This window comes from Peromyscus californicus, unplaced genomic scaffold (genome assembly GCF_007827085.1).
Source record: "Peromyscus californicus insignis strain IS unplaced genomic scaffold, ASM782708v3 Scaffold_20__1_contigs__length_68692818, whole genome shotgun sequence".
Lineage (NCBI taxonomy): Eukaryota > Metazoa > Chordata > Mammalia > Rodentia > Cricetidae > Peromyscus > Peromyscus californicus.
This window is the reverse complement of record NW_026294503.1, coordinates 68,283,088-68,425,847: the sequence shown is the minus strand read 5'-3', so window position 1 is coordinate 68,425,847 and position 142,760 is coordinate 68,283,088. Positions and strand designations below refer to the sequence as shown.

Genomic DNA, 142,760 nt, shown 5'->3' with positions numbered 1-142,760 from the left:
ACAAACCCAGCCTTATAGAAGGTTCTAAAAGGAAAACTCCAACTCAAGGAGGTTAACTACAGCCATGAAAACACAGGAAATAAGTAATCTCATACCAACAAAATCAAAAGAAGGAAAGCACACACAGACACAACACCAATAAAATAACAGGAATTAACAATCATTGCTCACTGATATCTCTCAATATCGTTGGACTCAATTCCCCAATAAAAAGAGACTAATAGAATGGATGTAAAAACAGGATCCATCCTTCTGCTGCATACAAGAAACACACCTCAACAACAAAGGAAGACATTATCTCAGAGTAAAGGGTTGGATTTGGACCTAAGAAGCAAGCTGGTACAGCCATTTTAATACCTAAAATAGACTTAAAAACAAAACTAATCAAAAAAGATGAGGAAGGACATTTCATATTCATCAAAGGAAAGATCCACTAAGATGATGTTTCAATTCTTAACATCTCTGCCCCAAATACAAGGGCATCCACATTTGTAAAAGAATACATTACTAAAGTTTAAATCATACATTGACCCTCATACATTGTTAGTGGGAGGCTTCAGTACCCTACTCTCATAACAGGTCATCTAGACAAAAAATGAACAGAGAAATACTGAATCTAACAGGCATTGTAAACTAAATGAACCTAAAAGATATTTTCAGAACATTTCACCCAAACACAAAAGAATATACATTCTTCTCAGCACCTCATGGAACTTTCTCCAAAACTGATCACATATTCCAACACAAAGCAAGTCTCAACAGATACAAGAAAATTGAAATAACCCCTGAATCCTACCATGATTAAAGCTGGATTTCAACAAGAGAAACAACAGAAAGCTTACAAACTCATGGATACTGAAAACTCTACTGAGTGAAAAATGGGTCAAAACATAAATAAAGAAATTAAAGACTTCCTAGAATCCAATGAAAAAGAATGCACAACATACCCAAACTTATGGGACACAATAGAAGTAGTGCTAAGAGGAAAGTTCATAGCACTAAGTGCCTTCAAAAAGAAATTAGAGAGATCTCATACTAGTGACCAAATAGCACACCTGAAAGCTCTAGAACAAAAAGAAGGAAACAAACTCAAAAGGAGTAGGAAGCAGGAAATAATCAAAATGAGGACTGAAATCAATAAAATAGAAACAAAGAGAACAACACAAAGAATCAATGAAACAAATAGTTGGTTCTTTCAGAAAACCAACAAGATAGATAAACCCTTCTCCAAACTAACTAAAAGGCAGAGATGGGATATTCAAACTAACAAAATCAGAAACAAAAAGGGGGATATAACAACATACACCAAGGAAATCCAAAGAATCATTAGATCATATTTCAAAAACCTGTACTCCACAAAATTAGAAAATCTAAAAGAAATGGACAATTTTCTTGATAGCTACTACTTACCAAAGTTAAATTAAGATCAGATAAACAACATATAACCCCTAAGGAAATAGAAACAGTCATTAAAAGTCTACCAACAAAAAAACAAAAAATGAAAAAAAAAAACCCAGGGCCAGATGGTTTTAGTGCAGAATTCTACCAGACTTTCAAAGAAGAGCTAATACCAACACTCCTCAAATTATTATACAAAATATGAACAAGAAGAACATTGCCAGATTCATTTTATGAGGCCACAGTTACCCTGATACTCAAACCACACAAAGATTCAACAAAGAAAGAGAATTACAGACCAATTTCTTTCATGAACATTGAGGCAAAAAATCCTCAAAAAAAAAAAAATACCTGCAAATCTAATCTGAGAACACATCAAAAAGATCATCCAACACTCAAGCAGGCTTCATCCCAGAGATGCAGGGATGGTTCAACATACGAAAAATAGTCAATGTAATCTGCCACATAAACAAACTGAAAGAAAAAAAAACCACATGATCATCTCATAAAATGCAGAAAAAGCCTGTGACAAAATCCAACACCCCTTCATGATAAAAGTCTTGGAGAGATCAGGGATACAAGGAACATACCTAAACATAATAAGGGCAATTTACAGCAAGCTGACAGCCAACATCAAACTAAATGGAGAGAAACACAAAGCAATTCCACTAAAATCAGGGACAAGATAACACTGTCCACTTTTCCAATATCTATTCAATATAGTACTTTAACTTTTAGTTAGAGCAATAAGACAACTAAAGAAGATCAAGGGGATACAAACTGGAAACGAAGAAGTCAAAGTATTGCTATTTGCAGATGCTATGACAGTATACATAAGCAACCCCAAAAATTATACCAGGGAACTCCTACAGATGATGATAAAACACCTTCAGCAAAGTGGCTGGATACAAAATAAACTTTTTTTAAAAAGTAACCCTCCTATACACAAACAATAAATGGGCTGAGAAAGAAATTAGGGAAACAACACCCTTCACAATAGCCACAAATAATATAAAATACCTTGGTGTAACTCTAACCAAGAATTGAAAGACCTGTGTCATAGCAATAAGGTTTTTATTGCTGTGAAGAGACACCATGACCATGGCAACTCTTGTAAGAAAAACATTTAATTGAGGGGGCTCACTTACAGTTTCAGAGGTTCAGTCCATTATCACCATGGTAGGAAGCATGGTGGCATACATCTTGACTTGCAGGAAACAGGAAGTCGACTGCAACACTGGGCAGTATCCCAAGCACAGGAATCCTCAAAGCCCGCCCCCACAGTGATACACTTTCTTCAATAAGGCCATACCTACTCCAACAAAACCACACTTCCTAATAGTGCCACTCTCTATAAGATTATGGCAGCCAAAATTACATTCAAACTACCACAACCTGTAAGGCAAGAACTTCAAGTCTTTGAAGAAAGAAACTGAAGAAGATATCAGAAGATGGAAAGATCTCCCATGCTCATGGATCAATAAGATTAACATAGTAAAAATGGTCATCTTTACCTAAAGTAATCCACAGATTCAATGCAATCTCCATCAAAATTCTAACACAATTCTTTACAGAACTTGAAAGAACAATACTCAACTTCATATGGAAAAACAAAAAACCCAGGATAGCTAAAACAATCCCGACCAATAATAGAGCTTCCAGAGGTATCACCATCCCTGATATCAAGCTGTACTATAGAGTAGCAATAATAAAAACCACATAGTATTAGCGTAAAAACAGACTGATCAATGGAACTGATCAAAGACTCCAGATGTAAACCCACATATCTATGTGTGGTGGTATTGTGTTCCCCAAAATATTGTGTACCCTAATAAATTTATCTGGGGTCAGAGAACAGACAGCCACTAGATACAGAGGCTAGAAAATGGTGGCACTCACACCTTTAATCCTAGCATTTCAGAGACAGAAATCCCTCTGGATCTCTGTGAGTTCAAGGCCACATTGGAAACAGCCAGGCATAATGACTCACGCCTTTAATCCCAGAAAGCGAGCCTTTAATCCCAGGGAGTGGTGGCAGAAAGGAAAGATATATAAGGCATGAAGACCAGGAACTAGAAGCATTTGGCTGGTTAAGCTTTCAGGCTTCTAGCAGCAGTTCAGCTGAAAGCCATTGGGATCAGTCTGAAGAAACAAGACCAGCTGAGAAGTTGGCCGCCAGGTGAGGTTAGCTGTGCCTTGTTCTGTCTCTCTGATCTACCAGCATTGACCCCAATAACTGGCCTCAGGTTTGATTTTATTAATAAGAACTTTTAAGATTCATGCTACATCTATGGACACCTGATTTTTGATAAAGAAGCCAGAAATATACAAAGGAAAAAAGAAAGCACCTTCAACAAATGGTGCTGGTCTAACTGGATGTCACCATGTAGAAGAATGCAAATAGATCCATATTCATCACATTGCACAAAACTCAAGCCCAAGTGGATCAAAGACATCAACTTCCAACTTGAAAGATTCTGATTTCCCTGGATAGGCTTGAGAGAAGAGGGCTTCCACATTGTCATAGATGTTAGGTAGTCAGGATGCAAAGAAAAAGAATAAATGCACTATCTGAAACTTCAGCTTCCTAAGACCAAGTAGAGATAGGTACCCCAGCCTCTGCTCTTCCTGCCTGGGGCAGCATATCTCCAGAGCTCTAAGGTACTACTGAAGGGGGTGCTTTGAGACCTCACAGACCTGAGATGAGGATAGGGAGTATCCCGTTTGCTCATGGAGAAGGCCTATGCTCAGAGACAGAAGACTAGCTGCACCCCAGTCTTTCCCTATGAGATGAGTGTACTTCCTCTAGCATCTCCAAAGCTAACTTAATCTGAATAATTCATGGGTCCATCTTTCTTCCAAGTCAGAGCAGCAAGGATACATGGGATATAGTGGCGCCAACTCCACACCACAAAATTCAGTATGTTCTCATGTCTCAAAGCAACCATGAACCCTGAACTTCCTTCAAGACATTTTGGGTGCAAGGACAGAGGTGCCAAAGAAGTCTTTAATATTACTTCAAGATGCATGATCACATGCTTAAGAGGGAGGAACCTTGCCTTTAATGCCAGTACTTGGGAGGCAGAGGCAGGCGGATCTTTGTGAGTTCGAAGCCACCCTGGTCTACAATGTGAGTTCCAGGACGGCCAGAGTTACACAGAGAAAACCTGTCTCAAAAAAAAAAAAAAAAAAATAGGGAGGAGCCTAGCCACAGTGTGCCTAGAGTGGCTGCAAGGAAGCCTGAAGCCACACATCTGTGAGGCATGCACACCTACCTCCACATGCTCCCCTTGAGGTTATCATGGCTGCTCAGAAGCTTCGGTTAGGAGTCTTGCTTAGCCAAGCAGTTAGGATGGAAGAGACAATAGAAAGTATCTCAAAGACAGCCTTCTCATCAGTTCCAAACATGCACAGAAGCTCTGAGCTCAGCAAGAGTCATCTTGCTTGCACAAGAAGCCATGAGGCAGAAATGAGGTAATATGAGAGAAGAAAGAGCCTTAATTTCCTCAGGAGGGTTCCTCTCTCAGCCTTATCAGCTTTTTAGATTTTTTTTTTTTTTTTTTTTTTTTTTTTTTTTTTTTTTTTTTTTTGGCATGTGAACTAAACCTCCAGGGGCAAAAGTCTCCTGTAGAGGGGTTGACTCGGGTATGAGTTTACACTGGGTTGGGGAAGCATGCATGTTGACTGGTCTATGACCTTGTGGTATCTACAGACTGAATGTTTCTTTCCCTTTAGTCCTAATGTAAGAGTAACTTGATCTGTTTCTTTAGTGGTGAATTCCCTTTAGAAGGAGTTTTGCCTTCTTAGTAACTATGTGCCATGTTTTCTCAGAGTATGAGCAATATCCCCTAAAAAATGTAACGTGTCCTTCTGCAACTCATCCAATAATGGAGTTTGGCCACTAAGCCTGTCCATTTCCTCAGTGCTAGAGACTGCAAGTTTTCTAGGTTGGTGCTCCCTCTAGCGGCCTCCTTCTGTTTTTCATGATTGTTAAATCTCTGTGGTGAATTCATTTTCCCTGACGTAGTAAGGAACATTCTAATGGCTTCTAGTTCCATCCTTAAAAGCAGGCTTGGGCATACTTACTTTTTCTTTCATTATTATTTCAATCACAGTCACAGGTATCTAAGAAGTCAATCTCTCTCCAGAAAATATTGTCTTTGGCCTGGGGGTGTAGCTCAGTGGTAGACCATATACCTGGCAAGGCCTTGAGCTAGTAAGCACAAAGAGAAGTAAAGGGGAGAGAAAGGGGAGATGGGAAAGGGGAGAAGAAAAAGAGAAGGGAGTGGAGGGTAAAGGAGGGGAGAGGAAGGGCAAGAAAGGAAACACACACACACACACACACACACACACACACACACACACACACACACTCAGTCAACAGAACTACCTCGCCTCCGCCCTTCCTATCCGACTTATCTCACTATAGGAGCAGCCCTTGTATCTCACACAGACCCCATGTCCCTAGTTTCCTAAGTAAGCCTGATTCCTAAAGATGATGACCCAAGAACAGGACTTCCTTTTTTCAAATCCTTTGGGTTTATAATAATCCCACTGAGGTTTTTCTCCACTTTACCCAAAATGACATTTCCTCCCTAAAAGGTTTCTCTTCCTCCTTATGTGAAGTCACACACCTCCCTGTGGTTAGTCCCACAGGGGCCTCTGAAATCCACAGTCCCAAACGGAGCTTAAGAATCTACAAGTCCAAGCCAACTAAAGACTAGCTGGTAGTAAATAATTCCAGGAGCCCGTGGTGAGGCCAAAAGTAACATCCCTCCACAGTTCACTCTAAAGTTCTAAATTTGGTTCAAAACCAATCGGACAAACAGCAGCTAAAGAATAGTGTACTGAAACCACAGCCTGCCACTGGTGTCTCCACATGGAGTTGGAGCAGTTTTATTTCAGCCTCAGCTGCACCTTAGAAACCTTGCCAATAAAATGCTCTCTACAGAAGTCCCTAGTCTCAAAGTCTGTCTTTCACCATTGAGGCTACTGAGAAACCCACAGCACATCATCCTCCACACTTAAGCCCAGCCAATGGAGAAACACCAAAGAACAATGACAGAAAGGAGGCAGAGCCTTCATTTTCTTAATGGCCAGATCAGTGTCAACAAGCCATAACACCCCAACTCTCTGGTCATGTGAAACTGGCAAATGCCACTGAGATCCAAAGGGGCTTCCTCATCCTCCCCCTACACAAGCCACTAGTCAAAAAATAAACAGTGAGGAGAAGGAGGGAAGGGAAGCCCCGTCCAAGCCTGAGCCCTCCTCACAGAGGGCAGGAGGGCATGATGCAAAGCTGTTGAGGGGCACAGCTGTTAATGCACCAACTCCACCCCTCATGAAATGAGGCCTCATAAAACTGACAACCATTCCTCCTCCCAGCTGTCACAGCACTGCGGCCTGCAGGAGGGAGCAGTCATCAGAGAAGAGCCTTTCATCTCATATTAGTTTCTAATCACCACAGACTGGTTGGCTTAAAACAATACAGATTTATTATCTCGCAGCTCTGCAGTTTCTAAGTCCCTGGTGGGTCTCACCAGGCTGAAATCAGGGAGCTCAGGCAGGACTACATCCCTTTCTCAAGGACCATCTGCTTCCCGGCACTTTCCACCTTTGAGTGGCTACTCACATTGCTTGGCCCATGGCTTCCATTTTCAAAGCCAGCAATGTGAGCCAAGGCCTTCTCACCCTACCATCAATCCAGCTGTCTCCCCTGTCTCCTTTATCTACATGGAAGGAGCCTTGGGGTAAATGCAGGCCCATCTGGATGATGGAGGACTGTCTCCCTATTTATTTTTAAGGCCAGTTGATTAGCAACCTAGTTCCATCTGTAGCCTCAATTCCCCATTGCCCATGGATCCTAACAGTCACATCTAATAGGATCTGTGATGGGGACATCACACTGGGGACCCCTGATATCTGCTCCAATATCTGTCCTGTTCCTTTGGGAATCAGCTGCCTAAAATGACCAAGCCATCTACACAGATGCTAAAGGTTACACAGTGTCCTGATGACTCTTAAGAGTAAAGTACACTACTGCTGCCACACCTCTCATGATGACCCCAAGTCATCACCAGGACCATCTCAAAGCCTCAAGAAAGATCTACTCTCTAGACCCCCTTTCCAACTGGTTCTTCCAGTCCCTGGCCCCACCCAGTCCTCTTCCCTGTCCCTTCTACTGAAATCTTTTCATATGCCCTCTAAGACTTCTGGGTAAATGCCTTTAAGTTCCCAATGTCTTGTTTGAATGTCCTATCACATCGTCTTATATAATATTTTAAGATTTCCTGAGAATCCTACAACCCTTGCAGTCTACTCAAGTGGAAATTGCTTCCTCTCTAGTTGGGAAGGGATGTTCTCTATTCTCCTGTTGCTGCTTTAAACCACATCTTCTTCCTTCAAAGTCTCTCTTCTATGAAGCCTGGACCACAGCTTCTCCCCATGATGATCTCAGTGCCTGGTCTTCTTCCCTTTGTTTCTGTCATTCATGTTAGCCTTTACCATTTGTGCAGATGACCTCTCCAGTGCCCAGGCTGCTCAAGTCTTTGACCACTGTACCTCAGCCTGTACTGCTGCAGTAACCTTCAGAACCTTAAATTCAAGGATCTTGCATTCTGTCCACAACCTCCTTGCCCTTCCATCACCATTACTCTAAGAGTCTGGCCACAATGAGTCTGACTTGATCCTGACCTTCAATTCACTGACCCTGACATTTTTCCCATATTGTAGCACGAATCTCAAAAGTTCTTATTAATAAAAACAAACTCAGAGCCAGGTATTGGGGTGAATGCTGCAAGATCAGAAAGCACCTCACCTTGCCAATCCCTCAGATGATCCTGTTTGCTCAGACTGGATGCCTCTCAGCTGAACTGTGCTGCTCAAAAGCCTAAAAGCTTAACCTGCCTAGTTCCTGGTTTTCACGCCTTATATACCTTTCTGCTTTCTGCCCTCACTTCCTGGGATTAAAGGCTCACTTCTTGGGATTAAAGGCATGAGTCACCATGCCTGGCTGTTTCCAGTATAGCTTTAAACTCACAGAGATCCGCATGGATCTCTGCCTCCCAAGTGATAGGATTAAAGGTGTGTGCGCCACCATTTTCTGGCCTCTATATCTAGTGGCTGTTCTGTTCTCTGACCCCAGATAAGTTTATTAGGGTACACAATATTTTGGGGAGCACAATACCACCACACCAAATAGCTGATGACTATATTTCTCCATCCAGCTTCCTTGTACCTAGTTGTTGCCATGTGACTAGCCCATACAAGATGAACACATATTAGGACAATGTAATAAATGTAAAATATTCCCCATCAGTTCGTGTGTGTGAATAGTTGGTCCCCAGCTAGTAGTGCTGTTTTGAAAGATTTGTGGAGCCTTCAGGAAGTAAAGCCTTGCTGAAGAAGATGGTTCACTGGAGAAAGGCCTTACGGTTTTATAGCCTGGCCCCACTTCCTGTCTGCCCTCTGCTGTAGACAAATTGCTAAACGGACTTATTAATTAAAAAAAAAAAAAAACTGGCCGGGCAGTGGTGGCGCACGCCTTTAATCCCAGCACTCAGGAGGCAGAGCCAGGCGGATCTCTGTGAGTTCGAGGCCAGCCTGGACTACCAAGTGAGTCCCAGGAAAGGCGCAAAGCTACACAGAGAAACCCTGTCTCGAAAGAAACCAAAAAAAATAAAATAAACTGAAGCCAGATATTGGGGTGTAAAGCTGAGAGATCAGAAAAGCAGAAAGAAGCCAGTCACGTTCTCACCACTTAGAGATCCTCAGCCAGAGACCTACTTCCTGTATACCCATGCCTCTATGCCTTTCTGTCCTGCCATCTCATTTCTTCTCTGCCCAGCTACATCACTTCCTCTTCCTGCCCAGCTCTGTCACTTCCTGTCTATCTGTACAGACCTCCAGACCTTTATGGTTAACTAGTGTTGGAATTTAAGGTGTGTGCCACCATGCCTGGCTCTATTCCCAGTGTGGCCTTGAACTCACAGAGATCCAGACAGATCCCTGCCTCCTGAGTGATAGGATTAAAGGTGTGTACTACCATTGCCTGACTTCTATGTTTAATATAGTGGCTGGCTTTTTCCTCTGATCCTCAGATAAACTTTATTGGGGGACACAGATAAAATATGACCACACTCTGCTTCTTGTTGCACTAAGATGTGAGGAAGTAGAGTCCTACTGCAAACTCCTGCCACCATTAAGTCAGCGTCTCATGCTTTCCCCTCCACAATGGACTGTTTGCTCTTACACTGCAAACCAAAAATAAGTTCTTTCTCCCGTAAGTTGCTTCCTTTGTGTGGGAAGTGGAAAACATACATGCATGTTTGTATGTGTGTAAATGCACAGGGGACATGCATGCATGCATGTGTGCATGTGGGTGGAAGCCAAAGAGCAACCTCAGGTGTCATTCTTTGGGTGATATCCAGCCATCTTTTTTCTTTTAAGACAGGATGTCTCACTGGGACCTGGGACTTACATATTTTGCTAGGTTGGCTGGCCAGTGAGCACAGGGATCCTCCTGCTTCATCCTCCCCAGCACTGAAATTACAAGTGTGCACACCACACCTGGCTTTTTACATGGGTGCTGGGGATCATGTTTGCTCAACAAGCACTTTACTACTGACTGAGCAATCTCCTAGGTCCCCTTAAGTTGTTCTTCTTCAGGTATTTATTTGGTCATAGCAATAAGAAAAGGAACTTAATACAGGCAGATTCTAATTTGTTCCCTTGACAGAAAAGAAATCTGTCTTCCTGTCCTTTCTAAACCCTCCACCCACCTGAATTGAGAAAAAGTTGGAACAGCCATCTTGGGACACATGTTGGAAAAGAAAAATTCATAAGTGTATGGACAACATAAATTGGAGTTGATGAAGAAAAATTGGAATTGATGGGTTATTACATTTTTAATAAGAACACAAAATAGCTTAGGGAGGCAGGTGGATATGAGAGAAGTTAAGGGGAGAAGTTGGGGTGAATAATCAAAATACATAGTATGAAATTTTCAATGAGATTGAAAGTCCTGAGCTGTATGGAGCTGCTCTCTGTTTAACTTCTAGTCTTCTTATGCCATAGTATCATGACCTCATTACTACATCTGAACTTAATATCCTTGTGCATTTCATCTTCCTATTTCACTAAATATCACCACTCCATCCCCAAACTACATGCTAAGGAATTAATCATGATTTCTGCCTTTCCCTCAGTTCCATTCCAGTGTTTCTCATCTAGCCTGATGCCTCTACTTCCATTTTTCCTCTTCTAATCCATCCTCCATTCAGTATTTAACAGCAATATTTTCAAAGTACATATAAGATCATATCAGACAGCTTGCTGATTAAAACCCTTAGGTGATGCCCATTTGCAGTTCAGATAAAATGTAAAAACTTTACCAGGCATGGTCTGGTTCCCAGCCTCCTCTGTTTCCACTCTCCTCAAAAATATATTCTACCCATGCCAGCATCCTTTGTGGTCCTTGGACTCATCAGCATCTTCCAGCTCAAGTCTCTTGTCCATTTCATTCTTATTTTTATTTTTATTCTTCATGTATGGGTGTTCCCTGCATGTATGTCTGTGCACCATGTGCATGCAGTACTCCTGGAGGCCAGAAAAAGGCATTGTATCCCAGGGACTGGAGTTACAGATGGTTGTGAACTATCATGTGGGTGCTGGGAGTTGAACCTGAAAGAGTAGCCAGTGCTCTTAATCACTAAGCCTTCTCTCCAGCCCCATAAGCAGTGTTGATGGTATAGTGGTGAGCATAGCTGCCTTCCATAACATTCTTACTGCTGTTTGCATGCTATGATTTTGGAGAAAGCCTTCCTGGCTATCTTATTCTTCACCAACTCACCAGATGCTTTGGTCATTGCATGCTTATCTGCCACCACTGAATTTACTATGCTTTGAAATCATCTCATTTGTATATTTGTTTAATAGTTTGTATACAATTTTTTCCACATGAAAATATCTGTTCCATTGGAACACATCCATCTCAGTTCCCAGGGAACTTGGGAACTAATTGATTGTTCCTACTCACTACTTCCCTCCTGGACCCTGAATAGTGATTATATGGCACAGTTAGAATTGAATGGATTAATTTAAATTGAATTCATGAGTGAAATGAATAAGTGAATGGATGGAAGATGAATGAGCTGTTCCTTTCCTAGCAAGCAAGGAACAGAAAGAGACTTTAAGTGTCCAATAGCTCCCTGCTAAGGAAGAAACAAGGTCCTCTCCTTTGGTGAAAGTGGGCATAAAGAAAGATGGCAGATCAACTTGATGTGCCATACTTTGCTCACGCCCATGGGAGGACTGCCCCTTTCTTAATGGAGACAACAGAGGAGGAGTGGATGGAGAGGGGGATAGATGGGAGGGGGATGGAATGGGAGGAGAGAAAGGAGGGGAAACTGTGGTCAGTATGTAAAATAAATTTAAAAAATTAATTTTTTAAAAAAGGATGGCAGATAAGGGGCTCTCAGAGTGGCTGTGAAGAAAAGGACACTGGGAAGGGCTAAGATGGCCCCTGTTCTCTGCTCCTGGCCTCTGAAGGGTTGGAGGAAAGGCAAGGAAAAAAGAAAGCCACTTGCCCAGAGAATCTGCTGTAGACTCTAAAGACCAGCCACAGTGAGGAAGCCTGAAGTTACGTTTCAGGAGGGGTTTTCAATGTGTGTATGTGTATGGGGGGGATTCAGGATATTATAAAAGCATACAGTCCTTCTCCTACTCCAAACTTTTGTTGTAGAATATGGAGTTCCAGCATGTGGGGCAAGAGAAAGGACAGAATGGCCCCCATAGACCTGCACTACAGCAGGACCCTCCCCTAACCTGGAGAGACAGGACCGCTAGGGCTTCACATGACCTGGCCTTAGAGTAGCAAAGCACTGGTTCTGCCCACTGCTGGCTCCTCTCTGTCTCGGGAGCCCTTTTCCTTCAGTGGATTCACAGGATCTTTCACCCATCCACCATAGTTTCAGAACCACCCAGGATCCCAAAGCATTAAGTTAAAAGAGGCTACCCTCCCTCCTCCACCACCCAGCTTCTGCTTGGACACTTCCAGTTAAAGATCTCTTCAGCACAGGCAAGATCCTCCAGGCTCTGGTAGCTCTAGTTTGCAAGTCTCCCTCTCAGCCATGCCGAACCTCTCTCCTAACTTTCATCACTGACTCAGTCTGGTAGAAAGCACAGAAAAGTTGGTTCAAGTTTATATGTGACAATTCTTGAAATATCTGAAGATAATTATAATTGAATAATGAATGCTCTATTTGTCAAGCTCTTGATAGGAACAGCGTTGAGAATTTTGTGAGCCTTATCTCACTCAATACCTGCATCAACCCTAGGACATAGGAACTATTATCCCCATTCAACTGATAAAGAGAGAGCTCAGAAAAGCAAATTACCAGCTCAAGGTAGCTCAGTTACTAGAAGAATCAGGATTGTCCTAGAGCCAGTCTGACTCCATGGAAGGTCTAAACTCACCCCTTTCATTTATAATCCAGCCTCCTGAAACTGAGTCTCCTTCTCTGCCCACTAACATCAAATCTCAGGGCTTCTCTGGAATTCTTAAGCTCCAATTCTCCACAGTAACATCCAAATTCAATAAAATTCTTGCAGCCACAGAACCTCACATCCTCTTCCCTGGCACTGGAAAATGACAGCTTTCAACAGCTTCCCCACTGCTCCCCAGTCCCCTCTCAGCCCTCAACCCTGCTCCCTCCTTCAACCTCCCTTGCTACATTTTATTTTCTTCATCTCCCAGGAGTTTCTCAATCTACCCCTATCTTGGTTTTTTTATTGCTGTGAAGAGACACTATGACCACGGCAACTCTTATAAAGGAAACATGTGGTGGCTTCGGATTCACAGATTCAGTCCATTATCATCACGATGGGGAGCACAGCAGCAATGCAGGCCGATGTGGTGCTGGCTACATCTTGACCAAGAGGCAGCAGGAAGTCGACTGACTGTCACACTGACTGAAGCTTGAGGAAAGAGACCTCAAAGCAGGCCCCCATGGTGACACACTTCCTCCAACAAGACCACACTTCCTCCAACAAGGCCACACCTAATAGTCCCATTCCCCTAACCACCACAACCCCCGTCTTATTCTCACATTCTTCTTCCCCAAAACCCTACTCATTCTAAAAAAAAAAAAGGGGGGGAGGGGAGGGAAGGAAAACTTCAAGTTTGACTTCCTCTGCAAACTTAGTTTCTCCAGCTGCTCCTTCCTCTGTGCTCAGACCTCTTCTTTCTTTCTGACCCTGACACAGCAGTCACTGCTGCAGTTGTCATTGTCTATTCTCAGGGTTCCCTCCAGGGCTGTGGGGGTGGCTTCCACCTCTGCACCCCTCACAATGTGAGTGCTTAGTAAGTAGCTGTCAATGTCTGATGTGGACTGATTCACTTTAGATACTTCAAGTGGAAGAAGTGTGGTTAGGGAACCTACTGAGACTTCAAAAGAGTTGAGCCCCAACCCCTAGGGGCACCTGGCCTCCTGAGACCAGATAAAACAATGTAATTCCCCTACTCAACAAGAGGGAAATCATGCCTGGTACTGAAAATCTAGCCAACTACTCAGGACTAGGGAAGTCATGGATCTCAGAGGAAAACCTATAGCCATCATTTTACTAAACCAGCATAATTCATAACTACATTTTAATTATATATCTTTATACTATTGGATAAGTGAAGTTCTCACCCCTCATCACTGAAACATCTCTCTGCAACAGACAAAGACCATTGTAGAAAAATCACAGCTGATCAAAATCCAGAGTTGTGGAGCCCAGCCCTAACTGATACCTCTACAACACATCTCTTACACCTAAGGTTCAGGGAACATTTTGGAAGGGAGTGGGGACAGAAAAATTGTAAGAGCCTAAGGAACAGAAGTTTGCTGTGAGATTGTGTCTCCTAGAAATGTCAGGGAAGCTACACTCATGAAGTCTCATCAACATGGCTGCCTTACACATGACCCAAACAAGGGTGACACCAATAAGCATGCTAACTAATGTGGAAGGGTAAGCCCCAAGGCCCCAACCCTAGACAAAGAACTACAGGCAACTAAGGAATTCTGAGGGTGGAAGAAATAGTCTTCCCCAGAGAAGAGTACACCAACTGGTTATCCAAGACCAATGGTCAACTCTAAAAACATATACATACAGGTAACATGTTTTAGGGTTTCTTTTGCTGTGACCTAACACCAGGACCAAAAGGCAAGTTGGAGAGAAAAATGTTTATTTGGCTTACATTTCAGCATTGCTGTTCATCACTGAAGGAAGTCAGGACAGGAACTCAAACAGGGCAGGATCCTGGAGGCAGGAGCTGATGCAGAGGCCATGGAGGAGCGCTGCTTAGTGGCTTGCTTCCCCTGGCCTGCTCAGCCCACCTTCTTATAGAACCCAGGACCAGCAGCCCAGGGATGGCACCACATACATGGGCTGGGCCCTCCCCCATTGATGACTAAAGGAGAAAATGCCTTACAGCTGGATCTCATCGAGGCATTTCCTCAACTGAGGCTCCTTCCTCTCTGATGACTCTAACTTGTATCAAGTTGACACACAAAACCAGCCAGTCCATAACATTATACAGACTGAGCAGATTGTATTATGCATTATATATGTATGTATGTATATATATGTATATACATATATATATGTGACAACAATTAAAGAAAAAGAGGCCATGAATTTGAATGATAGCAAGAAGACACATGGGAGGCACTGGAAGAAGTAAAGGGAAGGGGAAATTATGTAATTATAGTCATAAAAAAAAAATTTAATTATTCTTAAAAAATGTAATTCCAAGTCAGACAGTGGTGATCCCAGAGCTCTGTGAGTCCAAGGCCAGCCTAGTCTACAGAATGAGATTCAAGTCAGTCAGGGCTACACAACACAGTGAAACCCTGTCTCAAAATATATTTCCAACGATTCCTAGGAAGAAAACTGGATTTGAAACAAGATCTGCTGCCCTCTGCTGGCCACCACATCTCTGGGCTGGTTTTATTTTGTTTGTTTTGTTTTGTTTTTTCACTCATTGTCTGAGAGTTGCTGGTAAAGACTTAGAACCTGACAGCCCTCTCCCCAGACATAATGGGAGCAACCTCAGGTGCTTTCGAAAAGGAAAATTAAAATTAAAATTTCAACTCGTCACTGTATTAGGCAGACTTTGTGTAACTCTAACAAAACGCCTGTTAGAAATAATTTAAGGGATTTTTTTTCAAAGGTCTCATTGATTCTTGGCCTGAGGTGAGGGAGAACAGCATATTAGCAGGAGCATGTGGACAGGAAGCAGAGGGAAACTGTAACAGAAGGGACCAGAGCAAGATATATCACCCAAGGGCATGCCATAGGAACCTACCGTGACCAGGCCCCACCTTCCAAGCTTCATCACTTTCTAATAATCTGTTCATATACTTTTAGAATTATTTATTTTTATTTTATGTGTACGGGTATTTGCCTACATGTATGTCTGTGCACCACACACATGCCTAATACTCACAGAGATGGTGCCCATGATATCATATCCCTTGGAACTGAAGTTACAGATGGTAGTGGGTGCTGTGAATCAAACCCAGGTCCTCTGAAAGAGCAACAGGTGCTCTAACCACTGAGTCATCTCTCCAGGCCCTCTATTCACATTTTAAATCCATTGATGGATTAAACCAATGATTAGTTCAGAGACCCCTCACAGACGCATCTTGAGATGTTCACAATCCAGCCAAGGTGACAATGAAGATCAATCATAACAGGCAACAAAATACTGTAGGTGAGATGTCAAACAAAGGAGCAAATCATCTCATGGAGAGTTAAAGGGAATTTAAAGAACTTAATTCCTGGGTGCCTGGGCCAGACCAAAACTATCAAGGGGGTATCTCAGTAAGAGAAAAGGGGAGTTTGTGAGAAAAAAAGAACAGCATCCCAGCCCCATTTCTTTCCTCACCCCTTACCCTAGACCTCAAGGGACACTGGTACCCATTTTCCCCAGAGCTAAACATGTGGCCCCTGGGAAGGGCATGTTCTGGAGTCTGGGTGCTGACAGACACTTAGGATAAACAGGATTGAGGAACTGCAGCCTAGAAGAACAGCTGTGAGAAACCTTGGCTCTCAGAGTTTGTCTGGCAAGGTGAGAATGAATCTGAGACCCTGGGAGGAGAACTCCTCATAGGTCTGTCTCAGGACCACTGCAATAGGGCTGCCTCAAGGAGCGAAGGGATCCTGGTTGCTGAGGAACTCCCTGCTTCTGTCCTTCCACTCTTTACCCCTAGAAGCATCCTCTTCAAAACCACCAGGGTCCTGAGCACTTCTAGGGACAGGAAAGAGACCCAGTGTCACTGGCCTCCTGGGGCACCCTGAGCACAGCTAGAGTATCTGGGATAGCTGTGCAGATACTGGCCAGCCTGTGTCCTCTCAGACCTTCTCACCAGCTGCTACAGGCTAAGAATGCATGTCCCTCTAGAACCTCAGAAGGAAACTAGATGTTGTCACTGGTTAAGAGTGTCCAGATGAAACCGCCTTGGATTTGGCATGGGAGAGGACACGGAGAGACACACAAGAGGGAAGCAGAACACATGAAGAAAGATGCAGAAATTGAAGTTGTGCTGTCACAAGCCAAGAAACATCTGGAAGTAGCTAGAAAAGGTAGGAGATGCTCTTCCCTAGTTCCAGGTCCTTCTGACACCTTGACTTGGAACCTCTAGACTCCATAAATGAGGATGAATTCCCACCATTGTAAGCCCCCTGCTAGTAGTACACTGTCACACATGCTCTAGAAAACCATGGAACCAGGACCCTCCAGCCACAGCAGTGATAGATGGAAAAAGGAATGCAGAGCAGGGCTGGGGCTCAAATCTCTCTGTCAAGCTATAACTTTCAAATGACCCTTCCTGCAGCCACCCCCTCCTGCTGAGAGCCCCAGGAGGAAAGCTGGCATCTGCTCCCCCAGCCACCTACAACAACACACCAGAAGCCAGGGGGCCTTGGCTTCCCCACTCCTGGTAACCTACACTTATTCTGTCCTGGGGCTAGGAAATTTTCCATCATCCCACCTCCAAGTCAAAGTCGTTAGATTTAATCATTAACCTGGGGGGGGAGGGTAATTAGTAGGGTAGGATGATAACCCATGCTGATGAGGACACAGCTGGACGCTAAGAACAGCTGATCTGACAAACATGAGGGGAAGCAGAACCTGACTGAAAAGAGGCTGGAATGTACTCCTGGCATATCTGCACCTCCCACACCCTGCCCCCAGTTCTGAAGGCATCAATAGCCCTTTCCTCTATCCTGCTTTGGCAAGCACCAAAGGAGAAAACATTTGCAAGCATGTAATGGATGTAACCCATTTGGGACGACATAAGCCCAATCCTCTCTATATATAACAGGATTGCCTCTTGTTAAGCCAGTTTTAAGACTGAGGAAATTGAGAGTTTGAGAAGCTAAGCAACTTGTTTAAGGTCACAGACACTAAGTGATGGAACTAGAATTTGAGCCCAGGTGAGTATGAAAAGCCCAGGGTCATGCTGACACACACACACCCTCTCTTACTGTCCTGGGAGTTACAGCATCTTGTTCTTCTACTTTTGTGACACTCCAGACTGGTTAGTATTAGCCACCTATCACCAGCTGGCACTTAAGCTGAATGGGGTCCAGAAACAGACACTGGATCTGTTTTGAGTTCTGTTGTACCTGGAGCACTTAGCATAGTGCCTGGCTTGTGTAAATGTTTGTTGAAAGAATCAATCCAACCTGTAAGAAGGTTGGGCTAATAGCTATCTATGAGTTGGTCTTCTGCTGAAGACCATCTGGGTGCCCATGTATTTCAAGAGGTCATCTGAGTCAAGCCCTGACACTGGCCCTTCTTCTAGCTTGCTGCAGCAAAGGTTGGCATGATGCCAGTCCCTAGGTCAAGTGCTTCTGGTCTCTAGCCCAAGGGCTTGGATGGCTGCTCCTAAGTCTCTTCCACCTCAACTAGTGGTAGCTGTAGTTAGTGGAACAGTAAAGCACTTTGGAAGAGAGTGAATTGAATGTGAGCAAGTACCAGTCCGGTTCCCAAGAGTACTAGCCGCAAGGCTGCCACCAGGGCCTGGGACAATTGCATTGATAGGCTCTCTCACAGGCAAATGGGCCTTTTGAAGCTCTCTCTTCCAGCTCACTGCAGAAAGCATGTATCTACACCAATGGGGCATCTGGGATCTCCAAGAGGTTCTGGAAGTATCTCTAGTGGAGACATCTTCTAGACAGGTTTTGGAAGCCTGCAGAATTACAGTCTCAGGAATGGTACCTACCCCTCCCTCCAACCTCCCTGCTTCACAGGACTAAATCCCTAACAACTCTCGAATTATTCAAAAAAGCAAAGTCACTCTAGAGGTCAGAAGCCACAATGAGAATGTTCAGAGTATATGCCACAAGCTCTGAAGTAATTCCAAAAGAGGTTCCAGAAAGGCTTAAGAAATAGCAGCACATTCCCGAGGAACCATGCAGATGGGCTTGTTGCTTCTTTGGGGGTTAAAAGCAGCTGCAAGCCTTTCCTCTGCAGAACTGTGTGAGCAAGTGTGTACGAACAACTGTGTGGACAATGTGCCAGTACCGTGCACTCCACACCCAGGAGTGCACTCTGCCACCTGACCAGGCTGGAAGCTGAAGGCAAGGTCCTCCATGCTGTCAGCCTGGTCCTGTGACTTCCTGGCTGAGGCTGGCTTGCCTTGGATTCTTGACAGAACATTAAAACAGAAAGACATCTTCAGGTTGCCTCGACCCCCACAGGGGAGCAGGGTGCATAGCCACCAAGGGCATTGATAGCAGAGGGAGGTTTTGAACCTGACCTCCCAAATCCCAGCTCAGGTGGACCCATCTCTCTACAACACCATGGTTACCCATCCTCAGGCTTGGTTGTGAGGATTAGTGAAATTAACACTAAGGTTAGTGGAGCAAGGAAGGTAGATCAGCAAAAACAAGGTGTAGCCCATTAACCCAGAAGGTAGCACAGGCAGCAGGGAGAATGGGCCATTAGATGATGGCATCACCATGTCACATCCCTGTAACCTTAAATATTCATGAGCCAGAAGTGTGCCCTGGAGTAGCTATGACTCTGCAACCTGGGATGCAGTTGTGGGTAGGGGAGAAGAGTGACCACTTGGGCACTCTTCACATAGACGCATGTGATCAGAGAAAGAGACAGACTCAGTACTCCTAAGCTAGGAGCCCTATCCAGGCAGGCACAGGCCCTCTGCCACTCCCCCGCCCTTTGCGTGCAATCCACACTGCTTCCTACACACCTAGCAGGTGCTCACAGTTACTCAGCTCAGGGCACAGATAAAGGTCAAAGCAACATGCACACACCTTCACAGTCACTACTCCACTTGGCCTGCAGAAGCTGTGCTGGGGCCCACTCCACCTCCCTCCTGCCAGCCAGCCCTTCATCCTTGTGGTGGCCCAGGGAGGTCTCTCTTTGCTCTGGCTTTCTCTGACTACTACTTCCTGCCCCCTGACCCCCTACACCCTGCCACCACTGCTACACAGCGGCTCCCAGGACCCTTCTCATTTCCACTAAGCCCCTCTTGGCCCCCACCTAGCCTAGAGCTTTCAAATCAAAGGAAGTCAGAATCTGGGAGCTGAGATGGGAACACTGAGGGCAGGCAAGGTACCTAAGGAATTATAGGGCTAAAATTTAAGGGAAAGAAAGGAACATGGACGAAATCTAAGTAAACTGGACCACCCCGTGAGAGTGGAATCTATCTCATAAGAGCCCAGATAGAGGAACCCTCACTCTGAAATTCTGCATGGAAACAAGCCAGGAGTCCCCCGCCCCCCAACACACACCCCAGCACTAAATTAGATGTGGTCTGCTTCTGTGTCAGGGCCCTTACTCCATGGATCCTCATCTATGAAGCATGGAGGTTCTGACACTGCAAAGGAGATGGGGAATGGGGATGGTGCCTTCAGGTCCTTCAGTCCAGGACAAGGAGACAGAGAACCGGCTCTCTTTAGAGGACACAGTGCCCCTAAGTGTATATGTAGGAGAGAGAAGCAAAGAGAAAGAGGAAAACAGTGACCAGGCCCTGAGGCACCCCATGCTCTGTCTCCCAAGTTAGGTGGCTTCACCACCTCTTCTTACACCCCTGCCCTGGGATGTGAGTGCACAGACGTTGGGACCAGGGACACTGAGAAGCCCAGGCAACTGAACACCTGCCCTACTACTCAAACAGAGCAAAAGGCTGTGAGAGGGGACAGGGCCAGGAAAAGCATTCCCAGAGTCTCAGTGCTACAGTGAACAGCACATAGAGGGGCCACTGGCTAGAGCCTTCAGGGCCGCTGAGTGGCTGCAACCTGGCCTTGCCCTGGAGAAAGCTGAGCCTGCCTGCTGTGTAAAGAGATCCCTGGGGGAGGGCGGCGGCTATTTTTGGAGGAAAGAGGGGAAGGGGCCATGGAAAGCCTACTAGAGGATCCCAGATTGAGGGTTAAAGTTACCCCCTAGAGTAGGGGGGTGGAGGGTGGTCAAGGGCCCATTCTCCTGGAGCCAGGCCTCAACCTGATTGGACCCTCCCCTCTGTTCAGTTTAAGATCAGAAAGAAACTGATCTCCTGGCCCTGCCATGCACCTCCCCCAGCACTGCAGGCTTTCTTCTCTGTCTCAGTACCTCCTAAATCAATCAGGGCCTGCTCCCCAGTGTCCAGCACCCACCTCTCTCTGTCCAGTGACCCCCTGCCCTAGTACAGGGCACTCCAACTCCTATGAATATCCTGTCACCCTCACTGGTTAGTATTGAGTGGTATGTTGGTCCCATACCAACCCAGTAAGTTCTTCTCATAGTCTAACTTCCAGGCCTCCAGTCACAGCAAAGCATTTTCATTTTTCTGCCAACAATGAAAGTGGACACCAGTCATCTGCAAACAGGCCTTTCCACCAGAGGGGCATCCCTCTCCGTCCCTCTACCACATCTCTGCCCTCCCTTTGAAGGCCTTTCGCCTACTTTGCAGGCCCACAATGTAGCAAGCAGAAAAAGAAATCTATTTCACAAGCAGGATTGGCTTTCACCCCCATGGCTCCTTCTTTATCCTAAATGGCCCTCTTTCCCCAAGCCCTTGGTCCACCCTCATTCCAGTCACGCTCCTGAGACCCTCCTAGGCCTTCCCCTGCTCCCCCTGTCCGGAGTGTTCACTGGACTGGACAGGATCCAAAGTCGATAACTGCCCTCCAAGTTTTCCCTTCCACTCTAGTATTTTCCTCAAGGGAAAGTCTTCTCATAGTCTAACCTTAATCTCTCCTGCTGCATTCCTAAATTCCCTTCCCATCTTTTCTCTTTGTGAAATCTCATTTACATCATAAATACAATCTTCTCAGGTTGTGCCCTTCCACTTTCCCAGACCCTGAAACCTGCCCCAGCTTGAAGAAGTTCTTGATAGCCCCTTTTCACATCCACCCCCTGCCTAGAATTCTAGGATACCTGGATGCCGGCCAACCGATGGACTAGAACAGCGGCCCGCCCAGATCTGGCTCTCCAGCCGGAGGGGCGGCGACCCGCGCGGCCGCCAGTGCAGCCACGACGGGGTTAAGGCTCAGGACTAGGGAAAGAGGGGACCGGGAGGGGCGGTGCAGAGCCAATCCGCAGCTGCACAGTCCTCGGGCCGAGTGGGGCGCGCCGAGCCTGGAGCTGCGAGCCTAGCGCCGGGCTGGGGCCGGGGCCGGAGCGCAGCGGAGAAGGAGTGCGCCCGCCCCAGCCCGAGTCCCGCCGCCGCCGGGCCCCAAGCCATGGAGCCGGATAACAGCCCACGGAAGATCCAGTTCACAGTTCCGCTGCTGGAGCCGCACCTGGACCCCGAGGCGGCCGAGCAGGTATGGGAAGGGCGGGGCAGCGAGACTCGGCGATGATCTAGGGACCCGGCCGTGGAACCTGAATCCTGGCCTCGCCCCCCAGTCCGACACCGCACCCCTTCTGGGACGCACTCGCCCAATTTATGGGGGGAGGGTCCTCCATCCCCTCCCCCAACGGCAGAGCCAGGTCTCCCCGTCAGTGCGGGTCCCTGTGCTGGGAGTCTCCGAGAGCGTCGTTCACTCCCTGCCCTGCCTTGTGGACACGACCCCTCCTCCTCTGGCGACCTTGCGTCCCCTCACTCTCAGTCAACCCCCGGAGTTTACCAGCTGGGTGTCGGCACTGACCTAAAGGGTACCGCCGGAAGGGGGGCGGCAAGTGGGAAGAAGAGACAGCTCCGCCCCTCCGACTGGTTCGCACCTGGGCCCTGAGTGTGGCACCCAAGGGGATGAGGACAGCGATGGAGGAGCTTTGGGGTGAGGGCGGGGGTCTGCAAGCTGATATTTGTTCCCTTCTGCTAGTCGGAGCACGTGGGTCCTGGGTCTAACTCCTGCCCTTTGGAGTAGGGGGTGGGGGTGAGATGCGGGGCTCAGTGCGGCGGACTAGAGAGCCTAGGGCTGGGGTCCAAGCTTAGCCAGGAGCTAGCCACTAAGAGAGCTTGGCTCACCGGGTGGGAGTGCAGGGCCCTGGCCCAGCCTCCTGGCCTGGCCTATTTTTAGCTCAGAGCAGCCTGGCAGAGGCGGCAGTGTGTGAGTGAGCAGTGTGTCTCAGCGTCAGTGAGCGTATGGGAAGGACTACTACCTGCAGCCTGTCTCTTTTCGCATTCGCTGGCCATGTGGAGACCAACTCATCCACAAGAGCACCCAGCTCTCTCCAGGCGGGGACTCCTGCTTCTAGCTACTCACCGCCAAGCTCCCCACCTGAGAGACTCTGAGACCTCTAGGGATGGGCAAGAGAGAGAGAGGTTTCCACGATGCTCAGGCTGATTGATAGACTTGGGTGTGGATGAAAAAGGCCAACACATGTGCTCTTTGAAACTACTTCTCAGGGCAAGGGAAGGCCAGGTATCCTGGCCTTGGGCATCTCCAGAGCTGTAAGGTGTGGCTGGACAGGGTGTATTGAGACCTCATACACCTGAGAAGAGGAGTGGTTTCTGTGGGCTCAAGGAATAGGCCAATGCCCTGAGACAGGAGATTAGCTAAAATGACTTCTGACCCAGGAAAGGAGGCCCAGCAGTGGGACTGTAGGAGTCAGAAGTTCTGAGAGCTGCCTCCCACTAGCAGACAGGACCTGACACCTGCTTCTGTTTGGTGTTGAGGTGGGAGGGAGGAGGGCAGGCTGGCTGATTCACGGAGCTGGGGGCAAAGGAGCACGTGGGGGCGTATGACAGTGTGAAGGGGCCAAAGTGGGCAAAGAGCTGGGACTCTGCCCACTCTTTTCTAGTCTTCAGAAATCTGTCTCCTGGGCCTAAAAGTTTGCCCCCATCCTTCCTGCTGTGCTACCAGGTACGTAGGCAAAAGCTCCAAGTATAGCAGGAGCTCCTACCCCAGCCTCCATGGGGTGCAGGTGGGGAAAGAGTGGGAAGCTAAGTGTACAGCAGAATTAGGGTGGAGGCTGCTAACCTCCACCACAACCTTCATATGTCCTTGAGAGCTAGGAGAGGTGGGGGCAGAAACAGAAAAGAGACCTCTCTGTTGGGTACCTAGGACCCAGGGAGTCTGGCTTTCCTCCCCCCTAACAATATCACAATTCTCAATGACTCAGGGTGCTTCAAATCTCTCTATTTAGGGCAAAAAGTCTGTTAAGGGACCTGCCCAACCTCACAGAGCCCTGCTGACCTTTTGGGCTCCCAATACAGGTGCTATGTCAAACCATTAATCCCAAATCCACCAGTCTGGGTCACTTGCACTCCTCTCCAGCAACCACCCCAAACCCCAAACCTTCCCACCCCACCCCTATTCAGTCAGAAGGCAAGTAAGGAGTCAGATCCTAGCAAAGGGGTGGTCCCACTCCCACATACATGAAGCATCTTGTACCAGGAACAGTCAGAGACAATTCACATTTACTATTTAAACATGCACACCACACACACACACACACACACACACACACACACACACACACCCGTCTGGCTCTACTGGGACCTTGAAATGTCACTAAAAACAGATGCCACTGATTTCCCCTGAAGCAAGAGGTCACTCAGCCCCATTCCATACATGCTGTCTTTCTTTGGGAAGAGCCACCTCTCTGGCTCACACAGTCCCTCCTACTATTCCCACTTTCTAGGCATCTTGTCACCTCCACCCACCACTGCCAGTGGTGGTGATGCCAAGTGATAGCTACAAACAGATCTAACCCTGATCATTTGGGTCCTCACTGGACTCCTTCCTGCTTCCCCACAGCTGCCCTGAGAGAGCTGCAGGAGCTCTACCCCTGTGGTGCCACTCTCTTCCAAACCTTCCCCAGAAAGGGAAAAACTACACATCCCAAGAGTCTGTGGAATTCAGCAATAATCAATAGACAGCAGGACAAGAAGAAAAACCAACAGCAGGAGGGTGGCTGGAGTTCAGTTGGAACCCTAACCACCAATCAGCTCTATATTCTAGTTTCCCCTGTGGCTGGCCAGGATTCTACCCAGGACCCCTCCTCATGTCCTGTTCACCATCGGGACCACTTCCCCTGTTCCCTGACCAATCAAAAAGCCAGTGTATCCAAGGCTAAGGAAACCTTAGAGTGTTGAGGAGCTGTGGTGGCCAGGGAAGAGGTGTACTCAAGCCCTTCTTCCTTCATGATGGGTGAGCCTGAGAGAGGCCTTCTGCAGACAGGTATGACCCCACAAAAGGTTAATATCTGCTTAGGGGGTGGACTAGAGGCTGAGGGAAAGTCCTCTGACCCCTCAGGTTATTTCTGACCATTGATCCAGGATGGACCAAAGGACAACAACAATTGATGCACAGAGTTGACAAAGCTTCTGAAAGGAAAGCTGAACAGGACAAGAGTGGGGTGGGGAGGCAGTGCAGGGAAGGAAACGTGTAGATGGCCCAGGTGGTCTCCTGAGTTCCTAAGAACAGCTCATCCCTGAATGAGCCAACAGTACTCTAAAGTTAACTTGACACTTTTTAAGGAATGTACAGAGTTGGCCTGAGTGGTGTTCCTGGTTAACCTGACCTTTTATTCCTTCTCCCCTAACCCAGATTCGGAGGCGCCGCCCCACCCCTGCCACACTTGTGCTGACCAGTGACCAGTCATCCCCAGGTAACCCAAAGGACAAATGCCTGGAAGAAGGGGGTCCCTGTAAGAGGAGATGGGTGCCAGAAAGGAAGGGCTGACTTGGGTAGTAGGCATTCACCCCATGCTGCCTCAGCAGGATTTATTTTGTTTTTAGAAAGATGGAGCTGTGCTAGGAGGGGAGGGAACCACCTGGTTCCTAAGCCCTCCAGGAACTGGGATGGCCAACTAAGTGCAGGTTGCTGTGGTGACAGCCTTCTAGGTTTCTCCAGCAACTGAGATGTCACTATCCCCACTCCCAAATGCAGTGACAGCTGTGAGGGGGAGAGACCGCCTCCATCATCTAGCATCAGGTCTCCAGGGGGTAAGGTTAGAAACAGCTCAGGGAGCAGATGGGATTCTGGTCACCAGAGTCCCCACCAAGGTCTGGAGACAGAACACGGTCTTGGAGAATGTCAGAGGAGCTTGGTAGGTGTGAAAAAGAAGTGAACAGGCTAGTCTGAAATCTGGGATGCCCGAATCTCCAGCCTACCCCCAACTTCCATAAATGATGCACATCTGTGGGCCTAATCAGAACAAGTTTGCTATTCTCTCTCAGGCAGCCCTGCTCCTGTGAAAGCTCAGCTCTGGCTTTGGGGGTGAAAGAATAACTGGGAGGAGAAAGAGACCTGGATGCTGCAGAGAAGGGAAAAAAGCAGAAGGACCTCAAATCTGCCTTCATAGACCTCAAAGCCTGAGGCTAGGATACAGGCTTGGCCTGGCCACAGGGCCTAAGTCTTGACAAAGCCAAGCAGCAGTGCAGGGGGATCCAGAGAGAGCAGGCTCCTGGGACAGCTCAGAACAGAGGTGACTGCAGAGTCCCTTCTCCTTAAGAACTCAGGTCTTTGGGAACTCCCTGGGTTTCCTGCTCTTATTACTGTTTTTGTTGTTGTTGTTGCTGTTGTTGTTGTTGTTGTTGTTGTTTCCTATTTTCCCCAGAGATAGATGAAGATCGGATCCCCAACCCACTTCTCAAGGTGAGCTGGTCCCTCCCACTCAAACCAGCACTCAAAAGCCAAACCCTGGTCCTCCAGTTCTAGGATGTGGCTCTGTGAGAGAGAGCACCCACTTAGCATATACAGGCCCTGCGTAAGCTCCCCAGAACCCAAAGCAAAAACTGTGTTCCCTACCAGTAAGGCCTTTGATGCCCTCTTCCATGCACCCCAGCCCAAAAGATGTGTGGGAGTACCTCTGCACACGCTCCACCTCCCTCTCACACACAGTCTCCATGTTCAGCCTCGTGGAAACAGCTAAAAAACAGGAATCTTCTCTTTCTCCTGAAACCCACCTGCCCTGATTTCTAATCCAAAAGCGTGCCAAGGCAGAGGAGGAGGGTGGGAAGGGCTGGCACCCATCTAGGCTCTGTGTCCTTCACAGTCCACTTTGTCAATGTCTCCACGGCAACGGAAGAAGATGACAAGGACCACACCCACCATGAAAGGTTTGGCATCTCCTTTCCAATTTCCCTTCTGCTGGGGTGTAGATCTAGTAACCCTTTGCAGGGAACCCTTGGGAGGTCACTGGGGCTGCCTTTATTTGAGTGGAGCTGTTGCTATGTGAAGGAGTCTCTTGTGGCCTTGGTGAAACTAATTCATACCACCTCCTCACTATGGCAGATAAATAGCACATGTGACCTCATCAGCATAGCACATGGAAGGTACTATATTCCTTGAGTCCAAATTGAGGCTTCTCTCCTGCCCCTAGGGAGACCATAGATCCTAGTAAATTAGGAGTGGCTGTGTACTTGAAGGCTCTTTCTCTCTCCTTATTGCCCAGCTAATGTTCTCGCTGTTTAGATCTCAGTGCATTGGAAATTCAAGCACCCAGCAATGTGCACAGACCAGTTGGTGGGGCTACTGAATTTGGGAGAACCCCACAAAGGAGATTTTAGGCAGTCATATCCAATGTTTCCTCCTTTCTCTATGCCCCTAGAGCTCCAGACGATGGTTGAACATCACCTAGGGCAACAGAAGCAAGGAGAGGAACCTGAGGGAGCCACTGAGAGCACAGGGAACCAGGAGTCCTGCCCACCTGGGATCTCAGGCACAGGCTCAGCGTCAAGGCTGGTTACCCCTGGGATAGCACAAAGTATGTACAAGCCTGGAAGGGTCCCAGAATGCAGTTTCCCAGCCTTGCAAGAAGACAGCTTTACCCCCAGGGGGACGGGGAGGAGTCTCAGCCTGAGAGAGATGGAATAGTAGCCTAAAGCCCAGTCAAGGACATGGATGTATTGCACATATCACGTGTTTGAATCACTTTGTCTTACTGTAAGCTTCCACCTTGGACTCCAGAGATCTTGTTGTGGCTGAGAAATGAGGAAAAAACCCACCACACTGGAAACAGTATTTGGCCCTGCAATGGAGCCAGGACTACAGTCCTGCTTGCACCACTGGCCAGTTTACCAACAGAGCATCTATCTCACTAGGGTTGCCTTGGAGTCTTCCAGTGAGTCTGGCTCAACACCTGATACATACAAACCCTTCAATACAGAGAATGTAATGCTGATGGTGATAATGCACAGCCACAATCCCAAATGTATTCCAGAATTCATATCATTTCCAACTGTGTGAAAGTGATACAGTGCACATACTGTGTGTTACATAACACACCCAGCAGAGCATCCTGTAATCAAACACAAGCTTTTCTACAGTCCAGTGAATGGTCACACTGAGTGGGATAAGTAACAATATAGCCTCAAAGCAGTTCATGTCAGACTTAGCCTCATTTGAGTTTATACTCAATTTTTTTTTAACTTTTTAGAGGGTTTGGGGTTTTGTTTTGTTTTACTTTTATTTCTCAGTCTCTGGTTACAGGAGAAAAAAGATAGTGAAGCTATCATAGTAACTGTGATCAGAGAAACCCTGGATTGCAGGGTAAATCTGTTCCCAGTGGGTCTTGGGGCTCCTTCTCAACAACTGCAGCCCTTTATAAGGGATGACTCTCCCTCCATCACCCACTTTCCCTCCCTAGAACCTGCAGAATCCACCCCCAAGATTCAAGAGCAATGTGGTGTGCAGCCCAGTACAGAGGACACCTCAGCCCACATGTCACCACTGGATTCCCAGGGAGCCAGCTTGGTAAGCCCCATGGGCTGGGCTTTGGGCTTGCAGGAGACCAGGTTGTAGGGCCTTGTATTTAGAACCAGAGGAGTAGACAAAGAAGCAGCTTTATTTAGTCACTGAAAAGTTAGCCTTTATGGTAAGTGGCCACATATCTCCTCTGACAAAGAGAGAGGGGATTAAGTAGCTGCAGGAAGGATCAAATCGAGAGTTTGTTGGGTATACCTTCTGGAACAGGTGATGCAAGTAGGCCATGGGTTTGCTTTTATTTTTTTAGTAAAGGGCAGTTGGAGCCAAAGTATTATGGACTAAGAGCAGAGATACTTTCCAACCCCTGCCTAGAAGAGAGAGGGCTCAGACTTGAGATCCACAGCAAAAGCTGCCTCAGAAGGTGGATAGTTGGGGTGACCAGAAGGAAGGATGAGCCTACAGCCCTTCAATCACCTTCCCTGTCTTTCCCCGCAACAGGTCTGAAAGGAGTTGACATCCTGGGATCGCCACTGCAGTGTGGAAACTCATGGACACTGGATGTTTCTTAATCTCTTGTTTTTAAAAGTGATAAATTTGGTGTTAGGTCCTTGGTGCTTTCCTTCTTTCCAGCCTGGGGATCCCTTCCGTCCTCAGCTCTTGTCTGCACTCTCAGGACCAACTAGGGAAGGAATTAGGGAAACTGACAGAAGCCTTGCCTTTACTTTCATGAAGAGAAATGGGAGTCTGGAAGTCAGAGGTCACCTCAAGGCTTTCTATCTTACTGAGGAAAGCTCTGCCCACATAGCAGGGCTGCACTCTAGGAGACTGCTGCTCTAAAACAGATAGCTAGGACTGTGCTATGGCACCGTCTGCTGGACATACGTGGGAAGTGCACATTGTCTCTAGACCCCTGAGAAAGAAGTATTTGGAATGGTCTGGCCTCCAATTCTGTGACCACTATTTCTTATTCCAGCCTGATAGGAAAGATTTCCTGAGAACCCAGTGGCTAGAAACCCATAGAGCCACCTCGCCCCTTGTCCTACATACTAAGGTCAGGGTAAGACTAACACCATGCACAGATGGAGAAATGGCCTCTAGTCCCAGCCAGGCATCTCATGATGCTGATTCTGATTCTCCCAAAGAATTAAAGAGAGTAAGGGAAAAGGCAAGATTCTTTCACGCTGTTTGCTGCAGCAGTGCCACACAGCCAAAAAGAGCATAGCCTGGGTACCAGATAGGCTTCACCTGGGTCTCCCTCCAACACTCAGGGAGAATACCATGCCAGAGTTACATCTAACTCAGAAGAAAACAACTATAAAGACACATGAGAGAACTTGTACCTTGCGAACACCACACACATCCAGCTGGTCTCCCTTCTTTATTGATCTCTGGCTATATCAGGGGCCTGGGAGACCAAAAGCATGGGGGAGTCACATGCGGTTCAGAGTGGCAGGTGTAATGACCATGGAGATGGACTTCACGAGAACAGGGCCCACTGTACAAACGCATGGCTGGTATTTACAAGAAAGGAGGAGGCAGTCACCTGGACTTGGCCTTTTCTTGGGTGAGGTGGGGCAAGGAGCCTGAGGACAGGAAGAGGTTCTTCCTGGCTGCACTTGCTCTGTGTGCTTCAGGATACAACAGCCCTGAACCCCTCCCCATCTGCCTTCCACCCACCAGGGGCCCAGGGAGGGGAATCTCATGGTGGGCCAGTGTTGGGAGAAGGGAGGCAGGAAGGACCCACTCTGTGACAACATGGATTATTGGGTAATACCTCACCCCACTTACACCGGGGCCAGCTGTATTTTCCTTCCTTTGCTCATAAGATACATCCTGAAGGAAGACCTCAAAGCATTTACAGACATTGGTCGGATGAGAGCCTCCTAGTCCCCAGGGACAGAAAGGAGGCCAAGGGCCAGAGGCCCGGGTAGGGCAGGTGACAAGCTTCTCAAGCCCAGATCAGCCCCACGTTCTTAGGGACCCCAGGAAAGTCTTCCTGCAGACAGAATCCCGATGGCCCCTCTCCTCTCCTAGCCACTGTCTGGGCATCAGAGAGGGAGTTTGCGAGGGAGTGAGGCCAAAGCAGTGCAAGTCTGGGGTCGAGAGGATGTCCCCACCTCCTCCTAGGAAAGTACTTGAAGGGACACCTGCCCTTCCCATGCAGGGCTTTGAAAACTGCCAGCCTCCCATCCTATTATGGCCCTTCCTTGGGAAACAGTAAGGGAAACCCAGACCTGCCAGCTAAGATCTGGGGTGGGGGCTGAGGGAGCCCCCAAAATGTATTGCTTAGAAACTTGGAGGCAAGAAGGATGGGGAGGGCCAAGGGGGCTGGCACCTCTGACCCTCCCCTCCAGGCCATAGGAAACCTGCAGGAAGCTCACCCCTCCCAAGTAGCCACCTGGCCAGGAAGGGAGTCCAGAGGCAAGGGGTGGGCACAGTGACCACTGGGGGCACGTGGTTCCCCAGGCTTGTGTCCCATTGGGGATTGGATGGGGAGGGGAACTTCCCCCACCCCACCAGCTCCAGCATTTGGCTTTCAGGCGGGCTGTCTCTCCGACCAGCACACTCCCTTGGAGCAGATGGGGAAACCAGTCCTGATGGATAGTGGTAATGACATCGAAGACTTTGGACTCAATGAGGACCTGTGGAAAGGAGACACTTCAGTGTTCTGTTCTTGAACTTCATCTCTAACCTGATCTTCCTTCTCCAAATCCCACCCAATCTTCCCTTAGTCCCCAGAATAGCTGAATGCTAATACCCTTCAGATGCATGACAGTCAGTGGTATGAGCTGGGCTGAAATGTCACATTTATTCACTTGCCCTCACTGAGCCTTGTGCCTAGACCGGTGCCTGTTCCCTAATCTCACAGAGCCTAGTACATGTGTCACCCTGTCTGTGCTGTTCTGTCCTTTCTTTCTTCAAGGAAGAACTGTGGGACCAAAGAAGGGCCAGGAGCCCCTTGCTTCCCACCCATGCCCTGGCTCAGTCTTATGCCTCCAATTCTCTGCTTTATTGCCTGGAAAAAGAAAGCACATCCTACTGAGCAGAGAGCCCAGAGATGAGCCACCTGAAGCCAGACTGGCTTGGCTGCCCTCCTGCCCCCTAGCTCACCTGGCCAGCCCCCAGTTCTCTAATCCAGATTCCCATTCTGGTTGTGCTCATCTTCTGCAGGGGAGGGCGGGGCCTCTTCCTCACAGGGGGATAGTTCATCAATGGACATCTGGTTGGTGATGCCTACAGAGGGTTCCAAGGAAGCTGAGGTTAGGCCAAGAAGTAGTTTCTCCAGAACCAAGGTGTATGTGAAGAAAATAAGAAGACTGACTTTCATCTACCACCTGCCTCTAAGCTGAGCTACCTCCACCCATCTCACATGAAAAACTCACAGCCCTTGCTCACAGTGCAGCCAGAACTACCGGGTAACCCAGATCTCCAGGGGCACCATTTGGAGATAGCCACAGTGTGTAAAGAGTCCAGCCATGATGTGCACAGGGTCCCAGGGCTTAGAATACTGCAGATGTCCCTATCACCTCTCCAGCTTTCATTCTAGAACAGCCCAAACCAACCAGCCAGCCTTTCATGTGGCCTCCTATTTTAGTCTGACTAGCTCCATTTCCAACTCTAGGAGTCAAAGAGTTGCCTGGGACTTAACAAAAAGTAGACTGCTGTAGCTCCACCAGCCAGCCCTAGACTGTTCATACACACACACACACACACACACACACATACACACACACATACACACACACGCATACATAACAACACCCACCACTTGCTGCCCGTTCCTTCCACTTCTGTTTGTTCTCCTGAATGTACTTGGTCCAGGTGGAGCGGAAACTGACCACATCAGGGTTGGGGTCTCCTACGTCTACATCTAAAGAAGGCTGGCGCCACTGGAAGCTAGAAACAAGACCCCATACAAACCCCCAGTTCCAGATGTGAGACCCAGCCCTCTTCAGAATCCAATTCTTAGCCCTCAGCATGGAAGAGATGGAAGACCAGGAAAAGGTTGAGGCTGTAGTCCTCCTCTTTTCCCTCTTCTAAATGCCCCCAAATCCTTGTCTATTTTCCCGTAACTGCACCCCTCCCTCTCCACAATTAGTCTCCTGGTAGAAGGAAAACAGAAACAAGATTATCTGAAAGACAGCTTAGACCCTTAAGGGAAAAGTATTATCGGGAGCCTAGGTATGAGCCACACCCCTCTAGTCTCATCCTTCTGTGACAAGCAGAGGGGCTTTCAAACTTGAAGCATCCCACCTCCCTCCTACCCTCCCTCCCACCTAGGCTGTATCTTTTCTCCTGAAAGAATCCTCTTTGTGCAACCAATGAACCAGGACATATGGTTACCCCAGTCACAGTCACCTAGGCTGACTTTTAGATTTGGAATCATCATCTGCCAAGGGCTGGACACTCTTCTCTGCCACATCAGTCAGCACAGAGAAGGTGGGCTCCACAATGAAGTCAATGAAACCTGCAGGAAGGGGGCAAGCAGCAAAATGTCTCACTTGGAGGACTAGGCAGAGGCAAGAATCTCATGGTTGTGAGCCCTGGCTACAAGTAACAAAGTCTAGAGAAGTGACCTGGAGCTAGAACTTTCCCACTGGGGACAACTTGGAGACAATATCTCTGTGAGCCCAGAGAGAACCTTCTAATGCAGCTCCAGGTATCTGTCACAGAACCCCACATCCAGCCCAGCATCCTTGCCTCAACAAGAAGAACGGTTTGGGAACTTGGAGGCTTAGAACAAGCCTGGCCAGGCCCAGACAGCTCCTTTCCTCTTCCCCCTCAGACTCACCTATCTGGGACTGAGCCACCAATGTGGAGGTACGATCACAGAGTGGAGAGAAGGGCAGCCCCAGCTCTGCTTCCTTGTCACCCTGGGAAGAGAAGATGCCTCGGGGTTGGGAGGGCTGGGGAGATAAGTGGCTGCAATGGGAGAAAAGGACACTACCCTTTGACCTGGAAATGAGGGTGAACAGAGATAACCAGTATCCAGCTCTGTGGGTAGAGACTTGACCCCACAGGCTTGGGATCAATTCAAGAGTGAAATGAAATGTAGCCAGGTGGAGCTCTGGAGTAGCTGTGGGAAGCTTGCACATCAGGGGGTAGGAATTGGCAGGGTTACCTGGCGGAAGAACTCTTCCATTAGGGCCTTGGTCCAGCGGCTGTGGACTGACCACTGCTTGGTTGGATGGCTGATGTCAGCAGCGTGAAGCAGAAGAGATAGGGCCTTGGACTTGTCAATCCTGGTTAGGGCAGATGTTAAAGAAAGGGAAACTGGTCTTTTAGGAAAAGGAGACCTTGGCCATTCTCCATCTTTCAGTCACACAAACACTCCTTTTCACATAACTCTAAATAGTCTACACACAAACAAACTCATCTGTATGTATAGATGTAGAGCACAGATCAGTAGCTGAGAACCCAAGCTCTTAGAATCAATGGGTGTGAATTTGACTCCCCCTCATATCTACCAACCACTATTGTGAGACACTAAGCAAGTTACTGAAAACATCCATAATTCATTTTCTTCAAGTCAAAAGTGAAAATAATAAGCCTACCATATATTGAGTTGTTCTGAGAATTAAATGACATAACAAGTATTTCAAGATGTCTGACACATAATATGCACTCAGTGATATTATTTACAATGGAATCATCATGATACTTGTCATTAACCCCTGCCCCCAACAGTGTCTCACGGTGACCCCACAATCCCCATTCAGACACCATACACACAGGTCAACACACACTTCCAGGACACAATTCATTCTCTCTTACTCACACTTATACATTCCCAGCCACTTCTAAACAGCATTAGATAGAATTATAACATTTGTTCTGTCTTTGTTTTGTTCTTTTATAACCTCACACAACTCTCCCAGTGGCCTTTAAAACAGGAGTTAGTGTGAAAGGAGGCACTTCACTGTTACCATTTCAGATAAGGACAAGTGTCCAGAAAGATCAAATGTATTTCCCAACATTCCAGAGTAATCCTGCCCTGCAACTACAATAAAAACCCCTATCCAGGTCCCCAGCCAATGCCCTCCATCAGACCTGTTAGATAAATCCAAGCCCATGTTCACAAATACCACACACACCCATGTACACTCAAATGAGTGCCTGGAGCCAGAAGGGTCTCTTAACCAGGTAAGAACCTAGCACATCAACTGCCCAGTGTACATGCTGCTTCACAAGACTCTCCCTCTGGCCTATCCCTGCCTATACCCTTTGATGTGCTACCTTTCCAGCTGCTGCAAGGCTGTCTTCATGGACTTCACTTGCTGGAAATGGCAGGACATGTCTGTGGCCAACACCATCTCAATAACCAAGGCCCGAAGTTCTCTAAGTGGACAGAGAGAGAAGGGACTGGTCCTCTCAGCACTAGGCAGGACTAAAGGATATGGGGAAAAGAAGGCTGGGATAAGGGTGTCAGGGATGCCATATGCTGGCCTCTGCTCACACAAACTCATCCTTGGTGAGATTGATAAAAATGTTCATCTCATCGTCCTGCATCATTCGAAAAACAGAGCTGATGTGGTGATTCTCCAGCACCGAGCGATCGTTGTATAGGATGGCACATTCTGACCTGTAAAGCTGTATGTCATGCCCAGCCCCCTATAAAGCTGGCAACCTGGGCCCCTCCTGCCCCCACCATGCCCCATTGCTCACTTGGTCTGGATGTGGAAGCTGTTGGTTGTGCCCGTGTGCTCATAGTCATGGATGGCTGCAGCAAAGATGATAGCCAAGACCTCAATCTCTGACAGGCAGTGCTAGGGAAGAGGAAGAGGATGAACTTGGACTAGCCCTCTGCCAGACACTGCCCAGACACCTTCCTCACAACTACAGCACTCCATCTATCATCAAAGCTAGCCACATGTTTCAACTCTCAGAATGACCAGAGACCTTCCTCTGTCCTCATCAGTCATATGTCCACTACACCCCATCATGTGTCCCCAATAGTGCCCAAGAAGTATTGGTACACCTGGGAATTCTCTGGATGAAGTTAATGCAATTTGACTCCAAAGCTGTTGGGACACCAAGGAAGCAGGATGAGGAAAAGGGCACTGAGAGAGCAGTCAAGACTTCCTAGTTCTGGATCCACAGGATCTGAACAGCAGGAGCATGACCTACCACCATGCCTGTGCGGAGCAGGAAGCAATGGACTGTCTGGGTAACATCAGCTGCGTGAATCTGGTTGTGGTAAGGGTTCTTATATTTCCCATAGCCTGTCTCCAAGGCCTCCAGAAAACTCATCAGAAACACAGTGGGAATCTGCAGGAGTGGGAAGAATAGAGACATCAAGGATATACAGGAGTGATGAGATGGGCAATCCCAGCATTCTTTACAAGGTAGTCAGGTATAATGACGCTCCCCTGTAATCTCAGCACTTGGCTAAGGCAAGGTTTGCAAGCTCCAGGCCAAGGTGAGCTACACAAGGAGACCTTCTCAACCCCACTTCACCCACCTACCCTCTCCATAAAGAATTGGGTATGGCCCAGAGAACTATTACAGGCTCTGATCCCAAAAGAATGGGGCTCAGATTCAGGATCTACCACCTGCAGCCTGTGTCACCTTGGGTAATCCACATGCCTCCTTGTGCCTTCCTAATTACAAAATAAAGATAATACCACCTACCTGGGATTTAATGAGAAAAGTACAAGGCATTTAGTAAGTACTCTCTAAAGAATATCTATAATTATTATTACTTCCCTGGAGATTTCAAAGAAAAGGAAAGAAAGCCTCCCTCCTACCTTCCAACTACCTGCACCATCCCCAAATCCAATACCATAGAGAAGGCTCAGAAGCAAAGGAAGAATAAGGTGAGCTGCAGAGCACCCTTGCAGCAGATGTGGAGCACCTGCTGCTCTGAGAAGCCTTCCTTGACCACCTCTACTCCACATATGCCAATGAGCAGCCCACTAGGCCCACAATATTTACACATATATGCACACACCCCAAGAGCCACTATCTCATGGATAGAGCCACTCTCAATTCTATCCCTGACTACAGATGCCCCTGGGGTATCTTTGCCTCCTTCAAGAGCTCAAGGCTCCTAGAGGCTAAGGCTAGTATCTTCACCTGAGGCCAGGAAGGGATCCAGGGCTCAGGACTTGGGGAGGCTCCTGCAAATGAGCTTCAGAATGACAATGGACACAGAAGACATGTCACTTCTCAGACCCTAGCATCCCCCACCCCTACCCCTGGAGGGCTGTGCCCCAAATTCAGGGAATTTTAAAGGACTGTTTCCATGACAACTGCCCTTGCTTTTGCGTTGCCATGGTGTCCCTAGAGGGAAGGGAAGGGAAGAGAAAGGAGGGATCAGGGAGGGAAGAGACCAAGGAGCTTGGGAAAGAAGCCTGACCAGGACCCAGTGGACATCCCTTTTTCTAACTGTTGTAAAGCAGGCAAGCAGGCTAGCTAAAGCCAACCCAGTGCAGCTGCTCTTGGGGCCCCCTAAACCTCATCCACCCACAAAGGGAGGGAGTTTGGAAGAAGCTGGTGTCTGAAGTTCATCACAATGACCTAGTGAAACAGGAGCTAGGAAAGGGACCTGCTATTCTTGGCCTGAGAAGGGCCTGGAAGTAGCAAGGAAAATTCAAGAGGCCAGGCCTCATGAAGGTCTGGAGGAGAACTCAGGTGAGCAGCTCATGACTACCATGACAGTTCTTAAGAGGTATCAGAAGAGTCAAGGGTCAGGGAGAGGCTGCATGGACAGTATTCCAGTGAATAAGACAGGACTGCTGGGGGACACCTACACACACACACACACACACACACACACACACACACACACACACACACACACACCCTGTACTGCTTAGCCTAGGCCCTTCAAGGCCAGCCACTTCACCTTCAATATCTGACACCCCTGGTGTCACCCCAAAGTCTCTTGTCAATCCTGGGTTCTGAAGTGGTTTTTCCTGGCCCAGTTCCTTCCCAGCGCTATTCCCTCCAGATGAAGGATCTAGAGCAGCCTTCTATCTAGATTGTCTTCCTCTGCCAAGCACAGAGCTCTTCTCAACTCTTCTCAGAGCTAGTCCCCTTCAGAAAATCCCCAGCAGATTTCCTTCAGAAAATCTCCAGAGCTGGAGACAGAATAGTCATATTTGCACACTGGCCCTTCCCCTCCCCCAGGGAACAAATGGAGAGACTCTAATCCCAAAGGATGGCAGACCTGTACCCTCAGGAAGCAGGAAGGGAGAGGCTGGATTACAGCAGTTTCAAGAAAGGCAAGAATGACGTGAGCAGGGGTGTCATCCCTGACACTGGGGCGGGATTCGGGAGCTATGAAGTGCTGTGGGATGGTCTGTATGTCAAGTGTGTTGCTGATTGGTCAATAAATAAAACACTGATTGGCCAGTGGCTAGGCAGGAAGTATAGGCAGGCCAAGGAGGAGAATAAAGCTGGGAAGTGGAAGGCTGAGTCAGAGAGACACTGCCAGCCGCCACAATGACAAGCAGCATGTGAAGATGCCAGTAAGCCATGAGCCACGTGGCAAGGTATAGATTTATAGAAATGGGTTAATTTAAGATATAAGAACAGTTAACAAGAAGCCTGCCATAGCCATACAGTTTGTAAGCAATATAAGTCTCTGTGTTTACTTGGTTGGGTCTGAGAGGCTGTGGGACTGGCAGGTGAGAGAGATTTGTCCTGACTGTGGGCCAGGCAGGAAAACTCTAGCTACAATGGAGTCTACTCATTGAGAATCTTTTAGGACAGCACAGAGAGGAGTGGAGGGTCCAGCCTATAGGTGGGGGATGGTGCCCAACCTTGAAGCGGCTGATGAGACTATGCCGAGTCAGCAACTCAAAAACAATGGTCCTCAGAGCATGGTCATCTGCTGCCCGGTTCAAGGAAAAGACATCAAAGCACCAGAGGTCCAGGTTCTGTGGAGAAACAACAGACTAGGCAGGAAAGCTCCCCTCCAGAGCTCCCCTGCCATGGCAAGATCAGCTGGACTTCTAGGCATACTTCCCAATGAAACAAGAAAGCAAAGGTGGGTAAGTGGGTTTCTTTTATCCCAGGTGTCTCTCAGAACCAGTGAGACAAGAAGACAAGTACTCGAAAATGGTTCAGAAGAACATGGAAATAGTACTTAAAAGGGAAGTAAGAATCGCACCACAAACAGAATCTAGAAGTCCCAATGGCTATTTCAACCCCCAACCTTCTCCTCTTTCCCAGAAACCCAGGGGTCACCTTGAGACAGTTGTGGACTGCAGTAGAATACGTGGGACCCACAGCAGTATACGTTCTCCGGAACATCCTAAGAAAGAACATAGAAAAATCGAGTATACGGTCTGAGGAGCAGAGATTTAGCCAACTGGGGCTGTGAGATAGGTCAGGGTGAGTAGGGTCATGAAAGGTCAGGCTGCTGGGACAGAGGCACAAGAGAGGCAGGGGAGGCTGAGTATGGGCAAACCTCACCGCTCCACGAAGATGCCCGCCTGCACAGCATGCACAATGCTTCGGAACTTGGGCTTCTCTTCTGCCCTGCGACCTTTGGCTCGGGTCTGCTGGGTGAAGGTGGAGGCCAGCCAATCCCTCACCTCTGAAGGCACAGCATCTGACCGAAGCTCCCGAAGCTCGTCCTCAGTATCCAGAATTTGCCTGGGGACCAGGAGGAAAGTCACAGAGGAAAGAAAGCAAGTGCTTCCATACCTAGCGACCCTGCATCCAGCCTCAATCCTCACCTTCCCTTTCTTTTACTACAGCTCTTTGTGTCTATCTTCCTATGCAACATCTCCAATTAGTGAAAGAGCTCACTGTGTGAGGTAGTGAGATCACGATAGACATGATTTAGCAGACAGTGAAACACCACCTTCCAGGGATTCTACAGGGCAGCACAGTTCACCAGAAATGAACTATAAGGTTCACATATGAAATTAATTTTTTTCCAGGTGTGGTAGAGCAGGAGGACCAGGATTCAAGGCCAGCCTTAGCTTACTTAGATAGCAAGTTCAAGGCCAACCTGGATTATATGAGCCCTTGGTTCAAACAAACAAAAACAACAACAAAAAAGAAAATTTAACTATTCTAGTAGCTACACTAAAATGGTAAGAAGAAACTGGTAAGGGACTTGAGAGATGACTCAGTGGTTGAGAACACTTGCTATTCTTGCAGAGAACCAGGGTTCAGATCCCAGAACCCACATTAGGCAATTGAAACCGCCTGTAACTTCAGTTCCAGAAGATACCACACCCTCTCTGGCCTCCATGTTGGCACGGGCATTCATGTAGTATACATACATATACACAGGCACATACAAGTAAAATTAACATAAATAAATCTTTTTAAAATTAAAGAAAAAGAATGGTTTCAAAACTGGTACGTTTAGTGGTAAATTTTATTTATGCTAATTCCTCCAAAATATTATTTCAAAATAAATCAACATACAATGAGTGAATGACATATTTTGTGGGGGCGGGTTTCTATCTCTAAGAGCCAGGATATAATTTACAGATACATTTCAATTCATCCTTTCACACTACAAGTACTCAGTAGCCAAATGGAATCAGAGTCGTCCCTCCCGGCCAACACAGGTCTAGAGATGTGGTCCATGTAGGTCAGGACTGGATGGTTTCTAGGGTCCCTTGCATCCCTGAAGCCAGCACTTTTTCCTTTTGTCTTTTCCAGCACTGGGGATCCGACCAGAGTGCCAGGAATGTGAGGTAAGCACTGAGCTCTACCTCTCCAGGCAGTCTGTCCCTATCTCTGCATCTCACAGCCTCTTCATCTCTGCCCCACCCTCTCTTTGTCTGTCCCCGTCACAGTCCTCTCTCTCTCTCCAGCTCTGCCTATCTGACATCTTCCTTCTCTGTCTGCAGGCCTTTCTCACCGTGTCTCATCGATGTAGACAGCCTCCAGCAGGGAAGCTGTGTATTCCAAGTTTTTCTTCAGCTCCTCGATGTTAACCTCCCCATTCTCCAACTGCTTCACCATGTAGCGCAGCCTGCAGGGTATGAATACAGATGTCCTGTTTAGACACTAGAGCCCAGTCAGGGGTTCCCCAACAGGGAGCACTTTGCAGAAACACCTTCAGTCTTCTGAGTTGTTAATAATTCTAACACTAATGATAACAGAAGTCAGTGTTTTTCGTACCAGGCTATGGCTTCTGCCTGTAGTAACTTTATATACCCCCGCAGTTTTAACCTAGGCAGGTAGCAGCCCCAGGAGTGATGTTTCTGGAGATGATTTATTTCACAGTCTCAATATTTCCCCATGAGAGAGGGCTTTGGGATCAACACCAATCAAAACAATCCCCAGGATCCTTCCATTGTCTTGGTCAACATGGGGAGGAGGAGCACGTCTACAGCCCCTTGACCCTGGCACAGAACAAAGACCAATCTGAATGCTTTTGCCTGGCCTCACTCCATGCAGGCAGAGCTAATGGATTATGATTCCAGAATCCATCAACCAGGACAAAGCAAGTTAACCCCTGGTTGCCCGGGCTCATGCCACAGATAACCTCTGGCAGAGTCACTGTGCCCATGTCCTGTCTCTGGCCCAGCTGAAGTTCCACCCTGGTGAAATGGTGGGGTGAAGCCAGGCTCTTACTCATCTGATGCCTTCCCCAAGGGGACAGTCCCTTCATGCTTTGCAGTTTTGGATTGGGGGGGGGTGTCACTGATTAACTGAGAGGTTTCTTGGAAGTCTGGCAGGAGCAGCTCAGAGTTCCAAATGAAACTCTCTGGCTCTAGACAATGATTTTGAAGAAAACAACTCACCACCCTCCCAACACATCCCACCCCCCACCCCCACCCATACACAGGCTCTCCTGCCCAAGTGGGATGAGACAGTAGCTAGGACAATTTCCCACTGAGAGGGGCTTCAGAAACCCAAGGTCACCCTGTGAGTCAGGGAGGAGAAGAGAATGAGTCAGGGACCAGAGGCTGAAATTAGCATCAATTCCCAGGGATGCTGGGGGAGGGAAAACAATGGCATGGCATTCCTGAACAGAATCGGCTCTAGAATCCTAGGGTCTCAGCAGCTTTGGAATAGGGGTGCTGAAAATAGCCAGCCCCGGGAAATATCACCAGCCAAGTCTCACCTCAGAGTCCAGCAGTCCTGGCCTACATGTCTGAGAGTAAATGGGGCAGAAGGGAAAGGGGCCAGTCTGGGGGTGGGGAGCTAGAGGGAGGAGCCCTGTGCCTCCAGAGTGGACTCTTGCCCACCTCATCACCCAGGCCCCACTGGTTCCATGTGGAAACAGCCAGTTGTCAGACAAGGAGGGTGGGTTTAGGAAAACTCAGCCCACTCCTGCTTCACAAGGGAAAAATGAATAGAAAGGGACTAGACATCTTGGAAGGCTTTCCCAGCCAAATAACCAAGAAAAAGCCACCAGCCAGGATCTGCCAGGATATCACAGAACAAAAGGTGCACTCTGCCTTTTGGCCCAAATAGGGCTTCCCTCTCTTCTTAGTCCCTGCAACTGGGGGCTTTGGAACAGGCACACACACACACACACACACACACACACACACACACACACAAAAGAAAGGCTTCTCCTACTGCCTGTGGTTCACCTCTCTTATTCTCATATTCCCACCCTTACCCTAATCTACTACTTCACTCAGACCCCTTTCAACCAAAAGCAGTGTTCCCAGTAATCAATGTCCACCACTGTCTTTCCCAACCAAGCCAGAGGAAAACCAGTGCTGGCTCCCAAGTGAACAGCCACACACACAGCTTCTTATTTGCATTTATTTGCATAACTGCTAACAATGCAGCTGGGAAAGGATTGCAAACCGCATTTCCAATGCACAAACCCCACTCCTTGGAATGGTTTACCACACTGTATCGTCTTGGAGGCTGGAATTCCAGGTTCAAAGTTTACTTCCTGCAATGTGCCCTCGGGCAAGTCACTAATTCATGTGTGTGTGTGTGTGTGTGTGTGTGTGTGTGTGTGTGCTTTGCTTGCATATATGTCTTTGTACCACAGGCATGCCTGGTACCCGAGGAGTTGGGGAGCCTCCATGTGGATGCTGGGAATCAAACTAAGGTCCTTTCCAAGAGCAACAAGTGCTCTTAACCACTGAGCCAGTTCTCCAGCCCCTAATTCTTAATCAGTATGTATTAAAATGTGACCTGGAGATAAAATAAAAATTAAAATGTGGCCCAGAGGGACTGGGGAGATGGCTTAATGGTTGAGTGCTTGCTACTCTTCCAGAGGATCTGAGTTCAGTTCCTAGCACTCTTGTTTCTCCAGGATTCAACATCCTCTGTTGGCCTCCACAGGCACCTACACACATGTAGTATATATGCCATGCACAAAAATAAATACACATACACATAAAAATAAAATATTTTTTAAAAGCAGTCTAAGCCAGGCAGTAGTAGCACTTGCCTTTAATCCTAGCACTCGGGAGGCAGAGACAGGTGGATTTCTAAGTTCAAGTTAAGCCTGGTCTACAGAAAGAGTTCCAGGACAGCCAGGGCTAACACAGAGAAACCCTGTCTCAACCCCACCCTCTTCAAAATAAATAAATAAAAGTGGTCTGGAGACAATAGATACCAGCATCACCTTAAATCAAAATGTAAACTCCAAACTTCACTGCACATTTGTGGAACCAGAGGAAGGCATGCATTTTTAAAATGTATTACTCCTGTGTGTGTGTGTATGTTGAATGTGTGTGTGTGTGTGTGTGTGTGTGTGTGTGTGTGTGTGTGTGTGTTGGATGTGTGTGGATGCAGGTGTGCCATGACCCATGCAGAGGTTGGAGGACAACTTTGTGTAGCCCATTTTCCCCTTTGGCCTTCACATGAATTCTGAGGACTGAACTCAGGTCATTAGGCTTGCTCCAAAGCTCTTTACTCCCTGAGTCACTTCCCTGGCCCAGAGCCACAGGTTTTTAATGAATACCCTAAGTGATTCTTAAGCACTCAACTTTTTACTCTAGAGCCTCAATTTCTTTAGCTGAGAAGTGGTAAGCAGTCACAACAATATTAAGAGAACTAAAGGAAATAAATGTGCAACAAGCCTGGTACGGGCAAGAGATCCCCATAAATATAACCTGGACAGGAATCAACTGCCAGTTTTACTGGCTCCCACTCTGCCCCAACAACAGTCCTTCAAGCAAGCACCTTCCTGTTCAGTCTCAGCCTAGGAGAAGAAATACAGTTTACATGCAGGAGATGACAGAAAACGCTAGTGACTAGCGTCTTTCCTATACAGTTTAAAACCTCATTTGAATCTCACAAGCATTTTAGGAAAGAAGGAAGTGTCTTTTGCCCAAGGTCAAAGGACTTGTCAGTCTCAGGTTGGCAAAGCCCACAACTCACACTAAAGTTAAGGAGACCTACTTATGCCCCTACACTTGGATGGCATTACGACAGCACAAGTCTGACAGTGTAATTAGCTTGTTGAGAGACATAGGGCATTGCACCAGAGCCTCAGCCATATCCACCTTAAGTGTTCTGTTGTCTGGACCTGTCATTGAACTCACAGGACATGGCAATTATCAGTGTGGCACAAACAGTGCCTGCTTTACCTTGGTCTCCATACTCAGAGCACACAGTATGTGCTCAATAAAAGTTCATCAACTAAGCTGGGCAGTGGTGGCACATGCCACTAATCCCAGCACTCAAGAGGCAGACTGCCCTCTAAGTTCGAGGAATGCCTGGTCTGTAGAATGAGTTCCAAGACAGTCAGGGATACACAGAGATACACAGTCTCAAGGGGGAAAAGAAAGGTCATCAACTAGAGGTGTAGGAAGACTAATCAGATGGAAGGCCACCTGCCAGAACTTACAAAAGGACACTTCCCAGACAGGCTTCTGAAAGATTACTGGTGAGCCCTGGGACAGGAGTGAAGCTATAGGTTGACTTTGAACCATTTAAGTTCCCCCTTCTCTGGCTGCTAGATTTCACCCAGGAACACACAAAGAGCTTCTGTAGGAGTCTGAACAAAACATGATCGAGGCACCAGAAAGAGGCGTGGGGGCCGGGGGGGAGATTAAAGAGTAAATTTGACAAATAAGGAATCCAAGAAGAGGAGCTGGACTCAGGCAGCTGAGAGGATCCAGGTGCTGAACTGTACCCTCCTAAAGTCAAACACACGTGGGTACACGTGTGTGCACACACCATATGCTAGGCAGCAAGGCCTCCTTTATCTCAAAGTCCTTCAGAGGGAAGACCCCCATGCCTCACTAGCTGCAGAAAGTCCTTTTCTCCACCCACATCACTTCTAGTCCAGCCCTGTTTCAGACCTCAGAGAACCTGGCCCCTCCCTGGAAAACAAGACAAGCCTCCAGGAAGACTGAAGTTTCCCAGAATTCCTTACACCCCATCCATACCCACTTCACCATCACATTTCCTCCTTCACTTTCAGTGCCCTCTGATCTTGACCCTTGGTAGGCCCCTGGCTCTAGTTGGAATAGAAGACTCTGGCAACAATAAGCCTAACACACAGAAGACCCCGATCCATTTCTATGGATCACAATGTGACAGGCAATCCGAGGATTTCCAAAGTTGCCTGCCACTATTCCAGTACCAAGACTGCCACAAAGATCTTTGTAGGTAGGGGGCTTAGAAAAAGACTGCTTCAACCCAGGGGGCTGAGAGAAGAAGATAAAGAAAGGGCTAGAGCATAGTAAAGACCTCAGTGGCAAAGCTCTTACCTAACATGTACAAGGACCTGTGTTCCCTCCAGCACTAGGGAAGAAAGAGAGAGAGAGAAAGAGGGAGGGAGGGAGAGAGGGAGGGAGGGAGGGAGGAAGGGAGGGAGGAAGGAAAGAAAGAAAGAAAGAAAGAAAGAAAGAAAGAAAGAAAGAAAGAAAGAAAGAAAGAAAGAAAGAAAAGAAAGAAAGAAAGAAAGAAAAGAAAGAAAAGAAGAAAAGGCCTGGTATGGTAGCTCATACCTGTGATCTCAGCACTTAGGAAGCAGAAACAGGAAGAATGTCATGAGTTCAAGGTCAGTCTGGGCTACAGAGTAAGGGAAGAGAAAGAGATGGGGGCTGTAGGGGGATGCAGGCATGTGAGGTCTTAAGGATACCAGGGATCAGGAAAGGGGGAGAGAGAGGAAAAACTTGTGAAGACACCTGTCATAGTCAAGCAGAAGTGATAAACAGCAAAGAGAAATGGAAATAGAAGAGTTCACAAGCAACCACCCCTCTCCTGCCCTCAATTTTTCTGCCTCCCCTCTCCCCTGGCCTCTCCTCTCTTCCTGGCCTCCCCTCTCCCCTGGCCTCTCCTCTCTTCCTGGCCTCCCCTCTCTCCTGGCCTCCCCTCTCTTCCTGGCCTCCCCTCTCCCCTGGCCTCTCCTCTCTTCCTGGCCTCCCCTCTCCCCTGGCATCCCCTCTCCCCTGGCCTCTCCTCTCTTCCTGGCCTCCCCTCTCTCCTGGCCTCCCCTCTCTCCTGGCCTCTCCTCTCTTCCTGGCCTCTCCTCTCTTCCTGGTTTCCCCTCTCTCCTGGCCTCCCCTCTCTCCTGGCCTCCCCTCTCTCCTGGCCTCCCCTCTCCCCTGGTTTCCCCTCCTGGCCTCTCCTCTCCCCTGGCCTCCCCTCTCCCCTGGCCTCCCCTCTCCCCTGGCCTCTCCTCTCTCCTGGCCTCCCCTCTCTCCTGGCCTCCCCTCTCTCCTGGCCTCCCCTCTCTCCTGGCCTCTCCTCTCTTCCTGGCCTCTCCTCTCTTCCTGGTTTCCCCTCTCTCCTGGCCTCCCCTCTCCCCTGGTTTCCCCTCCTGGCCTCTCCTCTCCCCTGGCCTTCCCTCTCCCCTGGCCTCCCTTCTTTCTCTACCTGCCTCCCCTCTCCTGTCTTCCACTCCACTCTCTTTTTGCCTCCTTTCTCCTCCCCTCTCCCTGGCACTTACCTAAGGATGGGCCCCTGGAGATGACTCCTCTGGACAGGAACGGGGTTTGCCATGGAAATCAAAATTCTCTACTCAAAATATCAAAAAGCCGACCCCAGGGCCCAAGGGCCCCTACTGGGGAACAACTCCCTCTTGAACCCCCTAACTTCCTCTTCCAGTTTCCAGCAGAACTGAGCAACTGACCAGAGAGCACTTTTTGGACAGGGAACTGGAAGGGCCTGGCTAGAGGGATGATGAGGCAGAGACCTAGCCCACAGGAACTGGGTGAGAGGCCGCGGGAAAAGTTTCACATCTGAATCAGACTGAAAACAAGAATCTGCTGTCCGAAGAGTCCCAGAAAGGCCAGAAATAGCACAGGCCAGCCCCTTGCTCTGAGGAGGTGGGGCTCCTCTTTGGGAAATAGGGATTAGCAGGCAGTGTCGGGAGGCAGGGATGGGAACCATCCTGAATCTGTCACGGAGAAGTCTATGGTAGGAGTGGAAGAGGCCCAGCCAGAGCCCAGAGGGGCTAAGCAGATCCATCTTCTGCAAATCTGGGCTTCTCCCAGGGCCTTTCTCCCAGGAGCCTTGGCCCACCTGAGAGAATTCACAAGGCAGGAGGATGAGCTCCCCAGAGAGTTAGTAGCAGTTGGGAAGGGGCTTGCAGAAACTAGAGAAGCTCACAAGTGGGGAAGTGCTCCCCACTCCACAGTGAATGAAAAGTTTGGGGAACTTGTTCAGAGAAAGACAATGTAGGGTGATGGGCGGGGCCTGGCAGAAAACAACAACCAGAAATAAACAAAGAACAAACAGACAAACAAAAACCGATGCTAGCCGAATTACTCCTGATTTACATGCAGAGACTGGGGGATACTGTGAATAAACCAGAGTGAGGTCAACACAGCTCAGAAGAAGAGGAGTGACAACAGAGCACAGGAGGGGCAAAATGAGGCTCCCAGAGAGCTTAAGGACCAAGACTCCTCTTCCATCTCCGTGACTTCGCCCTCCAGGAAAAAAAGCCTAGCCTCTGCAACCCAAGCGGACTGCGCACACAGCCCCAGCAGCTTCCCGATTGGCTACAAGATGACATCACCAACACAAGTGCATTGGGGCCACGATTGGTCTACTGGGGCTAAGGCGGAGCTTAGGAGGAGTTGGGAGTGTTAAAGCCCAAAGTAGCCTCAAATGTAGGGATCCGCATTAGGCGTGAATTGGGGGAAAGGGCTCAAAGGGATGAGCATAGCCAAAAAAAGGGAAAAGGAAAGAAGCAAACACAGAGCTCTGGTTTTATGACGGGAAGTCTTTTCCCTCCTTCCTTACCGCTCAGAAGCCGAGAAATTAAAATACCGTTACTGTGCCAAGGCCTTAAAGGAGTATAAACAAACGAAGTTTAGGGACCTGCTGTTTGTCAGCGGCAGAGCTCTCTGACAAGTGGAAGTGGGTTTCGACTGCAGATGAGTGGTAGAGGATAAAGACCCACGGGTTGCTCTCTAGAGAACTGGTAGCCAAGAGGGGTTGCTGTGAGGCAGGGGGACCACTCTCTGTGCCCCGATGCCTTCACCCTCCCTTCCATGGCCACCAGATGCTTAGCACTTTCAGAAAGAAAGTGCTAGACCCAGCATCAAGGTCTCAGGCCAAGCTTTGGCTTGTTTTGCTCCTGCTGACTTCGAAGGATGGGGGGCGGGGGGGGGGGGGGGGGGGGGGGGGGGGGTGCAGATGACAGCCAGCTGCATTCAGCCCCAAACAGCGGCACCCTCCAAGCTGTGCTAGCTCCCTGCCCTGGCCGGCTCTGCTAATCTCAACTCTCCCACTGAGAGGTAAACATTAATTTAAACTGGAGAGGATATCTTGTCATCCACTCTCCTGCCCGGCAGCACCAAAGGTGGCGCACAAATGGCTGCTCACCCCATACCATATGCTGTGTCACCTAGTCCAGCCTATGATTATAAACAGAACCTAGTAAAGAGAGAATCAGGGGCAACCATCGTCCCTTTCCTGGGGGCTCGGGATTCATATATTCATCCAGAACTTGTACCCTACCTCTGACAGAGCTAAGTTATCTGGCTAGGAGGAAAGACAGAGATGCGTAGACCCCACAAGAAGTCCAGTATCAAATTTCTCTTCAGCTCTTAAATGTCATGATTTATTTTTATTAGTATATGTTAATAAATTATGTCATTTTATGCTATTATGTTAACATGAAAAGTTAGAGGCTTCATTATGGCACTTCCATATTTATGTGTCACTTTTGCTTGGGATTTTTGCTGTTGTGGTTTTTGTTGCTGTTCGAGTTTTTTTTAGACTTTATTGTTGTTTTGTTTGGTTTTTGTTTGTTTCTTTGCTTGTTTGAGACAGGGTCTTTCTCTATAGCCCTAGAACTCATGATGTAGGCCTGGCTGGCCTTGAACTCACAAAGATCCACCTTCCTTTGCCATCCAAGTGCTGGGATTAAAGGTGTATGCCTCCACACCTGACTTTATGCTTTGTTCTTATTCACCCCTCTCCTCCACTGCCCTCTCCCAACCTCCTTGACCCCCTTTTGCTGGGTCCTCTCCCCTCCAAATCATCTCCCCACTTGCTTTCCTGTCACATTCATTCCCTTGCTCACTCTTTCCCTCCCCTCTTTAAGGCCTCTCCCTCCCCTGTTACAATGACCATTTCTACTTTCATTAACCCTTAAAATTAGAGGTAGAAAAAGCCCAAGCACAGAGTCTCCCTGTCCTCCCACACTCAACTTTCTCCACCTGTACCAAGGACTAACCATTGGCACAGGGAACAAATGCTGGGTCTGGTCAGACAAAATGAGAGTGGGGACAGGAGTAGTGCTGTGGAAGTGATTAAAGTCCCATTTTTAAAAGACATGAGTAAAAATCAGGAGAATTTGCCTTCATTTTCTCACTGTGTAGGACCATGGGCAGATCTCTCTGAGTTCTCGTTTCCGTGTTTAAATCTGGCAAATACCACATGCTTCCCAGAAGTCTAGTGAGGACCTGATGAGATAGTTATGAGAGCACTTTGGGAACTATACAGTGGTACATCCATGCAGGAGATTATTGCTTTAGTCCAATCCTTTAGTTAGTTTTGCAAATATTCATTGAGAGGTTTCCATAAACAAAGTCCCAGATGCCCACTAGTACCCAGGACCCAATTTTCTCATGCAGTCTTCTATGTGTGGAAAAATCTCTAGTCTCTCCTCGTGTTTAGGGCTTCTCTCTCTTCTGTAGTCCACAGGAGCTGGAAGGCAGCAGAAGCAGAGGCAGGGACTGCAGAGCATGGAGCTGTAGCACCCAAGAGCAGCCAGAACTTTGCCCCACACTCCTCTCAATCCCTGGTTCCCATTGCTATCTGAGCAGCTCTAGTTCTGGCAGCTGGCGGGTAGAGTGGCGGGGGTGGCTCTAGAGATAAAAATAGCCCCCAAGTGGCAGAACTGGGGTGCCATTCTGGAAGATGACAGAACTCAGGTTGATATAGTAGCCATGGTATCCACGGGAAATCTCTAGGCACTGGATGGGGAGGGGTTCGAGGAAAGGGCAGAGGTATTGTCATCACTTTCCCATCCTGATGGGTGGTGCTGTTATTGAGGTAGATAGAAGTCCAAAAGATCAAAAAGAAATTAAATAGAAGTGTAGAAGGTCCTGGAAGGCAAAGAGGGACAGAAAGAAATCTGGGAGGTGCTCCAGAAGATGGCCAGATCAAACATTGAGCCACAGAGTGAAGGAGTCTGCTTCTACCTTGCTTGTGTATGAAAACAGCTCCCCAGTCTCCTAACTAGAAGTCATTCCTAACGGGTGTTCCTAGCAACAGTCCAGCACAGCTCAGACTGTGCCATGGAAAGATACAATTTAAGCAGCTTAAGCCTTATATCAGACTGATAAGAACTCAGGAGTCCCAATGCCCGGCCCAATACAGCACACAAATGTATCACCTCTCCCTTAGATTTCAGCCCTTGAGAAAGGGAGTAATTGGGAGAGGTAGGCAATAACATAAGGTGAAGGCAGATGGGAGAGGAGGTACCAGGACCCCATTCAAAAGAATGCTTCTCCAACTCACTTGTCCATTGATCCCTCTCCCTGCACTGTGGAGTTCTGCTTATTAGCCACCTCCACAAACCACCCCACTAGTCCAATAGACCACATCCCAGCAGATGTCCCCAGCAGATGTCTTGCTTCTAGGCGACTGACCAGATGCTTAAAGCAGTCTAAGATGGGTAAGAGCTGTCAGCTTGGCAAGAGATGACTGTAGGTGTGTGGAGCAGCATAAGGCTGGGTCAGCAGGATTACAGTCTAGTCGCAGTACAGACCCCATCCTACCAACTAGCTCTGGGCATTGGCTGCTTCCTCTGTAGCCCTGTGCAGCTCTTACATTCAGGGCCTGGCTTTGCAGGCACTAGGGAAGCAGGGTATCTTGGCCTTGATTCCCAGGTTCTAGAATTCTTCCTTTCTGATTAGCTCACTGCTTCCCCCAATCAGCATTTACCAGGTCTGAAAGGAAGAGGGTAGCTTCCTTTTTTATCAGAGAAACCACTATGAATTTCCCAGGAAGTTCTCCTGCATTTCTACCCTCAATCCATTCTGCAGCAATCAAAACAACGGCCAACTTTGTTGACATTTCAAAGGCAAGCAGAGGAGATGTGTTATGCATCCTCCAGGATGGAATTCCTAAAGCTCTGGCTTGGTGCAGAGATGCTCCAGGCTATGAAACTTGGCAAGTGTGCTCACTCATCCCAGGCTGAAGGGAGTTTCCAAACAAGGTGGACATAGAGGACAGAACTAGGAAGAAGGTGCCAGGCTAGATGTTGGATGACTGATAAACAAGGGAGCAGGAAGCTAAGAATGTGGAAGGAGAGGGGAAACTTCTGAGGCCCAGGATCCTGTCAGTCAAAGGTTCCCCAGGCACCTGACCCAAAAGCCCCACTCATCCCAGCCTAAACGATGCCAATACCAGCTGGCAGCCTCGTAGTCCACTGCAGCCACCTTAATTATTTGTAAATTTGACTTCTCACTGCAGCTGTACAATCAACTGACCTGAGAGCCCAGCTCAGTCAAGAGTAACCCTAAAATACTCCTGACCCTTCTCTCAGCCCTATCCCCAGGCCTCCCTGGATGCAGCTTGGCCTTCCTCTCTGCCAAACCCCATCACAGCACCAGATGCTGAAGCAGAATCCTAACCTGATGTTTTCTTCCCAACTAAGAATAAGAACGGTAGATAGAACAGGAGCTGGGGGGGGGGGGGCTGTGTGTGTGTGTGTGTGTGTGTGTGTGAGAAAGAGAGAGAGAGAGAGAGAGAGAGAGAGAGAGAGAGAGAGAGAGAGAGAGAGAGAGAGAGAGAGACTAACAACACCACTTGGAGAGCCCTGCATTGAATGCTTAGCAACCACTGTTCTCCTACCCCTGCACAGGAACCCCTCTCACTGTCCATCCCATCTCAACCCCTCCCAGAACTCCCTCCCGGCTCTCTTGGACCAGCTGTCATCCCCTTAGGGACAATCTCTGGATCTAACGACTTCTGACCTCCCCAGTGTCTCCCCTCCACCCCACCTGCTGCCCTCGTTTTAGGCCTCTTTCTCTGCAGCTGTCCTGGAGAGAGTTGGAAAATAGCTACTCAACTTCCATACCTGAGAAAACCAGCCCCTTGAGACTCAAAGTCAATTACTTGGCTTCTTCCCTGGAGGAACTGAGAGGATGAGGTTGCTGATCAGGCAGAAGAGAGGTCCTGCAGGAAGCAGGAGTTGGGGCTGGACTCTGAAGAAGGCCCCAAAGGGTGTCTTGCAGCCAACTTACCCCACTGTCACCACAGCAACACCTACATGATGGGATCCTCCCCACAGATTCTCTGGCTCCCAGCCAGAAATGAGGAGTAGGAGGCTGAAGACAAGAGAGGGTAAGTGAAGGTAACAGGGGCCGAGAGGGCAAAGTGGGACACAGAAAAGGAGGAAAATGAGTCTAGGAAAGAAAGGAAACCCAAGAAAGATGGGGGCAGAGGAGAGAAAGAGAAGAGAGTGTAGGAAGGGTCAACGGGAAGGAAGGGGAGAACAGAGGCCTTACAGATTTTCTCAACCATTCTTTTGCAGACTCAAAGACAAGTAAGACCTTTTATAAGGGTTTAGTGGTGGCTAGCTGGCTAGTTGGTCTTTTGATTTTAGAAACAGAGTCTCATGTAGCCCAAGTTGGCCTTAAACTCCCCCGAATGCTTAGATTATGGGTATGCACTGCTGCACCTGGTCTCAAGGTTTACTTTTCCTCCATTCTAGTCTGGGAGGGAATGAGAAGGGAAAGGTCTAGAGAGATCGAGGCTTTTCTCTGACTGAATCCCACCCGGCTTTCCAGGCCTATTGCCCTTCACCTTCCTCTTGGCAAAAAATGTCAAGTGAAACCTCACATGTAACCACTTTGTCTCCCCAACCTGCCTCCTGGGGCTCTGGGCAAACATAATAGTATCTAGGTTCTACAGGACTTGCAGAGAACTTCTAAAATAAGAAGTAGAAGAAATACAAAGTTAAAGTAGAAATAGGAAACATATTATAAGAGAGGGGGACTATTACAACCAGAAGGAGAGGTTCCCTAAGCCATAGCTGGGAGTGAAGGAAGAAGAGCTGACCCAGAGTGAGAGAGATCCCTCCCTCGGTGTTCTCTCCTCTCCACAGTTCCAGGTAGCTGAGGGGTATAACCTGCCTGACAATATTACCCCAGGCCAAGAATTTATGATAAGTGCAAAAGGGGGTTCCCCAACACACACAGAACCCCACCAAGGAGGAGGGCTCTTCTCACACTGACCATTGCTCAGAACTACAATTGTTCCATCTTTGTCCAGTTCAGTCACTGGGACAAGATAACAAAGACTTCAGCTCTCCTTTCACAGTAACCCACATTTTCACAATTTAGCTCATTTCCAGCCCCACTGAGACCAGAAACATGTCCTCACCCCTCCCATGTAATCAGCAAAACTCGTCTAAATCATGCCCCAAATATTGGGGTCCAGTTTACTTGATATTCATGTATTCCTTCCTCCCAAATCTTCATCTTTTTCTCTCATCCAGTCATTAGTCTTCCATTAATTCCTTCACAAAGCAAGTTCCCCCATGCTGAAAGATCTCCAGACTCTATCATTTAAAGCCCCTTCCATACGGACAATACCAAAGAACAGAGACTCTGGGAAACCATATGAGTTCAAGATCACATGGCACAGAAACGTCAGAGTGGGAATTTGAGCCCAAACTCACCTCTTGATATTCTCTCTGACCTTCTTCCATCATCAGCCTCCATGACTCCTCCAGTACCTGTTCTGACCAGGTGTGTGGGAAGCTCTTTCTTTTATCTGAATTTGAGTTGCCCTGTATCTGGGCCTTTCCTCAGCATACTGCAAGAATTCCCCTCCCTCTACATCCCAGATGTCACTCAGTCCTCATTCACACAGTGCTGTGAAGGAAGGAGAGATGATGGGAAAGGCAGTATAAAAACCAAGGAGAGATTCCCTGGACCATAGCGAGAAATGAAAGTGAGAGGACTGGTTCAGGGAAGACAGCAAAAAAGCCTCCCACTGAGGTCTGCGAGGCCTGGTGCTCCTGTTGCCAGAGGTGGAAGGAGCCACAGATCATCCTGCAATCTCCACAGCAGCTCCACGGCTATATGCACAGAAGGGGGAATGACAGCAGGATTCCAATGTTGGTAAGAGCCACACAAGATTACTGGATGGAGCATATTTGACATGATAACCAGTGGCAGGATCAATCAATGAGACTCCGGGTTCAGTCCCTCAGATTCCTCCTGCTGCCCTCTGGGTCTCCCCTAGGACTGAAGATCACATATACACCATATCTCATTACTAGCATGCTCATTCACATACACTTGTACATCATCTCATCCATGCCTAGAAACACTTGAGGCATTCGGGTAGGAGCATACCTTCCCAGCATATTAACTGTCAAACACACCATTCATAACCATAAAAAAAAGAGAGAGACACCGTCATGGAGCTGTGCTTCTGTCATTCATCACCCTCTACCCAGATTTATAGATATACATATCTGGCACTCACAGTTTCAGTCTCTCGTTGACACAAAACACAGCCTTTATATCTTCTCTGTAACTCATTCAGTTCCAGGCTCTATCCTGAGATTCAATAACTCAAAACACAGCAATCGTACCGTCTCCCTTTCTTCTACCTCCATTTTCTGCCCATGCTTCCCTCCTGTGTGGAGGTACACATACACCACAGAGTCAGAGAAAGAACTGGATTCCATGACTTCATACACACATAATACATTAATTTCTTTTTTCATTCCCTTATAATAGCATTTCTTGAGAGCCTTTGTTGTTCAAGGTACCACATGAGACTCTGATGAAACAAAGATAAGCAAATATCACCTCAAATAGGTCCTTGTTCTAGACTCAGCTATTATGACCTTGAACCTCTGGAGTCCTGAAAATGAAGCAAGGGAGAGACAAGAAAAGAAGACTGTGTCTTCACTGTCCCACAGACAGGAGGATTTTCTATCTGTAAAATGTAAAATCCTGAGAGAAACTGGGGCAGAGATGGGAGTGAGGCTTGTATTGCCCTGGGAGACAGAACTCATATCTCTGTTTTCATGTGTGCATAACCCCCAAAGAAAGACTGGGCAAAAACCCAGAGTGGCAGGATTTTACCTCCTGTATAAGAGTAGCAAGATGGTGTGCCTCTCCACACCACTGGACAGCTCCTTGAGGGCAGGAAGCATGCTCACTTCATCCAGTAGTACATCTCCAACATCGAGCATGCTACCTGTCCCAAGCAAGGCACCCAGACTGTTCTTGAATGAAAAAATAAATGAGCCAAGGCAGCACATCAATCATGGTTTGTCTTATTCAAAAAAGACTCTGAAAACTACTTCTACATCTAGACTCTCTCCCCCACAGTCCCCAATTCCCTCTGGTCTTAAAGGGGGACAGCCAAGTCACATCGCTCATCTTCAGCTGGAGATGCTGAAATCAGCATGACCAGCCCCTCATTTCCAGGCTGCCTTTCTCAGCCTCTTTATTTATGAATCTCCTGAGTTAGAAAAGTTTCTCTGCTAGCCAGAAGTAAAATCCCACTGTTAGAGACTTCCCCAATTCATACAGCCTCAGATTCTCAGCTGACCCTTGACAGAGTCCTAGTGTGAGAAATGGGATTCCTGAATGTTCTTTCCAATAAGAAACTGCCCTGCATGATTTGATTAGTGGAGGCTTTGTGTCCATAGGCAAAAGTACCCTAAGAGTCTGGATGTCCTAGATTAGAACTTTAAAGGGAGGGGGAGTAGGATTGTTGGGTTTGGGAACCAGATACATAAAGAGACAGATATGCAGAAATCCCATCTGTCTTCATTTCCACTTAGTGCCTAGTCCTGAGACAGCCATGACTACCTCCCTATTTCCAGACCAAATGACCTCTTTTACCCTCACCCCTGAGAAGGAGGGGGGGCCCTGTTTCCATTTCAGGGAATTCCTCCTTTCTCACTTCTTTAGAAACAATGACTAGATGGCTTGGAAACTCCTACCTGGGAAGGAAGGAAGGAAAGAAGGAAGGGAGGGAGGGAGGGAGGGAGGGAGGGAGGGAGGGAGGGAGGGAAGGAAGGAGCCTGAAATCCTGTTGTTTTTTGTTTTTGTTTTTCCTTCTTCTGGTTGTCAAAGCCTCCTTAATATTCAGACAAAGACAAATCCAGAAAGCCATCAACCTGGGCTCTACCTTTAAATCTCTCTCTACCTTGAGAAAACAAAACTGAGAATCCACTCCTGGGGATGAATCAGCTAGCTAGCATTCCTTAGGACCAACTTGCTGAAGTGATATAGACCAAATTAATCAATGAGGTCACTGATTCTTGCCCACCATGTAAGGCCATCTCAACTAAAGCACTATGGAAACAGGCTACCTCTACAGTTTTCTCTCTCCAGAGTTCAGTACCACCTTCTGGGGTCCTCTTTGCTCACATTAAAAGGGAAACAACTTTTCATTTTCAGGAAAGACTTTTGCTTGGATAGAAAAGTGTGGAAGGTGATGAAAATGGCAAATCCATTCTACCACAGGGTCCTGCTACCTGGAATGAGGGTCGAGTCTGATCAGCCACTAGTGCCATCCTGAGACACTGGAATTCTGTCTGTGGCCCCGATGCCTCATCCTTCCTCTCAGCCACTTCCTCACCTGCCACTCTCCTCAGCTTAGTTACCATTGGCAGAGCATCATTTTCTATCTATCGAGACCCACCCTACAAAAATCTATTCAATTTGGTTTTCTATTTCTTTACCCTAGAACTCATTCCAAGGCTGCGCTTCATAGAATCCAGCAAATTGCGTTGGCCAGAGGCAGCGAAGGAGGGGGACGAAAGAGCACATTTGGATTCCAAGCCTTGTTGCCCACTGTGCCTCATTCTCCCTAAGGCCTCTGTAAGCAGCAAGCACATAAATCAGACTCACCTGCTCAATCTAAGCTGTCAATTCATCACCATTGGTGAAATATTTAAAGAACAAAACAGACATGGGCATCTGTCCACCTCCTATCTTTATTCCCTCCCTTTATCAGAACCAAGGAAGAAAAGACTCAATGCTTGCTGCTGAGAGAACTGAAGAAGAATGGGGTTCAGGGATGGTTATCATTTTGTTTCCTATCGATCACCTCTTTCCTAGGGCTGCAGAGAATCTCTTAGAGAGATGTGCGTCTTCTCTCATTCTCTGATTAAGAATCAACAGACTGCAGAGATTATCCAATGGCACCTGCCTGGGAGGTGAACACTGTGTTTGGCTTGTCTCTGACCCAATCCTGTTCTGCTTTGAGGGGCAAGATAAAAACTTCCTTTTCTTCCTCAGAATGGTGCTTGGAACGCCTGAGCCCTTCCTCTCTTGTATTCTTCTCCATGTACTCTAGTCCCACAATAAGGAATGATGCCTACATGAGCTGGGAGATCCTGGGAGAGCCTATATAAACAAAAAGGCTTTGATTAAGCCAATTATGCTGTTCCTGTCAATCAATCTTCTTCACCACCACCCCCACCACCACCCTTCTAGCTCACAGGTGAGGGTTCCAGTCACTTCTCCAGACTCCAGGTGGATCATTAATATGCATTTTCCAGACCCCAAAGCAGATGATTCTGTCAAGTACAGGGTACCCTCATCCTGCTCCCTGTAGGATGCAGGAGGCAGACCTACCAATCCCAAAGAAGATACATAGAACCCACAGGTTGGCACAAGTATTGCCCTGCACTAGATCCGCATTGGTGTGCAAGCACTCTTCACACCTCTGACCCATGGACACTGGTGCACATTCATGCAATGTGTCCCATATCTGCACAACCTGCTCATGGATATGTGTGAGTCAGCCTGGCACCTCCTAAAAGCTGCCTGTCCGCAGCCCTGCCACACCACACATACTGTGTGCTGCCTCTTCGAGCTGCTGCGTGTGACACCCTGTCACCCAAAGGGCCACAAACACAAGCACAAGCTTTGCAACTCCTAAACCCGCTCTAGCCAAAGAGCCTCCTCTGCAGATGCTTCACACATGTGGCCTGGACACGAGTGTCAGGGCCATGTTTCCTCGCACCTGCCAATATGTGTGCCCCAGAGAAATCTACCTGCCGGGTCCAGTTGCTCACCCCCCCCCCCCCCGACACACACACACACACACACACACACACACACACACACACACACACACACACACTCACACAGAGCCCAGGCTCCCCCCTCCACATTCCTCTGCCAGAAACTCACAGAGACCGTAGCTTAATCCACATCTTCTTGCTGGGGGCGGACTTCAGCTCCAGGGGTGATGGACAATCCGACTCCAGCATCTCTGGAGGACTGCGGGGGGACAGCTCCATGCTTAGCCACTGTCTAGGGAACAGAAGGAGGAGACAGTCCCTCTGCTCAGCTTTGACCCTTGCCGAGAGACCCTCTCCCCTCATCTTAGACCCTTCCCACCTGCGGCTGGCGTGGACCAGCCAGGCCGGTGTCTCTGGACTCGGCCCAAGCTAACAAAGCTGCAGTTCCTGCGGCTGCTCCTCTCGTGCTGCCCGGCCAAGCTCTGGGCTCCCTCTTCCAGCCCTCCGCGCCGCCGCCACCACCGCCGCCGCCGCTGCCGCTACCTCCGCCGCGCGCTGCCACAGCCGCCTCCTCGCCTCCCTCCTCCTCCGCGGGCCAGGGCCCCCTCCCTCCGCTCCCCTCCCTCTTCCTTGGTCCGCCCGCCCGCTGGTCTAGCGCGCGGCTCAGCCACTCCTCCCCCTCGCCTAGGAGCGCAGGGGAGCCGGGGGGGCGCACACACTCAGGAGCGCCCAAGGGCGAGCACGCGCACGGGCACCGGGCACGAGTGACTGCTGCGTGTGCCCTGAGCAGGGGCGGGGGGGTGGGGGAGTGCGTGTCGACAGCGCGCACAGGCGGCCCGCAGGACTTGGTGTGGATGGTGGGGTGGTTCCTCCCGAGTGTATTCAGAGTTTCTGTGGATGCACACATGTGGTCGCAAGCTTCCACGCGTGGATAACTGCCCTGTGTTCCCCGTGGTCCTTATCTCTCCCTGGGGCACCCGGACGTGGGTGGAGTGAAGCCACAAGCCTCAGAACCTAGCTAGGCCAACCCGGCCCAGGCTCCTGTCTTTGAAAGGGAAAGTTCTGGCGGCTCAGAGCAAGGCTAGCATCCCACAGCTAGCCTCAGCTCCCACAGCGGGGGTCTTCCCGACCTGCCTCTGTCGCCCACCCCACGGTTCCTCCAGACACCTGCCTGGAGGGAATTTCTCCTTGACTTAAAGCTCTGCAGAGCAAGCAGCCCCCAAGCCTTCCTTAAATACCCAGTAACTGCACACAGCCAGGAAATCAGGCCTGATAGCTCGCCTCACCCGTTCCAGCTAGTTTCGTTTTATTCTGCCTTCAGAGGAAGAAATTTAAGGGCTGAAGGCCCAGTGCAGAACAGCCTCTCTGCTGAATAAACATTTTGTGAAACAAGAGGATGGGATTTAAACTTAAGACTGTGTGGCGGCAAAACCTCTTCCATCCAACGGGGGACTCTTGCCGGTACCTGTTCTATTTCTTTGTTCTCCCTAACGAACACCTACTTCGGTACTGGAGAAACTCCCATGCGATCAACAAATAGAAATAGATTCACTGACTGCAACTAACAGGTGTTTTGTTTTGTTTTAATTTCTAACATGACACTAATCCAGGGTTCCAAAATGTGAATTTGAGTTTGGAAAGAGAGGTGATTGCAAGAAGACACACAGTCTAAGCTCTTTTCCCAGGCGAAGGAGGAGAAAGGAATAGAAGGGGAGTGCTAGGCTCCCATTGTGAAGGAACTGCCAACTCAGGTCGGGGCTTCTTCCTGCAGAGAAACAGCCACCAGGAAGTGCAGAGGTGGAAGGCTATGACAGAGTTGGAGATAGAGCCAAAGGTGACAAGAATCTCCTGTCAGGCAATCTTCAACACACATCACGCTTCTCTCCTCTCCAGAGGAGCAGTCACAGCCAAGAGACCTCAGCGTCTGAGACCCTATCACTCTTGCACAACGCAGCTGACAAAATCTGTGAGCAGTCTCCTTTACTAACTAAAGAAGGGATTGATTGGAAACTACACAAGAATTAATTGTGAATTAGGATTAGAGTTAAAAAGCTCTACCTCAGAAATTACATTAGAACTAAGGAGTTTCCAGATGTAGAAAGGCAGTTCAACTAGAACAGTTAAAGGGGAAGGAGGGTTCCAGAGTGGACTTTCAACGTTTCTTGTCAACACCGTGGCAGGCCCAGCTCTCCAAGGCCCCTAACTCCTGACCCTTTTAAAAGAAAGGTCATTTGTAGAATCTGTCTACCTTCCTTTCCATTCAATAAGAAAAGGATGCCCAGAAAAAAATAATACAGTCCCACAGAAGTTAGCCTCAAAGTCAGAGCCAAGTCTCCCAACCTTCTAAGGCCTTTTCCACTTTTTAGCTTTCACTTTCTTTAGTCACAAGTTCTGGTGTTCAGCTTCACTCTCATTCCCCTAGCTGCAGGGCAATCACATTTCAGCTTTATGAACTCCTAAAGAGACAGGAATAGTATGGTATACTTGCCCCCATTCAGAGTCAAGAAACAGTTATTCTCTCCCTGTCTTTTCCACTTCAGCTCCCTTCCCATACCTTTCCTAGGCTCTTTCTGCCCAGCCTCACAGCCTTTCCGTTCAGCTTCTGCAGAACTGCCTTGCTCTTGCCCCTTGGAAAGTCTGCCTCCTCACACACCTTGCCCCACAATCCCTTCCAACAAGCTCAGAGTTTGATAAAGACTAAAAGTGATGCTTTGGCAGCAGGTGACGGATGGATGTGATCTGCCTCCTACGGGAAAGCTATTTAAAGGGACAGCCCCACAATCCTCTCTTTCCAAAGTGACAAGAGAAAAGCCTGCTCTTCAGTCTCTACCATGCTGCAAACTCAGCTCAAGTTAACTTCTGACTTCCCCAATCTGCAACCTGGTCTGCAGCTCCTGGTTCCTGTTCAGGTGGGAGGGAGAATACCTGACAACTCACTGAGGTGTGGGGGCTGAGGAGGGGGACTCATCTTCACCTCCTTTGATGACAGATACTTGGGAGAAGCAAGAGGCCTTAGGGGGAGGAAGGCTGGAAGAACATTCTTCCCCCAACAACGTGAGCACATTCCAGCCATGTGCCAGCCTCTTCTCAAAGTCAAACTTTGTGAGGGAATAATTAACTGATCCAGGCACCTGAGTCTTAGACTACAGAAGTTGGTCCTTAGCTGGGACCACCCTTCCTTCAGGATCTGGTGCTCAACCCACATTTGCATCCTCTTTGTAAAGTGCCAGAGGGAACCCTCACTTTCCTTGGCCAGACCTCAGACTGCACCTTGAGGCTGCCCTCTTTACCTGTCTCCTGGATAGAAAACCATAGCAGAAGAGGCAGCATCTCTGCTGCCCAAACCAAAGACAGCACTTTAGTAAGCATCTCCCTCCAGGCCTGGTGGGAGGAATAATTCCATCTCACTACTGCAAAGAAGTTAATGGAGACTTAATGAAAACACTGCACTAATGAAAATCCTGAGACTAGAACTGACTCGCCCTGCCAAGTCAGAGCAATTGGGGTCAGCATCCCTCCTGATAGTCACTCCTCAGTTCTTTTGGGGCCTAAGTTAAACAAACTGAGGGGTCTCAGAGCAAAAACAGTCCATAGTTGATTGTGTCCTGGGCTCTAAGTCAGAGACCCTCCTCATTAAGGAAGCAAATACCCGAAATGCTGAAGTGTCCTGTTTTTTCATGCATCCATTCACTGCAGGTCATTCACCTTTCATTCCTGCCAGTAAAGGTAGTTGCATCCTCACCTCTCCTCTTTGTTCCTTCTACAGTTTTCTGGATTCTATAAAGAGGCAGTCTGTCAGGCAGAAAGTCCAAGACTAAGCATCAGACTTGAGTTCCAGTTCCAGTCCAACACATGACCTGATTCATTAAGTCATTTATTGTTGTTGATTGTGTTTCCTGGCCTACAATATGGAAGCCTTCCCTAGCTACCTTTCAAAATTGTTGTAAGTATAGAAAATGCTTTGAAAAAGTATAGGTGGTAGATAAATAGATGGACACAATTACATGTCTATAAAAAGAGATTATGTCAAATTGCAAAATTTCTGGAGTGGAAAACAAATCTGTTGATGTGGGTGGGTGGGTTACAAGGGGGAAATGGGAGTTGTAGCTTGAGTTTTCCTGCCTGGCCCACAGTCAGGGCAAATCTCTCTCACCTGCCAGTCCCACAGCCACTCAGACCCAACCAAGCAAACACAGAGACTTATATTGCTTACAAACTGTATGGCCGTGGCAGGCTTCTTGCTAACTGTTCTTACAGCTTAAATTAATCCATTTCCATTAATCTATACCTTGCCACATGGCTCGTGGCTTACCGGTATCTTCACATTCTGTTTCTCATCGTGGCGGCTGGCAGTGTCTCTCTTTCTCAACCTTCCACTTCCCAGCTTTATTCTCCTCCTTGTCCCGCCTACACTTCCTGCCTAGCCAATGGCCAATCAGTGTTTTATTTATTGACTAATCAGCAACACATTTGCCATACAGAACATCCCACAGCACTTCCCCCCCTTTTTTTTTTCAAAAAGGAAGGTTTTAACCTTAACAAAGTAAAATTACATATAATTTGGGAATTTGGGCGTAGCTTCTCTTACTACTTCCTGCTGGAGGGGGGTGCTGTATCTTATGGGGATACAAAGAAAATTTTAGGATTATGGAATAGTCCATGAGGCTGTATTGTCTGAGCCAGTTGCCTTCAAACCATTCTGGATGTTGGATCATCTGGGCCATGGTGTCATCGGAGACCTTTCAGGGGGTCTTGGCTGATATATCTTAATCTGGAACAAATCCATAGCCTCTGGCTTTCTGTGGGAACAAAAGAGACTCTTTTCCAAAGCAACATATCCTTATATCCAAATTTTGAAGTCAAGGTATCTTTAAAATATATATATATATCGGTTTAACTCAACAGCTTTTACAATCAAATGTTTTTCTGCAGTTAAAAATCCCAAAGACAGGGCCTGGAGAGATGGCTCAGAGGTTAAGAGCACCGACTGCTCTTCCAGAGGTCCTGAGTTCAATTCCCAGCACCCACATGGTGGCTCACAACCATCTGTAATGAGATCTGGCACCCTCTTCTGTATACATAATAAATAAATAAATCTTTAAAAAAAAAAAATCCCAAAGACAACACAATCCAGATTCTCTGTGTAATATCCATTTTTACGTGGCTTATTTTTTATACTACCTTTACTGTCTCTTTAAAGACTATTTTTAAAAACTATGTATTTGTTTCTATAACTGTATATATCACCTTTTTTGTCTCTTTCAAGCCTACGTATATTTTACACACATTGTAAACTATTACATCTGAATCTGTCTTATTGTGAATCTATTGCTTTAAACTGCAGCAGCTGTGGCTGCTGGCTCCGCCCACCTCAGCTTCCCAACATGGCGGTGGTTTACCACCAGCTCTGGGAGCTATCGTGGGTCTATGCTTTTATCCAAGCAGCGTGTAGCCCAGAAACCTCTTTTTGTTTTGTACTAGTAAAGGCTAAATCCACCATGCAGCTTAATGTGCCACTTGCAGAGGCCTCATTCCTGCCATACTGCAGGTCGAGTGTGCACACTAGGAACCCTCCAGTAGCTCAAACCAGCAGCTGCCGCTCATTTGAGAGAGACAATTAGGAACTGTTTTTAGCTCCGTTTTAGAATCTTTTTTCTCAGTTTTTAGGTGGAAACTCTTGCCACCACGTTGGACGCCATTTGTAGCTTGAGTTTTCCTGCCTGGCCCACAGTCAGGGCAAATCTCTCTCACCTGCCAGTCCCACAGTCACTCAGACCCAACCAAGCAAACACAGAGACTTATATTGCTTACAAACTGTATGGCCGTGGCAGGCTTCTTGCTAACTGTTCTTACAGCTTAAATTAATCCATTTCCATTAATCTATACCTTGCCACATGGCTCGTGGCTTACCAGTATCTTCACATTCTGTTTCTCATCGTGGCGGCTGGCAGTGTCTCTCTTTCTCAGCCTTCTACTTCCCAGCTTTATTCTCCTCCTTGTCCCGCCTACACCTCCTGCCTAGCCAATGGCCAATCAGTGTTTTATTTATTGACTAATCAGCAACACATTTGCCATACAGAACATCCCACAGCAGGGAGTAGTTATAAAATCTGTGTGGTAATAGAGTTAACTACTCTGTGTCTTGACTGTGTCACAGATATACAAACCTACACATGGTAGGGCTGTATATACATACACAGAGAACCAGTATAAGTAAAACTGGAACACCTGAATGAGTTCAGTGAATTATATTAAAGCCCATATCCTGGTTGTGACCAAGAACTAAAGAACTGTGAGGTGTTACCATTGGGTGAAACTGTATAAGGATAGGCAGGACCTTTCTGTATTATTTCTTACAAGTAAATGTACATCAAGTATCTTGATTTTTTTTTTAATTAACAAAGGGACATTATGTCTACCTCCATTGCCTACCTCTCTAGCAATCCTCCGGGAGATTCTTTGTAAATGAGTCTCTATGCAGATGGAGAAGGGGTCTGTATACCTCCTCAAACAGAAGAACCAACTGGAGATACAGGGGTGTAGGGTCAGCAGGGTGTAAATGGTATATGCCTGGAACCCCAGCACTTATGAGGCTAATGTAGGAGGATCATGAATTTAAGGCTAGCCTGAACTACATAGCAAGACCCTGTCTCAAAAGAAAGATGTGTCTTCATCAGCTGTTCTTATAGTATCAGCAGGTCTGACACTGAATCCCCCGCTTTGCACATAATGTCTTTTTCATAAAAAGGAAGAACCATCATCAGCTAAGGCCTGAACCTAGAATCTCCATTGCATCTATCCCTAAAGAGCAGACAGTTGTTACTAAAAAAAATGTTTGTTGATTATGGGTGTTAAACGAAGGAAATATTGACTAACCCCAGGTCTGAAGAAATAAAAAGCAAACATCCATACACAATCCCAAAACAGCTATCAAATTGGTTTAATGAAAGCCGGATGGTTTTGCTGAAAGCCAACAACAATTGCTTCCTTTTCATGGTGGAAGTATGGACATGACCCTAACTAATCAACTGGCTAATTATATTTTCCCATTCCAACTATTCTGGACCTGTGACACATATGATCTGTCACTCCAGCCCTCCCTGGCAATGAGTGTGTGAGTGAAGGATGGGGCTAGTGCTTTCTGCCATGGAGTTACTCAACCTAGTTAGATGCTATCTTAAATGCCCCAGGCTCTGTGACACTTGAAATTCTAATTGGTGCAGAAAAGGGCTAAGTTGAAACAGCTTATACTCCCTCAATTATCCCTACTCTTGGGCCCTCCAACCTAATGAGGTCTGTGAAATTTCAGATCTACAAGAGAAGTCCCTGCCTGGAGCAACAGCTGTACTCAGGCTGACTAGGGGATTTAGGGCTAAGTTAGTCCCACCCATTAGGAGGAAGAGTACCCCCAAATGGTCTAGGAGGGAAAACCCACAGGAATCTGGTTCACTTGACTGTCAGGTGACCTAGGATTGATCTGGATTGTCTACCTCTGTTCTGGGTTGTGGAGACACACAAGGAAAAGCAGGTGGGGTGACAGTAGGTAGGAGAGTAAGCTGGCCATGAAACCTCTGGAGGGCACTCTCTCCCTGCCCCAGTGGGGAAGGCAGTCAAGCAGAGGTGGAGGAAGAGCCCTTCAAGGAGAAGCAGGTCTCTGTGCTGCTCTGCAGCAGTAGGAGCAGGCTGGACATTTGCTGAACACATTTGGAAAAGGAAGAGAGGAGATAATCGTCCTAATGAATGTGCAGGAGACAATAGCAGCTCCAGAGGGAGGATTATAAGCTCATTATGCTTTAATATGATGATTGATCATCTCTGCCCGCCAGCATTATCCTAGAATAGTGATGAAGGTCGGAGAGACCCATGCCTGTCGGAGCTCAAGCTGAAGTCACCAGAAGATATACAATATGGCTATAGGTCACTGGCTTTTTTTATTGTTAAAAATTCATACATGTGGTTCCACACCCTTGTCCATAAACTGTCTGCCATGGCCCCAACCTATTCCACTTTTCCATGATTCCTCAGTCCTAGACACTCTTCCATATCCCTGTCATCAGCTGTAGGGCCTGACCCTGTCTCTCCCTGGGTACCCTCCCACTCTTCTCCCCTTTTGAAAAAATGGCTACAGCTTTTACTGTGGTGTGGCTCTTGGCACCTCCAAAAGGCCCTTCAGTGGGTACTGGCTGGCAGACGGTTCAGGTAGAAGGCCCGAGAAACCTCCCGATAGGCATTGCGTAGCAGGACGTAAGGGAAACAGGACTCCAGCATGTCCAGAGTCAAGAAGGGTGACTCCTCCACCACCTGAAACAGACAGCCAAGAGGTGAGATCTCCCAGAAGGCACCTGTGACACTGTTTTTCATCATACAGGTCCCAGGCCCTTTGTAGCTCTGAGTTCTGACACCCAGAGTTCAATGTGAATAAGTTCTGACTCACTCTTCCCTCTACTCCTTCCCTTGATTTGGCTCCCAAAGGCACTGTGTTCTGAGCTCCATTTCAATGGCCCATCCTCTCTATCAGAGCTAATGTGAAGGGTACAGAAACAGAAGGCAAGGGAAAAGAAAAACAAACCGTTTTCCTAGGGTCAGGACAGCCCCCTCTCTCCTGTCCTGAATACTAAATCACACATGGGAAGCAGAGGCATAAGTAAAGAGGGATGGCAGCGCTTATTCATCTCAAAGCTTTATAGCCAGGAAAAGAATCACCAAGAAGACCAAGGAAGGGGGTCCTAAAACCACACAGATCCTCTTATACTGAGCCTCAGCTTTCTCCCTTTCCCAGCACAGCACCTGGGAAGCAGTAAGGATGCTACATAAAGGACCAGGCATGATTAATTAGTTTAATTAGAAGCTTTCATGCTGTGGCAATCCCAGCAGTCCCCATAGCTAAACAGAAGATAGACTTGAAGCCTAGATAAAGCTAAGGATGGAAGTAAGGATGTGAGAATGGGCAGAGAGGCCATATTCCCAAAACAGCAGCACAACCCAGGGTTGGACTGAGTTTCCATGTGGGTGGGAGCAGGATGTATTTCCTTAGAATCATCTTCTCTCAAGAAATCATGAGCCTAAACTAATGCTCCAGAGAGGATTCCCACGTGCTCTGGCAATCCACACAGTGGGCCTTCCCCAATATGTTTGGTGAAAGGTCTACAGATCCACTAAGGAGAAAGAATCTACCATGTCTGCCCTCACATGTTACTCTCTCTCTCCAAAGTCCCTTCAAGTTTTACATTGGTAAGATTTTTTTATTCTCAAACACACACACACAGTACACACAACGGCCTCAAAAGAACAGCAACACAGCCTGGAAGAAAGAAAATCTGCTGTCAAAACCACAGCCCCAGTCAGAAGTGGTGACTCATCCTGCAGTCCCAACACTCAAAACTGAGGCAGGAGTGCCATGAGATTGAGGACAGCCTGGACTACATATTGAGTATCAGGATAGCCAGGGCTACACAGCAAAACCTTGTTTCTAAATAAATACATAAACAAACAAATTCACTCTTAAGTCCCAAGAGTAACAGAGAGATCTTTGCTTGGTGAGATTTCCAGCCCTCAGCCAGCAGGTGGGAGCACGTGCAGAGAAATGAGTGATAGCTTCAAGGAGCCACTGGCCCATAACTTCCTATTCTCTGCAAGGAGAATAGCAGGGGTCTATGGCACTGGAAACAGCCCTAGAGACAGAGACTTGGGTTCTAGTCCCAAATCAGCCCGTATATCTTGAATTTCATTCTGGTCTTCCACATCAACGTTTAAGTCTCAGATAATGGCCAGGATCCAATGTGACTGACATCAGAGTTCTTGATCCTGAGAGTGCCATCTCCTTCCCCCAGGACACCCATGCCAAGAACAGGCTGTCAACTCTAGGGTGGACAGTGCTCAGGCTGAACAGTAAGAACAGAAAGGCCTCAGGGAGAGAAGTGCTGGCCAGATTGAGGGATTACACAGATAGCCTTTTAACTCAGAACACAGCACCTTCCCTCCAGTCATCTCCAATTTCTCTGTGGAAACATTTGCATTTAAATTGCTTTTCAGTAGCTAGTCCCTCCAATCTTCACCTCAGTAAAATGTGCCTGGTCCTGGCTCTGCTCCTACTCTTCTTCCTTGGAAGCTACAAGGGACAAGAACCTCCCCATCTTTGGGGGCAGGCATGGAGGTGGGGATCACAGCAGAGGAAGTGGGGCTAAAAGGCAATTCACAACACAGTCACCTCCCACCTCCCAGAGGAAACAGAGGCATACTTAAGTCATCCAGAAACTAAAGTTAGCACCAGGCACAGGGAGCTCAATTTATTGAGCACTTAATGTCTACAATGCACTTCCTCAAATATCTCCTGATTCTAACCATGCCACCGTGAGGATCATTATCCACTGTTATAGACAAAGAATCATGTTATTGCTGGGCATGAAGACATACATCTGAAATCCTGGCACTCAGAGGTTAAGGCAGGGGCATTTTGATTTGGAGGTCAGACTGAGCAACACAGTAAAAGTCTGTCTCAGAAACGGGGGAAGGAAAGAAAGAGTGGGCTCCAAACGCTGTGCTGGCATGCATAGAGAGAGAGACAGAAAGAAAAGCAGCAAGGAAGGGAAGGAAGGAGGAAAGGAAAGAAGGGAGGGAGGGAAGGAGGAAAGGAAGGAAGAAAGGAAGGAAAGGAGGGAGGGAGGAAGGAAGCAAGCAAGCAGGCTCTAAATGCTGTGCTTCCTCTAGCATCTGCCTCCCACTGCCCTCATCTACATTCTCCTCCCTGGATCCCTCACTCATCCTACATGCACATACACACCTCAAACCCATTCTTTCCTCCATCATAATAAAAGACGGGTAGGCCTTTTTCTAGCTGGAGAAACTGAGACATAGATGGCATTCAGGGCCTGAGTCTTTAAAGAAGAGAGCCTGAATGGGTGGGTCCCTACATTTCTAAGCCCACATACCACATAACTAAAAAAATAAGAAATAAACTGGGTATGCTGACATATGCCTTTAATAATAGCACTCCAGAGGTAGAGGCAGGAGAACCAGAAGGTCAAGGTCATCCTTGGTTGTATATGGAGTTCAAGGCCAGCCTGGGACACATGAGGACCTCTCCCTTAATAAACTTATTATGTCACACTTTCAAAACATACCTTTGTAATTCCATTGAAGTCTAGGCTTGAATTAAGAATACATAGACTTGGGCCAGAGAGCTAACTCAGCTAATAAAGGCACTTGCTGCCAAGCCTGAAGACCTGAGTTTGATCCCCAGGACTCACATGGTAGAAGAGAACTAACTCCTGCAAGTTGTCCTCTGACCACACATGCACCACATGTATATACACACACACAAATAAATGTAAAAATATTTTTTAATTCTTAGACTCCTCAGAGTTCTGTATCCTAATAAAACAAAGGAGAAACTCGGTTTTTAGTTCAGTCCCTCTTCTTTTCTCACCTCATTTGAGGAGTTTTGTACACACAGAGAAACTCCTCTACCTGCACATCTCAGCTGCTGTCATATATCCTTAGGTAGCAGAGGCACATCTACTGTCCTCCCCAGGTCTTGGGGAAGGAGTTCTGTAGGTAAGCTGGAGAACTCTAATACCATAGATATCTTGAGTGTGTGCTATGAGGTGGGGTACATCCTTTCCCACTAGGCCAGAGGAGGGTAATGGGAAGGTTACAGGTGGTAAGAGGAGGCTTAGGGGAGGGCCTCTAGACAGACCCAGAAGCCCTACCTGCCCAACTTAGAGAATCAGACTATCAGATGAGAAAAGTGAGTAAATATGCTGAGAGGGAAACAAGGTCATAAGGAACGCACTTTAAAAAGTCAGCTTTCTGTCAGATTAGAGGCAAGCACACAGCTTGAGAATCAGGGAGAAGAGATAGCATGAACTGCTTGATTCATGGCCTTACCAAGCTCCCTGCCTTATAACCAAAATTATTTCCTTCCTGGGAGCCCCATAACCAAACCTCTTTAATTCCCTCTATACTATCCAGTATTCTCTTCATAGCACCTTGAAGACAAGAAATACACTGGTAGGAAGCTATCACAGAAAACCAAAAGCATACTGAATAGCCACCCAAAAAGGGCATTGATGCCCTTCTCCAAGTCAGACTCAGGAACACTGCAAGACAAGGGACCTATGAGCCAGGGGCCAGAGAGGTCCCATTCTGCCTAGAAGTCCTTTGAATGCTCTGCTTTGGGATCACAAGTCTAGAATGTTCACCAAAATGTGAGGACAGATCCAGAGGATCCGGGCAGACTTAAATTCTTAGTTAATGCTTTTGGTTGATGACATGGCAGGGACCCAAAGACCCTAAAAAGGAATCTCCTGCTGGCCCTCCTCTCCATTCCTAGACCAACTTAAACAGATACATACCAATCGCATGAGCAGAGAAATGGATTCACGGTTTCTGGTTTTGAGCTTGTCAGTCTCCTGGCCCAGCTGCAAGAGGCTGACAGAAGCCACCTGCAGAGGAAGCATTTGTAAAGAAACAGATTTTTATGGAGGTCAGAATAGGACAGCCTCAGGCTACAGGAACTTAAAAGATCAAGGGGGAGCATTAAGAAGTGCTAGGCTGTTCCTGAAGGCTCATGGTGGGAAAGTGTCAGGTCCCTACATTTGAGAGACACACACTGCCTGCAAACTAAAATGAATCCCAATGGCTCAGCCTGCCAGTGCAGACAGAAGGAGCTCATCAAATGCCAGGAAAGAGGGCACAGGGGGCAGGGAATAACCTCGAACAAAGGCTGGTGATGCTGCACACCAAGAGATTAATCTTTTCCTTGGCAGTCTCTAGATATTTCCGTCATCAGACTGTTTACAGCTGACTCTGTACCCCAAAGCCAGGATGGACCTCAAACACAGTGCTCTTAATATTCTCCCCTATCAACTCCCAAGGAGCTGTCATCTCCACTGCCAGGCCTCCAGAAGATCAAGGAGGTAGGTAGAAGTGTGACAGCCCAGGCCCAGGTAACCTGAACTTGCAAACAAACAGGGCAAAGGGGAACAAGGAAGTGGAATCCCTTTTCTCTAAGATCTGATGGGAATCCTCTTTGTATTGAAGATGGTTAGAGCCCATTCTGTCTAGTTGGTTGTCCCTGTTTAAACAGAAACCCTCTAACCAGACTACTGTCCCTGGTGTGCACTTCTCAGAATAAGGGTATATTTCCTAAAATAGTAATAATAATAATAATAATGTGATCTGCTGTTTCTTTCTGGTAGGAGAAAAATGAGGCCTAATTCTTAACTCAGGACCATGCTTCACAAAGGAAGAGGTTTCCCATTGCTGAGAATGCTCGGGCAGGGTGAGGGTAATTGACCATGAGTCAGAGTGTATGAACAGGAATCCTCCATGGGGATCCAGAGTAGAAGACTCCAGGGTCTTTACAACTATGGAAGGATATTACTTATTCTACATTTTTCCAGAGGCAAAACTAAGATCAATGGTGATATTTACAGGGAGTCAAACTTAGGCTAAAAGCATTTTCAACAAATTTTCAAACAAAATGGACTTCACCTACACAGAATCTACTGCCTGGTTATAAACTCCAGTCCATGGAAACCCAATCCAGGGTCCTCAAAGTAAAATCCTAAGACCAAGACCACTTGTTGGGAACACTACTGCTTCATGATTTAAAACCAAGCTTGGAAACTGGTAAGTGACAGTACAGAGTAGGAAAGGCCCTTAGACAGCATGAAACTCAGCATCACTATGACTTTAATGTATCTCTGATCTTTTGGAGACCAAATTAGAAACACAAGGCTGGGCTCACCCTGTATTCTAATTCAGGAGGTCTGGGGTAGAGATCAGGAGTCTATTTTAACCAGCTCCTTAGGATATTCTGACGTGCACCAATGTGATGAATCACGGATCAGTTTAATCTCTTTAGTTTATAAATGAGAAAACTGAAGCCTCAAAAGTTTGTCTGTCCAAAGGTCACAGGACTTCACAGATTTTCTCATTGTCCAGTGATCTCCCCAAGTATCTGGACAGAAGCTGAAGTCCCAGCTGTCAGGAAAGTTAGAAAAGTTCCTGCCTTTCACAAAGCAGCCTCCACTCTTCCTGCATGAATGATGTGGGAAGCTAGACTCCAAAGACCTTGTGGTAGCAACTATCTAAGAGCTGAAGTCAAACTACTTCCACTCTTCATGGTCTAGACCCACTCACCACCAGAAACTCCTTGAGGTGGGTTTCAATGTTCTTGTTGTACAGAGTGAAGAGGGCAGCAGACACCTGTATGATGGCTTTGGTCAAACAGTGGATGTTGTTGTTGTAGCCTAGGTTAGCATGGGAAAAGGGGACACAAAGAGAATAGCAAAGTGAGCAGCCCAGGCTGGCCCTAACTAAGAGTCAATTTCTCTCTCTCTCCTCTCTCTCTCTCTCTCTCTCCCCTCCTCTCCCCCTCCCCCCCTCCCCTCTCTCCCCTCTCCCCCTCCCCCCCTCCCCTCTCTCCCCTCTCCCCCTCCCCCCTCCCCTCTCTCCCCTCTCCCCCTCCCCCCCTCCCCTCTCTCCCCTCTCCCCCTCTCCCCTCCCCCTCCCCCTCCCTCTTCTCCCCTCTCCCCCCTCCCCCCTCCCCCCTCCCCCTCTCCCCTCTTCCTCCTCTCCCCTCTCCCCTCTTCCCTCTCCCCTCTCCCCTCTCTCTCTCCCTCTTCATCCTAGACCAACCTAACTGACACCAAAATAACTAGATGATATTTGGGGACTAGAAAAAGGATGTTCCTATGGTATTTTATTGGGATAGAATTTTATGCACAAATCATTCTCAACTGCTTTTTTGAAACAGAAAGTTACGCCTTTAAAGAAGTCTGTATGTTGGCAGGAGTGGTGGCACACACTTTAATCCCAGCATTCTAGAGGCAGAGGCAGATGGATCTCTCTGAGTTCTAGGCCATTCTGGTCTACTAAGTTAGTTCCAGGACAGCCAGGGCTACACAAGAAAACCCTGTCTCAACCTCTCCCCCCAAAAAGCAGTCTGTATGTTCCAGGTAACTTGTCTTTATTCCACTTCCCTTCCCTGGGATCTGAATAGCATCCGGTCCTTCAAACCCACACCTTACTTACCATCTTTCTCAATGCTATAGAAGGAAGAAGGGTCAGTGGCAAGGAGTGGGAGGGAAACAGCAAGAAAGATCAAGAGTAGGCATGCCACCTTGTACTCTTCTTCAGGAGATGAGTTATCTGGGGGGAAAGAACAGGACATGAGGAAAAGTAAGGTCAACAAACTGGAATTATCTCCTGCAAGGGTCCTACTTCACAGAATCATGATCACATGAGAAAATGTCTCTGACATGCTTTAGCATGTATTGTAGGCAAGTTAGAAATGACTGAAGGAGACAGGACTAGTACCCAGTTATAGTGAGGCCCAAGTCCTAGAGTCTCACCCCTGCCCATGGCAGAGCAAAACCCTCAAGGGCTCTGCTGACATACATCCTAGGATACCTGTTAGCTTAAGAGACGGAGCAGGAAGGAGAGAAAAAATTCTCACTGACCAAGAGAGAAGAAAATGGGTGAATCTGGCAAATCTGAAGAACTTAGTACCAAATCCCTGGGGTCAATTCTCTTCTAGGTATATATAACAACAAATGGGCCAATCAGAGAAATGTGTAATGGAATATGTAAGAGTGGTCCTGGGGAAGGACTGGAAGAAGCACAGGATCACTGTGGGGAACTTGGATGTTATCCACACAACTTAGTGTGAAACCATCTGCTATCTAGGGCTGTTCTCTCATTGATTCATTTGTGAGAATCTTATTTCTCCAACCACACCATAAGTTCCCTGAGCCTTTGCTGAACAAGAGATGCTCACTCAGAACTACCTTCTTCTGTTTCATCAACAAACCTAAATAACCTCTGTGAGCATCTTCTGGAGGATATATTTTGTCTTGCCTCCCAGTTTATATCCTCTGAATTCATACCCCCAAATAAATATTTTTTTTTTTGGTTTTCTCTGAATTCACACCCCCAAATAAATAATTTTTTTTTGGTTTTTCGAGACAGGGTTTCTCTGTGTAGCTTTGCGCCTTTCCTGGAACTCACTTGGTAGTCCAGGTTGGCCTCGAACTCACAGAGATCCGCCTGGCTCTGCCTCCCAAGTGCTGGGATTAAAGGCGTGCGCCACCACCACCTGGCTAAATAATTTTTAATATTGGTGTTCCCCCTGCCCTAAAGCAGGGCACAAGCCCTTCCTTGCCCATTCTTCCATCTTACCAGCTTTCAGATTGGCAATGGCAGCTACCAGGGCTGGATCAATGTCACAGCTCACCCCTGCAGCAGATGCCAGCTCAAAGACACTCAGGGTGACCTGACAGAAAACAAAACAACATTCTGGAGAGGAATTCTGGCATAGGGGAGGTGTTTAGTGGAAGCTCTCAGCAGCCAGGATGCCTAGGTCACAGCATTTTAACTTATGGAGTACTATTATTTTTCTAGATAGACTTTTCATAGCTTTCCATAGCCTGCAGTAGAGGAAAATGCTTTAAGGAGCCGTGGAGATGGCTCCCAATAAAGTGCTTATTGCACAAGCATAAGGGTCTGAGTTTGAATCCTAGCACCCTCATAAGAAAAAAACTGTGCATAGTGGTGTATATTTATAATCCTAGCTCTGGGTCTAGAGCAAAGAAACCAGCAGATCCTGGATTTCATTGGTCAGTCAGCCTAACCAAATCAATGAGCTCCCAGTTCACTGAAAGACCCTGTCTCAAAAAGTAAGATGGAGAAAAATTGAGAACACCTGGTCAATTTCTGGCTTCCATAAGCACATGTACACATACCCGCATGCACAAATGCACAAGCCCACGTGAATATACACACACACTTTGGCATTCAACTTTATTTTCCCAAATGCTTCATTTAAATAATGCAGCTAAGGTTATTTAGTCACTTGTCTCTAATTACCACTTCCTTTCTTTCATGCTTTGGTCAGTTCCTTCACTCTTGAACATCATTTCCTCTTCTCTGTTTACATCTAAGTCATATGAATCCCTCAAGCTCAATTCAAGTCTCGTAGGCCTCCCTGATTCAGTCCAAACCCATTCTTCTTCCTTTGTTGTCCCATGAACCAAGCATTGACCATACACAGCACTTGGTATTAACTGACTTTTAAGAGGATAAACAAAACCATGTGGCTTCTCCTCAAACAGATTCTAAGTTTTGAAAATCCTATGGTGTAGTAAAGGGAGAGGGCATTTTGGGAGTGGCACAGATCTCAGCTCAAATCTTACCACCATCACTTAGTCACTGTGTCTAAAGGTTTTAACCTCTTTGAGCCCCAGGATTCTCATCTGTACAAATGGGACAATGATACTTATATCAGACCATATAGGTAAAGTATCAACCCTAGTGACTAACAGAATTATGTTTTTCCACCTCTTCCTTTACTGTAACCAGATCTTTGCACTTTTCTTCATCTTCCTAGTGTTTCACATAAGGCTGAGCATATACAAATCATTCAATAAAGATTGACTCATTGATACCCAGATCCCTTGTTGTACTTAGAATTGGGTTCTCAGGATGTAACACAAATCCTGACTCCAATCCCAAATACTTAGACCTCTTTTGAAGGTTTGTTTTGTTTTCGTTTAAGCACACCTTTTTGCAAAGGCCCCACAGATGTTATAGCAGCACACCTTGTGTACAATACCAATACAGAAGCCACATTCTGCTTAGTCCTTTATTTAAATCCCTTAGACCCACCTGCCTGTGGCCACAAGGCCAAGCAGATCAGGGACATAGTAAATGACCTGTGGTGCTAAAGGAAGAAAGGGATAGTTGACAAGTCTCATTTTCCCTTGACCTTCCTCAAGGTCATCCCCTTCCTCTATCCACCCGCCTATTTTTCCAGGAAAGCTAAGCCTAAAGATCAAACTGTCCAGATAATATGATCTAGACAAGCTCCTGACAGGATGGAGCACTCAGCCTCAACATCAGCAACTGTCAGAAACCCAGGCTATGCATGAAATCAAAACCACCTAACAGGGGTGGCCAGCCCAGCCAAGCATCACCCATCACCTGACTCCCAGGTGATTTGAGGCATAAAAAGAAGGAAACTTCACAACTATTTTGATTTCCAAGTAAAGAAGTTCTTCTTAACATCCTACTTCAATTCTTCCTGCTCACTACTTCAGACCTCTTTCCTTTAAAGGAATCAGTCATAAGAGAAATAGTCAGCTCCTTGTACCAGAAGGAACTTGTCCCCAGGCTTTGGCTGTATTTCCTGAATAGCACATTTGTTTGTACTAGAGGATTCAAAAGACAAGCTAATTCCAAAAGCGGAGGGAGTGGACAGTTAACTCCATTTGCCTGCAGAAGCTTTTCTCCACCCCCCCCCCTTTCTCTCTCTTACTCTCTCTTCCTCTTTCCTAATCTCCCTCTCCTATGCCCATGGGTACTGGAGATAGATGATGGGGGACAGAAAGCTTAAGAACTGAGAGGGATAAAAGGCTGTGGTGGGGAAACTCTAAGGTAGGTAGGATGGGTGGGGAAGGAAGGAACAAATCTTACAAAAAGTTCTCCTGACTAAGGAGGGGACCTGCTTGCAAGGAACTTGGCATGTAATTTGCATATTGTTCATTTCAAGTGAAAACCTACAGATACTACCCCTGATCTCACCTGTCTCCCCCACCCCGGAATGTTTCCCCAATTCTCTCAGGGCTCCCGCTTTCCTCTGTACCCCATCTGGCTCCCCAGCTCTGCCCTCTCCCTTTCTGTCTCCCAAGGTCTGTGTGACCTGTTTCCCCACTCAAGTCCCAACTCTTGTTCCTGTAGAATTCTCAGAGCCCTAGCTCCCCACAGACAGTCTTTGCCCTCAGCAAGTCACCCAACTGAACCCCAAGTTGCACCCTTACCTTGATGTCTGTATCTGGAGTGACAAACTCCTTCAGGCACTCAATAGGGCCCATGAGAAAGGGGCAGTGGGAAGAAAAAACCTGGAGAAAGAGAAGATGAGTGAGTCCAAAACCAGGTAGAAATGGACAGAAAGGGGCCTTGACTTAAGAAGCCAGCTTTCCAGCTCCCATTACCTAGGCCTGGAGGTCTCCTAAGCTCATCAGTTTAAAGGACCTCTGCCAAGCTCAGCTGCCTCCTTTCCATGCTTATGTTTCATGCAAATACCACCCACAGCTTAGAGTTCTGCAACAGCCTTCCCTACTCACCTCCTGAAGTCCCTCTTGGGCCATGGCCCTAAAATTGAGAATCACCCCAATGATGGTCATTCGTTTCAGCACATTTTCAGCCCCTGAAGAGAAAGCAGGTTGTTAGAGGGGAGAACAAGGAGAATGGTGATGGTTTTTGCTTCTTCAGACCCAGCTCCTCAAAGCCCCAGCTCCTCAAAGCCCCAGCTCCTCAAAGCCCCAGCTCCTCAAAGCCCCGTCATTCACAATGCTTCCCTCATAGCTTCTTTAGGAAAGTGTTTACCCATCAGCTGGGGCAGCAGAGATGCCATTAAGTCTGGCTTGCTGAAGTTGGATCTGATCTGAACCAGTATATCCATGTTTTCCACCACCAGCTTCTGCAGTTGAACAGAGAGCAGAGGCATACAGTAGGTAAAGAAGAGATCGATGCTCTATCTTCTAGCTCCCACTCACAGGCAAGACCTTTTCCCAGGCCATTTCCACAGTACCTTCAGCTCCACAATCTGAGAGGTTACATGCCACATTAGGTTTTCACTCAGGAACTTCATGCCATAGGGGCCAAGAATTTCAGCCAAGGCTCGCATCTCTGGAATAGAGTTTCAAAGTTCCCAGTGAAACACAAGTCTTTGAATATATAAATGTTGTCCAGGAAGGAAAGAATGTGGGCAGCTGAGAAGAAAAAAAAGTCTGCAGTCCTATACACACAGGTGGCAGGTCTGGCTGCCCATGAGACAATTTCTTCTCCCACCACTGGTAACTATAGCATGACTCACCTCAAATGATGATACCTACTTACTTCTTTTTAAAAAACAAAATTTATGTGTATGCACCTGAATGTATGTATACCATGAGCATGCAATACCCATCAGATCCCCTGGAGCCATAGCTACAGACTTTTGTGAGAAGCCCATGTAGCTATTGAAACTCAAGCTCCAGTCCTCTAGAAGAGCAGCTGGTGCTCTTAACTGCTAAGCCATCTTTCCAGGCCTCTATTTACCTCTTATATGACCCTGCACTTCCCAGTCCCTTTTTCTGGCTTTTGCTATTGTTATACTAGTTTAACTTGCTTTAATAGACATAAGGCCTCAAAAAAGTCACTAAACCCCCTCAGAGCCTCTTTGCTCCTCTGTAACATCATGAATTCCTCAGAATGAGCATTAAAAACTACAATGAAAGCTGGGCGGTGGTGGCGCACGCCTTTAATCCCAGCACTCGGAGGCAGAGCCAGGCGGATCTCTGTGAGTTCGAGGCCAGCCTGGGCTACCAAGTGAGTTCCAGGAAAGGCGCAAAGCTACACAGAGAAACCCTGTCTCGAAAAACCAAAAAAAAAAAAAAAAAAAAACTACAATGATAAACACTATAGGAAACTAGATACAGACAAACAAGGGTATCTTAAGTGGTAGTTACCAAAAGCCCCATGAGGCATGGGGCAAAATCACTCCACCATGACTTTACAGGCAAGGAGATTAGGTGGTTGGCCAAGGTCACTTAATCACATGGGGGCATGTCCAGAAACCCAGTGCAAAGCCCTTCTGCCCTTACTTTGTCCCTGAAGAGACCATGTTTGTGCATCTGGGATCTCATTTCTCAGTCTTCCATCGACTTCCAGTATTTAATATCTCATTGGCCCAGTTTCCCCTTGAGCTGCCTTTTCTTTTTTCATAATCAACACACATTCCCCAGAGTCTTAGTTCTTTTTGCTTTAAATTCTTTATTCTTCAAAATCTAGTCTTGCCCCTAAGGCCTTACCACTCACACTCCCCACCCAGCCTGCTTTTGCCCTTTCTAAGTTAAATCAAACTTGCCTGAGGGAATCCCAGGTTGGAAATCTTAGTGGCAAGCTCAGTTGGAAAATGCTCTGGCTGTGATCTTTGGCTATTGGCCATTTCAGCAGGGGAAACCACAAAAGACCAGAAGTAACAAGAGAGCAGCATAGGGAAGACATATTCAACATCATTAATCAGAATTCAGAAAAGAAGGGAAACTGGGATTCCTGGCTACAGTCTTTGAAGGTAGGACCAGATGATGCCATCTACCTCCATCAGCTACAGAGGAAACAGCCTTGGTCACTGCAGCTAATACAATGCCTGGTCCAAAGTAAATACTAGACATCTGTAGAGTCATCAATTTGCAATCACAGGACTAAGCTGAGAAAGGTAAAAGGATTTTATAATTAACTAGCCACCTTAGAATGCTAACACTGTTGCCTAAGGGGAAGAGGGTCAAAATTGCCTTCTCTGGAACTAATAAAGAGGCAGCAGGCTGGTCTACTGGATGGATCTGCAAAAACCCCTACTCCAGTCATCTCTATCCCCAGTTAGTAACCCTATGGCATCCTTTTCTTCCTATCTATTTTTGAAGTAGCATTGCCCCGTCACCATGGCAACCTAGAGAAATTGGGGTGGGGGTGGCAGAAGGGTGAATATGCACTGCCTCCCGCTGCTTGTCAGTTGTCAGCAAGACCTAAAGCAGGTTTTACAGGCTGCCTACAGCTTGTGGGTAGAGCTGATGAAAGGGGGCATCTAAAACCTCCAGTAGGCAAAGTATCGATTGTTTACAGATAGAATGTAGGGAATGATAAACAGACACAGCTGGAAAATATAGACGTGCATTTTTGCTTCCTTGGCATCCCCAGAAAAGAATGAAAAAGTGTGGGTCATGGAACACCTCTACCTACCTTAGGTCTCATGCACAATCCATCATTTACATGGAAGTGAGAGAAAAGGGGATGAAATAGGATCCTTCATAAGAACTCAGTTCATAATATAAATGTTAAGACGGAATTATATGGCTTCAAGCCCTCTTTAAAAAGGGAATGGTGCCAGGTGGTGGTGGCACAATCATTTAATCCCAGCACTTGGGAGGCAGAGGCAGGTGAATCTCTGTGAGTTTGAGGTCAACTTGGTCTACTGAGCTTGTTCTAGGACAGTCAGGGATACACAGAGAACCCCTGTCTTGAAAAACCAAAAGGGGGGGTGGCTTTCCAATTCACTGTAACTTCCTTATCTGTATACACACACACACACACACACACACACACACACACACACACCCCACATCAATCAATCAATCAATCAACAAAATACTGTTGTACACTGGGAAGCAGGAAAGCAGTGCCACACTATTCTGGAGTTTGACTGTCTGAGTTGAAATCCCAGTCCCACCATTTATGGATATGTGAACTTAGCGCCTCCTAACTTCTCAGTGTCTCCAGTGTGTTCATCTGAAAAATGGGAATAGCAATAGGAGCTGCCTCAAGGCTATCGTGTGAATTGAATTTTATGTGTGAGCACTTAGAACTTGGTCCATAATAATGTCTTGCATCATCTCATCAGCATTGGCCAAGGATCGGAACATCATCTCCAAGGAAGAAGATGCCAAGACATCAGATCACCACTTAATCTGTCCCCACATGAATCTGTCACCTGCATTCTGTGTGGAAAAGGAAAGTAAGTACTAACCACCCTGGAAGAATGAACCCTTCGATGACTAGTGAGCCTGCCTAGCTCCTAAACCTCTCTCCTTTTCTCTCTTCACCTTCATCTCCCAAGTCACTCCTCAATCCCCAGCCTGCTTTAGAATCTCTTTTTCTGTGTTCCTAAAGTTAAGCAGAGTCCAGCAGCAACACTAAGAAGAGTGCTGAATGGGCTTCTAGAAAAGCAGGAGGATTTCAGCCAAGGTACTGAAGAGGGAAGTTCAGCTCTGTGGCAAGGAGACCAGGGTGCTGGGCTCACCAGAGATGTCCGAGAACTCCTCAGCACTGAAGTTCTGCTCCCCATCTCGGGGAAGGCTGATGAAGGCCTGCATGGCTGGAGAGAGGACGATGGCTCCACTGCTCGCCTGTCTGAGTAGGCTTTCTAGGTACCTACAGGGCGTGGGGGGAGCTCAGGTTAGCATCCAGTCATTTCTGCCACCATCACACTGGAGTCAGGAAGAAAGTCTGCTTAGGAGCTGGGATGGAGAAGAAAGACTGAAAGAAGGCAATACAGTAATCTATTTAACACTCTAAAGCTGTTGCATCAGAAGCAGGAACGTGATTCCACTTGGGCTCCAATTCACAGGTATTCCACCATGCCGTAAACACAGTCATGCACTCCCAGCCCTCAGCCCCACACTCTTCCAACAACTGTACTCTCCTTGCCCTTACCCTCTGTCAGATAAGATAGACAGGCTCACACTGGCATTTTTTAAAAATGAACTAGGTTCCTCTGAAATACACTTAAGCTGTACCTTCTCCAGGGAAGAGCTAGACCAAGGACCCAGGATCCCAGAAGTCACTCTCAAATCAAACCTCTGGCTGACAGGAGCACCCATCACCCAGTCTCCAAATCTTCCCTCCTAACCACTGGACAAGTCAGAGAAGCTGTCTCTAGCAGTGTCTGAAGAAGAGGGCCCACCAGCTGCATCACTCACCCAGACACCAGTTCTAAGTCTGTATTTTACAGTAGCATGGGCTAAACACCAGTGAGCCAAATTCAGCTTCCACTCGTTTTTTTTCCCCAGTTAATTACAACTAGTTGTCAAAATTTTAAAACTGAAAATTTACATTAAAAATAATTTAATGGGGCAGCATTCAATAGGTACTAAAAAGTAGCTGTCTCTGTGAAAGGCAAATTGCTGTAAATGCTCAAAGTCCTAGCCTAGCTGGTGAAATCCATCCACCTCACCAGGCTGTACCCTTCCCAGTATCCCCCTATGCTGATAGTAGATTTAAAGCACCACCTAGTGGCTTGGAGAGGGAGAAATCTGCCTCTTGGTCCCCTAAACATGTCAAAGAAAATGGTGCTTTCTCTGGTTTGGGAAACGGGCCTTTCCCTATATCTACTGGACTTGACACAGCTTTGGTTAACAACAAGGAGACTGTGCAGGAGATATGGTAGACAGCATGGTTCTCGGAGCGAGAAGCTAAAGCAAAAAGAGAAATAAGGATGAAAGAAAGAGTGGTAGAATCCTTTTCAACAGAAATAGCAAGAATCCAGAAAAGGAAAGTTAAGGATAGGACATTAAGAGGAATAAGGTCAACGAGCCACAGGGTAGATGTGAAGGCTAGAACAGAAGAAGGTCTAAGTCTACCCTGTATATTATTGCTCTCATCTACAAGCAGAAAAAAACCTCCTTTGCAGGTCCAGTGAGCAGCTGGAGGTTAAAATGCTTAGTTGTGGGTTTTACGATATAAAGAAAGAGTACTAGACGTGAGACAATGAAAAGGAACACTGACCAGTTTGTGTAGAGAGTGGTGACAGTCTGCTCGCCACAGGAGTCCAATGGCTGTGTCTGCTGCAGGAGGGCACTGCGGACAACTCTGGAAGCATCTGCACCCAAGAACTGTGCCAATGACTGAATGAAACTGATGTATGCTTTGACTCCTGCCAACAGCTCAGAAGGCCTAAGGATTTCCTGCGTTGTGGCATTGTAGCCAGCCAAAGTCACGATGGCTCTAAGTGACAAAAGCCTTAATAATTATAAATATATTAGGCCGGGCAGTGGTGGCGCACACCTTTAATCTCAGCACTCGGGAGGCAGAAGCAGGCAGATCTCTGTGAGTTCGAGGCCAGCCTGGGCTACAGAGTGAGTTCCAGGAAAGGCGCAAAGCTACACAGAGAAACCTTGTCTCAAAAAAACAATAAACAAACAAACAAATAAATAAATCGACAGCCACATTAACAGCCCTGTGTTTATGGTGTTGCATATGTTGTCTCATTTAAACTCCAAGTTAACCCAGTAAGGTAGGCACTATTACCCCCACTTTGCAGATAATAAAACTGGGTAAGCAAATCACTTGCTGAAGACCACACAGCTGGCTAGTGGCGGGACTCGGGTCCATTGTCATTTGACTCCTAACCATTTCTTTCTCTGGAGAAATTAGGTCAGCTGGTAAAGATCTGAGCTCCCAAATGCCAACAATAATGGAAAATCATCCTTAAAAATCCTTGGAAACACAGTGCAGTCCCTGGTGGTCATGGATGCTGGACTGTATAGAGTGCCGTAGCCTGCATACTCTAGACAGAATAAATGTCTTCTGCATACAGCCATGGGGCTAAGATTTCATGTTGCAGTCAGTCCTTTGTTTTTTCTTCACAAAATAACAAACAGTCAGGATAGAACATATTCTTCACAGTGTCACTCATTTGCACCTTATTATAAATGAGTTCCTCAAACTCTTCCTGAGCTGCGAGATATTTGGAGTTCTTTGGTTGGTTGGTATTATGGCAAAATATTTATGGCAGGATATTCAGGAAGGTCTATTCCCACAAATTAAAGGGAAGATCCCTGGGTACCATTTAAAGGAAATAAAGTAGAGGGGACAAGTGAGAGGCAGGCCTAATCAATCTTAGAATTTTTAGTCAGTTGTGGCACACACCTGTGATATCAACACTCAGAAGGCTAAAGCAGGAGGGACTATGAATTAAAGTCTATCCTGGGCTACACATTATTTACGGACGCTCCATCTCAAAGCAGGGGACTGGAGTGGGGAGATGGCTCAACTGTAAAAAGGACTGGTTGCTCTTCCAGAGGACTGGGGTTCTATTCCCAGCACCCACAGAACAGCTCACAACCATCTGTAACTCTAGTTCCAGAGAATTCAGTATCCTCTTCTGGTATCCAAGGACACCAAACCATGTGTGTGGTGCACAGATACACATGCAAGCAAAACACCTATACACATAGAAACAATAAAAATAAATAAAATTTCCTTTAAATTAAAAAAAGTTAAAACCTCTAGACAAAACCCTGGAGCTTTTGGAATAATGACCTTGTGAAGCAAGCATCAAAGATTCTGGGAAACTAGGTGATCACATTTTACTGCTCCAGGGCCTGGAAACTTCCATGGCTGCTGAAGGTGTTCATGGGCAATTATCACACTGTCATGCCCTTGACTTGTGTATACAACTGAAGCACTTCCTCCCCTAGAGCTAATGCGTACAGAACAAAAACAAACTATTTTATTTCACCCAAGCAAAACCCTAATAAGAAAATAAATCTGCACATCTTACAGTCTTGTAACTAGTCTTCCCGCCCCTGTTCTCATTCATGCTAATAAAGCCAGAGTGAACTGTGGTCACAAAGCTTATTATAGCTTTGCTCCAGACCAGCCAAGGCTGAATATCTAGATGCAGCCCAGTCCTTCCAGTGCACTACACACATGCACAGCTGCCTACACTCTACCCACCCAGCTTGCCAGGCTCTCTCTCTGCTACCACACTGCCCTCCTTGTCCCTTAAACAGAACAACAGGTCCCTATCTCAACCTTGGTAATACTGGTTCCTCTGTCTACAATGATTGTTCCCAGCCACACACCATACCTGGCTTCATTTTCTCAAGGTGTTGGACACCGTGAACGCACTAAAACTGCAGCAACTCCTCACCACACACACACACACACACACACACACACACACACACACACACACTTCCTATGACATCTCCCTTCCCTGCTTTATCTTTCTGCTTATCATTTATCACTAAACTACCATATATGCTACTCTCTTATTTTGTTAGTCTGTCTCCCCTACTACAAGGTAAGTGTCACGGAGCAGGGCTGTTCTGTACGCTACTTTATCAACAGCCTCTAGAACAGTCTTGACACTTAGTAAGTGTTCAATAAATACTTGTTACATTAATTGCTCATATTCCAAGATAAAACACAAAAGGATAACTAATTATTCATAATCACTCCTTTTCATCCCTAACCAATACAGTGCATCCAACATAAGCAGTATCTTCCTTCTCAGAGAACAATAGAATGAGGGCAAAGTACAGGAAGGGAATTTATTTAACTAAGGCTTATTATATGGCAGGAACTTTGCACTCATAGTAATCTGTATTTGTCTACTAATCCTCAATTGCAGGTCATTCACAATGATCTATATGGTAAATATTATTATCCTGGATTTAATAGGAAGGAAACTGACTCAGGTAAGTTAAATAATCTGCTCCATTGTTGTAGCTAACAGCCAGGATGTGGGCACAGCTCTGTAGGCTGCAAAGGCACTGCACTTTCCCCCACCCTCCTTTTTTGAGGTAAGAGTTTGTGTAATCAGGCTGGCCTAGAACTCTCTAGGTAACCAAGAATGGCCTTAAACTCCTGTCATTCCTGCCTCTATCTCCCAAGTGCTGGCCTCTCTCTCTGCTCACTCTACCAAACAAGGGGGATGAACCAGCTACTCATCAGAACCTATAGAAGTGACGTGTTTTGTTTTGTTTTGTTTTGTTTTTTCACAGAGGTGCTTGGAACCTATGACAGACTGCATCAGTCTCCAGCCTGTGACATGACCAACAGGATGATTCTAACACAGCCACACTGAAGACTGCCACAGAGCACATACACACATCAGGAAGAGTGCTACCTGTTGAGCCTGGCCTCCAGGTGGCTGCTGAGATACTCAGACGGGAAGATGGTGTGTTCAAACACAGAGAAACTATACACATGATTCATTGCCAGTGCCAATTCGGTCAAGTTTAGATGTAGTTTGTCCATGCTGAAAAGAAAAGTGGAACTTGGTTATGAGTCTGGCCTTGTCTGTTGGTATATGGGAAGGAAATGCCAGACCATGTTCCTCAGACCCCTGTCACTCTTAAGGGACACTCAGCTTAGCACACACTGATGTTCTTCAAAATCGAAGTAGAAAATTCATACTCAGGTGCTTTTCTATGTCTATCAATCCCCACCAACTCCTCTGCTTTCTCTCCCTGTATTACCTCCCCTCTTTCCTTTTCTCCCTCCTTTAATGCAGAATCCATTTGGCCCTCAGGGGCCAGGGCCTCACTTAGTGACAAGGCTGCGGTTCTTCCGGTGACTCTCTGCTCCAGGCTTGTTCCTCTCAGGCTCTCCTTTCCTGGGAGCCTGCCTCTGCTTCATGGACTTCTTGTTCTTGGCTTTGCTGATGGTGGTGGCACAGTGCTTAGGTAGAAGCTTTGTAACAGACACGGTGGGGGGGAGACACAAGTGTCATTGCTAACAACTGTAAGAGGATTCCTCCATCATTATCTGCTCCTCTCCCCACCCAACTAGCTTCTCCTTCTCTAATGGGACCTTTTTAGAATATGCTTACCTCTTTCAGTGTTCATAATATTTCCCCATGTACAGCCTCAAGTCCTAAGATGGCAGTGTCTTTCCAGGATGAGAGCACTGCTCCCCCACCCACATCTGAGGCCTTTCCTAACAGATAAATCCAAGGAAAACAGTCAGAGTTGAGAGCTCCACTTACCTTGTTTTGTAGGGTCCCAATGTGGGGAAACAACACTTTTTGCTACATAAAACCATCATTTCACAGGCTGTACTCCTTTATGTCTCATGAAGATAATTGCTCAGACTATCACAGCCCTCCAAATTCTCAGTGTCCACTTGTATTCAATATTCTTTCCTTGTTTCTTCTTTTTCTTAAATATGTGTATATGTATATTCCTCGCTAGCTAGCTCAAACATCAATCCGGCATTTATCCCTTCTCCATGTAGCCCTACAGAAAAATACTGGCTCTCACTTCATACTCAAGTTGCCTCAAGGAATCACTTTGGAACTACTTTTAGAACAGATAAGAGCCACACAAGAAAACTAGTTTTGTTACTTTGTAGTCATGCATCCTATTCTTAAATCTAAATTCATTTGGTTCAAAAAATTAAATAAAATCCACCTTGATAGACAAAGATACACTAATATGAAAGTATTTATGGTTGATTCAGAAATCAGTATCCAAAGATATAACCCTATTAGTAATACATCAATAATTATTTACTCAAATGTTAACTCTGAAGGGCTAACAGTTGCTTGCAACAGTTCTGTGAGCAAACAATTATTCACACAAGGCTTAGTCATTCCAGATACAGCACTGAGTAAGCCTGTTTACCATGCATGTAGTAGATATTTATAGTGAATGATGAATACAATTGTAAGTGTCCTTATTTGCATATCTTCTGTGCATCAGTTACTTATATTCTTTCAATCATGTATTTGTACTTCCCTTCCTCTTAAACTGGGACATTCCCAGAGATAGGGATCATGTACCTTCTTTCTTGATCCTCACCCCAAACTGTTAGCCTAAGAAGTTAGTGTTCATTAAGCTTTACTTAATATAAGAGCCAACATGTATGGACTGCTGTGTATACCAAATATTTAGTGTGTTATTTCATTTAATCTTTATTATACCTCTGTGAAGAAAGTATTTTTTTGTTTGTTTTGTTTTTCAAGATAGGGTGTCTCTGTGTAACAGTCCTGGCTGTCCTGGAACTCACTCTGTAGACCAAGAAAGTATTTTTGTCTTTACTTGACATGTTAGAAAATGAAAAAGCTGAGTAATACGGTAACTGTCTATCTGTACTCACACACTTACACATATTATACATGTACAAACACATACACAAACACACCTTATTTCCACTCCTACCAAAGTTGCTACTATTCTGACTCAAACCCAGGAAGGGTGGGTAGTCTGGGAAATTCAAAACTCTAGGGACAAGAGCAAAACTAACTTCTTATTCCTGATTTTCTGATCTAATCATGACCAGATATTATGAGTCAGTCAAGGGAAGAAGAAAAGAAAGAAAAAAAAAACAGAAAACAAGAATGTAACTTTGGGGATCAGCATTGGAGTGCTTAAAAATCTCCAGTTAGTTGTAAACTGGGATGCTGATGAACAGAAAGATTAGACAAGACAGAGATCTGGGGACATTGTCCCAAGCATATGTGCACCATGCAAAGAAGACAAAGTTCATCTCCCAAAACTCTTCAAATGGAGCACAGATTTGAGTGACATTTAACTGTTCAAGTAACAGTGTTTTTAAGTGTTTTTAAGCCTCTATCCACTGAGCCTATCCAAGCTACCACCACAGGTCCTGTGAAACCAAGAATAACATAAAATCACAAACTTACTTAAAACATTAGGACTTTTTGTGTGTGATTACCATTTTGTAACTCAGTTGAGGAGTTCTCCAGCATGAACTTTGTTGATAGCTATCCCAGGTTATAATATCCAAAGGTTGTACATTGAGATTCTAATCCCAAGAGAGTGCTTGGAGTGACTATACTGAGAGAGGAATCCTGCCATAAACCAAAGTTCACAAAAGCCCTACCCTACTCAAGAAAGAAAATTTGGCCTGTGAGAGAGAAACAAGGGCGGCTGGAGGAAAAGGCACTGAGGATGAGAAGGAAGACTGAACCAGGATGAGGGCCACCTGCTCGCTCAGGTTCCGCTGCTCAGCACAGATCTCCAACACACAGTTGCTGGTCTGCTTGGCCAGCTCTTCCAGGAAGGACTTGCAGTGGTGAAGACCATGGTTCTTCAGGTGAGTATACTGTGGGAGAAATGAATCACATGAAGGCTACTTCTTCCCACACTGCCCTCGCTCCTTGCCTGAGCCATCCTCTCCTACGGAAAAAGAGACAGAGACCAGAAAGAAAGGATACATTCTCTATCAAACTGAGATGTTTGGGGACTCATTCACACACTCATTCCTGTTCCCTTCCTAGGATCAAAACCAACCCCTGGAACTTTGTTCTGAGAAACAAAGAAGAGACATGACTAGAGAGATGTTAGAACTTGAGAGACAGGATATCCACCTCCTCCGGGCACATTTCATGAGTGCAGTGGACAAAATGAGCACAAATCAGGGGGAATGCGATGGTGTATCGAAGCATGGAAGGTTCTTCCAGGGTCATGGCAAACATCTTCTCAAAGGTACGGAGATGAAAGCTGCAGAGAAAGAAGATTGAAAATGAGGATTTAGAACCAGACACTTTCAAAATTTTTCTTCTATTTGCACTCCCTCCTACTTTCTATCCTACAGGTAGAAGGGAACCAAAGAATCTTAACCTTTCCAGGGTCTTACAATGGCTTCCAGGGCAGCAAAATGATATCCTTCCATTTCCTGGACAAAATTCACATTTCTTCCCTGGCAATCATTGCCTGGTTCAGGCCATCCCCTCTAATTCAGAAGTTCCAAATTCACATTCTCTTCAAAAAATGACGCTTGGGCTCTAGAAAACCTACTTAGATTAATTGCATGAGACTTGCCTTTCCCTCAGAAGCACTATGTTTATGTGTGTTTAGCATGTGTGTGTTATAGCTCTCCATTTCTATAGATTGCAAAGAGCAGACATGACAATCGTGTTTCGATTTTTTTTTTCCGATCCTTCAAGGAGTAGAGTTACACATCACGGTGGTCAACTAATTATTGCCAAGTGTCATCTGTGGAAGACAATTAAGTATTCATTCTCCAACAATCCTATTCTCCAGCCCTCTCAACTATTTCTTATTTTCCCAATACTAAACTTCCACAACATTCATGTTTATTTTATTTTATTTTATTTTGGGTTTTTGAGACAAGGTCTTTTGGGACTCACTGGATAGCCTAGCCTGGCCTAAAACTCATAGCAATCCTCCTCCTATAGGCTCCCAAGTACTCATGTTTCTTTGTTTTTTGGAGACAGTTTCTTTGTAGCCCAAAAACAAGTAAGTAGCCAAGGATGACCTTGAATTCCTGATCATCCTTTCCCTACTTTCCAAGTACTGAGATTATAGATATCTGCCACCACACCTGGTTTTATGTCTTTTAAATCTCAATGTCATGACTGGAGAGATGGCTAGGTGGTTCAGAACGTTTACTGGGTTCCAGAGGACCCAGGTTCAGTTCCCAGCATGCATATCAGATGGCTCACAAACATCTGTAACTCTAGCTCCAGGCAACCCAGTGCCTTCCTCCATCCTTTGTGGGTACCCACATGCAAGTGGCATACACAGAGAGACATACATTCATACCCACAAATGAAAATAAATCTTTAAAATTATATGTCCTAAAAATTCAAAAGAACAAAATAAAAAAAAAACTTAAAAAGGTAACAAGAGAACTTAGAACACATCCTCTTAGTCCCAGAACTTGGGAGACAGAGGCAAGGAGATCTCTGAGTTTGAGGCCAGCCTGGTCTACAAAGTGAGTTCCAGGACAGCCAAGGCTACACAGAGAAACCCTGTCTCAAAAAACAAACACAAACAACAATACCAACAACAACACACACAAAAAAAAAACAGAGAAATAAAATGGACTGATAATTAACCAAGACACACCAGAAAATAGAAAGGTCAGAGGTTTCCACCAGCATTTTCTCAACTGAGTCCAGCATCTGGGAGTGAAAGATGATGAGGTTCATGACCTTGGCTAGGTCAGGGTTCTCATGTAGGTGCAAAGGTGCCTTCAACACACTGGTATATGCCTGTGATTGGAGTTGGAAAAAAAAAAAAAAAACAAGATAAATGGGATGAAGCCGAGCCTTGGGGCTATAATCTGTTCTTGGTGTGTTATGTCCTGTCTAGTCAGCAGTTTTCAAGGATTATTTAGTCTCTGAAGCAGAGTTTAAGAAATTAAAAATGGGGGAGAGACTTGTGGAAGAGGAGGAACCTGAGGATGGGGGCTACCACAAGACAAGAGCCTTACCTGTAGGCGGAACCAATCCAGCCTCAATCCAGAAAAGTCAAATTTCTCTTCATTATCAACTATAAAAAAAGAAGCAAATGTAAAAGAAAATGATAAAACAGCACCTAGTACCTGGCTACACAGAATGGCAGGCCCATTCAGAGTTTTCTTACCCGGTGCTCTGGCTGACAGACCAATATTTCCAGAAAAACTTTATTAGCCCTCGTAAGTGCCCTGACACCTTCACCTCCTTCCAGTTACCTTGCTTGAGATTCAGAGAGGACAAGGTGCTAACAAACGAAGACATGATGACAGACTCCTCCTCTGGACACACAGACAGGTTCTAAAAGAGAAGTAGGAGGTATTGTCAGTGCTCACAAGTTCCACAGAATGGAAAGTACAACCTCAGGCTCAGTCAGCCTGTGAAGGCAGAACTGCTGGCTTCCCAAAACAGAAAAGGAACAGACAACACTGCCCAGGATCTCTGCCATGTGGACTTCAATTTCTCTTTATTTTTCTCTCTTCTTGCTTAGGGGGAAAAAATTTGCTGAGTTTATTCATCTTTAGTGTACACCAGCTTTTTGATACCCAAACTACAATCATTCAGTTGAATGGCTCCAGAAGGAAAAATTACCAAATCTCATGCTGGAATCTCCAAAGTGTCATCAGTGGGACATACCTGAATGATGTCACTGAGCACAAGGACATCAAACCTGGCCAGGTACTGAACATGGTACTGCTGAATCACTTTGATATGTCGTCGAACTAGAGCCCTGATCTCCTCAAGCAGGAAGAGGAGCTCTGCAATGCTCCTGTAAAGATAAAGACAAGGACAAAGACAGACGTCAACAAAACCATGAAGGAAGACATACAGCCATACAAAGCAGGGATTGAAATGTTCTGGATCATTTGATGTCCCCTTGCCCCCATCTCCCAGTCTAATGACAAGGTTCTTAAGCAAATACTAACGAGTCAGAATAGTCTTCAGGTGTCTTAGTCTTGGTAACATTTTCTGTATGACGAACCAGCCAAGTGACCTCATCACGAATGAAAGACAGGGCCATGAAAGCAAAAAGGGCCTAAGAGAGAACAAAGCCTATTAGAATTTTCTACTTAAAAAATGGATTTCGGCCGGGCGGTGGTGGCGCACGCCTTTAATCCCAGCACTCGGGAGGCAGAGCCAGGCGGATCTCTGTGAGTTCAAGGCCAGCCTGGGCTACCAAGTGAGTTTCAGGAAAGGCGCAAAGCTACACAGAGAAACCCTGTCTCAAAAAACCAAAAAAAAAAAAAAAGCACTCAGTTGATAGAGTGCTTACCTATCAGGTACAAGGCTCTGGGTTCAATCCCCAGAACAGGAAAGAAAATGGGTTTTAAACACAGAGAAAACTATTGAAATAATCTATATGTGGTATAATTATGTAGCCATACCAATAGCATCTAGAAACAAGCATACAGAAAGCTGAACCATATGACACAGAATCAGACACACACATGTTGGACCTGGCTCATAGTCAATACTCCTCCCTCCCCACAAAATTAAATTTTAGAAATATTTTATGGGTATTTATATGACTTAAAACAGAAAGCAAGTTCTGTCATCAATTAGTTCACACTCAAATAGAAGATAGGCCAAGTCTACAAATAGCTGTTAGATGGCGTACTATGGTGGTGCGAAGGGAAAACACGAAACATTTGGATACTCTGAGAGTATCAGCACAGACACATACAAACTGATCACAAGAGACTCAGAAAGCAGGCAGGAGAGACAGTTCCACTGGTAAAGTGGTTGTCATGAAATTATGAGGATCTGAGTTCAGTCCCCAGACCCCATGTAAAAAGAAACCATGCACGGTGGCATGCACTCCTAACCCCAGTGATCAGGAGACTTCCAGATCCCTGAACTCACTGGTCAATCAGCCTTGCCTAATGCATGAGCCTCAGGCCAGTGAAAGACTGTCTCAAAAAAACAAGGTGGACAGCTCTGAAGAACAGTACCCGAGATTGTCCTCTGACCTCCACACTCATATGTGCTAATACACACACACACACACACACACACACACACACACACACACACACACACACACACACACGAGGAGGGTTGGAAGTGCAGTATCTCATGAATGCTAAGTCAGCACCCACACAGTCATTGGTCACTATCTCTCCCCCAACATTTCTCTTGCCTTAGGACCCAGCAGGCCTGGTTCATCATTTAACACAGTCTCCAACTCCTTCACAGCTATCCGAAGAAACTGCCGACGTTGACAGTGAAACTGGCCACTGAGGGAGGAAAATGGAAAGTGGAGAATATTGTCTTCCCCTCCCTCACAAGCTCCCCAAGAGTAGTGCAGAAGACAGCTGCAGTTGGGGAGGCGTGTCAGGCAGAAGGAAGGTTCAGTGCTAAACTCAAACTTGGAGAGAAAATATAAGCATCTGTGGGGCTGCAGGAAGTTCTTGGGGGTGAGGACACAAGTCTGTACAGAAACTCAGTGTGCTGAAGTGAAAACCAAAGTCTGGGGAGATCCCTATCCCAGCCCCTCCAAGCACATGTCCCAACTGTACCTGTTTGCAATGGCATGCTCCTTGCTCTCCTTGACGTCTGCCACTCGCTTACTGTACCTGGAGATTGACATGTCAAGCACAGCAGGGCGTCATGCCACCAGTTAGTAAGTACAGGCGCCCTAACCAGCAGGACTTTTACCCACTCTTCTCACCCTATACAAACAAGACTCTCAGCTTAGAGACCATCCTGCTCTACGCTTCATTCTGCAAAGACAATTACTACAGGAACCAAGCCAGGTTGTGATAATGCATGCCTGTCATCCCAGCACTCGGGAGGCAGAGCAGGAAATTCATGGGTTTAAGGCCAGCCAGGGATATATACAGAGAATCTGTCAAAAGAAAAATTTTTTAAAAAAGGAGGGTACGGGAGTTAGGAGAAGAAAGGGGAAAGGAGGAAGAAAGAAGAGACAAGGAAAGAAGACAGTAAGTACACCACTATGGGAAGGAAATGACTTGCAGTGGTGAGCTGCACTCTGCTGGATACCTTCCTGCCAACCACTCTTCCAAATTTGATTAGGATGAGGAAGGGAGTCATAAATACCACCCCTGTTTGTAAGTAAAAATGTCACCACCACCCCCACCTCCTCCCCTGCTTACTCCAGGTCCCACCCACTTTGTCTTGATATTTAGCCCACCAGTTATCTGTCAGTTTTTATCTCCCTCTCTTATGGCTCCTCTTGCAACAAACAAGTTCAAAGCCTCTCTTATTCTGGAAACCCTCACTTGACCCCGACACCCTGAACTTCACCCATTCTCCCACATCACCAGCTCTTCCAAGACACACTCCTTTCCCTCTTCACCGTTCACTGACCCTTCCCATCTCACAAGGCCTTCAACACTGAACAATCTGTTCCTCTGAGGTCAATGTGAACTTCTGAATCACCAAATTAAATAACCTTTTTTATTGCTGTGGTTCATCTGCAATATTTGACCATGTCTTTTTTTTTCTATTAGAGACCTGCACCCAGAATCCCATACTAAATGGCCTCTGCCCTCTGCAACTCTTACTGTCTTCATTCATCCTGTCAGCTGTGGCCACAGCAATGGGGAGATTTTATAACCTCTCATTTCCCTTCTCCAAGCCTCTCCCTTTATTGAACTTAGCATAAAAATTAAAGGCATTTGGAATTGAAAACTATCTTAATTAAATCAGGATTCAACTCTACAGTACTGCTTATAATTATTTCAACCTCCATCCAGTACAGGGAAAGACACAAGATTAAGAATAAAAAAAATCTAGAATTATTTCATATTCCCACCTCTCACTAACTGAGGGACATTCAGACTGAGTCTCCTGTCATCTTATTTACATACATACATAGTATGGCTGTGTATATATTTAAATATATATGTATACTTAAGTTATCATAAAGATCATGGAATGTCCTGAACTATAAATCATACATATTAGCTGCTGTCCTTAGTGACAGGAACCAAACAGCTTTTTCCATCTCACTAGAAAACTTCATATATACATTTCTACTTCCTGTAACTTCTGTTAAAGAGTCATTCTTTCCTAACTTTGGAAATGCATTTTTCTTACTGTGTTCTTGTTTCTTTGTTCTTTTGTGGAGGTCAGAGGACAGTGTTTAGGAGAAGGTTTTCTCCTTGCACCGCGTGGTTTCCAAGGATGGAACTCAGGATGTCAGGCTGGTGACAAGTGCTGAGCTGTCTCACTAGTCCTTTGGCAACTTTTTAAAAACAAGAATACTAATCAGTTTAGTCAATTGTTGAAGAACTAGTATTCTCATTACTGTGTTTTTGTTTGTTTCTCCTCAGCGCAGAGGATTAAACTCTAGGATCTTACACAAGCTAGGCAAGCCTTCTACCTCTAAGTCATAGTCCTACCCCTTAATATATTGTAACTAAGACAACCAGTGGGGGGCAGAATTTGGTAAAAAGCTATTATTAAAATACAGGCTGGGAATATAGCTCAGAGGTAGAATGCTTGCCTAGCATGTGCAAAACCCTGGGTTTGATCTCGAGCTTGTGAGTGGGGGGGGAGAAAAAAAGTTTGAAGTGTGTTGCCCTCCACATCCAGAACTTCCCCTACAGAAGCATTTGAGTATGTTCACAAAAATATGTCAATGGATATTCTCTAAAGTATTTGTTTAATTTGAAAGGCAGAGGCAAGGAATCTCCCTGTGTTTGAGGCCAGCCTGGTCTACACAGAGAGTTTCAGGATATCCAGAATACATAGAGAGACCTCATCTCAAAAAACAAAAACAAAAACAAAAAACCATTCAAAACAAAAAACCATTCTAACAAAAAGAGTTTAAAATGATCTTTTTAAATGGAAACAGTTCAACTGTCCATCAACAGGAAATTAAGGAGCTACACAAGCCTGCTCTTCAAGCTTGGTGGCCTCTGATCCCTGAAACACAGGTAAAGGTGGAAGGAGAGGACAGACTCCCCAAAATTGTCTTCTGACCTCCACTCTGAAAGCTCCTTGCATCCCCCCACCATCAGATACACATACACACAACAGGAAATTCAAGCCCTTTATTCCCAGTATTCAGGAGGCAAAGGTAGGCAGAGCTTTGTGAATTCAAGACCACCCTGGTATACATAGGGAATTTCAGGCCAGCCAGAGCTCCATAGTGAGACCCTGTCTCAAAAAAATGTGTGTGTGTGTGTGTGTGTGTGTGTGTGTGTGTGTGTGTGTGTCAGAGAGAGAGAGAGAGAGAGAGAGAGAGAGAGAGAGAGAGAGAGAGAGAGAGAGAGACTGGTTAAATAATCTTATAAATACATAATGAAATTTTATTCAAATTTTTTAAATTTATTTTATTTTATGTGTATGGATGTTTTGCCTGCATGTATGTCTGCATACCACATGTGTGCATGGTGCCCAAAGAGACCAGAAATGTCAAATACCATGAAACTGGAGGTACAGATGGTTGTAGCTACCATATGGGTGCTAGGAATTGAATCCAGGTCCTCTAGAAGAGCAGCTAGTGCTCTTAACCACTGAGTCATCTCTCCAGCCCCTCAACTATTAAAAAGAGTAAGTCTCAGGCAGGTGTCATGGCTCATGCCTGAATCCTAGTATACTGAGACTGAGGCAGGAGGATTGCAGCAAGTCTGAAGCTAGCCCGAGCTACAAAGTCAGACCTATCTCAAGGAAACAACAAAAAAGAAAAAGTCTCTATAAACTGATATTCAAAGATAACTAAAATATAGTAATAATTTAATAGATCTGTAAATATAATGTAAAATGTAGAGCCAATGTTTTTCCAAAACTTCTTATATAAGGTTGAAAATGCATGCATACTTCTGTATATGTACACACACATACACACATACACACATACACACATACACACACACCTGTAGCACACACATCAAACCATTCTGGGAGGTGAGCCTTCATTTTTTTTTACATTTCCAGGTGCAGTATTTGCCACCAGAAATAAATATAGGTAAACCCACCTTTCCTTTAATCCCATACCTTCCTCCTCCTCCTCTTGTAACTCCATTCTCCCTTCACAGTGACATTGAGTTAATTCCTTATCTCCCATTTACTCCTAAACTGAAACCAACTTTCAACCTCACCACTCCACTGATGTTGTTCACAGGACACAAAGATGACCTCTGTAGCGAAATCCAGTGAACTTTTCCAACCCTCATGTTGTTTGTTCTCTTTACATCATCTAGCAGATGATGACGGGTCCTTCCATCTTGCCATGCTTTCTTCCAGTGGCTTGATTTTTCTCCATATTGTCCATCATGGATTTTCCTGCCTCTGCTTGACCCTTAAATATCAATGTTCTCAAAAGTTTTGTCCCCGATCTTCTTCTTAAACAATCGCACCTATTCATTCTCAGGGCTTTGATTACCACATCATCAGTTGTCAGCTAGTCCAGATAGTATGACGAGTTACTGAATCACATAGCAAGAGGCCTGACACACATAACCTGTATGTCCTACAGACATTTCCAATTCAGTCTGTTCAAAAATGAATCCACAGGGCTGGAGCAATGACTCAGCAGTAAAGAGCATTTTTTGGGGTTCCAGCCCCCACATAGAGGGTCACAACCATCTCCAGGTCCTGTCTAGAGGATCTGACACTCTCTTCTGGCCTCCAAGAGCACTGCACACACATGGTACACAGACACATATTCAAGTAAAACATTAATACACATAAAATAAAAATAAACTAAAAGTCTAAAAATAAAAAATTGAATCACAGTCTTTCCCCACACTTACTGTAGCTCTCATGTCTCTACCCTAAGGAATACCAGATGCCCATTCCAGAGATCTTGACATCCTCAATTTTTCCTAATTTACTAAATTAATCCCTGCCTCTAGCTTTACCCATCTAATCTTTTTCCCCTGGAGCAGTAATCTTCTCTAAAATGCAAATCTGATCCTTTCAACTGCCTCGTTTGAATTCATTCAATGACTCTGCATTCTCTTGAGCACAGATTTAAACTCTAAGGCACAGCTTATGACATCCCAATTCACTGCTCCAAAACCAACTTTTACAGCCCTGCCTTTGTAACCCACGCTGTCCCAGCACTGAGCAACTTGAACCTCTGAACACACTGTTCTCTTGCCTCAAAGGCTATGAACTTCAAGCTAGATATGGTGGCAAACACCTTTTAGTGCCAGCATTCAGGAACCAGGAAGATCTCTGTGAATTTGAGGTTAGCCTGGCCTACACAGTAAGTTCCAGGACATCCAAGGCTATGTAGAGAAACCCTGTCTTCAAATACAGGGGCGGGGGAGAGAGAGAGAAAGAAAAGGGGAGAGAGCTGAGTTTCTTTACTGCAACTGTCTAACTCATGTCTGCCTGTGTCCTGTTTTCTTTAGATCCTTCAAAGCCAGTACAAATGCCCTTAATGCCATTACTGCTTACACAGCACTTTGTATCTACACACCACAACCCCCTACTCTATCACAAGTTTGCCTATTTTCCAACAATTTGCAAACTTTTATTTTTTTAAGCTTAAGGACAATTTTAGGGTCTAAGAGAAGAAGAAGGGGAGGGGAACAAGTCAGGCAAGCTGTAAATTTCAGCAGCTACAGGGAGGAAATCGGTAACAGAAACAGAGAGAGCCAGACCATTTGTGTTAGAACAGAAGTCAGACACACAGTGGACAAGCAACCTAATCACAAATAGGGTGAGAGTAAACTTCAGGGAATCCGTAAGAAAGTTTACAGTGTTAGGGAAAGCACATTTAAAACAGAAAAGAAAAAGCTAAGCTTTTCTGAGTAATTCAGAAGCTGCTGCCTTTTGTTTTAATAAGGTCTCATTACGTAGCCTATGTTGATCTTCCTGCCTCAGATGCTGAGTGCTGGGGTTACTGGTGCGTGCCACCAAACTCAGCTTAATACATTAGAAAAAAAAATCAAATGCATAATACAATGTACCAGATCTTTTTCCGTATGCTTTACATATGGGAACTCTTCAGAACACTATGAGGTCATAGATACAACTTCATTTTGTTGTGGTTTGGTGTTTTGTTTGTGCCTACTTGATTTTGTTTTGGTTTTGAGATAGGGTCTTTTGTAGTCCAGACTGGCCTGGAAATCACTGTGGAGCAAGCAAAAGGCCAACCTTAAATTCTTGGTCCTTCTGCCTCCACCTCCCTGAGTGTTGGGATTATAAGGGTACACCACCACAACCAGATGGAAGGTATTGCTTTATTCACATTTTACAGATGAGGAAATTAAGCCAATGGCATGGAGAAATTAAGTAACCTACCTAGAGCTAGTCACAGAGCTAGAAAGTGGCTCAGCTTGAATTCAAACCAGGCAGTCTGGCCTCACAATATCTTAGTAACCTTTCTATCCCTAATATCCAGTGAGGCACCAACAAAGAAAAGGTGTTTGGCAAATATTTCAAAGTTAGAATTACCCATTACCACTCATACTTTGGGAAAAGGGATGTTGATGAGGCTATAACTCCCAAAAGATCAGTTTGACGTGCAAACCACTTACCCTTTCAAACTACTGAAGAGGTCCTCAGTAACCTTGTGCACTTGCAGCACGTCCTCCCGGATGAGTGTGATGTACAGGGAGCCCTGCAGACACAGCTTCCACAGCTGTTGGCACTGGCTGTTGGAGTTGAGGCACCCATGACAAAGAAGAAACCCAACTGCAAGTGAACAAGAACCAGAGGAAGGCTTATAGATAGTACACTCCTGGGAGCGCCACCTTGCCCTTCCCAGCTGCTCCCACAACTTACTTACGATCCATCGCTCCATCACTTCCACAGACAGATACTCGCAGGCCATCTACGAGAAGCAAGCAGAGAGGACCAAGTAGCTGTTTAGGACTTCTAAAGAAAGGACAAAGCCAGCAAGACGGCTCAACAGGAACAGGAGACGGCTACCAACCTGACAACCTGAGTTTAATGCACAGAACCCACATGGTGGACGGACAGAACTGATCTCCGAAAGTTGTCCTCTGACCTCTGTATTAGTGCTCCACCCACATGTGTCACAAAATAAATAAATAAAAATGCAATTTAAAATTTTCTAAATAAAAGTCTGGAGGAACTCATGCCTAGCATGCACAGGGCCCAGGAAAATCCCCAGCTCTAAAAACAAAAACATTTCATTTACTGGAGTGGATTAAGGCACTTTGATGAGACAACAGCTAGGAAGCTGTCATGAAGGAAAGGGGGCCCTGGAAGGAGACTAAGGGGCAAAGGACATAGTTGAGGAAAAGAACAAGGTTGAGCTGGAAGGAAGAACAAATAAAATGTATAGCATGACATCAATACTGAGATACTTTCAAAAAGCTTCAACTCAAAATCTCATAATTTCTTTCTCCATTGTGTTCTTTAACCACACTTGAAGTGTAAAATTCATTTGGAACTTATCCATGACCTCTCAGCATCAGTTGTAAATTTGTGCACATGTACACGTTTATGCATATTCATGACATCACCTGTCTTCCTCAATCACTCTCTATGTTTCTGAGACAGAGTCTCTCATTGAACACAAAGCTCATAGCTGATTGGCTTAGCTGACCAGACGCTCCAAAGATGTGCCTGTCGCCACTCCCCAGTGCTGAGGTTACACACATAACACTGTGTCCAGCTTTTATACAGTTGCTAAGAATCTGAACTCATATAGCAAAGCAATCATCTCACACACCCCACCCCCACCCCACCCCCCATGTTTTTATTGGTTTTGGTCTTTTGAGACAAGTTCTTGCTATATAGTCCTGGCTGGCCTCAAACTTGTGGCAATCCTCCCACTTCTTCCTGCCAAGTGCTGAGATTACAGGATACACCACTATGCCCTGCCACCAGTTGCATTTCTATGGCATATCTTCCTTTCAAGACTATAAATTCTTTGAAGGAAGGTACCAGTCTCATCATAGATGAGTAACATTTATTAATTAATTGACTCCTAATGCAAATTCCCTCTTATGCCTAATGACTCCATTTCTTTTTTGTTTGAATTTTGAGTCAAAGTCTTACTATAGCCTTGGCTGCTGGGTACTTGTTATGTAAGCAGGGCTGGCTATGGCCACATAATAGTCCTCTTGCCTCGGTCTCCCAAGAGCCAGGGTCACAAGTATGTGTGCCACCACACCACACTAACTCAGTTTCATCCATTTGTTAATTCAGCACATACTGACTGGTTCAATCAGAAGCACAAAATTAGTAATGACTTTTTAGCTTAAGAAGAGACCAACCGAGAAGCAGGCCCTAGAAGAATGCTGAAACAGCCCTGGAGCTGATGTTTCCAGAAAGAAGCACCTTCTAGAGAGAGAGCCTTGGCAGAGAATTCCTCTCCTAACAGAAGGAAAGGGGAACTCACTGTGTCTGAATTGGCAGGGTTAATCATGGCTGGGGGGCTGCTGATGAGGCTTAGAAGCTGGGCACTGCGCCACTGCTCAGCACCCTGGTTCCTCCGAACAAAGAGGAAGTGCAGAGAGAGGAGGGCCCCACTCACAGCCTGTGAAAAAAAATAAATAAATCCTTAATGTCAAAGATGGGATGAATGCTTCTGTCTGGATGATTCTCCCAACTCTCAGGGAGCTCACCTTTGTGTGAGGTCCAAATTCTTCAGTCAGCTTCTTCAGAGGATGGTCATACTCTAATACCATCTGGCCCAGGCGAGCAAAACTGGGGTCACTGGAGGAAAGCAGAAGAGAGAGGAGTTATGGGCCTTTACCTATATATGTAGAAGATAATGTATATGTGTACAGAGGCTGGCATTCCCTATCCCCTCCAAAGACAGATATGCTAATCTGTGAATTACATATACTAATGTCCAACCGTAGGCATACCAAGCTATGGTTAGAAATACTCACACAGGCCAGGCAGTGGTGGCACATGTTTTAATCCCAGAACTCAGAAGGCAGAGGCAGGCAGATCTCTATGAGTTTGAGGCCAGCCTGGTCTAGAGAACAAGTTCTAGAACAGCCAGGGCTACCACAGAGAAACCCTGTCTTGGAAAAAAGAAAGAAAGAAAGAGAAAGAAAGAAAGAAAGAAAGAAAGAAAGAAAGAAAGAAAGAAAGAAAGAAAGAAAGAAAGAAAGAAAGAAAGAAAGAAAGAAAGAACTACATGGTTTTGGACAGACCCATGAAAGTTTCTCCCTTGTAGGCAGACAAGGCTGGATGCATAATAGCTGGTCTATAATTTTGCATTTTCTAATCTGTATCAAACATGCCTGGAGCCAAATCTCTGAAAATCCCAAATGAGAGATAATCATCCAAAGCTTATCTGTTAGATAAAGCTTGAACCAAGACACCCATACAGACTTGGGGGAAGGCACGTCACATACAGGACATTGTTCTGTGTCTCACTTTCATCTTTCCAGTCTTCATTTTTTTTCACCCTTTAAATACTTATATTGCATTAATAAATGGAGGACAGAATTGCAGATAATCCAACATCCATTTCTATTTGGTTTCCAATTATCCTTAATATGCATTATGTTACATTACTTACCTCTGATGGCTTAACCTTACTGGTATTAGTCCTACTGATACTAAAAAGAATTATCTTTGCCTTTTATAATAACCTGAGAAGCAAAGTGGAAGCCAGTCAAGGATTATAAATAGATCAGAGATAATGCAGAGTGGATAATCCACTGGCAGAGATTCAACAGTTAACTATATGTGAAAGTGTATCTTATTTTGACTGGGACACAACATGGATTATAGGTTTTCATATGAGAAATCATGATATCAAGTTCCTTTGTCTCCATCCACTTCTTGCAGCACCACAGGTGAGGCTCTTTTTGTTTGTTTGGTTGGTTGGTTGGGTTTTGAGACAGGATTTCTCTGTGTAGCCCTACCTGTCCTGGAATTCATTCTGTAAACCAGGCTGGCTTCCAACTCAGAGATCCACCTGCCTATGCTTCCCTGCTGGGATTAAAGGGGTGTGCCACCACCACCTGATACATGTGAAGTTCTTTATTTCCTCCTAACTTACCTGTGCCCATGCAGCATCTCATGGGCACAGTTGTACATGCCAATGAGTATCCGGCGGTCCTCAATCCGTGACAGGAGTAAGATGACTGAGGTGTAAGTCACGATCAAGTCCAGGTAGCTCCGAGTGAAGTCAAAGTTGAGATTCTACAAGGAAATACATAGGAATCCCCAGATCAGTATTAACCTGGACCACCCTCTGCTTCTCCAACCATTCCCTACAGTACTCAATGTTTATTAGAATTAGAACCAATAGTATATGTTTTGAGAAGAAAATTGAAACAAAAGCAGGAGCTAAATATGAGCTCAAGATACTGGAGAACCTGAAGCCACGCACTAGTCCATAATCACAGCTGCTCAGGAGACTGAGGCAGAAGAGTTACAAGTTGAAGGCCAGCTCAGACTATGGAGTAAGTTTCAGGCCAGCTTGAACAAATTAGTGAGACTCTCATAAAAGCATGGTGACACACACCCTTAAAACCAGCACTTGGAAGGCAGAGACAGGTGGGTCTCTGAGTTTAAGGCCAGCCTGGTCTGCAGAGCAAGTTCCAGGACAGCCAAGGTTACATAGAGAAATCATGTCTTGAAGAAAAAAACAAAAAAAGAAGTAGTTTTAAAAAATAAAAGTAGGAGCCAGGAAGTGGTGCATGCCTTTAATCCCAGCACTGGGAAAGCAGAGGCAAAAGGATCTCTGAGTTTGAAGCCAGCCTGGTCTACAGAGAGAGTTCCAGGACAGCCAAGGTTACACAGAAACAATGTCTCAAAAAAAAAGTAAGAATTTAAGTCAATAGTAGAGCTCTTACCTAGAATGCACAGGACCCTAGCTTCAAAGCCCAGTATGAAAAATAAACAAAAAAAGGATACAAAGATACTAGGAAATAAGGTATTGTTGTGGGATTAAAGGAAGTGAAATAAAAATATTACTGTATAATTTTGTGTTATTTAAATTACATTGATGATCTGCTTACTATTTAAAAGCATTTAACCTTAGCACATTTTTTAAAAGATTTACAGTACCTATGGCCATCAAAATGGCTCAGTAGGTAAAAAACACTTGTTGCCAAGCCTAACTATCTAAATCTGACCCCTGAAACCCACATGGTAGAAAGAGAGAATTGACTGCCACAAGTTATCCTCTGACTTCCATACATGTGCTATAGAACATGAACGCACACACCCTCCCACCTACATACACACAATAAATAAATACATATTTTAATTTAAAAAAAAAAGAACCATAGTCCTGAGAAGGAACAAATAAATAGTCATTTGTCCAATTCTGTCCCACACTTCCTTGTCTCAGTGTACGCTTGGTCTTTTCTTTAATTTTCTTCTACAATAGAAAAATGTTACGAAGGCTCTTACGATATCAAAATGGCACTGGCAGGCATCAATGGTGTTGAGAAGTTCGTATACATGATCCTGTGGGTAGAAGTGAAGAAGAAAATGAGTAAGAAGGTGGTAACGTGAGCTACCAAGACAGGAAGTGATGACCTCCCTGGAGATCTACCTTAAGGAAGGGCATTATTCAAAAGAGGGAAGACTATCCTTCTCCTCACAAGCCATCAGTGACTGCCGTCAGGCTACCTGGCCACAGGCACAAGGCACTGATGTTCATGAACATAATGCCAGACTTAAGATCCCTGGGCCTCATTTTCCCACAAGAGGAAATTTAAAAAAAGAAAGAAAGCCAAACTTGAAAACTTGTTTCAAGACAGGGTTTCACTGTGTAGCTCTGGAACTCACTTTATAGGTCAGGCTGGCCTCAAACTCACAGAGAACAGCCTCTGCCTCCTGAGTGATGGGATAAAAGGTGTACACCACCACGCTCAGCTAAAAATTTGACATTTGTTAAAAAATAAAATTGACATTCTTTTCTAAAGAACAAGAAGAGAAAAATTTGAAAGTTCTCCATACAAAGATATGATAGTGTTTAAGAAAATAAGAATGCTAGTTATCCTAATTTAACAACAGTACACTGTATGCATATATCAAATGATCGCACTATATCCCAGACATTTGCATGATGTACATGAATTATTTTAAAAATTGAAAAAGCTCAAATACAATAAATATATTCTTACCATATGATTCAACAACCCTTGTGAAATGAAAAACAAATCCCTACAAAGATTGTACTTGATTGTACTGATTCAAATCTGGAAGCAACCCACCAACCAGTAAATAAATTAACCATTTGTATCCATACAATGGAATAGTTCTCAGCAAAAATAAGTAGTGAATCTTTGATACATGAAACAATGTAGACAAATCTCAAAACACAAAAGAATACATGCTGATCAGACTCCATTTATCTGAACCCTTAGAAAAGAAACATCATTCTAGAGAGCAGATTAACAGTTGCCTGAGACCAAGAGTGCAGGATAAGAATTGACAAGGGGTAGCTGAGCATCGACTTTAATCCCAGCACTCAGGAGGCAGAGACAGGCAGATCTCCATGAGTTCAAGGCCATCCTGGTTTACAGAGAGTTCCAGGACAGCCAGAGCTATGCAGAGAAACCTTGTCTCAGAAAAGGAAAGGAAAGAAAAAAATAATAATGCATGTTCAATATGTAAAAATTAGAAAATACAGATGAGCTTAATTCTAATTAGGGTAGTGTTGTTGCTGTAACACAGGCTGACCTCAAATCCCTTATGTTGCCTCTGCCTACCAAGTCCTGGGATTATAGACATCTGCCACCACATAAAGCTATTATTTTTTCACTTTTGTTTGTTGGGTTTAGACTTTTTGAGACTGTAGCCTTGGCTCAAATACACAATGATCTTCTTAGCTCTGTCTCTCCAATGATAACATTATAGGCATGAGCCACCATGCCCAGCAATTAATTGTTTTTTAAATCTGTATTCAAATGTGTATGTTTGTGCATGCACACACACACTCGCATGTATGCATGTTCTCATGTGTAAGTACTAACATATATGTGTTACAGTAGGAATGTAGAGATCAGAGGACAACTTTGTTGCTGGTTCTCAACTTCCACCTTGTTTAGGATTGCCTCTTGGTTTTTTGTGTATGTTTGTTGTTGTAGGGTTTTATTTTTGCTACTGTTTTTGAGACAGGGTCTCACCACATAGCCCTTACTACCCTGGAACTCAGTATGTAGGTCAGGCTAGTCTCGAACTTACAAAGATCTCTCTGCGCTGGGATTAAAGGCATAAACCACCACACCTAGTTTCCATGGGATTATCCTGTCTCTGTCTCCAACTCACCTTAATAGCATCAGGATAAAGACACACTGGTATGGACTTTACCAGGGTTCTGGGGATCCAAATTCAGGTCCTCACACTTGTATGTAAGGACTTTACTCACTAAGCCATCTCCCCTCCACCAATTTTTTTTTTTTTGAGCTGAGGACCGAACCCAGAGCCTTGCACTTGCTAAGCAAGTGCTCTACCACTGAGCTAAATCTCCAACCCCTCCACCAATTTAAAAAAAATTATTTTATATGTATATGTATGTGCCTGAGGGTATTATGTGCACCATGTGTGTGCAGGTATCTGTGGAGGCCAGAAAGGGTGTTGGATCCCCTGAAACTGAAGTTACAGGTGCTGAGAACCAACCCCAAGTCCTCTGAAAGAGCAACAAGTACTCTTTTTTTTTTTTTTTTTTTTTTTTTTTTGGTTTTTCGAGACAGGGTTTCTCTGTGTAGCTTTGCGCCTTTCCTGGAACTCGCTTTGGAGACCAGGCTGGCCTCGAACTCACAGAGATCCGCCTGGCTCTGCCTCCCGAGTGCTGGGATTAAAGGCGTGCGCCACCACCGCCCGGCAACAAGTACTCTTAAACACTAAGCCATATCTCTAGACCCTTCCATCCCCAGTTTTTAAAACTCATAATCCCACCACTCAGAAATTTCAATCTTCTGTATATGCATATTTATCTATGTAAATATGTATTTTAGAGACTGATTACATCTTAAACTGCATTGTAATTTTCTCTTAACATTAACTATGTAAAGAATATGTAATATGTAAAGAATGTTTCTGCATGTCAACTAATGTAAACATATGCTATCATCTTTAACAACTGCATAATATTTATTTACAGTCAGATCCTGAGCTTTTAACTGAATTTTTATTGGCTATATTAATTATCAAATTGACACTACTACAAACAACGAGTCAGAGTACATTCTTGTACATGTGTCTTTGCACTTCTATTTCTTTAAGACAAGTTCTAGAAATATAATTACTTCATTAATTTTTCAGTTTGAAAGGCATCATCAATTTACATTTCAGAATGCTATATGAAATAATTTTTAATGTTTCCTTAATTTCCAAAAGCAGCATTATCCTTTAAAATCTAAACAAATTATCACTTATGTGCTACAGCTACTGAAAGCTTTTAACAAGACAAATGCAAACTGAGACATATTCTGAACAACTTTCCTGGACTCTTCAAAAGGTCAGGACATGAAAGACAAAGGCAAGAATTATTATACCAAAATGAGTGCAAACATAGGCTCTGTATTAGCCAATAATATTGTAGAACATTATATTTCTTAGCAGGATAATTGTAATAGGATTATGTAAGAAATATTCCTGTTACCAAAAAAAAAAAAAAAAAAAAAAAAAAAAAAGCCTGGCGGTGGTGGCGCACGCCTTTAATCCCAGCACTCGGGAGGCAGAGCCAGGCGGATCTCTGTGAGTTCGAGGCCAGCCTGGTCTCCAAAGCGAGTTCCAGGAAAGGCGCAAAGCTACACAGAGAAACCCTGTCTCGAAAAACCAAAAAAAAAAAAAAAAAAAAAAAGAAATATTCCTGTCCTTTGCAGATGTATGATAAAATATTTTGGGAAGGAAATGTCATGATGTCTGCAAATAAGTAAAATGGTTTGTGGGGGCAGGGGAGAATGAGTGACAAGCAATATGGCAAAATATTAACAATTAGGAGATCCAGAAGAAAAGCAGCATTTATTATACAGGTTGACTATCTCTGATCCAAAATGCTTAGGACAGAGTGCCTCATATCTTGTATATTTCAGATTTGGAAATGTTTACATGTATATATAGAATGTCTTGGGGATGGAACCCAAATCTAAACATGAAATTCATCTGTTTCATGCACAGCTCATATACATGGCCTATGTGGGTTTGAATGAGATTATTATTGAAGATGTGATCTCTCAGCTTCCTGCTCCTTCCCCCCGATGCCATTCCTCCTTTGCTATTAGGGATTCTCCCTCTAGAACAGTATCTTCTATATGTTGCCTGGGTCATGGTATCTTATCATACAATAGAAAAGTAACTAATTCATAGCCTAACGATGACTTTATACAATTTTTTGTGGTCTTATATTTTGACTGTATCTGGTCACATAGTCAGACTTATAGCAGTCATGTCAATGCTCAAGAAGTTTCAGATATTAGAGTATTTGAGAATTCAGATTTTCAGGTTAGAGATGAGCAACCAGTACTACATTTACTTTTGCAGGGGCAGGGGTAGTAGGTTCAGACAGGTTTTCACTCTGTAGACCAGGCTGGCCTCAAACTCAGAGATCTGTCTGCTTCTGCCTTTCAAGTGCTAGGATTAAATGTGTGCATTACCACGCTAGACTAACATTTGAAATGTTTTACTATGTTTATAATAAAATATGGGGGGAATCCTAATGTAAAAAAGGTGTGGCCTATATACAAATCTCCTAACACAACAAAAACTAAACAAAACTGATTCAAAAATGTACAAAGAACTTAAAGAAGCTATTTCTCCAAAGAAGATATACAAATATCCAATAAAAACAATAAAAGAAGCTGGGTAGTGGTGGTGCACACCTTTAATCCCAGCACTTGGGAGGCAGAGGCAGACAGATATCTGAGTTTGAGGTCAGCCTGGTCTACAGAGTGAGTTCCAGGACAGCCAGGGCTACACAGAGAAACCCTGTCTTGAAAAACAAACAAACAAATATAATAAAAGACACATAGAATTGCCAATTAGCAAGACAAATTACAACAGCAATGAGACAAGGGAGTAGCTGAGAGTTAGGGCTTTGCCTACTATTTGTGAGACCTTAGGTTTGATACCCACTATCCTAAAACAGTTGTTGATCAGAATGTTGATAAAATATATCCCTTATGTACTGTTGGTAGTCAATTAAATCTTACACCCACTATGAAAAAAGAAAAAATAAAACAATATAGTAACCAACTCCTGAAGTTTTCCTCTGACCCCCATGCACACGGCAGGACACATGCATACTCACATTCCCACACATGATAATAATAAAATTAAATTTAAAAAAAATGAATTACCCAAATCCAATAGTTCCACTTATGGATATCTCAAAGAATTAAAATCAAGATCTGAAAGGTAATTGAACACCTACATTCATAGCAGTATTAGTAACAACAGCTAAAACGTGGAGGCAACCCAAATGTTCACAGATGGATAAATAGGGAAGCAAAATAGAGTATAATCACAGGATGGAATATTGTTCTGTCTTAAAATGGAGGAAATTCTCCAATATTCTATCACATGGATGAACCTTAACATATCCTACTAAGTTAAACAAGCTCAGTCACAAAAAGATAAAAGGTACCACTTACAAAAAAGTTAGCATTCTTAAAATCATAAAAACGGAAATAGAATGATTGCCATCAAGGGCCGAGGGACAGGAAAAATGAGGAACTGTTGTTTAAAATGTGGAGAATGTCAATTTTACAACATGAGAAGATATTTATGTATTATGACGGCATTTAATATCACTGGATTGTATACTTCAAATGGTTAAGGTAGTAAATTTTATGGTTTGTGTACCACACAAACTGCAAAGGGGACCGGGGTGGAAACAGAACAAACTCCTGAAATGTGTTCTCTGACCCAACACCCATGCCGCAACACATACACACACCATACACACAGTTTACATCTGCGGGTGAAGGCATTAGCCTTACAATCCAGTGAACCCACAGATGTAATTACACATCTGTAACTGCAGCACTCCTGCAGCAAGATAGGAGCCAGCAATAGCAGACTCGGTAGGATGTTCACGTGGGCCAGCCAGCCAGGAATGTGACGCACAGCAGCAGAAACAAAGCCTGCCAGGAGAGAACCAACCTCCGAAAGTTGTCCTCTGACCTTCGTGGGGGGACCACCCACCACCCCCACATTTCCCCTGCTCTTGAGTAGAAGCAGCAGGAAATATAGATAGAAGGATTTTAAGTTGGGAGAAACAGAAAATACAGGATAGCCTCAAGAGGACCTGGAACCTATTCCAACAGGCCCAACTGTCTCTGTCCTAGGGTATTTATAGAAACGCCAAGGGGTGGAGCAAAAGACCTCCCCCAGGCACAGTCTAGCGCAGACCATCTCAGACACCTGCATTCAGGCCCATGATCCAAACATCCTCTCTATGCAGACGTGCTGGGTAAAGCCACTAGGAAACCTGAAAATGGTCTCCCACAGACGTTCACACTCACTCCTCAGCATAAACATGCCTGCAAGTGCACACACAGAGCACACATACATATACAAATATAAAAGAACACTGGGAAAACTATGGCTCAGTAAACTGAAGCCAGCCATAATCCATCGCCAAATTATTTAATTTTTATATCTGATGCATAGTATTCTAAGTACTTAGTGTGACTATATTAATACTATTTGGTATAAGTTTGGGTTTTGTTGTTGTTTTTGAAACAGGGTTTTATGTAATCCAGCCTAGCCTAGAACTCAATATGTAGCTGAAGATGACTTTGAATTTCTGATTCCCCTGCCTCTGCCTCCTAAGAACTGGGACTGTAGGTGTGTGCCACCAACTACATCCACCCTATGTATCTCTTGAAGTAAAAATATGGTATTTCATATATAGTTAATTAGCAATACAATTTAGACATCATTGCATATCAGTACCTCTCTCCTCTTTTCTTTCAAGAACTTGAGTCAAGCAACAGAAATGAACAACTACTAAGAAGCTCAGCCTCTGAAGCCCATGTCAACACTGGCTACAAGGACTCACCCGGAATTCCATGACGTCCACAAATGACTGGTAGTAGTTGGTGAGGAACCTAATTATCTCAGTTTTTTCACGATGTACTGGTCCTAAATGTTGCTGAGAGAAACACAAACAAAACAAAACATGTAAAATAAGAAAAGCGATTGATCCAAGTATCTAAAAGCTAGGAGTACTACTCAAACATTTTTAACCATTGAGCAATCTCTCCAGCTAATTACCCAATCATTCTTAAAAGGGCAAAACATGCTGGGGAGGAATCAGAAGCTTGCCAGTGTTCTCCAGTCTCTACACAGAAATTCTCTATCTCGATTGATGGCCACATGTGATTCTGACTACAAGCAGAAGGCTGGCTGAAAGATTTCCAATTTCCTTTCAGCTGAAGAGGTTTACTATATAAATCAATAGGAAAAGAAGCAGAATATAAAAATACTTTGCATAGATTGTGAGAACTCTATGGTTAAGGCAGGGAAAAGTACAGGATCTGCGATTCGATGCATAGCATCCAGCAGTAAAGAAACACAGTGTGGGTATCAAGAACTAGAGTAAAAGATGTACCCTGTGAGGCTAATGGAGCTGCCTCTCTGTAAGCACCAGTGTCATGAACCTGGCTCACAAGGGCTGTACTCCGGCTCACCACAGAAGACTCCCATCTGAGCTCACAATCCTCAATACCTGAAGCCCTGTATATGAGCCTAGAAAAACTAAGAGATGGCTACACTTGAAGACAAGCAGCCAAAAGTGGAGAATCTGAGTCATGCAAGAATAATGTCACAGAAAGGGGGAAAATAGGCACAAGTTCTCACCGTGCTATTTCGGACATCTATGTTGGGAAATTTCTTGTTGATGTACTTGAGACTTGATTCCATGGACTTTTCCAATAAGAAAGGTGGCTTAGATTTTGGATCTGAACAGGTCTGCACAGACAAAAATAAAATAAAACCACTATATTATATTTCCACTCAGATACACACCTCTAACTGATCATTCATTCCTACTATCCCTCTTGGAAATGACTGTCTGGAAATTCATTATAAATGCATGAGAGTAGGTGAGAAACAAGTTCCAGACAGTGAACCAGCACCCCTAAGAGCTAACAACCTGGCATTTTGTCTTAACAGAGGCTTGATTCTAACACAGAGAAGAAGCCTCTTCCCCGCCCCTCCACTGAAACCGGAAGTATTGAGAAAAGTGGCTGCTCAAAAGTTGGACTTTATATAAAGCTCGGTGTCACAGTTCTGTCCAGTACATGAGGATCTCACCCTAAGAGGCTTTCATAGATGACATGAGGACACAGAAACCATATTCCTGGTGCTTTACTACAAGTGCACAAATGTCCCTCCCATAAGTCCCTTCTTTTCTCTCCCAGGAGAGTCTCAAAATTACCCACCTTTATTTCTACTTCCTACAGCTTGCCCAGCCCCTGGCTTACCTCTCAACATCAGCTTTGCCCAGTTTCATAGTTTCTGTCCTAAACACATACACACACACACACACACACACACACACACACACACACACACACAGCATGCATGCACAGCCACAAAGTACCTTAGAAGATACCTACCTCCTTTAAAAAAAAGTCTATTTAGGGAAATGATTCCATAAAAAAAGCTTTTGACAGAAACCCAACTTGAAATCTCAAAAAGTAGAGGAATTAGCCGGGCGGTGGTGGCGCACGCCTTTAATCCCAGCACTCGGGAGGCAGAGCCAGGCGGATCTCTGTGAGTTCGAGGCCAGCCTGGTCTCCAAAGCGAGTTCCAGGAAAGGCGCAAAGCTACACAGAGAAACCCTGTCTCGAAAAAAACCAAAAAAAAAAAAAAAAAAAAAAGTAGAGGAATTAGCAATAAATAGACCCAAAACTCTAGATTCCAGACCCTTATCCAAATCACTCAGAACATAAATATTCTCATCCCCATTTTCACCTCTACCCTCAGTCCTAGGGGAAAGATGATGCTCTCAGAAAGGCAAGAATCATACCTAGAAAGGGCAAGCCTTAAAAAGAAGCCTCCCTCTAGCTCCCCAAACTGAGTGACCTATATCGTCTGAGTGCCTGAAAGCCACTTAAAGCAGTGGGGGGGAAAAGCGGGGAGGCTTAACTATTGGGCTGTAGGCCTCCAGGCTCCTGCCCTGATTCGATAAAATGATCTGTACCTACCTTCTTGATGTTGTACATGCGGATGAGAACCCCCTGGCCTCGGTCATTCAGGATGGTGAGTTTCTCTGCTAATTTATGCTGGTAGGCAGAGGTCAAAGACATGATGGCCACCGAGAAAGAGGATCATCCAGATAGCAAGACCCAATCGCCCCAAATGGTCTCAGCCTGGGTGGCAACACCCTCTATGTAGAAGCCTGGTTGGTGCACCGTGTTTCCGGGTGCCACTGCAATTGGTTCCTGGGGGAGAGCAGTCACTGTGGCTCACAGGCCTTCAGAGGCCTCTTGCGCTTCCTCTTGCACCCTCAGCAGAGGAGACTTCCTCTTTCTGGTTGTGCAGTACTATGGTAAGAAGTGGGCGGAGGCTGAGGAAAGGAACAGGTTTTCAAGGCTCCTCATAAAGCAGCACCAACCGTTTTGGCCTTACCCCTCCTCAAGTGTCCCAGACAAAGCCTACACCAAACAAATATCTACTACCAGCCCCATACACCTCTGCACTTTTCCTGTTGTATCACCATCTAGAATGCCTGTCATTTTCTACTGACCCTTAGGCCCTAGCATCCTTTTAGGACCCAGGTCAGATCCCATCTCTTTCTTACTATTCCATTCAATTTTGTGTTCTATTCTACTCTATTTTATGTATAAACCTATTTATATAAATGATTGGGAGGGTTGAGAAAGGGTCTTGTGAACTCCAGGATATACTAAATCTATATCTCCTTATGTAGTTGAGAATGACCTTCAACCTCTGATCTCCTGCCTCCACCTCCAGAGTGCTGGGATTACAGGCATGTGCCATCAGACCTAGCTTCCTTGCTATATTTCCAAGCATATGCTTTGTCTCTCCCACCCACACCCTAATGACCAGTATGATACCCAATATTGATTTCCTTTGCAGTATCTAGTACAGTGAGTCTGCAAGTGTGATACAACAGTAGCAGCAGCACCTTGGAAACTTGTTAGATACTACAAAAAATAAAATAAAGCGTTTTAAAAGAAGCGTACTAAACATGCAAACTCTTAGCCAGGCACTGGTGGCACACGCCTTTAATCCCAGCACTCAGGAGGCAGAGGCAGGCAGATCTCTATGAGTTCCAGGATGGCCTGGTCTACAAAGCGAGTTCTAGGACAGCCAAGGTACACAGAGAAACCCTGTCTTGAAAAACCACACACAAACAAAAGTATTCAAATAAGGGAATAGACCTTGATGGCTATCTCTAGGGATGTATCTATGGTTTACAAGGAGAGGGAAGGGAAAGGGCAAGGCCGGCCAGCGTCATGTTTGCCATGACCAGGCCTGCTAGAGCCCTTCAGACATAAGAACTTGTCTTAAAAAAAAATCAAAGACATAATACTAATAATTTATTGAATTATTAAGACTAAATCGATGAAATATGCCCCATGATGAAAAGCCAGAATAATTAGCAAGAGAAAATTAATAATGACTCTTGAATCTTAGATATTTGAATAAATTTTAGCACTGAGATAATTCTTACATTCCAACCAAGCCTCAACCCTCTACCTAAAGAAACTTTCAACTCTAAGTTTCTTTCAAGGTAGAGAGTAAAAGATTCCAGGAAAGTTCCGTGTCAGAGACACCTTTGCACCTGCTTCCTTCCCACAGCCTTTTCTCTGCTTGTTTAATAATCCCATTTTTTTCCATACCCAGAGCTTTCACATGAGCCCAAAATCCTGGGTGGGGGTGGGAGAAAGGAGTCAGGGATGATCAACATTATTATTGAAAGAACTTAGCATGCTTGCTCCCAAGAGAATGTTTTATTTTGAAGAAACAATCAAATGCTTAAGGTATAAAATTTCAAACACTTCTGAGAGAGACTTTGCCTTTTTAGAAAAAAGACTCTTGTCTTCGTTTATTTATAGGGGCCTCAAATGCTATGGGCCTAGAGTAACGTGATATGGGCCCTGAAGATTTAAATCACCTGCTGTTATCAAGGAAACCCAAGTTCTACTGAAGAGGTCTGCGGGTTCTATTGGTCTTTTACCTTGATGGGGGAGGATAAATAGCAGGCTGCCAGAGGCAGTTTAACAGCCCAGCCACAGCCTTCACAGGGTCAGTATCCTTCTGTTGTCTCTTTCTCGCTTATATTCTTGTCCTTGTCCAAAAAAAATTTAAAGACTCTCTATGCCAAACCAATCTTGTTTTCTGCCCACTCTGATATACACTCCCCAATCAAATAGGACCATGGTTTCTGTCTACTGGGGGTGTGCTATGTTTGTTTCTGACTTCACTTATATATGCTTTTCCTGTTGCTGAGCCAAATCCTATTCAAACTTCAGGGTCTTGTTCAACAGTCCTAAATCCAGTTCTTCCTAAATTCCTACAACACTGGGTCTGCACTCATGTACTTTACATCTAAATTGGATTCAGCCTCCATTTATTTAGTTTTATTCATTTATTTGGATTTTGAGATAAAGTCTCATAGAACCCTGGTTGACTTTAAACTCAATATGTAGCCAAGGGTATCCTGAACTCCTGATTCTCCCACCTCCATCTCCTAAGTGCTGGGATTACAAGTGTGCACCATCCTGCCCAGTTTAGGTTCTACCTTTAAATGCACATTTCATATTATATTCCCTCCCCACTTCCAGTGAAAAATTCCTGGAGCCTGGCAACACCAGCTGGTACGAGGGAAAACCTACACTTCAGAATCAGACTCTGATTAATGTAGCTCAGTACAGTGAACTGAGCCTTACGACTTAGTGGCTAAGAGCCCAGATTCTAGACCCAGGTCACTTGACTTTCCATCCCTACTCTACTAATTACCAGCTGATCCAGTTTATGTACCTTTAAATGTGATTATATTGATTAATAATTTCTATCTCATGGGGCTATTTTATTAAATTGATTAGTATATGTAAAGTGTAACCTAACTATTTGCTACATATCCAATATTTCAATGTTCTACATGTATTACTTCAAACAATATTAATAATGCTACTGAAGCCGGGCGGCAGTGGTGCATGTCTTTAGTCCCAGCACTCGGGAGGCAGAGCCAGGCGGATCTCTGTGAGTTTGAGACCAGCCTGGGCTACAGAGTGAGTTCCAGGACAGGCGCAAAACTACACAGAGAAAACCTGTCTTGAAAAATAAATAATAATAATAATAATGCTACTGAAACATGCAAGCCTTGTAACTTTAGGCTATCCTCACAATTGGTTTTCCTAATCTATTAAATGATAATCCCTTATACAACTATGGAAGTGATTAAATGACTTGTTACATGTGTATGTTTAGCTTAGGGCCTGGTATATTGGATTAAATATACCAAAAATGAACTAAAATTTTGATTTTGAAGGTGTACTGAGCTTGTCCTATCACTTTCTGTGGAATTCTGTATTTGGCTCCCCATAAAGAAAGGGGACAGGTTGAAAGATGGGCTTATGTGGCAACAGGTAGTCTTTAGGAACTTATCAAAAAGATTATACTTTAGTTCCTTCTGTGAACTTGAAGAACCCTTCTAAAAATATTTAGTTACTCCAGAGCAAGGCCTAGTAATGGTGGCAGTAGCCTGGTAACCTAGTAACTATCAACCAGAATCCCCTGAGGAACTCTTAAAGCTACACTCAGCCAGCCTGCACTTTTAAGATTCTGATCCAATAGTTCTGGAATGGCCCTAAAGGATCTGTCACTTTAAAACTTTCTGGTGATTCCTACATGCAACTAGACTGAGAATCACTTCTCTAAGACTTCACTATGACATCAAAACTTTCCAAACTTCTGAGAAACGTAGAACCTATGGTGAGAGGAGAGGAACTGAACAGGAAGCTTGGACAGCAAGCTGATTTCCTTTCTTAACTGAGAGTACTGTGCTTTCTGTCTTCTCAAACTTCTTCCTTTGACACTTCCCTTGGGATTGAGGGACAGTGCTTGGAGAATAAGGTGAGTCTCACCATCCTTATGCTAGGTTCAAGTCTGAAGGTAACTTTGAGGAGTCTGACATGTTAAATCAAATGGCCTGTATCATAGTCATGGCCTCCCTCCATGGAAAATGTAGTTTTTGATTAATGAACAAACCAATATAAGCTGTAGTCACTGTGACTCCTCCAGCAATCTTTGTTTCTTAAAACCAGACTTATCAGTGTGACCAAAATTCATACTTTTCCTAGGCCACTGGCTGAAATAACAGGTTTTCTGAAGACTACACATAGATATTAAAACACATTTTTCATTATCCTTTTTTTGGAGGGGTGTTTTTTATTTTTATTGTTGTTGTTGTCTTTTTTTTTCTATTTTCTTTCTTTCTTTTTTCTTTTTTTTTTTTTTTTTTTGAGACAAGGTTTTTCTGTGTAACAGCCCAGCTGTCCTGGAACTCTCTTTGTAGACCAGGCTGGCCTCGATCCACCTGCCTCTGCCTCCCAAATGCTGTGATTAAAGGCGTGTGCCACCACTACCTGGCTCCATTATCTTTTTTTAATCTAAAGATAATTATATATAATAATAGATTTTACTAGCTTTAATTTTCCAGAAAGTCGATTAACTTTAAGTATCCATGACTCAAATACAATCATTAATAAGCAGTGAAGGCATAAAGAATCTGGCTTGTGTTCCCAAAAACTATCTGAGTCTAAATCCCTGGATTTAATCACTAAAATGCTGTCAGGAAAATCTGACATTTAACAGTCTAGCTCTATGCCCTTTGTCTATGCTCTAGGCATGGTACACAGCCAAATTGAAATGGGCTATTCTAGGGCACTTTTCTATCCCTATTGTTTATGCCACTCTGCCTTGATCTTTTGTGTTACACACACACCACCACCAACAACAACACTACCACCACCAAACTATACATCACTGTTTTGCAGAAATCTCAGCTATAGCTGTTGCCTGGAAACTTGGAAGTCCTTGAAATGAATGTCTACTTGGATAGCTAAAGACAGCTAGCCATAGGGGAGAGTGAGACTCATATTGGCAGTAAAATGCAGCAACTTTGAGATGGTTTATTTTCAGCTCAGTTCTAGAAGTCTTTACATGTTAATATCCACAAGTTTAGTGATTTCAGGCTAGCATTCTTAGGTAAATGTAAGTGGCCTAAACTCGGACTTTATGTTGTGGTTCTTCTGATTCCTTCTCAGTGGTTATGCTGAATTATCTGACAATTAGTAGCTCAGTTTTAGAAAAGTTGGAGGGAAGGGAGAGTGAGAAACACTTAAAGGAATCAGCTCCCCAGTCTTACTTTAAATAGTGCACAAATGTTGAATTTCATCATAGTCAGGTCTGTGGTTTTTCCAGGGATTCTTGCCTGTTTAATATTCTATTTGGGAAGTAAGCACTCTATTTAAAGCAACCTATGAGTATGTATAATGTTAAATTTTGACTTCCCAAAACAAAGAAGCAGAGACTTTCCCCTAAGGTCTAACCAGCTAAACTATCGCTCTTGTTATTCAAATATGTCTTTGTGAGTGGTGTGTGTGTGTGTGTGTGTGTGTGTGTGTGTGTGTGTATGTGTGTGTGTGTGCGCGCATGCTTGTGGGAATCCCCAGATGGTAAAAAGAGGGTGTGGGATCCCTAGGAGTGGGTATTACCAGAATTTGTCAGCCACCCAATTTGGGTGCTGGGATTTGAACTCTAGGCTTCATGACTGAGCAGAAACCAATCTTAACTGCTCATCTCTCCAGCCCCAATACCACATTGCTTTTAAGACTAGAAAATTGGCCTATGTCAAGACAACCTGATCTTAAGTGGTAATCTTTTCTTTTCCAACCTATGTTTCCTGCCTTTTAGGACTAATGGAGTTAGAAGCCATAGAACTCTGTCCTTATGATCCAAACCACAGGATACCAGCCAGCAGGTTACAGTACCATCTGGCATCATGCAAAAAGGTAAGTTTCCCCAATGACAACTAGAAACTAGTCATTCTTAAAGTTGAGACATAATATCTTTCTAGTATTTTCAGAAATGAGTAACCTAACAAGAATTTTTCCTTCTAGAAAAATCCAAAGATAGCTAAAAAGATGGCTAACTGCAAATATAATGCTTGTCATGTGGTCCCAATCAAAAGGCTCAAGGAACATGAGGCCAACTGTGTCAACAGAACTGCAGTTGATGATGGTAAGCTTTTCATTTGAGCACATGTAGGTAATACCAAATTCTATGGCTTCCTACATCCCCATATCTCATAGTTACTTAAAGCCTTGGCTAAACAGAGCAGATAAAAATTTTTGTCTATTCTACTTCAACACTTTCTTTTCTACTTTGTTTCAGAGCCACTTAATCTTCTAAAGATTACTTGTCCAAGTTTTGAAGGAAATGAAAACTCCAATGCTGGCAATCAGATTACTGACCCCGATGTCTGGAATGTGGGTAAGCAAGGGTGAAACTGAACACAGCTGTGAACAGAAGTGTTCTTTAGAACTAGGAGACAGTAAACACAGCCCTGATTAATAAATCTTTATGCTTATCTCACAAAACCCTTCATTACATTAAATTACTAAGTTTAAGAATGCCACCTATCTCTAGAGGGGTGGCCCAGTTAAAAATAATAGTCTCGCCGGGCGGTGGTGGCGCACGCCTTTAATCCCAGCACTCGGGAGGCAGAGCCAGGCAGATCTCTGTGAGTTCGAGGCCAGCCTGGGCTACCAAGTGAGTCCCAGGAAAGGCGCAAAGCTACACAGAGAAACCCTGTCTCGGAAAAAAAAAAAAATAGTCTCACTGAGCTAAAGGCCAGCGTCCCATGGCTGCAGCCTTTGACCAGGGCTGAGCCTTTATCAGCCAAGGTGGCCATACTTTGCATGCCTCTGGATTTGCATGGCAGAGATTGTGCAGCTAGAAATTTCAGACACAGCAGCTCACACTCAGGTCCTAATATCATACACTGGCCCTAACCAAACAAGTACATCCCCCAGTTGGAGACACTGCCCCCTGCACCTCCATGTAGTCCACAGCCTTGGACAGTAACAAGGGTACTGTTGTTACTGCCCAGCCCCTCTGCCTTCCTTCAATGTACTCAATAAACAGTTGCTCCTTAAGCAAGCAAAGTGTATTCAATAAACTATTGTTCCTTAAAAAAAAGTCATCTAACTAAAATCTAAATTCACTCATTTAAAAAAAATTTATCTTGCCGGGTATTGTGATTTATCTGTAATCCCAGAACTCAGGGGGCAGAGGCAGGAGGATTCTGTGAGTTCAAGTCCAGCCTGGTCCAAGAGAGCCAGAACTATATAGAGAAACACTGTCTCAAAAAGAAAGAAAGAAAACCAAAATAAATAAAAAGACTTTGTCAGACAGTGATTGTCACTCCTTTTATGCCAGCACTTTGAAGGCAGAGGCAGGTGGATCTCCACGTTCAAGGCCAGTCTGTTTACAGAGTGAGTTCCATGACAGCCAGGGCTACACAGAGAAACCTTGTCTCTAATTTTAAAAAGATCTCACCAGTTTCAGTCCAAACTAGACTTGGCTATTAAGGGATTTATTTCTTAAACACATCCTCTAAATGCTCATCTATAAAAGGCTGCCTCATAATCAAACTTAATAATTAAATATAGAAAAGGGCTTTGCAGTGGCACAGCACTTGCCTAGCATGCACTAGGCTCTATCCCCAGCACTGTAAAACAATAAAAATAACTAAATGAGTATGTTAGAACAATGTTTCTTCCCATAATATAAATTCTAAATTATGTTAATATCATAATTTAAAATCTCAGTGCAAGTATTGTGCTGACTAGTTTTATGTCAACTTGACACAAGCTAGAATCATCTGAGAGGAAGGAACCTCAATTGAGAAAATGCCTCTACAAAATCAGGGTGTAGGTAAGCCTGTAGGGCATTTGCTTGATTAGTGATTGATGTTGGAGGGTCCAGCCCATTGTGGGTGGTGCCACTCCTGGGCAGGTGGTTCTGTGTTCTATAAGAAAGCAGGCTGAAGGCTGGGAAGGTGGTGGTACATGCTTTTAATCCCAGCACTCAGAAGGCAGAGACAGATGGATCTCTGCAAATTCAAGGCCAGCCTGGTCTACAGAGAGAGTTCCAGGACAGCCAGGGCCACACAGAGAAACCCTGTCTCCAAAAGCCAAAAAAAAAAAAAAAGAAAGAAAGAAAAAAGATAAAGAACAGGCTGATCAAGGCAGTAAGTGGCACCCCTTCTCGGCCTCTGCTTTAGTTCCTGTCTCCAGGATCCTGTCCTGACTTCCCTCACTGGTACACTGTTACCTGGAAGTGTAATTGAAATAAACCCTTTCGTCCCCAAGTTGCTTTTGTTCATTGTCACAGTAATAAAAACTCTAAGACAGAAATTCAGTGGATAATAACAACATGAGGATACAAGTTCGTTTCATCTTGTGGCTGTCAACCTTCCACATTTAGCTTCCAAAGATAACATACAAAGGAGAATGGAAATGTACAACTGCCTTTAACCACCTAATTTGAGAAGATACTTATATTTCCATTCCTCTGGTAAAAGCAGTCACATAATCATACCTAAACGTAAGGGGTAGACATGTGGTCCCTGGCAGAGCTGCTCCCCAGCAACAAAGGGGACAAAGAGCTCTGCTACCAACAATCTGAAAATGCTCAGGACTTGTGTTTCTTCTTCCTCATTCCTTCTAGATCATATGCATCATTCTCCTTCATTTGTTCTTGAGACTTTTGCTCCAAAAATGCTGGTTTGTGAAAGGTAAGATAAACTATATGCCATCACCATCATTCAAGGTAATAAGTTGACTCTTTTTTTTTTCTAATGTTTGTTTGTTTTTAGCATGGCCAGGGCATTTGTGGGCAGGTCAAAGGACAACCTGTTGTCAACAGTTTTCTCCATCCACCCATGGACTCTGGGTTTTAAACTCAGGTTGTAAGGCTTGGCGGTATGTGCTTTTGTCCACTCAGCCATCTCACCAGTCTTAAAGTTGGACATTGAAAGGGAAGATGGCCATTAGACCAGAGGCTGAAAATGTATGAGCTTTAGTCACTAACTCAAAAGACCTGTGGTCAGGGCTGTGGAGTGGCTCAGCTGGTAAACGCTTGCTGCACAAACGTGAGGACCTGAATTTAGATCCCAGGCCACATAAAATAGTCAGTATGGTAGTGTGCACCTATAATCAGAGCACTGAGAAAGCGGAGACAGGAGGTTCCCTGAAACTTGCTGGCCAGGTAGTCTCACCAAATCAGTAAGCTCCAGGTTCAGTAGGAGATCTCATATCAAAAAAATAAGGTGGAAGCCTAGTGAGATGTTCCAGTGGATAAAATGTGCTTCTTGCCAAACCTGGCAGCCTGCATTCAATCCCTAAGACCCATATGGTAGATGAACCACCCCATAAATTGTCCTCTGACCTACACACACAATGGCTCAGGAGTTAAGAGTACTTGATGCTCTTCCAGAGGACCGACGATTGATTCCCAGAACTCACAGCAGATCATAGCCATCTGTAACTCCAGTTCCAGGAATCAAACATGTTCTTCTGGCCACCATGGGCATGAGGCACCCACCATGTGGTGCACAGACATATATGCAGACAAAACACCCATATGCATAAAATTTTACATTTTTTAAAATAAATAAGTGGAAAACAGTTGAAGAAACATCCAACACTGACCTCTAGCACATAGGCACCTGCACACACATACACACCGCATAATTACACACCACATACAAACATAAAAATGTGTGTGAAGGGGGCACTTTCCTTCTCAATAGTTCACTTGGGACTATATTCCATCAAGGCCTTGTATATACAACATAATCCTGTATAGAATAAAAGACCAACTTCTCAGAATTAAGGGGACCATCTATACACAAATAGCTCAGGATCCCTACCCAAACAAGCTTGGAGAGCACATACAAGGGTTACAGGGGCCATTGATGGAGTCTCCTACCACATGAGAAGGAAAGGCATAAAGGAACCATATGAAACAAGACAAATCAAATTATTCCTACTCTAACCCTGAGTAACATCAATTCTATTGGATAATGTTACTCTGACTGCCTGGAACTGGATATATCAGCTCATTCCCCATTCCTGCTTCCCTATTAACTTTTTTCTTGTGGTTCTCTCCTACAGTGACTCAAGAGATCTACAAGAGGCTGTGACTGATAAACATCCTAACAGCTACAAGTCCTGGGGAAGAGGTAAAGTCCACCTTTGTCAAGTTAACATCAAAGTTTTAACATTGTGATCTAAACTTTCAAAGATTCTTAGACAAACCTTTCTTCTTTTTTTTTTTTTTTTTTTTTTTTTGGTTTTTCGAGACAGGGTTTCTCTGTGTAGCTTTGCGCCTTTCCTGGATCTTGCTCTGTAGACCAGGCTGGCCTCGAACTCACAGAGATCCGCCTGCCTCTGCCTCCGAGTGCTGGGATTAAAAGCGTGCGCCACCACCGCCCGGCTCAAACCTTTCTTCTTAAAAAAAAAAAAAAAAATTAAAGCTATTGGGTGGTGGCGCACACCTTTAATCCCCAAACTCAGAAGGCAGAGGCAGGCAGATCTCTGTGAGTTCAAGTCCACCCTGGTCTACATGAGTTCCAGGCCAGCCAGGGTTACAGAATAAGACCCCCCCCATCTCAAAAACTAAATAATTTATTAAAATATTGGTCTGGGGATTCAGCTCAGTGATAGTGCTCCTGCCTCATAGGCACTTGGTCCTGGTTCAATGCCTAGGGAAAAAAAAATAATATTATTCTGTTCCTCCTCAACCCACACGAGGATACAGGAAAGTCCTAGGGACTTCAGGTCAGACACTGGAGACAAGGCTGTAGTTTTTAAATGCTTCTGGCACACCTCAAGCTGTGAAAACGACACGACTTCAATCTTTTTCTTTCCCCTACAGGTCAGAAAAACTGATGGAAACATTACAAACTGAAGTGCCAGCAAACAGCTAGAACTTGTTTTTAAACCTTAGGAAAATCTCAGCTTTTAAGTAACAACCCTGGTGTCTGCCATCTTAACATGTTTTTATTTAAATAAAGAATATTTTCCTTTGACAAACTTACTTGATTTCTTATTCCTCCTTGTTTTTATATCCGCATGTGTCAGTCACCTGAATGCTACAGAGCTCATTTGCCTATTTCTATTATTAGAAGAGGAATTACCGTCGGTCTGCGGGCTGTGAAACTATTCCACGATTAGATTATTCATTCCCCAAGTTTTCCCTCACTTATTGTCATGTATTGTGTGACCCTCCAATCACCCTTCTTCAATCTGCTATACAAATCTCCCGTGCTTTTAAAGGACATATTTTTTATGACAAGCTGAGTTTGGAACATAGCTCTAGATCTACCTTAATAACTCTGTCGGCTTGACTCGTCCTCATCTTACTACACCTTGCTTTTCACTGTTTTTAAATGCCATTCTTCGCCCTTTAGCCATTCAAAGCCCTTTTCTAGCTTTCTTCAAGTCCAGCTCTTGCCACACTAAAACCTTTCCTGTCTCCTTCAGTGATTGCTAACATGGCAGTTAAAAAGACAATTTTCTCCTTTCTACCATGCCACCAATCTCAAGAAAAGTCAGAATTGTATGTTTCTTTGTATTTCCCACACACCAGCCTGGCACTATATGTGTAAGACATACCCAAGCGCTGGATACTTTCTACTGAGACAGGTCCCACTGTAATCCAGGTTGGCAAGCCAACAGCAACTTCTTTTAAGCTGTATCTTTTTTTTATATTTTTATATTCTTCTCTCATGCAATACATCCCCACCACAGTCTCCCCTCCCTCCACTCCTCCCTGTCCCTACCTCACCTCCCATCTCCCTCAGATCCACTGCTCCTCTATTTCCCTTCAGAAAAGATCAGGCTTCCCAGTGACATCAACAGAACACTGCATAACAAGATTCAATAAAACAAGGCACAAATCTTCACATCAAGGCTGGACCAGGCAACCCAGTAGGAAAAGTGTCCCAAGACCCTGAAAAAGAATCAGAGACAGCCCCTCTCCCACTGTTAGGAGTCCCACAAACACCCCAAGGTAAACAACCATAGCATGTATGCAGAGGACCTAGCACAGGCTTCGTGATTGCTACTTTAGTCTCTGGAGTCCCTGTGAGCCCTCCTTAGTTAATTCTGCTGTGGGCTGTGTTCTCCTGGAGTCCTCAACCCCTCTGGCTCCTACAGTCTTTCCTCCCCCTCTTCTACAGGGTTCCACCTAATGTTTGGATGTGGGTCTCTGCATCTGCTCCCATCAGCTGCCAGAGGAAGTCTTTCTGATGACGATTGGGCTAGTCTATGAGTATAGCAGAATATCGATAGGAATCATTACATTGACTTTTTTTCTTGTCCATGTTTGGTTCTACCCTAGGTCTCTGAGCCATCCAGCTAAACTGTATCACTTTACTAAATTTACTGACCCTTTTTAAATAATGACATTGGGAGGTTTTTTGTTTTGTTTTTAGTTTTGTTTTTCTAGTTTGTTGTAATCAAGACATAGTTAGACTTAAAAATATGCAGTCTGCAGACTGGAGAGCATGAGAGCAGGAAAACTGGCCCTGCCTCTTGCAGCCTGCTGCATTGGGTAAGCTAGCTGGGGCAGTACTGAAAAGATCACCCTGGAAGGAAAGCTGGTGGGCTGACCAACCCAGCTACCACCCAGGCCCAGAACCAGTGTTATGAGTTGGCCTACCCCAACATCCACTTCATCTATGAACTACTGGAACATGTGAAGGGGCCAGATCTGCAGGTGCAAAGCTACAGAATCCCCATGACACTAGACAGCAACAGGATATCCAGGAGGAGTCCCAGTGAGAGCCCAGTATCAATAGAGCAGCAGAAGCCAGAAGCTTTGAGCCAGACAAACAATTCGTTGCAGAGAACATTTACAAGTAAAAATGAATGGACTAAGGTATATACAGTGTGACTCACTGAGTCACACTACAGCTTCCAAGCCAAAAACTTTTTTTTTTCCTTTTTTTTTGTTTTGTTTTTTTGTTTTTTGGGGGAGGCGGTTGTTTTGTTTTTTAGGTTATTTTGGGGGCAGGCCACAAGGGCAGAGGGCAGAGGTGAGGGGACAGGGAAATGAGTAGGATTGGGATGTATGATGTAAAAATCCACAAAGACTCAATAAAAACTTTAATATATATATATATGCATGGGTGCAGTGGTGGCACACGACTTTAATCCTAGCACTTGGGAGGCAGAGGCAGGTGGATTTCTGTGAGTCCGAGGCCAGACTGGTTTATAAAGCAAGTTCCAGGATAGCCAAGGCTAGACAGAGGGTTCCTGTCTCGAATCACATCCCCCCACACAGAAAAAAAAAATGTTATCATACAAATGAATATTTATAGCCTTTTGAGACTCACCCCTGCACAAGTTCACTAGAGTCTTTTCAAATGATCTGTTTTTTCCAATTATGGCAAAACCAGAACAAAACTGAACTAGCAATTTAATATTCCGTGTGTCCTCCTACATACATTGTACTAAGGAGACCTACTAAAGTTCTCCCTTAAATTTATATAATATTAACAATTTTGTTTCTTTTTGAAGGTTTCTCAATACATAGTCCAGGCTAGCCTCAAACTCAAAATTCTCCTGTCTCAGCTTCCTTCAGTACTACAATTACAGGTGTTTACCACTTTGTTTTTGTTACCCTAGTTTATCTTGAACTCTTGAACTGAAGTGAGCCTCCTCACTTCGAAGTAGCCTGGGACTACAGACGTTTCTCAGCCATACTCAGTTTGCTTTCATTTCCTAACTAAGGAATTACACATTTCAATGTGTTGTAGTTTTGAGTTGTTGTTGTTGTTTTGTTCCTTTGAGACAGGGTTTCTCTGTGTAGCCCTGGCTGTCCTGAAACTAGCTCTGTAGACCAGGCTGGCCTCAAACTCACAGAAATCCACCTGCCTCTACCTCCCGTGTGCCAGGATTAAAGACATGTACCACCACACACAGCTGTTTTTGTTTTTTTAAGACAGGGCCTGGATGGAGACTGATATGTTGTTCAGTTGGTAAAGTGCTTTCCATACAAGCATAAGGATCTGAGTTCACATCACCAACACACACATAGAAAGCCAGGTGTGGTTGTATACAGCTGTAATCCAAGTACAAGAGACAGGATTCCTGGATCCCACTAGCCAGCTAGTCTTGCCAAGTCAGTAAAATTCAGTGAAAGACACTGTTGAAAAATAAGGTGATATGACTCAGCTTGCAAGGGCTCTTGCTACCAAGCTTGACAACCTTAAGCTCCATCCCTGGAACCCACATAGGAGACAACAAACTCCTTCAGGTTGTCCTCTAACCTCACACGTACTGTAGCATGCATGTTATGCATGTTACACACACACACACACACACACACACACACACACACACACACACGTCCTCACGTAGCTTAGGCTAGGCTCAAACTCACTATATAGCTAAGAATGACCTTCAACTTCTAATCCTCCTGTCTCCACCTTTCAAGTGATGGAACTGTAGGCATACCCCTGTTGTGGAATATTACTTTAACTAGGCAAAGATGTGTTTCATTTGTTTCTGCTGCATTTGTTTAATTATGAAAAGATGTGTTTTATTTGTTTCACCTTGCCTACTTAAGGCATCTGAATGATCAATGTCTAGACAGAGAAGGGGAAAGGCATGGCTGGAGGGCAGAAAGAATAAATAGGAGAAATCTAGGCTTGAGTAGAATGAGATAGAAAAAGAGGGAGACTCCCCCCTCCAGCCAGCCAGCTGCCAGGCAGACACAAGAAGCAGTGAAAGTAAGACATACAGAAAGTAAGAAAGGTAAAAAGCCTCAGGCACAAAGTGGATTTTTACGGGAATTCTGTCACCATCAACTAGCCCATTGCGATGAGCATTTATTTTTATTTATTTATTTGTTTATTTGTTTGTTTGTTTGTTAATTTTTGGTCCAAGAGGCAGGGTTTTCATTGGGGATGGACATGACCAGGAGAAAAGGCAGAGTGGAGGGGTGCTCGGGCAGAACATCGAGCAATAGTAGATATTGGCAGTGGCTTGTGATTCGGCTCAGGTTCCTCTTTTGTTTTTTAATATTTGTACATGGGATTTTGCATTTTAATAAACCATAAAAAATTTCTAACAGAGAACATGTTAAGTTAAAAGAGCTAGCCAGAAACAAGCCTAAGCTAAGCCAAGCATTCAAAACTAATAAGTCTCCATGTCATGATTTAGGAGCTGGTTTGTGGCCTAAAAGAAAAAGCCTGGCCGGGCGGTGGTGGCGCACGCCTTTAATCCCAGCACTCGGGAGGCAGAGCCAGGCGGATCTCTGTGAGTTCGAGGCCAGCCTGGGCTACCAAGTGAGTCCCAGGAAAGGCGCAAAGCTACACAGAGAAACCCTGTCTCGAAAAACCAAAAAAAAAAAAAAAAAAAAAAGAAAAAGCCTGGTACCTACCCCACCATATACCTGTCTTCACATTCTGGTTCTTAAAATACATTTTGACTTTTTGTTTGTTTGTTTGTCTTTTGTTTTTGAGACAGGGTTTCTCTGTGTAACAGCCCTGGCTGTCCTGGAACTCACTCTGTAGACCAGGCTGGCACATGCCTTTAATCCCAGTACTCAGGAGGCAGAGGCATGTGCCATCACTGCCTAGCAAACACTTTGACTTAACAGACTATAAAGACAAAAGAATGTTCCCTAGGAATATGGCCAAATATCATCATTTTAGACCTTTATTATATTTTTCTATGTGGAATCAATAGATCATGAAGTCTTAGTTTCAGTGACCACATATTCTTTCTTCCAACAAGGACATTTTTAAGCATGAAAGTAAGCACTACCAATATTTATCCTAGGACAACAGGACACACCAAGTTGGTCATCCTATTCCTAACAGATAAAAGATCATTTATATGGTTGTATTATTCAAAATATAGGTGCCAGACATACTCAAAATTTTAAGAAATTTTGGGCTGGGCATGGAGGCTCACATCTGTAATCCCAGCTCTAAGAAAGCTGAAACTGGAATACTGCCACAAGTTTGAGGAATAGCAAATGTAGGCAGAGTTTCTCTGTCCCATCAGCCAATTCCCAAATAACCATTCAGAGACTTTTATTAATTATAAATGCTCAGGTGATAGCTCAGGCTTGTTACTAGCTAACTCTTACATTTTAAATGAACCCATATTTCTTATCCACCCTCTGCCACATGGCAGTACCTTCTTTCAACATAAGTTCATCTTGCTCCTCTCTGCATCTGCTCACAACTCCCCAGACTCCACCCTTCTTCCCAGCATTCTCTCTGCCCTTAAAATTCCTGCCTACCTATTGGCCAATCAGCTCTTTATTAACAATGAGAGCAATACATTTTTACAGTGTACAGAAGGATTATTCCACAGCAAATGAGTTCCAGGCCATGGTGTGTTACAAAATGAAATCCTGTCTGTTGTATGATATTTTGTTTGTGTTCTGACAAATAAAGCTTGCCTGGAGATCAGAGGCTGGAGCTAACCACTAGCTAACCATACAGCCTGGTGGTGATGGTGCATGCTTTTAATCCCAGCACTGGGGAGGCTCATACCTTTAATCCCAGCATAATCCGGAGGTGGAGACAGGAAGTGGTAAGGTGGGGTGGAGACAGGATCTCCACCTCTTTTGTTCACACTTATCTGGAGAGGTAAGAAGTCACTGGTGGCTGCTCTTCTGCCTCTCTAATCTTTTAGGTTATTACTTCGATATCTGACTCCTGGTTTTTATTGATAAGACTAATCAGGTTCACGTTGTCGCAAAAAAAAAAAAAAAGGCGGGGGGGGGGGGGGGGGGGGGGGCAAGGGGGCGAGGGGGCAGGGTTCTGTAGAGAAGAAATGGCTCAGCAGATAAGAGAATAAGAGCACTGGCTGCTCTTCCAGAGGAATCAGGTTCAAATTCCCAACTCACAACCTTATGTAACTCCAGTCCCAGGGGATCTGACATCCTCTTCTGGCTTCCATAGGTACCAGGCATCCACATGTTGCACAGACATGTATTCAAGCAAAACACTCAAACACAGAAAATAATTAAAACCAAAAGCAAAGCAAACAAAAAACCAGGAACTCAATTCCCAGCACCACATCAGATGGCTCACAGCAGCCTGTAACTACAGTTCTGGCAAAGCCTCCACCTTCTGGCCTCCTCCAGCACTTACATGCATTTGGTGCACATATAGACAAACAAGAACACACACATACATATAAATAACTAATTTTTTAACATAATTTTTTGTTGATTCTTTGAGAATTACACATCAGGTGCCCCAATTCCACTCATTCCCCAGTCCTTCCATATCCACCCTCCTTCTTTATAACCTTCCCCCAAAGGAAAATAAAAAATTAAAATTAAGAAATCTCACCAACCCCTCTAGGTACGACCTGCTTTTCTTGTAAACTGAGGCATTCTCTCACTCCCATCTGTCAAGTCTCCAGTTCTGCTGTGCATGCACCATTCTGCTCCTCCATCTTTCCTGTCTATGACATATTCTTTCATCATAGTGGCATTGGAAGCTGTGGTGTGTCACACACTATACACTTTTGCCCAAACATCTTTACAATGAGTCATTGGTCTGGTTCAAGTCCTCTGGCTTCTGCTACACCAACAATACTGGACCTCACTAACATTCCTCTCGGTTATCCTGCTCCTGTCATGAGTCATGGAGATCTTGTAGCTATGGATTCATAGAACTGGCCCCTTCACAAGTTCCAGTAGCTCATAGATGACCCCATCTAGATGTTGGGGTAGACCAACTTAAAGCTTTGAACCTGGGCCTGGGTGGTAGCTGAGTTGGTCAGCCTGCTAGCTCTCCTGTGCTCACACCACTGGGGCCAGCTCTCCCACACTGTCCAAACAAGGGGCAGGGGCAGCTCAGCAAGGCCCTCAGACATCACCATGGCTACAGGTAACAGCCCAGACCATGGACATCTGCATGACATTTGGTGGTAACAAACATCAACACAGACTCTGGCTACAGGTCTGTGGCCCTTGGAGGCAGTACAAGCCCAGACATCACCAAGGCCTCAGATGGTAGCACAGGGCTCTTGGATCAGGCTGTTTCTCACTGCCTTCATGTCTCCAGCTCCACCTCTCTTCATAGTACCCAAATCACTCTGCTTCTCTTTCTCTCCCCTCTCTCCACCACATACTTGTTCATTATAGTGGTGCCCAGCCATCCTGCCTTGAGTGATTTTTTTTTTTTTTAAGATCTAGGATGCAACCAGGTGGTGGTGACTCATGCCTTTAATCCCAGCACTCTCAAGGTAGACTCAGACAGAGCTCTGAGTTTGAAACCAGCCTAATCTACAGAGTGAGTTCCAGGACAGCCAGGACTACACAAAGAAACCTTGTCTCGAAGAAACCAATAATGAAATAATAATTTTTAAAAAGATTTGAACTCACTGGGCATAGTGGCACATGCCTTTAATCCCAGCACTCAGGAGGCAGAGCCAGGCGGATCTCTATGAGTTCGAGGCCAGCCTGGGCTACCAAGCGAGTTCCAGGAAATGCACAAAGCTACACAGAGAAACCCTGTCTCAAAAAACCAAAAAAAAAAAAAAAAAGGCATCCTGAACTACATAATGAGTTCCAGGACAGCCAAAGCTACATAGTGACACTTATCTTGAAAAAAAAATTTTTTTTTGATTTTTCAAAACAGGGTTTCCTTTGTGTACCCTGGCTATCCTGGAACTGACTGTATAGATCAGGCTGGCCTTGATCTCAGAGATCCACCTGCCTCTGCCTCCTGGAATTAAAGGTGTGCACCACCACATGGATATTTTTTAGCTTCTAATATAACATTTGGTCAAAGCTTCAGTAAAACCCAAACAAACTTACGGAGGTGAGGAGTATTTATTCTGAAAAAAAAAAGTAGTAAATTTTAAATTCCTTTTTATATTTACTTATTTTATGCATATGAATTTTTTGCCTGCATGTGCATGTCTACTGCCTACAGAAGTAAGAAGAGGGCATCAAGGTTATGGAGTTATGTAGTAGGTAGCCATTCCAGCTTTGATCTGGAAGTTCCAACACCCATTGAGGCTTTGGTAACTGTCATGCCTACAAGGCAGGGCCAAGAGAGGGCCCTGAAGACCTGAGAGCTGGATACACTGGCTCTCTTGGTTCCTGGACCCTGGACGCTGAAGGTAGACCCAGCAGAGTTCTCCAGAGAACACCGCTGGACTGCGCCAAGCCTTTCCTAGACCCTGCAACCTACCTATCCCTTCATTTGTAAGTTATGCCACTAAATAAACCTCCCTTTTAACTACGTGGAGTGGCCTTAATAATTTCACCAATAGAGTTATAGACTGTGGTGAGCTGTTATGCAGGTACTGGGAACCAAACCCATGTTTTCTGTAAGAGCAACAAGTGCTCTTCAGCGCTGAACCATCTCTCCAGACCAATAGTAGTTTTAATGTAATTACCTCAAGCTAGGAATGGGAGCACACAATTTTAATCCCAGTATTCAGGAAGTAGAGGTAGTTGAATATCTGTGGGTTCTAAACCAGCCTGGTCTACATAGCAAGTTCCAGGGCAGCTGGGGCTATACAGAGAGACCTCACTCAAAAATAAATAAATATAATTACTTCAAAGACTTCCCAAATGCCCCAATGTTCTAGCTATGCCCACATGCTCCCGTACAAATAGCACATGTCTTTACATAGCTTTTTTTTCTACTTTATTATCATTAAACTATGAGCTATTTTAAGACAGGAATGGAGCCAGGCGGTGGTGGTGCATGCCTTTAATCCCAGCACTCGGGAGGCAGAGCCAGGCAGATCTCTGTGAGTTCGAGGCCAGCCTGGGCTACAGAGTGAGTTCCAGGAAAGGCGCAAAGCTACACAGAGAAACCCTGTCTCAAAAAACCAAAAAAAAAAAAAAAAAAAAAAAAAAAAAAAAAAGACAGGAATGATCCTGAGCCCATAGCTACAGCTGCTGAACTTTATAGACATGATGAGATAAAAAAAAGAGATTCAGTGCTCTGGGCTAAATATTTCTCTCATAATACATCAGCCTTTCAGGGCTGGAGAGATAGCTTGGCAGTTAAGAGCACTGGCTCTTCTTTCAGAGGACCCAGGTTCGATTCTTAGCACCCACATGGCAGCTCACAACTGTCTGTAACTCCAGTTCCAGGGGATCTGGCACTGTCACACCAATGAACATAAAGTTAAATAAATTATTTTAAAAGTAAATAAATAAATCAGCCTTTCAAAACTCTTGGTGACAGGTTTCCATTTTTCAAAAACTTCTTCCAAGGCAAGTTATATCAATACAGTAATGTAGCAAGCTTTCTCAAATGTAGTCGGGCTTTCTTTTGTAGGATGGCCAGCTCCCCAATAACAACATGGAGACTTATATTAATCATGAAAACTCGGCCTTTAGCTTAGGCTTTTCCCCAACTAGCTCTTATAACTTAATTAACCTGCTTTTTATTAATCTACATTTTGCCACATGGCTCAGTTACCTCTCCTCTGTACCATATGTCCAACTTTCTTGTGGTGTCTTGCTGGTGTCTCTCCATGCCTAGATTCCTTCTCTTCTTCCTCTCTCTTCCTGGAAATCCCACCTATCTCTCCTGCCTAGCTATTGGCCATTCAGCTCTTTATTAAACCAATCAGAAAGTGCCTTGGCAAAGACATCTTCACAGTGTACAAAAAGATTATTCCACAACAGAATAATAACAAGACTTTCCAGCTACAAAGTTTCTTGCCTAAAGTCAAGTTATCAGCTTGTCACTCTTCATTCATAGTATAAATGGGGGAGGGGAGCATTCTTCATGTCTTATTGCTCTGGAACATACTTCACTGGTCCCACATCATCACTCCTGTGGTCTATGTATACTCCTATGCTTTCCAAGCAGCTGAAGTATAAAATAGAAAGAAAAAGCTTCAAGTATTGTAGTCTCATCTTGCCTCTCATTCTTACAAGGTAGATGATTTCTTATAGATGCTACAACATTACCAAAGTACACCAATTCTCAAGTCAGTTAAGATCTACTCTGAGACACTAAGAACTGTATGCAGAGAAGTAAGAAGATATTGGTGGAAACCTACAAGTATACAGCTATACTATGTTAGTTCTAAAGATCTAATGTAAAATATGGCAGCTATAGTTAATAAATATGTATTATTACCTGAAATTTGCTGAGTAGATCTTAAGCATTCTACACACACACACACACACACACACACACACACACACACACACACACACACGAGTGTGGGTGCATACACTCCAGCTTAGATTTATCACCACATAAGGCTTCTACATGAGTGCTGAGGATATGAACTCAGGTCTTCATGCTTGAGAAAAAGCATCTTACCCACAGGGAATCTCTTCAGCTCCATAAGCCTTAATTTTGACAGATTCTTCAACTACATCTATGGGATAATTTTTCTATGTTTAATTATACACTTAACTGACAATTAGAAATCATAATTAGATAAGAGAACCAGGATGCAATACAATTCAAGCCAGAAACAAAGAAATGCTTAGTCTTCTGCTGAATAGAAATTTATTAGGCTTTCTGAAACACTGATTCTTTTTATTAATATTATTACACTTATTTATTTGCATGTGTGTGCGCATGCATGTCATGGTGCACATGTGGATGTCAGAGAGCAACTTTCTGGAGTTGATTCCAGGGATTGAACTTGGGTCATCAGGCTTAGCAGCAAGTTATTTACCCACTGAGCCATTTCCTCAATTCATCAAACACTGAATGTTTCTGAAGAATCTCAAGAGTTCTTATTACTCATTAGGCTGATTAGAACATTGGCTTTATTTTTAGCTATTATAAATTTTTTTTTTTTTTTTTTTTTGGTTTTTCGAGACAGGGTTTCTCTGTGTAGCTTTGCGCCTTTCCTGGAACTCACTTGGTAGCCCAGGCTGGCCTCGAACTCACAGAGATCCACCTGGCTCTGCCTCCCGAGTGCTGGGATTAAAGGCGTGCGCCACCACCGCCCGGCCTATTATAAATTTTAATGTACATATTTTTAATTTTAAAATTTAATATATAATTATATAGTATATGTATATGTATATTTGTTATATTAATTATATCATATTATATTATATTATATTATATTATATTATATTATATTATATTATATTATATTATATTATATTATATATTAAGGATGGTAATATATGCACAGATGGAACCAGCAAGGACCAGATTCAGCTTTGAATAGTAATCTCAGCTAGCTCCTAGAATGACCCTTATGTAAATTACTTGGTTTCATTGTTTTTCCGTTTTTAAATATTATCAACCTGGGCAGAAAAAAAGTCTGAAAGAAAACTCAGCAGGGATCTCAGATAAAGCATAAATTTTTTGGCTTGAAAGGGAATGAACAAAGCATTGAAGAACAGAAGGAACAGATGTGTGGTGCATCCTTGTTTCCAAATCACCACTGAAAGACAGCTTTGTCTTTTGTGAGTCAGTGGGCTGGGCCAGTAGTGCTAAATGGAGCCGCTCCGTCAGCTAAGAACCCTGCCATCCTGACAAGGACGGCTCAGTGACTGCAGTGGAGCTCCCTGCTCCCATTCTCTCAAGCTCTTAGCTCTTTCGTCCTCAGAAATTTCAGTCTGTACGTATCTAAATGGGTCATAGCAACAGCGACAAAAATTGCACCAGATCTCTAGGGAAAAATTAGTTCACACTACTCTGGCCCCCTAATTCTTCATGAGCGATATTGTGATAAATTCAAAATTCAGAATCTCATAAGAATTGTTTTAAAGCCGGGCAGTGGTGGCGCACGCCTTTAATCCCAGCACTCGGGAGGCAGAGGCAGTCTGATCTCTATGAGTTCAAGGCCAACCTGGTCTACAGAGTGAGTTCAAAAACAACAAAAAACAATTGTTTTAAGCTGTTTCCTAATGATTTGACGTGAACTTGGAAAAAAAAAAAAGCTTTTCCTAAAATGCTTTGTGCTAAGTTTACAATGAAGCAATTTCTCTCTGAAAAAGCATTTAACAGCTTGCACCTATGAATCATCCAGGCCATCCAAGTGAAAGAAATGCTTTTGCAAATTCAAGACCATGCCTAGGTCAGTATTTCTTAGTCTGGCTGCACATTAGAATCATCTGGGTAAGTTTGGCGGCCCCCCCCCCCCCCCCCCCCCCCCCCCCCCCCGCTGGGTAGGTTCTTAAAAATAACTATGCCTGGCTCTTTTCTGATTAATTGGTCTAAGAGGGGAATTTACATGGTCGTTTTTTTTGGGGGGGGGGGTGTTTGGGTTTTTGAGACAGAATTTCTCAGAGTATGGAGCCCTGGCTATCCTGGAACTCGATCTGTAATCCAGGCTGGCCTCGAACTCAGAGATCCACCTGCCTCTGCCTCCCAAGTGCTGGGATTTAAAGGTGTGTGCCACCGCCACCCAGCTACATGATATATCTTAAGCACTCCATAGATGATTCTAATGTGCAGACATGATTAAGAACCATTATCTGTCGGGTGGTGCTGGTGGTGGTGGCAGCAGCAGCAGCAGCAACAGTAGCAGCAGTGCATGCCTTTAATCCCAGCTCTTGGGAGGCAGAGGCAGGCGGATCTCACTGAGTTCAAGGCCAGAATGGTCTACAAAGAGAGTTCCAGGACATCGAGGACTGTTACACAGAGAAACCATGTCTTGAAAAACAAAAAAGAACCATTATCCTGCTAGGGCTGGAGAGATGGCTCTGAGGTTAAGAGTATTGGCTGCTCTTTCAGAGGTCCTGAGTTCAATTCCCAGCAATCACATGGTGGCTCACAACCATCTGTAATGAGATCGGATGCCCTCTTCTGGTGTGCAGGCATACATGCAAGCAGAACACTGTATACATAATAAATAAATAAATCTTAAAAAAAAAAAAATTTATCCTGTAACAAAAATGACTTGAGCCCATCTCCCATCCACAACCTATTTCTTTTTAGGGTTTTGGGTGGTTGGTTGGTGGCCCATTAACATATGACTGATGCCTATTGTCAAAGTCAATGTTAGATTCCCCAACCCCTGATCTTGAGCCATACTCCAGCTCACATGCCCCTTGTCTACCTTTTAATCCTATGTGCAACTATACAGTATAAAAGGTGTGATTTTTTTTCTCAATTAAATGTTGCTGGCAGCCATCCCAATTCACCCTCAGATCGTGTCTGTCTCCTCCTTCTCCTCCCCAACTCCACAGATCCTCTTTGGGACCCCACCTCCCCATCTACCACCACCACCCACTCCCCACCCCCCACCGAAGCAGGTTTTCAGTAGGACAGGGTCTCACTCTGTAGCTGAGGCTGTCTCAGCTGGCCTCAGATCCATGGCAATCCTCTTGCCTCAGCATCCCTAGTGCTGAGATGACAGGCTTGTTGTACCTCTACCCCACAGCTCCTTTTAGGGTCTTATTCTGTACTGAAAACTATGAAGCAAGCACTCTTCAGCATGCTGACTGGAGCAGGGAGCAGAACTGGTAATTTATTTACATATTATTCAAGTAAAAATAAAATGTCCCACTCCCAAGACCATATTAACCTTGTTTTTGCTCTCCTGATGATCCTCAAAGCATATTTAGGCTCTTATCCACTGAAATGTGTCAGAAGTCCCAGTATTTCAGCAGCCAGCCAACTTCTAAACTGCCTTCTAAGCTTTAGACAGTACAAAAAACTTCTGTCATATAACGTATTTTACAACTTGTTTTTTTATTAATTTATTTATTTTTCTATTATCAGCTTGTACAGTATAAATTCTTATCGTAATAGTGAAATGTTTCACTGAGGCTTGCCCAGTAATTGAGTAAAACCAAAACTTATTATAAGCCACAGTCATCCTAGGGTCCTCCCTGCTATATAGACTCCCTGGTTCTGTGGACAACTTGGTATTTTTTAAAGTGTCACCAAATCTACCCACAGTGTCAACACCTTTTCAAAGGCTATAAAATTTATAATATAAATCATTTTTCTCCCTAATGCTTTCCCAGGTCATCTCAGACCCTACTAATTTCCTTACAGGAATTTACCATCTCTGCCACTTCCTGGCATATGTTCTACTCCCATTCGACCATCAGTCCAATTTAGTACCTGTTTTCCTAAGTACTTTGAGGACAAGTATTTATACTTAAGCAGGTATACAAATACAGTTTTGGAATAGTGTTGTTTTCTGAACAAAGGCTCCCAGTGTTTTGAGATTCCTGCTTCCAGTTCTTTGACCCACCCGTCCTCTCCAACTTAAAACTCCCTTTAATCCCACCAAGAAATTTATCATCCTCCCCACTATTCTCAGAGACTACTGTTGCCTTTTCAATTGAGAGACTACATGTACTACATAAACACAAAAACCCTGCCCTTCTTGACTTTTCTTCAATCGTTGTATTTGTCTCCATCATTCCTTTTAGGAGCTCTCAAAATCTAAATTACATTTCTGTCTCAACAACTTCCACAAACAAGGCTTTCTTGCACACAGCACCCAGCTCCAACCAGTCCCATTCTTTCCCTAGTTTTTCTAAGATGGCGGCCCCGAAGCCAGCAAAGGAAGCTCTCCACCCACATAGGACCATCTGGGCCAGGGAGTGGAGGAGGCGCGGTGGCTAAAAGCAAAGTGGCCAAAGATCCCCTGAGAGGTAGCCTGGATGGCAGGAGGGTGAGCCAAAAGGAGAAGGGATGCAGGCGTGGGCCTCGACGCACTGGGCCAGCGCAAGCCAGTCACAGGAAGTGCGGCCCCGCCCTGACGTCAGGCCAGGCCGGAAGTGGGCGTTGCCGGGGCCTGGCTGTGAAGCGAAGTCGAAGTCGGCGGTGGGGAGAACGTCTGACTGAGGTAGGAAAGAGGAAAGGTGGTATGGTATTGGCTTGGTCAGCCCCTGGAAGCGGTTCACGGTGGGATACCTTCGAGGTAGTGTCCTCCTTACTCCCCAGCCGTAAGCCCTGGTCACCGCCGCACCGGCCATCGTCCCCTCGACGCCGGCCCGGCACCTTTTCTACCTTGTTTTCAGGGTAACCACCTCCCCCTTGCCTGGCCCTTTTTCCCTCTCCTTGTTTGACTTTTCTCGAATCTAGGGACTTTTGTGTAGAGGGAGAGAAATTACTACTTTATCGAGATCTGCGATTTTTTTCAGGGTTCAAATAGTGGCTTCAGATTCTCACTTTTTCCAGTTCACAGCAGCCTAGTACCGAGGAAAAGAAATGGAATCACCTGTTAACAGTTTGATGGGGAAAGTAAGAGACAGCTGGGTGATGTGATGAATTCCAGCGCTCTTGACCTACTTATAGTCAGTGTGTTTTCTGGGAAAGAATAGGTCGCCTGTCTAAGCTGCTGAATACTGCACTCGTCACTCTTATATACCTTAAAATAAAATAAAAAAAAGTAATGCTTGATTCGTCCTTCCAAACCTTTTTTATTTTTAACAAAGTATGACATAATTGTTATAGAGGTTCCAAAAGGTCAAGATAGTTTAATCCAAACATGAAGAATAATTTTCAGATAGTTTCCCTAATGATTGTCATTAACAAGTGGGCTCTGCAGCAAAGTAAACTAGAGTTTAGCTGATCACCTGTATTTCCTAACAAAGGTTCTAATGCTGCTTATGTCATAGAATGGGGAGAAGGGGTGTGGAATTGTGTGAGAGGCCAGAGGAGAGCTTGCCTAGAGACAACAGCTGTATGTGCATCCAATTTTCAGAAGATTCCTATGGGAGTGGTTATATACAAAATTAGTTTTCCCATAATAATAAGTGAATTAAATCAGTGTGTAATAGAGCTCTCCAGTAAAAGAGAATTCAAACAGACGTTTTCTCTTTTAATGTTTTTCATTTCTGTTATAATTGTTCTTTTACATGTTCTCTATGAGTTCTTAAATTCACATGTTCCCTCACTATAGAGAGCGAATCAGTGCTGACCAGAGTAGTACTTATCTTGCCATTGTGTAAGAAATGAGATGGACAGAGTGAAGCATTGCTAGAAAGAGAGAACATTGGTATGACATTTTCTGATCACGTTTAAGAAAAGTCATCAAATAAGATTTATTTTTATTTTACATGTGTTTGTGTGCATTTATGAGTGCACTATGGGCATGCATTGCCCACACAGGCCAAAGAGGGCATTTGATCCCCTAAAACTACACTTGTAAGCTATGTAGGTTCTGGGAACCAAACCCAGATCCTCTTCAAGAGCCCCAGAGCTCTTAACCATTTAGCCATCTCTCTAGCTGGAAAGAAGAACTTTAAAGTAGTTTATCTGGAATTTTAAATAATGGTATTTTATGGCTTCAACTTACCCCCTATTGCTAATGTTAAATAGCATCTGTAGATGTAACCAACCATCTTATTAAATAAGAAACACAGAACCGATTCAGAGAAGAAAGCCAAGAGGTCAGAGCTAAGAGCCTCACCCTTCCTGCTTCATCGATCCTCTTCAGTCAAGAGAGCTCTCCAAGAAAGGGGCCTACTTCCTGTGTGTATATCTTTATATAGTCTAGCTGTTCTGCCTTCTCATTGGTTGTAAACCCAAACACGTGGCTGCCTCGTCACTGCCTGTATGTACAGCCCTCCAGGTCCTCTATGGTATTGAGATTAAAGGCGTGCGCCACCGCCACCACGCACTTGCTATGGCTCTAATAGCTCTGACCCCCAGGCAACTTTATTTATTAACATACAATTAAAATCACATTTCAGTACAAGTAAAATACCACCACAAGCATCAAACTCTAATAGCAGGTGAACAGTGGCAGGTGTTGTAATACCACTTAAAATACTTTGCTATGTTGTCACTTGAATGTAGTTTATGTCAGTAGTCATATTTGACCTGTTTGTGGGCCCTAGAGTTTATTCCAAGAATATGAATTATGTGATGATGCTAAAATTAGTCATAGGAGTAAAGAATGCTTCAAAGAAGAGAGATGTTTGGGGAGGAGGTCGTGTACTAAGGGTTTGTTTTATTGAACTTGGGCAGCCTCAGTTCAAGGAATGACTCTACATTTTAGGGCTACCTTTTGATGCTTCTCACTTCTGATTCTCTGAACCATGTTTTTCCCTCTAGCACTTGAACAGGACTCCTTTGCCATCAGCATGGAAGACACTTACAGTATGTACTACTTGCTGCTTTTAGAAAATAATACATCATTTGTGTGTAGTTTGATGCCTGACTAGACTGTATGTTATGAAAAATTCAGATTTCTCTGTGAAATGCTGAGAAAGAAAGGTCTATGTGGTGTTGAGGTATAGAAATAATTCAAATTTTAGGACTGGAGAGATGGCTCAGTGGTTAAGAGCAGTAGCTACTCTTTCAGAGGACCTGGGTTCAATTCTCAGCACCCGTATGGCAGCTCATAACTGTCTGTAACTCCAGTTGCAGGAGATCACATACATCACACAGACATGCATGCAGGCAAAACACCAATGCACACAAAATGAAAATAAATTCATGTAGCACAAATCTTAAAAGGTCTTATAAAATCAAACCCAGAGCCAGGTATTGGGTTAAAGCTGGAAGATCAGAGAAACAGAACGAGCCACAGCCACCTCACCTTGCCAATTCCTCAGCTGATCCTGTTTTCTCAGACTGGAAGCCTTTGAGTCCTCATCCAAATGGATCTCAGCTGAACTGCTGCTAAAAGCCTAAAAGCTTAACCAGCTCTAGTTCCTGGTCCTCACGCCTTATATACCTTTCTGCTTTCTGCCATTACTTCCTGGGATTAAAGACATGAGTCATCATGCCTGGCTGTTTCCAATGTGGCTTTGAACTCACAGAGATCCAGATGGATCTCTGCCTCTGGAATGCTGGGATTAAAGGCATGTGCTACCACCGCCTAACTTCTATGTTTAATATTATGACTGTTTTGTTCTCTGACCCCCAGATAAGTTTATTGGGGTGCACAATATATCAACCGCAAATCATTTTTTAAAAAATTTTATTAAAAAGAAATATTCAGCCGGGTGGTGGTGGCGCACGCCTTTAATCCCAGCACTCGGAGGCAGAGCCAGGCGGATCTCTGTGAGTTCAAGGCCAGCCTGGTCTCCAAAGTGAGTTCCAGGAAAGGCGCAAAGCTACACAGAGAAACCCTGTCTCGAAAAACCAAAAAAAAAAAAAATATTCAAATTTTAAGAAAGACACTTTAGTCTCCAGCCATATCACCCTGACCAAATGGTCTGAAACAAAACACTTTAAGTAATTAAAGAGCTATGAGAACCAGTTGTAATGGGACACACTGTAATCCCAACTCATAGGAAGCTGAGTCAGGAGGATCATAACTTCTAGGCCAGCATGGGTTTAACAGCAAGATTATCAAAAGACAAACCAGCCGGGCAGTGGTGGCACACGCCTTTAATCCCAGCATTCGGGAGGCAGAGCCAGGCGGATCTCTGTGAGTTCGAGGCCAGCCTGGGCTACCAAGTGAGTTCCAGGAAAAGGCGCAAAGCTACACAGAGAAACCCTGTCTCGAAAAACCAAAAAAAAAAAAAAAAAAAAAGACAAACCAACAGGCCAGTTAGATGGCTCAGCAGTGAAGTGTTTGCCATACAAGCCTGATAGCCTTAGTTTGAGTTCGGAACTCATGTAAAAGTAGGAGAGAAAACTGACTCCATAAAGTTGTCCTCTGATCTACACACATACCATACATACAATAATAAATACAAAATTTTTACAGGACTGAATTGTAGCTCAGTGGTAGAGCATTTGTATAGCATTCTCAAAACCCATAATTTGGTCACCAACACCAAGATGGATGGATGGATGGGTGGGTGGGTGGATGGGTAATGGATGGATAATTCTTTTCGATGTAAAACAGAGCTGACCTAAATTGCCAGACCAAGAAGTAAAGCATATGGTAGTTCTCATTATCAACTTTGACTCATACTCTATATGGGCAGTTATAATTTGTGTGAATCATAGAGTGCTCCATTCTGTCAATTGCTGACATTTGCTAGTGATGGAATGGATTAAATGAAGGAAAACTAATAAGAATTTCATCTGTGAATGCTCCCTGGGTGTTCCGAAGCTTCAGAAATAAGATTGCAGCCTAAGAAGAGCTCAGTTGGCATAATAAGCATGCCAGTCCTCTAGGACTTTTTCCTCCCTGTTCGTTCTGTCCTTCAGATAACCTTTCAGGCTCATTTGCATCATGACCATGGTTAGCAATTTATTCCATGTTTACCACTCTTCCAGTGAAACTGTCTGTTTCAATTCCCCTCTGGTTTCTGATTTTCAATGCAGTCTTCTGGTTTACAAGCTTCTTATCAAAGGTGAATTGTTTATCTTTTATCCTTACCTTCAAGGGGTGGCAAGAGTGTTTTATTAGGTTGCTTTTTGCTCTCAGAATGTACTTAGCCATTTAATTTTGTTTCCTAAACCAGGCTTGTTAAGATTGGGGGCATAGCCAAGGCAGCTTGGATAGCCTAAGGGCAGAGTTTTCTTGACACAGCAGTCCATGTCTACAGTTGTCTTAGCTGTAGGAGACTCTGTCTTTGCAGTATATTGTTATTTTTGCTGGCTGGTTTAGTAGTCATTAGATTAAGGAATTTTTTTTTCTCATCTATGTTCCAAAATAT

The 142,760-nt window shown here is 44.9% G+C and overlaps 5 protein-coding genes across 7 annotated transcripts in view; 3 read left to right on the top strand and 2 right to left on the bottom strand.

The window, feature by feature from the left end:
* The first annotated feature begins 21,992 nt into the window (after window positions 1-21,992).
* On the top strand, window positions 21,993-29,094 carry Ppp1r1a (protein phosphatase 1 regulatory inhibitor subunit 1A). Its single transcript, XM_052749195.1, has 7 exons — window positions 21,993-22,218; window positions 25,390-25,450; window positions 26,402-26,439; window positions 26,840-26,903; window positions 27,395-27,550; window positions 28,433-28,539; window positions 28,990-29,094. Exons 1-7 carry the CDS (start codon window positions 22,135-22,137, stop codon window positions 28,993-28,995), a joined length of 516 nt encoding a protein of 171 aa, XP_052605155.1. The 5' UTR covers window positions 21,993-22,134; the 3' UTR covers window positions 28,996-29,094.
* Window positions 29,095-29,850: 756 nt separating this feature from the next.
* On the bottom strand, window positions 29,851-58,306 carry Pde1b (phosphodiesterase 1B). 2 transcript variants are annotated; one of them, XM_052749193.1, is made up of 16 exons: window positions 58,191-58,306; window positions 57,981-58,103; window positions 40,325-40,438; window positions 38,914-39,096; window positions 38,686-38,752; window positions 38,259-38,375; window positions 35,620-35,760; window positions 35,158-35,258; window positions 34,949-35,074; window positions 34,729-34,830; window positions 33,614-33,734; window positions 33,284-33,365; window positions 32,851-32,959; window positions 32,258-32,388; window positions 31,603-31,725; window positions 29,851-31,133 (listed from the first exon to the last, which is right to left on the bottom strand). In XM_052749193.1, exons 2-15 carry the CDS (start codon window positions 58,088-58,090, stop codon window positions 31,622-31,624), a joined length of 1,608 nt encoding a protein of 535 aa, XP_052605153.1. In that variant the 5' UTR covers window positions 58,091-58,103; window positions 58,191-58,306; the 3' UTR covers window positions 29,851-31,133; window positions 31,603-31,621. The 2 variants fall into 2 exon arrangements, with proteins under 2 accessions (XP_052605153.1, XP_052605154.1); XM_052749194.1 differs by lacking the exons at window positions 57,981-58,103; window positions 58,191-58,306 and adding an exon at window positions 53,486-53,504.
* A 7,417-nt stretch (window positions 58,307-65,723) lies between these two features.
* Nckap1l (NCK associated protein 1 like) lies at window positions 65,724-112,563 on the bottom strand. Of its 2 annotated transcripts, XM_052749191.1 has the most exons (31): window positions 112,403-112,561; window positions 111,051-111,161; window positions 110,251-110,343; window positions 103,647-103,703; window positions 102,286-102,428; window positions 100,889-100,979; window positions 100,663-100,800; window positions 99,075-99,123; window positions 98,828-98,984; window positions 92,885-92,941; window positions 92,506-92,602; window positions 91,292-91,401; window positions 91,002-91,134; window positions 90,584-90,665; window positions 90,344-90,402; window positions 89,977-90,122; window positions 88,473-88,605; window positions 88,088-88,207; window positions 85,686-85,831; window positions 85,266-85,397; window positions 82,136-82,354; window positions 80,652-80,782; window positions 77,406-77,503; window positions 77,201-77,294; window positions 76,939-77,021; window positions 76,633-76,713; window positions 73,997-74,090; window positions 72,851-72,967; window positions 71,957-72,066; window positions 70,165-70,254; window positions 65,724-66,112 (listed from the first exon to the last, which is right to left on the bottom strand). In XM_052749191.1, exons 1-31 carry the CDS (start codon window positions 112,502-112,504, stop codon window positions 65,981-65,983), a joined length of 3,405 nt encoding a protein of 1,134 aa, XP_052605151.1. In that variant the 5' UTR covers window positions 112,505-112,561; the 3' UTR covers window positions 65,724-65,980. The 2 variants fall into 2 exon arrangements, with proteins under 2 accessions (XP_052605151.1, XP_052605152.1); XM_052749192.1 differs by lacking the exons at window positions 65,724-66,112; window positions 70,165-70,254; window positions 71,957-72,066; window positions 72,851-72,967 and having other exon boundaries at window positions 76,633-76,712; window positions 76,937-77,021; window positions 112,403-112,563.
* A 5,584-nt stretch (window positions 112,564-118,147) lies between these two features.
* Window positions 118,148-123,187, top strand: LOC128116195 (gametocyte-specific factor 1-like). Its single transcript, XM_052747394.1, has 6 exons — window positions 118,148-118,240; window positions 118,349-118,469; window positions 118,623-118,721; window positions 120,963-121,029; window positions 122,411-122,478; window positions 123,174-123,187. Exons 1-6 carry the CDS (start codon window positions 118,148-118,150, stop codon window positions 123,185-123,187), a joined length of 462 nt encoding a protein of 153 aa, XP_052603354.1.
* A 17,070-nt stretch (window positions 123,188-140,257) lies between these two features.
* Gtsf1 (gametocyte specific factor 1) overlaps window positions 140,258-142,760 on the top strand; it is a 21,755-nt gene continuing 19,252 nt past the window's right edge. Inside the window, exon 1 of the mRNA XM_052747564.1 lies at window positions 140,258-140,298. Within this exon, the coding sequence (XP_052603524.1) occupies window positions 140,283-140,298 (16 nt within the window). The 5' untranslated portion in view covers window positions 140,258-140,282. The remainder of the gene's footprint in view (window positions 140,299-142,760) is intronic.

Coding starts and splice junctions, on each gene's coding strand:
- Ppp1r1a (XM_052749195.1), top strand. CDS start 22,135: ATGGAGCCGGATAACAGCCCACGGAAGATCCAGTTCACAGTTCCGCTG. Junction 22,219..25,389: donor ACCCCGAGGCGGCCGAGCAG/GTATGGGAAGGG, acceptor CCCCTAACCCAG/ATTCGGAGGCGCCGCCCCAC. Junction 27,551..28,432: donor TACCCCTGGGATAGCACAAA/GTATGTACAAGC, acceptor TTCCCTCCCTAG/AACCTGCAGAATCCACCCCC.
- Pde1b (XM_052749193.1), bottom strand. CDS start 58,090: ATGGAGCTGTCCCCCCGCAGTCCTCCAGAGATGCTGGAGTCGGATTGT. Junction 40,439..57,980: donor TGGATTAAGCTACGGTCTCT/GTGAGTTTCTGG, acceptor CATACCCTGCAG/GCTGCGCTACATGGTGAAGC. Junction 34,831..34,948: donor CTCACCAAGGATGAGTTTGT/GTGAGCAGAGGC, acceptor CTGTCCACTTAG/AGAACTTCGGGCCTTGGTTA.
- Nckap1l (XM_052749191.1), bottom strand. CDS start 112,504: ATGTCTTTGACCTCTGCCTACCAGCATAAATTAGCAGAGAAACTCACC. Junction 91,402..92,505: donor CAGGCCTGCTGGGTCCTAAG/GCAAGAGAAATG, acceptor GTTCTCTCTTAG/GCCCTTTTTGCTTTCATGGC. Junction 74,091..76,632: donor CTCCAGATACAGACATCAAG/GTAAGGGTGCAA, acceptor GTTTTCTGTCAG/GTCACCCTGAGTGTCTTTGA.
- LOC128116195 (XM_052747394.1), top strand. CDS start 118,148: ATGGAGTTAGAAGCCATAGAACTCTGTCCTTATGATCCAAACCACAGG. Junction 118,241..118,348: donor ATCTGGCATCATGCAAAAAG/GTAAGTTTCCCC, acceptor TTTTCCTTCTAG/AAAAATCCAAAGATAGCTAA. Junction 118,470..118,622: donor CAGAACTGCAGTTGATGATG/GTAAGCTTTTCA, acceptor ACTTTGTTTCAG/AGCCACTTAATCTTCTAAAG.